At 42.3% G+C, this 144,179-nt stretch overlaps 1 protein-coding gene across 5 annotated transcripts; it reads left to right on the top strand.

The window, feature by feature from the left end:
* Nucleotides 1-39,020: 39,020 nt before the first annotated feature.
* Nucleotides 39,021-99,872, top strand: LOC124179820 (GATA-binding factor C-like). Of its 5 annotated transcripts, none has more exons than XM_046564589.1 (8): nt 39,021-40,111; nt 50,939-51,652; nt 60,109-61,137; nt 64,859-65,037; nt 88,504-88,638; nt 98,959-99,148; nt 99,249-99,454; nt 99,733-99,872. In XM_046564589.1, exons 2-8 carry the CDS (start codon nt 51,451-51,453, stop codon nt 99,757-99,759), a joined length of 1,968 nt encoding a protein of 655 aa, XP_046420545.1. In that variant the 5' UTR covers nt 39,021-40,111; nt 50,939-51,450; the 3' UTR covers nt 99,760-99,872. The 5 variants fall into 5 exon arrangements, with proteins under 5 accessions (XP_046420545.1, XP_046420547.1, XP_046420548.1 ...); XM_046564591.1 differs by having other exon boundaries at nt 64,892-65,037; XM_046564592.1 differs by having other exon boundaries at nt 60,109-60,717.
* Nucleotides 99,873-144,179: the final 44,307 nt, after the last annotated feature.

Raw genomic sequence — 144,179 nt, forward strand, 5'->3', positions numbered from 1 at the left:
TTACGAATTTCTAACTGTTCTACTTTAAACGGGTGGAAGTGAAACGATTCCGGGTTTTGTAAGACCGACTCGAAACAAGGTTCGTGAGCGTGGTGTAGTTGGCCTTGGGGTCTTGGTGAGGGAATTTGAAATTATAAAATGATAATCCGCTGATCCTAGTCTTGTATTCATGTTGACATCCTCTTATATTCGTTGAAATCGTAACAAGATTTAAATCTCTGGTGGAATCTTCGGCTACCGTATACGAGCCGCCGGGTGCAGCAGCAGGAGTTGAAGGTGCTCCTTGACGGGGTGATATTAAAAATGCAAATATTCGAAAATCCGAAATACGCGTCTCCTTCTATGCAGATAATCTCTGGGACAAGGGAGCAATCAGAGGACATCCTGTTATCCACAGGGAACACCCATGTTTAAAGTAAACCCAACCTCATCCTGACCTCGACCAAACGAAACGAGACTAAAAGAAACAAACTAAACGCAGCTGAGCTCAGCCTGACCTGACCTATCCTAACTCGCCTACCCCAATCAGATCTATCTGAACTCTCACCCTCCCTCCATTCCTCTATCTATCTCTCTAGAAAAACGCAAGGGATTTTAGTCTGGCCCATTTGGCTACTGCCGGGCACACCCTTTTCCTGTCCTTAGAAATAAACAAGCCAAACCGTAGGCCATCTACATCTTTTACAAATTTAATCAATGTCACCTTCCGACCTCAGTATACCTCTAAATGGCTTTCGATCGGACCAATAGATAAATATCTTAATTTTCCTACCCCATCGACGTTTTGCCTCGCTCTGCGCGGTCACGTTATACATATAGAAACCATACTCAAAAACGATTCTAAGAATATCAATTTGCTCGACGGTTCGAATCTCTGAAAAGAGATAATTACCGAGTTGACAGAATTTGGGAGAAGCACGTAGCCTTCGCCGTTTGCGAGACTCGTTTAATTTGACGACTCATTGCCGGACTTTCCGAGTTATCCTAAGCGCACTGTTCACCCCGTCACAGCATGCCGCTGTTTTCTGCTAACAGCAATCAATCCGAATTCCTCCACCAATGTTTCTGAATGGTTTCCGCTTTGGGCAAGAGCGCGCGGAGAGGCCTATTAAAACATTCCAGTCCCGAATTCGGGCGGGTCATTCATGCCTCGTGTAGTCAGCTACCCCGAAACTCACGTGACAAGGGTCTCTCTAATTTATCACCCGGGCAATCCAAGATCCGACTGATTTCATCCTTGGAATAGCGAACGAACCTCAATTAAAAATCGACTCCAACTTTACCCCCTCGATGTGCACTCGTACCAGCGCGAAATGGAGAACAGGACGCTTTCCGAGTAGCGATCGCGTCACATCGGCTGGATCTGGGTGGCCGATGGTGCCGGCTGAGCCATAAGTGCCCCGACACCTTGTACGGGCTCCAGAGTAGAGGGAGGATCCGCTCCGTGGTGGTGAGATTGATATTCCTGCGGCTGCAGGGCGTCCGCAGCCCCCCCAGGACGTGACAGGACCTCCTACCGTCGCTCCCGGCTACCACTGTGAGGAGGAACGCGCCCGGTTATGATAGATTCTGGAACATTCATCGAACATCCCGGACCGGCGTGAAAGTGATTGTCCCTTTTCCTCGAACAAAGAACGAGTTTAATGATTATGCTGCGGCGCAGGTGATTCCTCTTCACCGAATCCTAGCAACGTTTCGTTTGAAATATCACCCAGACTTAATCTGACGATCATGCGCACAGCACATGTTTGTCTTTTCTTCTCCGTTTATCGTCGAATAATGAGAAATATTCGTGGTTGAACGTAGCCTCTTCACTCTGATATGAGTTTCTTTCCATAGACTGCAGAGACACGCCTCATCATAATTATATCGTGACTTTACAATTTAATTTGAAGAAAATTCAATCTGGCATCAAGATTGACGAATTGTTTTTGGCGAGCTTTTCAGGTTCGTTCAAATAAAGCTCTGCATGCAGTCTCCATCGCCAGTCTGGCATCAGTTAGCGTTGGGTCACTTTGGGAAAAGCGCACTCACTCCGCGTCCTTTTGAGCGAGAACATGAAACCGTCTTCTGTAGTATCTCAATAGAGAGACTGTAACCGCGCGTATTCATCTCTTGAAAGGGGCCGTGACGATCCGAGTAACAACAACTGCAAACAAATTTACAGAATAGTAAAGTACCCCGCACGAGATTTCGATACAGGGATGAGAACAGGGAAGACGAAGAGGAATGGCTGTAGCAATAATAACAACAATGATAGACACAGAAGGGCGGGACGAAGACGACGCACGATTTCAGGGCATTGTTGCACCTTGAAAGCTGCAACAATGCTTACCAAATTACGGCCGGCTCAGTCAAAATATGTCCTAGGTGGGGGCGCAATCAGCTCTTCCCATCTATACCGGGTGACCACAAACTGTGGGGCAGCTGTATTTTCACTTATCGCCAATCGCCGATCTGCGGATTTCCACTTTTTATGGGGCCCCATGGGGCCCGCCTGCTTCCGTTGGCGCGCGTCTTTTCTCCCGGCATGCCACGCGAAACTCGGAATTAGACAATCGTCGGCGTGTATAATTCAGAGTTGCTATTTTTAGTACAATTGTACTTTTCCAGTACATTTCAACCATTTTAGGTACGCTAGTACACTTCACAATGTTTCCCGTACATTTAGAGATATTTTAGCATTTAGCGTACTACTCTGTGATCAAGAATATCTATAGTATGCAAGAGACTATATTCTTGAAACTGTATTTATCCCAAGACTACTTTCGATAAATTGGTATTCCGCGCCTCACTGACACGTGCGTAAACAACGAAAGCACCGTCTGGAAGCGAAAACATAACCTCACAATAGTTGACTTTCATTTAGTACATTCTACTACCAATCTAGTAACTTTTTTTTCCATAGAGTTGGTACGTTATCAATTACCAGAGTGGTAACCCTGGCGGATATGTTCCTCGTTACACAACGCGAGATGACGATTCGTCCCAGAGTTCATCGTCGTAACCTATAAAAAAATTTCGACGACGAAATTCGGCGGGAAATAAGGGAGCCTTAGAAATAGGTTCCTCTCGACTCTCTTCCCACCGAAATCGTCAATCGGATTTGGCGAGAGGTGAGCTCGCCGTGTCACCGGAATACAGGCGTAAGCGCAGGGCAGCTGTCGTTGATTTAAAGGCATTGTGCGGCTCGCTCGGTACGTTCAAGTGTTCGGGAACAGAAGAGAACACCGTGTATTGTCCGCGCCTACAGCAGATCTATCGCGATTGCGGGTCTGCGCGATACAATCTCATCTGCATCCCGGGCTTTGCAACGCAGCGCGTATAAGCGCGTATAGTGCGTTTAAACGCTACAGCGCACCCTGGTCCACGGTTTTTTCACCCCCCTCCCCCCTCCCCCCTCCCCCACGCCCCCTCATCGCCCTTCCGCAGCACTTTCCCGCTGTATTCTCCATCATCATCATCATTATTATTACTATTATTATTATTGTTGTATTATTATTGTTATTATTATTATTATAATTGTTGTTGTTGGTCTTGTTGTCGTTGTTGTTATTATACACCCCGCGGCTTGTGTAGAATCCTGCGGCAATGCGCAGGAGTTTCGGGGCCGGGAATTAAACTGTACCTAGAACCACGCAGCGCCACCGCGCCGAAATTCGTACGCCCGGTCAAATATCATTTACCGTTGATTTAGATCACTGGTAGATAATCTCTGTACGGTACACGCTGATTTAGTTATCTCAGATTTCGCTCGCGACAACCTCGTTCAATTCACTGTCAACTCGACCCCATTTCAGTTGAGGTACTTCAGAACAGATCCACCCCTTATCTTCTAATAAGTGGTTAACCACTCCTAAACCGTAGATTATTTCATTAAATGATCAAGTCAAGATTATATATGAAGTAGTGGGTACCGGTTCGTCATATTTTTTTAACCCTATTGCGGTGAAGTATTTGAATCGTTGGAACTGAATTATTCCAAGTTCAGAGTCGAATAAATATAGTTGAAAAGCGAAACTTAATTTTCAAACGTTATCGAAGCTTATAAAAATTATGTCGGAATAGCCCTCGGAATATTCATTGTGAACATTTGTGTATCACTGTATTAATATATCTATAGACGAGAGTTACAGGCCCAATGGCGGAGCTGTAGATTGAATAGCGTCAAAATGGATTCAATCATCTACCGAAAGCCTGAAAGCAGGGTTTGGTACTTTCATTTTCAAAGTTAGAGGTTCAATGTAGGATTTGTTCTTAAATTTTTAGGAGTTGGAGGTTCAATGTAGGATTTCTAAGTTCGGTTTCCTTCAAAGCAGTTTTATACGAACCTTGTTAGGGTGAAACGTTGGCGCTAAATTTCGACTCAGGCAAGCTTCCCTGTATCGATTTTCTCTCATCACGTTCGGAAGCATGAAGTCTGATCGAAGACCGCGAACTTCACTTGAAGTGATTCGTGTTCGAGCGCCGATTTCGTGCAGTTTTACACCGCGGTACTTACAATGCTGAAATTCTTGGAGAGGCGGGCACATTACGCGTGTCAGGAACGTGAGAGAAGGCGAAACAAAGGTGAGCAAAACGGTGCACGGAGTTCGGTCGTTGAATCGCGGGAATGTCAGATCTCGTATCTACCCTTTGAGTCTTTGGTGGTGGAAAAAAAAGTCGCCCCTATATGCCAGGCTGAGAAATTGTACGCACACGCCGCGGCCGTGATTCAGGATCACGCGGCATATGCAGATTCCCGCATCCACGACTTCGGCCCGGTGGGCCTTGCCCAGACCTTGGGACCCCTGGCACTCGGCGTTCGACAAAGCGTGCATTCACCGCTTTATTGAATCGACAAAGAATCGGCTCAATGCTATCTCCGTTATCTCAAGGGTTGGCCTTGCCCGTTGTTTGGCCTAGATGAAGATTATCTTGTGCTATCTCCGAATCGTTTGTCGCCGAAAACGAACAGCCCAAAAGGAGCTGAGATGCGGTTCCGATATACTTGTAGGCAGTCGTGTCACCTCTCAATTTAACCTGACATAAGTGTCATACCAACCGTATTCAACGGATGCTCACGTCCCCGAGGTCGTGAACAGGACCCGAAAGAGGCGCAAACCGAATCCCGAAACTCACTTTCAATATCCTGACCACAAACAGTCTGCGTTGGAAGGTTCTTGGAAAGGGCGTCGTTTATTCTCGTGGACATTAACGGGGTCGAGTAAATACTTCACATACTTTTCAAGAATGAAAGTTGCAACATTCTTAGACTTTGAACTCTTGCCTCGATTAGTTCGAAGGGAAAAACAATTACTGTTCCGAAGTAGTGCGGCAAGTCGTATCGGGATGCCGGTCGTTAGCTTGGTTAATCGTTCCTTCGACATCTCCGGAGTAGGTATACCTGTGTTATACCTGTGCTTGCAGAATTGGGCAAAAGTAGAGCGGATTTGAGATGCCGGAAGGATATTTCGGCTCGAACACTCTCACCTGCAGCAGGCATAGCCTAATTGAGCTTTGTACCTGGACTCGATAATTACGTTGGAAAATATCGAGTAATGGCTGACAGGATGAACCGAGGTTAAGGTGTCTAACAATAAGACAAACCTCTGACAGTTCGCATGATGAATTACGTCTGTTATACTTTTACGCAATTTCTGTAGGCATTACTGCAGTTTTAACGGTGGTTGCGCTTAAGCAAAGAAGAAGAATTACCCACCTTTAAGCGTTCCACAACTGGGAATTTCATAAGCTGCGTTTTGTCACGTTTAAAAATTACACCGGTCAACGCGAATTTCGAGTCTGGGTTCTAGACGTCGAATTTTTATTTCTTCTACGTAAGTAATAAATAAAAAGAATAGTTTTATTAGATAAAGTTTGTTTTTGTTGATACTACAACGATATTTCGGAATTTGAGATGTGTTATCCATGTTTCGGATGTACGACGTAGTTTGAAGTGACAGCGGTAGGATTTAACCATCATTCGCATCAAATGTCAAAAGACTGTTACCTGAATTCAACAATTCCAGAGTTATCAATCAAATCGATCACTCAAGTTTTTATACCATTTTCAATTCTGTAGGAAAACTCGCCACTTTCTTTTCGAATTGAAACTGGCTACCCTTAGGTTATTGTTATTACAGCTCGTTTGGAAAAGCCGAAAAGCCGCGCAAAGCCCGTTCGGAAAACGGACTAATGACATAATTGCTGGCGTCTTGATGTCTGATTGCGAGCTGCCCAAAGTCATTCCAGCGCCATAATCCGTTGCTTGAATACCTAGCGTCTCGTCTTGGCGTCGCCTCACCAAATTCGTCTTCGTACGTGAATGCACAAGCAGCTAGGTAGCGGTGACAATGTCAATGTATAAAAGCTGTTAAGATCAACGGTAAATCGTAGTTACCGTCATTAGCAATAACCCGTGCGGTAGAAAATTGCGAGGAATTAATGGACGGGATTCAACAGAGAATTCATCGAGTCACGACAAACCGTTAAAATTATATTCCTTCGCTTTGACTGAAATTTAACGCAATTTTCGATGCAATTTAAATTCATTTGATTACACAGGTCGATATGAATTAAAGAAAAAAAAATTGAAAGTCCTATTGAGATAAATAAATTTCGTTTCTATAAATCGAATAATAATGAAAACCTTTATTTATCACTTGTAAAGTTTGTTTTTTTCTTTTTTACGCTGATAAATAAGTCTTGAAGTTTTTGGTTGATGTAGCTGATATGGGTGCCTGTTTAGAAGAAAAAGAAAAACTTTTTCACCAAGAGGCAGTATAATGAGAGCGTGATGGGAAATTATGTATGGGGTTAGATACGAGAAATCCCGTACGAAAATAGAAGTACCAAAAATATTCATTTTTACACTTTGTTTATCAATTCTTTTTACATTTGTACAAAACCAAACAAACTTTATCTAATGAAAATATTTTTTCATTTTGTCAGTTACGTAGAAGAAGGAATTAATCGAGAGGTGAAAATTATATAAATTCGTGCATTTTCTCGATGTTTCATCGTAGACCAACCATCGTCAATGTGTCAATTATTTCGTCGTTCTTTGGTTATTCACCGGAAACAGCAAATCGGAGATTGAGAAAAACATCTCGGGCAACTTCAGAATGAGAATTCTCATCTCGAGGAACCCGTCGCTCTTCCTCTGCCCATTAGGCAGCGCCAAATGATCGAAGGAAGTTTAAAATTGGTCTTATTCTCTTCTTTTCTCGAGAAAATCTTTGAATGGATAGAATTCAATGGTAGAATTTAGTTTTAACGACTTGAAACCAATTAGCTCTTTCCTTTTCCGATTTAGAAGTTCTGTATTAACACGAAAAACGTTTGTACAACTATTCGATCAAATTTTCAAACCGTTGTTTAAAAAAGTCTGTCCAACAGATCGACCAAAGAGGAGCTCAAAGAACGTTACGATTCCGGTCGCGTGTGTTTTATCAGAGGAATCCATACCGCAGCCGGCATGCCATGCGAAACACGAATCCAGTGAATTGCTGCCGGGGCCGCGAGTATAATAATAAAAACCAGAGTAGATATTTTTAATATTTAGATAAAGCGGCGTGTGCACCGGGGCCTGGGGTGGTAGGTACTGTAAATTGGACGGTGTCCAGCGATCGGTAAAAATCGAACAAACAAACAGACAAACAATTTAAAAACCGAACAAAACGGAATACGCAGGGGTAAAAGCGGTTAAAAACACTGCCGGTGAATATTGTACGAAAAAAAAAAAACAAACAAACGAGAGGGAATAAAAACGGAAAAGAAAAAAAGACAAAAAAAAAAAAAAGGGGGGGAAATCCAGTTGCGGTGAGACCGGGGAGAGTAAAAGGGAATGAAAAAACGTCCCGCGGGGCCAACGAAACGCGCATGCGAATGAATATCTTCGGGATGAATCTGTTATACAGTTTTACGGAGCGTGGATCGTGTCTATAATTATACGTCTTGCGAACCTCGGTTATATGCGAAAGTGTGTATGTAGAACCTCGCTTTGGAGGGAAATACCTTGGATCAGGTCTCGGTGTGAGTCTGCGGTATAAAACATCGAATGTCTGTATCTTTATGGCTTATTTCAACGCTTCGGGCAACTTTGTGGATCTCGCTGCTTCGCCCATCTATACATACCATGGCGCTTCGAGCTTCTTGCTAAATAATCTATCGCCGCTTACAGCTTTGGGGTTTGATACCATCTGCTAAGGTGAAATATCCCGGTGACGTCGTGACGTGCAAGCTTTTACGAAAAACGATGTGCCTCGTACGCGAGTTTTCAGGAATATTTTCATTGCCTACGGATTTTTGACAACGGGTGTACGTTTTCTGGAAAATATGTTGTAAAATCTGAATTGGTATTCTTGGGGAATTTTCTTTTTCCATCGATGGAAAAATTTTTAGCACTTCGGGAGACTTTCTCATCCCATGGGAAGGTCGGGAATTTATTTGGAATTTTTTTATCCTCTTGTGAGGAAAAAATACGGCAAATCACAGCGAATTTTTTAATATTATCGAAACACCCGGTAATCTGAGAGGATTCTTTTTTTCTATCGAATTGAAAAACTTTCGAAAAATCTCGTCAGAGTTTTTGGGGCAATCGTGGCGAATTTTTTGGATGAGTGAACGATCTTCCTTTTTCATAGAAATCGTTGAAACAACAAGATTGAGTTTGGAAATAAAATGATTTTTTTAGGTAATTCTGTTTTCGTGTTTTTAAGCAGACACCGTATTTGGATTTCATTCGTGATTAGATCCAGAGTTGTGAAAATCGGTACTGACGGCTAATTACTGAAATAATAATCAATTAACAACTTCTTTGATACCTAATCATTGACATAGTAACCTAACAATGAGATGTGTACTAAAAAATCGTTAACCTGAAGTATAAAAATAACGAAACGTAGTTTGAATCGTTCTGGCGAATGACTTTCGACAGTAAAGTACTTGCGGTTTCAAAGTTTCGTAGTTTCTGCTGCAAAGCCTTAAATTTTCTCGATTCACCTAAAAATTCCTACGCATTTTTTCTTCGTAAAATTTCGATCAACCCGACGATCAACAAATTTTGCATTTAATTTTCTAACACATCTTCGATTATAAAATTTCCCCACCGTTTCAATTGTACCAAAAATTCGTTGAAAATTTGTTTTCACACCGCTTTCCAACGAACAAAAGTTTCGAAACGTAGAAGATCAGAGAAGAAACACTCGGGGAGAAGATGTTCCTCGAGCTTAGGACAAGTGGAGCATTTCAACCCCCCGCCCCTTCACTATAGCGAGGCGAGGAAAAGGCACCGGTGTTTACAGGGATGATCAGCGGGGGCAGGATTGTCCTCATTGTTGTCGACAATAGTTTCGCATTACTACATTCCTCGAGGCTCTTACCTCTCACGGTAATTCCGAGTGTTTCCATAATTCCGGCAGGGCGCCTCGGCACAGCGGGGTCAACTCTTCTGGTTCACAGCGCAGGATTTAAGCTCTGATCCGGGTCGGGTGCTTCAGTCTTAGTCTTCCGGGGGGCCGAAAGGGGGCTTCGAGGTTTTTAGTATTATCCCCACCCCCGTTCCCGCCCCTTATTTGCTCTTAAAAATCCACCGCTGCACCCTCAACAATGCCTGAGACAATGTTCGACAGCTCTCGGACAGCAGTTATCGGTACTCCGGATCGGAGATCACCGGTTTAAAATATTGAGAGCGGTTCAGGACGAAGGAGGCGTCTGTCTCGCGATGTCCTTACCCGATAGTTATGTGGAGCGGAACAGAAGCGCCGATCTCCGTCTGTAAGTAATTCAGGTCTCTGCAGTGCCGGTGGAACTCATCTTTCCCGCCACTTTGACTGTGAGCGTTGCTTCTTTTATTCTGATACCAGGGGTTTGGAACGGAGGAGGAAAGATTCTATAGAAATCGATTCTACCGGGCAAAATGTTCTACGGAATATGTTACGCAGACACGTTTCTACAGGAATATTTCCATGCAGAAAGGAATTCGAGATTCGCATTGGAAATAATCATGCTTGAATATTCTGAGGGAGAATTGTTCTACATCGTATTTTTCTAACAGAAAGGAATTCGAGATTCGCATCGGAAATAATCCTGCATTTAATATTCTACAGGATATTTTGCTACAAAATAGTTTTTATAGTTTCACATTATCAAACATGGACATAAATTCAAAACACAAATAATTTAAATTAAATTTGTTTAGGTCAAAATGTTCTGTTATATAACAGATGAAAAAAAGATCGATTATAAGTAGTTTCTTTCACAGGTTTACGATTCACGTTCAATAACTGAATATTATACTCGCGATGTGTTATACGTGAGGAATTCCACCAGCTATTTATAGCAATGGGTAAACGATTTCGCTACAATTGTGACATGTCATCACGTGCACTGTGTCATAAGAGTCCCCCGAGTCTTAACCCTTTCAGTCACACATTTTTCAACTCAATATTTTGGCCCGACTTTTGTTACTCGGCGGTTTTTGGAGTCCCTGATCATGAATCTGAAGTCTGAATTTGCGCGTTTCCAAATCCAAGATGGCGGACCCAATACGGCGGATGTAAGATCGAAGAAACTATAAAAATTCGACGATTGTCACCGAAACTTATTACTCGGGATTTTTTAGGGTTGTACGAAGTGACAAAGATCATTTGAAGTTGTGAACAAAGGATGATCAAGCTACGACGTGGAAATTTTTGAGGCGGAACGCTGAGCGTCCCATTTCGCCTGAAAGGATCAAATACTCCTGTAGGAAAAACAAATCGATTAATTTTTTCAACCTAACCTTTAGTTGGCAGAATTTTCCACACGCGGTTTATGCATGTAACCCGAATAAGCGGTCCTCCGGCGTGACTTTAGCATGTCAGTGACTTTGGTCAGTCCATTTCGCCTTTCTGCTTTATCTGATACACGAGAGCTAGAGAGAAAGAATGAAAAATCGTGCGTTTAATTTTGCGGTTTAATTATTTTTTAAATTAAATCGTACCTCGCAGTCCCATCGTGCTTGGAACGTATACATGTAACAAAACAAGGCAACAATAAAGGATAAAAGTTAAAAGGAATATTAAAATAACAGAGAAAAATAACAGCTTAAAAGGATACATGTGCTGTATGTAAAACAGGAAAATAGGGGGAAGGAGGAAAACGAAACAAAACCTCACGTAGGCGTACCTACGTACACCATAGAATCCCATAGAACGTAGGTATACGCGGCATACAAAGGGATGCAACGCGCCCTTTCCCTCTCCACCCTTTTCACCCTTTCCACCCTCCGAACGTGTTTTATTCCTTCCAGAGATATGCTCGCTCGCCGGGGTTCACGGGGGACTCGGAACAACCCTCCCTGCCTCATCCTTTTTCCTCTTTCCCTTTCCTCATACTCCGCCATTCTCCACGTAGCCGGGGGATGTTTTTAATGTGAAATACCACCGCGCGGAGCCATGCAGCGCTTTAAATACTAATGTGTAGACCCTCGCTGCTTTCTTTGAGCCTCGTGAAACCTCGTGCATCCTACGGTATATTGCAAAAGTAAATTTTAAAGGACGTTCGCCAAGTTCTCGGTTTTGGGGCTGTGAGCAATTTTACATATTTAGAGTGTCTACTGTAAAAGTCAGAAGCCATACGTCAAATTTCAATCTCCGTGTAAGCGTGTAAGTTACTCTAGACGCTCGCTAAGTTCTCGGTTTCGGAGCTGTGAGCGATTTAAAACCCTCATAGTGTATACTATAAAATTTATAAAACACGCGTCAAATTCTAATCTCCGTATAAGCGATGGTTACTCCATACGCTCGCCAAGTTCCCGATTTTGGGGCTCCGAGGGTTGTTCTAAAATTCTTAAAATGGATCTAAAAGTCGACATCGATCTCTACATTGGTAACAAAACTTATCAGCAACGAGGACCAAATAAGCGAATCAAAAAATTGTACGCCGTTAGATTTTCCCGACAAAAATATGGAGGCTCAATAAAACAGTTCGTTTAAAATCGCGAACGGCTGCCATTGGTTACCCTCTCCCATCGCACAGCTCACGTATTACGAACCAACGAAGGTACAATATTCGCGTCGTCGCGACGGTTTCAACGCTATACGTAGGTGTAACATTTTTCATAAAAATTACTTCTTTTTCTCGTGTAATCGCGCACGTGCACACGTGTACACATATAACACACTTGCGTGTAAGCCCAACCACACACACCTTGTTATATATCTATAAAAGTATGAGCGTTGGGGTATCTCGCTCAGATAGCACTGATATCCCTGATATATTATGGCCAACGTACCAGCACCACCACCACAACCACCAGGCCCGATGCTTGGAAGGGGTCGCAGGGAAAAGAGTGAAACGACATGTACAGATACGGTCAGTTTAGTTTGCGGGGTATGTATTAAGGCGTCTATATATTTATAAAACAACGCGGCGGCCTCGAAGTTTAATTGCCGAGAGATATAGAAAAAAAAAAGAAAAAAAAAAACAGAGACCGTGTACCTGTAATAATAAGAATTTCACCTTCACCTTGTGGAGCGTACTTAGTAAACGAACGCGAACGCGGAAAAATAAATTCGCAATTTTCCACACTGAGAGAAATTTTTAGTTCCGGTTACCGCTCAGTCTTCAACTATTTTCATTTTTTACCACGATCGAAAATTACGGTTCTAGGTAGAAAATGAAAATTAGTTTTGAAATGTTTCTCAGTGCACCGTGACACCCCTTAAAAAATTTTTGTTGAAAGTTGAAAGGAAGGTTGTGTCAAAAGATGAGCGTTCCATGTTATGTGGAAGGTCGCTCTCACTTGATTTTTCACTTTTGTACACTTTTTTTTAAAAAAATTCTTTACATCGCTCGTAATATCAATTTACGTCACGAAGAAGACCCGCGCTTGGTAATATCAAGTCACCAGTTGATGTTTGAGATATTTATCTGACGACTTTTTCATTATTAATTCAACCTCATGCAATGGTTTTAATCGAACGCGAACTTTTAATTCAGGAGAACAAGGTTCGGGATTGATACATCGTTGCGTTACGGACCGTCATCTTTGGGTCGAATACAAATGTCAGGAAAGAAACAATAATCGAAGTTCTGCGGCGCGTTTCTTCACAAATTCAAAAAAAAAGAAAAACAAAAATCTCTAGAAAAAGTGAAAAACGAAACGAGCTCGATCTTCCACACAACCTAGAACGCTCATCCTTTCACATAATCTTTCTTTCGACCCAATCAAACTTTTTAGGGTGTTCCACGGTGAAAAATCGTAAATTATGTATTTCCGAAACGCTTTAATTGTACACCTAATGCCTATACGTATATACACTCGTACCTAGTAATATATATATATATATATATATATATATATATGTATAACGAAATGTAACACCTACCACCGGGTAAAATGTTGCGTGCACTTTGCTGTCCGACGGAAGAACACGTTTTGCATGATAAATTTTCACTCCTTTTTATTACATGTGTACAACCCGTGCATACGTACATGCATACGTGTATATATGTATATATATATATATGTATATGTTACACCTATAAGTTTCTTTCAATTATTTTCTTCTCTCTACGCTTATGCAGGTATTATATGCATATGAACGTTGCTGGTCGGAGAGTTTGCACGTTTTTACGATGTTCCGAATGGATTGGTATGGGAACTGTATCTACCGGTCCGTGCAGTTTTCTTGCACCTCACGTACTCTCGCCAAGTTGTCCCCGTAAGTTATCACGGTATTAAATATCTATCCTGTAATGTAAATGGTGGGACATGAACCTTATATCGAGATGTGTGTGTATAGGTATCGTTTAATACATTTCCTCCACCGCGGTCGATTTATCATCTCTGTAGATATACTTATAGGTATTATACATGTATTGAAACACAGTCGGTTATTGTTGTAACGTGACAGTTTTGCCGGGCGAAATTGAAATCATTTTATCCGGACGTGTTGATTCAATAATCGATTATTAAGAAAGTACAGATTACGTGCCAAATCGGATATTATATATAATCTAAGTGTGGATCGTTGTTCTTCAAGCGATCTTGTATACCTCAATTTTCGAAATTTCTAATCGAAACAACCAGATTTTTCCATGAAATACACACGATACTCCGAGAGGGACTAAGAGATGGCGAAAAAAGTCATGTCAATTCGAATAAATATTATTCAAATCGACAAAAAAGTGGCCCGAACGATAATTTTTGCTGTCAAGATTTCCATCGTCAGATATGATCCATGATCGGTAAGTCCAGGAGTGGTTTTTTTTTTTTTTTTTTTTTTCTATCTTGTATACCGCATAGAGAAATTCGCACCACATCTTACGAAACTGTACTCTTTTCGAAAGTATACTCCGCTTCGTTTTTCCACATTGTATAACAATACGTATTACAAAAGATTGAAATATCGGCATTGCGCAGTGAAAGTTGTGAGTAAAAAAAAAAAAAAAAATCAAAAACTTTTCCTAACTCAGTGCCGCCATTCCTTTGCAAAATTGGTAAACCCGCAGGACAGCATACGTTACAATATGTACCTAGTATATTTTAAAAGTCAAGTTACAGGAAATATTCTCCAGCGAGTATGCGTGTCCGTATACCTACGTATACATCATATGCACGTATAACTCGTTGTTATATGGAGGGGTTATCGCGTAAAAAGCGGCGCAAAAATGTGAAAAAAAAAAGAAAAAGAAAAAGAAAAAGTAAAAAATAAAATTGGAAAAAAAAAACACACGCACAGAATCTCGATTCGCGAGGGCACTTTTACATTAGCGAGATAAGTTGGCGCGGTGTTTCGGCGTGGCAAAGGGGGGGGTGAAAAGGGGGTGGAGGGCGGCAGGTTGCCGAGTTTCGGGGGGGGTGGGGTTCGGTATTTTTTCACCCTTTCTTGCAATAAATCTGGTCGCTGGAATTAGTTCACAGATAAAGTATAATATCGGGGGCTCTGCCCGGGTGACGTCGGAGACTTCCAGTATTTATGGGCCTGATAGTGTCAGTCGTACGCGACCCTCGCCCCCGGCTCTTACGCTTCTCTCCTCCGCTGCACCCGCCGTCTCCTCGGTGGCCACGAATCGTCCCCGAAACGAAACCACCCCCGGGGTAAATTATTGGAAAATAGTCGCTTCGAGCTCTCGCCGCGGCGCGCGGATCTCCTCCGCAAAATGGTAATTCTTCTTCTGCTTTGTATTCCGTCGACCTTTTCTCTTCTACTCTCCACCCGCAAAACCCACCCCATCCCCACCCCCACCCCCCCCGCATTTTATACCGCGGTATGGCGTCTACCTCCTGATTTACCGCGAAACCGTCCTGCATGCGGAGATATAGGACGACGATTTCAACTTCAGGTCTCCCTTGGGATGAAATCCTTTCCATTTGCAAGGATATGGGTACCGATTTTTCGAATATAAGGAACTTGAGATTTTTCCTTTCTTATTTTATGTTATATCGTAAGGACTTTGTGCACGTTTCACGTGATATATTCAGGATCTTTATTTATCGCACCAAAGTTTATATCTCAAGTTGTATATCGCATTTATTATTGTATTATTGCAAAACCGGTAGAGTTTATTATATAATTCGTACGATGGATAATTTCGTCGATTGTTGGTCGATGTGACTATTTATTTCTTTGCCGTAGTTTCAACTTTTACAATGATACACAAATGATTCGGCACGGAATTCATGTGTAGTTTACGACTGGTTTAAATTTGATAATGGATGAATTTGCTTGGCGGCATTCGTGTTCTTTGTTTAATAATATATGGTAGTTAGCCATGGCGAGGTGTAAACGTTTGATACGTGGCAAAAATATGCGATCTAAAATTACTAATTATTGACTAATATTGACAAATATACACTGGAAAAATTACAGCGATAATTTCAACGTTGTGTTACGATCGGTAACTGATGAGGCTTATACAGTGAACAAAGCAGATTACCATCTTGAAAACAGAAATCTTAATTCGAGAGGCTGACGACTCATGTTAAAAATAAACAAACTGATGGACAAATGTTAAAAATTTATGAAATTAGATCACTCGTCAACTTTTATCGCATCAATTTCTTAATATTGTTTGTTTTTTAATACAAACGACAATCGATATAGGAGAGATGGGCGCAAAATGAGTCCTTCAATAGGGGTATATATATAACGTTAGAACAAAAATATATTTCAACCGTTACTGACATTTTGTCCACCTTTCTGCGAATTGTAATTCGATAGTTCCGATTGTCAGGGGTCGCTTCAGTAAAAATGATAAAAAATAATTGATCATCTTTTGACGATTAATCAAGTATAATCGATTATTTCTCAAACTCGATTAATCGACTGACCCGATTATTTTTCCTCACGATCGGTTTTTGTTTTTCACTCCCATGAACGACGCTTTGCAGATATATCAATTTATGTGATCAAAGTATCAATTATTATCATCATTGTCTTACCAAGTTATACCTATTTGATATAATAAGTGAAAGATGAACGAATATTTTCACCTAAAATTGAAAAATCTTTTCAATAAAACTGTAAATCATCGGAATACTTTTCCGCAATTAAGACTACGTACTAAAATTTACGAAATTTTGGTTTCGAATGCACCGTTTAAAAATAAAAAAAAAAAAAAATGATGGATTAATCGATTCATTTTTATCGATTCAATCGAGTCGTCTTCGATTATTTTTTTCTACTCGATTATTCGATGCATCAATTATCGGTACACTAGGCTTCGTTTCATGTGCTGCAAGCACGTTTGTGTATCCGATGATTAGCAGCGCGCAGCTCGATCATGTCATCCTTTTTTCTGCCCCCAATAACAGCCGAAATCGATCGATACAACCGACGTAATCTTTTCCTCTCGATTAGCCGCCGTCTCAATCTCAAACCGCAACTTCAATTCAGATCCTGCCAATTTGACGGATATTAAGTGGTAGGTAACCGAAGCTGTAAGAGCGGCAGATGTCGACAATTCCGGTCACCGCACCCTGGGGACTAAATAAAATAATTCCGATGTCAACACCGGGAATTGAGTCGTGGGGTTCAGGCCTCAGGATGCACGAAGCTCGATCTCCGACATATGGCTTGGATCCCGTTTATGCAACCGCACACCATCATCGTTTATACGAGCTCGTAGAGTTACAATTCGTGCATTTTCCCAACCCCTTGGTTGCTCTTTCCTCTAAATTATTTTATGGGTGCATTTGTGCTTTGTGTACTTTTGTACATGAGCGCATTTATCAGAGGTGAAATTACAGAGACTTTAGAGTTGTGAAATTTGCATTGTGGGGGGTTTGGGAAGCTCTGAAAATTTTTAATATTCCTTTTTTTTTTCGTCCATTCTGTCTTGACTTTTGTTTCTTGGATCGACTTTTTGTATTATACAAGGTGAATCGATCGCAGCTGTAATATCTTGCAAGGTATGTACATGCGGATCCTGATTATCGGTAGCAGAGTCGAAATTTAGCGCCTTCTTTAAACTCCACGTGAAAGTAACTACGTAGGGTTTAAAGATAGTGAAGTAGGTTCTATTTCGAAGCGATATCAGACCCCATTTTGACTCTAAAAACGTCCGAAATTTCTCGATTAACCAAGCTTACGCTGAAAGTAGGGTCTGTTTAGAACCTCCTTCAACCCTCTAGATGTAGGGTTGAACCTGTTTGCTCAAATCCCTCCTTTAACGCTCGAAATTCTAACCCGCCGATAAAGGTCCATCGATTCTGAGCGATTATGATTGAAATACAAAAAATACGATTAAAACGTATGAAATCCAATTAAAATCCCAACAAATAGGAATTGGCTTGCACTGTACGAGTTCAATCGTATTTCCTCTATATTCAACCACTTGAAAGGGTTTTTGTATTCGTAAGAATGTCGAATAAATACAATTGAAATGCGATACTTAATTTTCAAATGTTATCGAAACTTATTAAAATTATGTCGAAATAGCCCTCGGATTTAGCCATTGTAAACATTTGCATGTCGCTGTAATAATATATCTATAGATGAGGAGTTGAAAGTCCAATAGCGTCAAAACAGATTCAATCGTCTACCGAAAGCCTGAAAGTAGGGCTTGATATTTTAATTTTTAGGAGTTGGAGGTTGTCCTTCGAAGTAGGTTTACATGAACCTTGGCAGGGTCAAATTCAGGCGTTAACCCATTGATTTTCGTTTTTTACAACTTTCTTGAGATATACTGCATATTAAACAATTACCGAGTATAAAAAATGAAAGTATAAAAATTTATGAAAAATTGATTGTGGCTATTCATTGTCTACAATTATTCTCAGATCGCGAAGTAGTATAGCAAGGAGAGTTCTACACGCAGATTCCTGTTACCGACACTTACCGACATTCTCCCCAGACTCAAACCCTTTTCCGCGATGACGTCACAGTCTGCCGTACCGGCTTGAGGTCAAAACAATGCAACCTTACCGAAAGTTGTATCGGTCGACGTTAAAAATCGCACTGCCTTGCTGGCAATTCTTATCGGTAGAAGGGCAAAATCATGCTGTTTTACCGACAATCTTACCGACCGAAGGTCAAAGTGTGTGACGCCATCACGCAAAGGGTTTGAGTCTGGGGAGAATGTCGGTAAGTGTCGGTAACAGGAATCTGCGTGTAGAACTCTCCTTGCTATACTACTTCGCGAGCCAAACTCAATTTCTCCAACATGTCCAAAACATCTGATAATCTTGCCAAAAAGTGTTTCTTTACTCAAATAACGGCACATTGTATCAATATCTCAATTTCAAAATGAAGAGGTTAAACTTCGATTCAAGTATCTTAGAAAAGTTAAACATTTTCTTTCACTATACTATCACCTATATACATCAATGTTCCTTGTAACGATGACGTATAAACTGCATGGTTTTCGAATTGCAATGTTCACATTTGAAGACGTGTCTCTCCTGCGATATCGAATCACCCAGCGCCATTCGCATTAACGTCGACAATAATAATCAGTGACAGGTGTAGTTGCAGGAGCATTACGATTGCAGCGATGCGGCACACAGAGAGAGAGAGAGACAGAGAGAGAGAGAGAGAGAGGGAGAGAGAGAGAGAGTCCGCGGTGCGGCATGAGCGGTAGAATTAATGAAATAATTAGCATAGCGCCAATTATAAATCAAAGGGAGAATGCAAATTATTGGCGATTACGCGCGCCATTAGCCACGGGGCACAATCGTCTAATTTACGCAAATTGCAAATCGCGCTCCTCTCTCACCCTCTCTCTCTTCTTCCCTGGTCCTGGACCAGGCTCTCAGTCGCTCCCACGTCTACACGACCAGGTATGCGTACGTATGTATACATGCCGATACACACACTTGTGCTAAAGTACATTGGCCAGCAGGCTAGTCGCGCAGCAATCAGACGGCAAACTAAGATCTAATAAAGCGACAAATCAGACTAATGACGCGACACGTAACAGCCACACCGCCTACCGGTTCTCTAATAACGGCCAATCATCCAACGGCGGTATTAAGCGCTTGTACGTATCAGGTATGCCTGTTCAGAGGCTGGTTGACTGAGAATTTTTTCAAATACGAGATATCAGAGGTTAATGAATGAATTGGAGACAGGTGTTGATTAGGGCAATTATACGAGATTTACATAATTGGGTACTCTAGTTGATTGAATAAACTGTTGCGGGAAAATTGTCGACGATTGGCGTAATAATGTTGTTGGCATGTTGAGAAACGTTTGCGGTTCTAGGGTTACTGTACAATTCTTGTGGGGTTATAACCAGTCAGGAGACCGAAAACAAGCCACTTTGCAAGGATTTTTTTTTTAACAGACATTTCAATTTATTAATACCGAAATTTATATACATGTTGGGGTAACGTTGAACTTCATTGTGACGTTTTTTATGTGTAAAAATAATGATTCGGTAGCATTTCTAAAAAAAAGCGTCTTGCGGTGAGCGAGAGATCTCTGAACTGGATTGTCCGAAATGAAAAAACAAAAAAGATTTAGACAGTATTAAGTATAATCTGGTCTTTAATCGAAGGAATAAACAAAATATTAATTTTTAACAAATCGGCGGTTTCTCAAAAAGAAATTCGATTTTCTATAAAAATTTTCGCCTCAGTTTGTTCATAAAATCGAAAATATTTGTCAGCGAGTAAAAAGCCTTCGATCAAGGAGTGAAATATATATGCATAGAGCTTGGGTAATAATTTAAGACCGATTGGCTCATCTACATTAGAAGAATGGTATTAAAAGAAAAAAAAAATCGATTTTTGGAAAACTCCGTCTAGGTATAATTTCTTTACAGCTGTTGTAATTTTTTTCTTAGCGTAAATAATAAAATGTGTCAATCAAATCTAGCATCTGTTACTATTATTTTCGGATAAAGTCACTCGTACTTAACATTTACGTGATCAATGATTTCAAAAGATCTTAACTCAACATCAGCGACTGGTAGATCGAATCTCTTCCTTCGTAACTTTGACAAATATTTGGAAAACACAATGGCCATATTAATATCAGTATTTCCTGCAAACGTTTCTCGATATCCTTACATAGGTATATAAGAATAACGAAGAGAAAATCGACTATACCACAGAAGCCTGAATCTTCAACCTTGCACCTGTAATTTATTCATTACCGACAAATATTGCATACTATAACGTAAATATTCGCAGATAGTGCAATATTGTCGATGTTTTGCACACTGTCGACTGCGGTCGATGTCCGTAATTCGCGATCTGTTTAATGCACATCATGCTTAGCAGCAGCAGAAATCGTTCCGTTACAGACGGACATAATTCATTGAAACTGCGGTTTCGCGTCCTCGGTAATGGGTTCTGGCGTATAACATAGAGCCGATATCATTTCATTACTCTCCACCGATATACAAGTCGATCTGTCAAGCTCGGCTATAGGTTATTATTCCAGCGACGTTGCGCTGCACGTATGCACACCGCACTGCGATATCCTGACACATGATGTGCGCGATATATTATTCAAATGCCAAGTGAACGCCACCGCTGAACTTATATTCCACTACCGGAAAGATTTTATCACATCGTGAAGTTAAAATTTATTTCAATCGTGCTTCAAGAATTTTCAAACCGTATAACAAGTCCGTTCCGAAACGCGAGCTGCAGTTCTAAGCTTCTCTCAAATTTATTTCGAAAAACTATCCAGATTTCGTGAGCTTAGCTCTTTGATCGATTACATGAAAATTTGGTCAAATTTTACACAGGTATAGAAAATGCGATGCGGTAAAAGTTTTTCTCATACAAATAACGTAACAGAAAAGTGACTGTAGTACATTATGTCACAAGGGAATAAAGTCGAAGATTGATAGAAATGCCAAGAGGGAATAAGATGCCGCTTTTTCCCGCTTTTTCAAGTGAAAAACTTTGACATTGTAATGATTGAGTCGGGAATAAACTTGATTGACTATTTTAATTTTTCAACAAGGTTTGCCCCCACGAGTATACGAGAAAATATATCATCCAAAATTGCACATTGGGGAAATATGATTCGAAAGCAAAGGTGGTCAAGACAATATAAACTGTCATCAAAAACCATTCCGCGAGTAATATACGTACACAAAGTATGCTTTATTTTTATGAATTGACCGGCAGCTTTTATCGTGATACATTTACCATGGTGTGAAAGTGTGCGCGAGTATAATTATCCAAAATGGATGTATTAACACACGCGTGCGTGGCACATTTTGCAGGATATGGCTCGTGGATAATTGCAATGCGTGACAATGGCCGGACATAAATGGATGTACGTGGATAACAGCCTAGACAGAGGAAGAAGGGAAGACTGCGAGCAATTAAGTATGGAGGATAAGCTCGAGGCGAGAGCGAAAGCTCTGCATGTCAGATGTACGAACAGGTATAATTGAATGATATTTACGCGGCTATTATACAGACGCCGAGCACTCGGTATACGGGATAAGAATTTTCCTTGCATGGCTAATTGCCCTCCACGTATGACGTGACGTGTGACGTTGATAAGCCGCAGATAACACCTCGCAGAGTTATGCGACGGTCTATCGCACTATCCGTCACTGAATTAATTCGTCCGATGGAGGGAATGCCAGGAGGACAGATTTTGCCCGACACTGATGATGAGGAACGATCGTTGGCTTGCAGTATGGTATAAGATTATTTTGATTTCATAATTATTTTCAGAACAAATTATACGCGTATTTTAGGATTTATGACGAACATGGCAACGATTTCTTTTTATTTTGTATCAAATATATAGAACGTGAGCCGTCCTTAAGTTTAAGATTCATTCGTTAATCCGTTCCATCATTCGTTCATTCCGTAGTTAGGTTATTTAAACAGGCGTATAATGTTAAAATTGTAAATACCAATTGCCTTTTAATCGGTAAACTTGTCTCTCTTTAATTCCTATATTTTTGTTGAAGTTTTTACTTCGTCCGTTTTAAATTTTGGTTACCAGTTAGTGCGGAAGATCATCGGTAGATCTCTTCTTGCATTATCGAAGATCACTCAAACGAGTTTTATGTTTGTTTCATCTGTGAAAGACCGGTTGCAATTTGTTGGCAGAGAGAGCATGCCTCTTATAAAGTTAGACGTAACCGGTAAAGAAACGTACCACGCGTCCAAAACTCCATGAGTCAAATTCTGATCAGTCCTTGTTTCGATTATTCAGCGAGTACGTTCGAATCGTTACAGTAACGGCTGTTAAGCTCTTAGTCTGATTTCCATGCGCCGATAACGTACCTCGAAACAGCTTTATAAATCCGAAGACGTGCTGTGAAATTTTTGCTGATTTGTCGTAAGTCAAGTTGTGCAATTTTCGTGAAAGAAACAATAGTAGAAGCACACTTTCCGAGGCATGAGCCAAGCTTCGCGAGAGGTAAAGTTACAAACCTGCACACTCGAAGTGACTGTGCACGGTGTGATGACGGTGTGTGATAATACGGTAGAAGGTTATACCCAAGGCGAGATGTGGGTGGGTGAAACTGTGGTTGGATAATTATACCGTTCGGTTGAACAACTTTTCTCCCTTCTCCGTGACTTGACAAAGAGAAACGGTCGAAAGTCGTTGGAATGAAAGTAGTGGAGGAGTAGCTGTTCTCCATTTTCATCGTCGACCACTCGGCCCTTGGACGATGATACCTTCTCGGTTCTCGCTCTCTTGTCTTCGCCACGAGGACCCGATCTGCCCTATCGACATCTACGTGCAGTGGCAAGGTAACGAGCACCCGGCTCGAGAGGCTAATGCGCGTCATCCTGCAAACCTCCTCGCGCTCTCATTTACACCAAGCAGGGTGGTTCGTTTTTCAACTTTTTGTTTTTTTTTCTTCTTGTCTCAAGGTGCCATTCGAAAAGTCTGCGACAAATGCTGAAAACAAAAAAAAAAAAAAAAAAAATATTCAGAGGTCGCTACCGATTATTGTAATATTTTTTATTTATTTTTATCCCTAAACATTACGGACTTGTGTACCGGGACAATCTCTTGAAACTTGAAAATCAATCGCGCATGCGCGAGTTTTATAGCTGTCAAACTCTTTCCGCCGGCGATGCGGTTGATACGAATTTTCGAGGTTAGAATCTTAAATAATTGAGGTAACGACCTCGGAAAGGTTTGGAAAGCATTTGATATCGGGTCGGAAAGTTGATTCTCCAAAGAACGGTCGGAATTTAATGCTTACGCTCTTTGAAAATTCAAACGTAGACATTTTGCGTACGTTGGCCCGCCTGCATCGCAAGACAAAATTATCGCTGCGGGAAGATTTCACCGACCAATGAGATTTAATTATTTGGCGCATGCGCGGTTGATTTTCAAGTTTGAAGAGATTGTCCCGGTATATATATCAGTTTGTTTTTTTCGTATCGTGGTCTGATTAACCATTGTTCATAAGCATTAGTATTATATTATTAGAAGTCCTCCAGATTTAAGGACAAAAATTTTTCCATTCTTTCGAAAGGCGATCGGGCTCGTGATTCCGTACGAATCGCTCGGTACCCGGACGGATCGAGCTCCTCGCCTCGAGAACTGCGTCCGCTTTTAAGACCCAGGACTTAACGGGCCCCGCCTCCTCGTTATTGACGGCCCAAAGGGGCCTCTTCGACGATTCCGAAAACTACGGAGGATCGGCTGCAGGATGGTTTCAGTCGTGACCGAGTCGTTGCGAGACGTCTGGCATATATATATGCGTACATATACATGTGTATATGTATATATGGTATAACAAGGTTCCCTCTCATTGTACACGCGCTAATCAATTTCTCGCCTCACTTGCGTACTTATTATCCGTGAAATTCGAAGGCAGGGTAGTTCGAGATACGATTTAATGGTTCGAAATCGAAGGAAATCTTGTCGTTAGCTTCATATTTGTTCAGATCATTCAGAGAAAAATTTCATTTGTTACAGTGACTAGAAAAATTGAGTAAAACAGGTATCGTTAAAAAAACTGTTTGAATATCGTTGGAATTACGAAAAACGAGGTACGCGTAACCATTTCGCGCTGTCGTCGATCCTTTTTTGGTTATTGCAACGCAGAATCAGTTTCTGAGGTTTACTCTACTTTTTTAGTTAAACAAGGCTTTAACGTCAAATTTATCGTTGCACAAGCGTTAAATTTTCGCAACGGTTGCAAGAAAATATAGTAAGAGTGATCGTAATGAGAAAGAATAGTAACGGATACTAGACTTTCCGGTATCAGCTAGAAAACTAATTTTCATTATGTACCTAGAACTATATTCTTCGATTGTGGTAAAAAATAAAAATAGTTAAGGACTGAGCGGTAACCGGAACTAAAAATTTCTTTCAGTGTACCGTTACTTACTATCATCAGGAATATCGAGTCATTTCCTCTGCAGAAGTATCTGAAGATTTTCCACGCATCGGATATTATACACCCGACGAAAATCGGTAAATTTAGATGGTGTATTAGAGTTGTATAATTTTTATGGTTATACAGCCGTAGAGTCAAATCGTCGTCCCTACCGTCCCATAAGATTTACAGTCATTTGGTACTTACCTGTGGGCACGAGAGTTGTGGGTGAAAAAGTAGTAATTATGTCAGAAGTCAGTTTATTGGGCAAGTCAGTGGTGAAAATAAGGTACATAAAAATTTATTTTACGACAACCATACGTTGATATACTATCATTTATACCCAGTTCTCTGTTACATCATACAGCGGTATAAAACTTTTCATACCATTGTTAAGTGGCTGTTGATTAATAATGGCTATAAAAATCCCTCGCTCATTATACCGAGTAGTCGGCTACTGCGGTAGTTCTTACCGATGATGCTGTACGTTTATTATTTAATATTCTTTTTTTTTCCTTTTTCTTTTCCGTACGAAGAAGCCTGACGTAAAGAAATTTCGAGAGCTGCAATTCTCGAACGTCGGAGTCTATCTTTTTTAGGAAATAGAAGAAAATAAAAAAAAAAAAAAAAAAAATAAAAACAACCCCCCGACCTTACGTTCAGCAAATGCATAAACGTAGAAGAGGGATCAGGATCGAGGGTACCTGTATCCTCGGGAACCGTTAATTTCGTTGTATATTCCGAGGCAACGAGCGAGGGTCGCGTCAAGGGTTCCAAAACTATTTTCCAAGCCCATGGGGATTGCCTACAATGTTGTAAGCATGCGGGTATATGAAGGGTCTGGAAGACTTATGGGTTAAGAAAAAAAAAAAAAACAGAAAAAAAAGAAAAAGGACGACGATGCACCACCACGGCTATGCAAGTAGTCGACTGTTATGTGACTATATGTATAAGTAGGAAAGTCGGAAGCCAGGAGATGAGAGCATGTGCTACCGGATAATTGCGGTGCTGCGGCCAAATAGATCTCTTGATGGGTTTCGTGGTGGAATTAGGAGAGGGATGGAAAGGTCTCGGCTTGGAGAAGGAGAGGGAGATGGGAAAAAAAAAGGAAGGAGGAAAATCAGAGGAAACACGCGCCTATGTGTCTATATATATGCACGCATGCATGTGCACACGAGGTTTTTTTTTATCATTATTAGGTTGGAATTCAAGGTTCTCCGTCACGTGCCGCAGCTTATAATCACCCCGAAATTATGTACAATTAAAATCACTTACCGGGAATGAAAAATGAACGGTGATTTATTCCCAATGGAATGCGAATCGTACACGTGAAAACTGTCAAATCCAAGAGAGCAAATGTTGAGGGGCAAAAAACGGTTGATAGATTGAGACACGCGCATCGCATATGCATATATAGCGTGTGTGGATCGAGAGGAAATTAAAATTAGGCATCTGAGATTTATTATTACGGTATTAAGGGAAGTGACTTGGAAAGACGGTGAATGTAAAAGATAATATGAGAAAAAGTTGGACCGCAAAGAGTCGTAAAAAAAAAAAATAAAAAAAAAATAAACGGAGCCGATTGTTTTGCAGCTTTTTCTCGAAGATGGAGCTCTGAAAAGGAAAACGATTATGGGGAATGATTTAGGGAGGTTGTTGGGCGATGATTATGCTTCGGGAAAACACAATGATTAAGAATATATAAGAAGAATGAAAATAAACTAAACGACCGACTGTCAACTTGAAGACAATACGGGGAGACGAAAAAATAAAAAAAAAATCGTTAAAAAAGGTACGGGGGTGGGATTTTTCTTTTTCTTTTTCTTTCCTTCTTTTTTTTTCTCTCACTCACCCTCCCGGGTCGAATATCCCCGTAGATTTTCGTACTTTACGATTTTTTTTCATCCTCTTCCTCCTCCTTCCACGCCTCGCGACCTCTTCTATAAATCACAATGGCGCCCATAAAACCCACCATGCGCAAGGACGAAACCTACACCGATACAGAAGCTTGGTAGTTTTGGTGACGGCAGGGTGTCTCTTAAACAAAATCCCGTGTATATGGACAACGGTGGCGGGTCCAAACGCATTACGAAATTTTAGAGCAAAAGTACGGAATATCCTTCTACCTGACCTTCCTGGCAGGACTGCCTAGGAGATGGACCTTCAGGCATGACGCAGCCTTGGGCGAGTCTCCGTTCGGTTGGATATTCGAAAAATATGATTTTATTTTCGTATGGAGTGACTGAAATGAATTTCATTTTGAATAATAATCAAAAAGTTACATCGCTTCAGGTTTTTTCTTCAACTCGTCTTTGTAGTTTCGTTTAGAATTAAACTCACGTTTAATTCGAAATCTGGTATCCTATTCTTTATTAAAAAAATCCTGTGCGAAAGTGATTTCTCACTTCCAATTAACATGTATTAGAGCGAGACTCGAGAATAAATCCGAAACATATCACCTTTTTTTTTTTTTTTTTCATTTTTTACGAAGATATCAACTTTATTTGCAAAGTGAGACCCACGTCTATGTAAAACAATCAATTCGTTATTGTATATTGTTGTTACTATAACAACAAATTTCGTCCATTTTTCCATATTTTTTCAACTTTCCGTCTCAATTTCGTTTAATTTTTATGTTTTTCCACAAATTTTTGATTCAATCTATAGAGGAACATCCCACAAAGAGAATGGCGCTTTAAAATTGGCGAAAACTGTAACCGTTAACTCAGAATCGTTGCACCAAGGGATCAGCCGATATCTACCTCTAATATTTCCATTTTTGACAGTTCAAGAACTGAATTTAATCGCCAAAACTCGAACAAAAACATTGCGAAAAAGAAAATGTACGTACGCATTGTACGTAGAAGTTGTTTCAGTTCCTCAGAATTTCATCCCGTTTTCGGTCTAGTTTTCCTCACTTTGAAAGCGCGCGCTGGCCGATTCAGAAGATTTTGTGAAAAACGGTAAACGGAGCCACGTGGCCGTGTGTACGTGCAACGTACATTGAGACACACGCCCGTCTACGAGCAGCTAGGTTACGAGGCCTGGCGCCTTCCTCACAATAAGTCGAGACACAACCCCTCGTCGCTTATCCCCAAAAACCCGTGACGGACTCCGGGACTACTCAGGTATGCATTCGAGCCGGGGTCCAGACTCGATTTCGTCAGGGAAAAGCTCGTCAGGTGCGCGAGAAAGCAGCGTGGGTGTATAGCCGGCGAATGGGCGAGTCTCTTCTTCTTCCATCCCTCTGCTGCGAAGAACAGAACCGCGTCACACGGAATTCAACATCGCAAACTAACGGCCCTGCGACAATCTCGACGATCTTACCCCGGGATACTCGAGGCAACGTTTTCTTCCCTTGTTGCGGTTATGTGATCATCCTCGCGTCTCCGCATCAATGATCACATACCTACTCTTCCGCAGGGATGGAAGACAGCCGAGGAAAAGGAAGGTATCCCAGCTCGATGTATCCGATTTTATTTCTTTTCCAATATGTTACAGTAGACTGAAAACTAAGCGACGCGAATTTTTTATTCATTTTTTTCTTTATATCTGACATTAAACACTTTAAGGGGTTTTGAAACCAGTCTGCAAAGTAAGACGTGTGTAAGGGTGATTTGAAATTTTTTTTTTCTTCTCATAGGGAAACTTACATTTTCACCCTACGTATGCGTAAAATGGTATTTTATGCACCGTTTTACGAGTGTAAAATTCCATTTTACGCACCGGTATGTGAAAAATGAAAAAGAACATAAATTCTTTGATTCGTAATATCTGGCACTCGTAATTCAGATCAAGCTGATTCTGAAATTTTTTTAACAATAACGTATCATCGTTCTTTAATATTATTTGACAATTAAATATTATTGTTCTTTAAGGGGGAGATCTGAATTCAGCTAATTTTTTTTGTTCAGTTAAGAACCTTTCTGTGGTGAAACAACAAATTTATATTACTATTACTTCTAATGATTTTAAATATTTTTTAACAACAAATTATTATTGTTCCTTCGGAGGGGCTCCACGCTTATGTACAAGACTTTTTTTTCTCTGCCTTTTTTCCAATATTTGTACAATGTTTTTCAAGTTTGCGACTCGTAGGGCAAAAAATATTGTTCGCAGAAAGAGCCGAACACTCGGGGTGTAAAACCCTGTTTTACGCGCTAGATACGAAAAGTACTATTTTCATTTCTCGTTGTGAGAAAACGTTTCCAGTTGGATTGATTGAAATATATAACGTTCTTGTGGGTGAGACTGCCAAATGGTCGCTTAACATGCCTTATATATTTCGGAGGGTGATTTCCCCCTTCAAAATGTTTAATGGTAGATAAAAGCTTAGTTTTTAGTCTACACCAACAACATATTGCATATATTGGGATACCTTCACAGTATGACTGTGTCAACGTCATTCATGGTTTAAGTACCTACAGTTTTTTGAAAATCAAGGAAAACCAGAGGACAGTTTAGAGTGACTTTAAGACACCTCCTCAATTTTGCATATACTGCAGGAATCCAATCAACGCTGAAGATGCAAGATCAGGAAATTGGATGGAACAGCTTTCGGAGATAGCGACCACCTGCAGGTCATCCGACACGAGTATAGTGCTTTCGGTTATCGGAGTAGCTGCAGATGCGGATGCGCAACACGCGTTAGCCACACCTCTTAAAAAGATAAGCTGACCGCTCGTGAAAAGGCTTCGCATCTGCTCGCGGCAGCGTTGCGGCATGTAGATAAAGTTTGATTTCTGGAACAAATGAGGAAAAAATCATTCCGGCTATCTTCGACACGCCCCGACACCAACTCCGTGCCCCACTAGATAAGTGCTGCGGACCATTCGGATGATAGCTGATGCTCCGAGAGATAAAATCGCGGGTCGTCGGTTATCTGACGTCATCGGTTACTGACGCTCAATATTGACTGTTTACCGAAACGAGTGGCGGCTGATCAAACGATCACGCCGCTGATTCACACCTTGAGGAGTCGGTCGATCGATCGGAACGATTTATCGAGACGTCGAAATGAGCGATTCACGGGTTATGCCTAGTTGGGATTTTTACAAAATCGATTTTTTTTATTCTTTTTTCTAATTTCATTTTTGTCGGTGAGCAAGATTTCTAGGAAACGGCCGAACCGATCAGTCTCAAATTTTTACACAAGCTTTATGAATATATTTTTCAGTCCTTCATCGAAGGCTTTTTCTCGCCTATGAATATTTTCCATTTTATAAACAAACTAAGGCGAAAATCTTTGTGGAAAATCGAATTTTTTTTTTGAGAAGTCACCGTTTGTTAAAAATTAGTATTTTGCTTATTACTTCGATCAAATACCAGATTATACCTCGTATTAACTAAATATTTTTTGTTTTTTCATTTCGGATGATCCAATACAGAGATATCTTGCTCACCGCAAGACGCCTTTTTTTAGAGATATTTCCGGAAATCTGCTGTAGCAGCTTCAAAAATCATTATTCATCCAAACAAAAGATATCAGAATCAAGTTCAATGTTACCCCAATACGTGGGTACATAAATTTTGATATTAATCAATCGAAATGTCTCTTCATATGAAAAATGATCTGATCCAGCTTTTCCATGCATGCGTGTGTTTCGGGTGTTTATCATGTCTATATTCTCCGCGTCGGCTGCCGCAGCACGGTTTTGAAAACTGTAGAAAATTCTGGATTAAAGCGTAACGTTGTCCGCAGTATGCGGTCTCAGTTGCCTGGCGCTAGACGGAGGAAAACGGAGTCGATGGATATTCGTGTACCTACTCCTGGTGTAATTCTACACTCGAAACGGCGTCGCGACGCACCGTTGGACTCGACGAAGACGACCCGTCCGTCCGTCATTCTTGTCGTGACTAATTCTCGGCTGCATGTTAAACGTCACGCCTTCCCCAAGCCATAAGACGCACCATTCGACCCATTCATCGGTGTTCGTAAACACACTGATCACCGACCCAGGTAAGTCGTTTATGTTGCTGCAAATGTTGCAATCTCTACATACTCTTCAAACCTTGTCGGTTGGCAAACCGGACTATTCCGGACATGCATATATATATATATATATATATATACAAATTTACGAACCTGCACTTAGTCCTTCCACTTAGCGATGTTTACCTTCGTGACATCGATGCCTAACTGCCTCCGTTTCCGATTATACTCGAAGTACTGCGAAGAGCCTCTCACGGTGCTGCTAATGTGGAGCCCGTTAATTAGGCCCGTTCTGCGGTGAGGTCGAGTTATGCTGGCCCAGGACACGCGGTGCGAGAAGGTGAAACTGTTTTTAAAAACCGGGCCCCTTTGACCCAGGACACGAGTCCAATTCGTCCGGAACTTTGGGGCTTCCGAGAAAACGTTAATTGCTGTGTTAATTGTAGGATCAAGGCGCAAGCATCCGCCCCTCGCGTATTGTCTCTCCTGAGTTTTTAGTAATTGATTTATATCGCTCCCGGTTAAGTGTGGATTCGATTTAGATCGGCATCTTGCGCAGGTAAGACGTAGGTACTTCACCATCACCGAAATCGGGGTATTTTGTATTTATATCCGGGGCGTTAACGAGGTTAGGGTAATAAACATCACGCCTAATTTTTATGCGCTTTCCTCTTCAACACCACGTATGCCCATAGAAAATACACAGAATTTACTGGCGCTAATGTATGGTTTTCCTGAGCAAAAGGTAACTGTGCAAATCGCTACTGAGATTAGCGGGAATGACATAAGTCGAGATGAGGATCAAAACTTTGAGGGGAGAGGGGTTATTATTTCAAACGGTCGATACATCGGAATTTCGAACATGCGAACGTAAATGAAAAAAAAGTAACAAATAACCGATTAGCAATGACTATGGACATCAGTGACAGTTTCAAAAATCAAGATTTCAACTATTCATCTTCGGCGCATGTTTGAAATTTTGATAATATATCGACTATTCGAAATATGGTATTTGAACCCTTTCAAAGTTTTGACCCCAGCCGTAAATCGATTACCGAAAACTCGTAGAGACACGCAAAGGGCTGATGCTATATAGCACAGTTTCGAAACTTTCACCCTCGTCGGTAGGTATATCACGATTGTCAAGGGTACAAGAATCCTTTCTACTCTTCCTTTGCTTTCGTTCTTTGCGCAGTCCTCTTCTTGCGCACTGAAAAGAAAATGGCAAATTTCTTCTCCCGCCCAGTGTAATATACAAAGACACTTGAGAGCCTTTTTACGAAATGTATCAGCAATGGTGTGCATCGGCAACTAGGAGCCGGCATCACGTAGTCTTTGGGTCGAATCCATTGTTCGAGACATCCATCCCGTACATGCGCGTACATTTCGCATCGTGTACGTCGAATCCCGGCTCCGCATACACAGAACACGACTGGCAAAACTACCGAGTCGAGCTTATCACTATGGCATCATCGGGACCGCGCTTCAAAATTCTTTCTCACTCTTCGACCGAGGAGATGCTCGAGTGTGAGATGGAAAGACAGCGTGTGTATTTACCTATTTATGCGTGCCCAGGTCTCCGTGCGTTTTACACACTTACTCACTTTCCAGCCAGGCCAGGACCGACCCATCTCCGAATAGGTCTTGTAGTACTTAGGGTTCATCAAGATAACTTCGGACTGCTGCCTTTGTGCTCCTCAGACATTGTGCGTTTATACGACGACGCTCGTCTTTCCGTCGTCAAACGTGAAACCCGATGGAAGCCTTACGGAGTATGGTTGCAGAGACTTTGGACTCGAGACGATGGTTCGTTCTCCATAATTAGAAACGAGAGCACCGGAAGACGGTCACCGAATCACTGGAACGGACTGAAGAAGAGAAGAGAAGAGGATGTTGACGATGAGTCCGTAACGAATCGAACGGACCTCCCGACTTTGCGACATGCGATTGGTGCCTCCAGCGATACCTTCGGATGAACTCGCTTCTCGATCCGACTTCTTGGGCCTGGAACTCGGCCCGGTTTCATCTTTGCCCGTCACGGAGCAGTAGGTGATTTCTCGTTTGGTCGTCGGTGCATTAAGGTAATCACAGGGATGCGGGGAGGTCCCACCTCTTCCTTTTAGGAACGGTTCGAGAGCCAAGGTCGCGATCGACGTCTCTTTACACCGGGAGGAAGAAGATGCTGAAGCAGAAGGGGACGTAGGGCAGAACACGTTCCTGACACGCGTCTATGGGTATAATAAAACCACCTACTACTCAGCCACGGACTGCCGAAGTCTTGGCCATCCGTCTCTAAGTGGCTCTGACGTTGCAAGAATTTTATTTTTCTGCTCCCAAAACATCCTCCGCACTCCAACGCCTCACGCCTCACGAGTTACGACGGCATTGAGTTCAATGGGTCTCGGGGTGATTTTTTTACATTCTGCGATATTACTTTCGATCCTCCGGAAGGGGATTGCGTAACAAGTTTTCCTGGTACCCCATTATCCTCGCATTGAATGGCGGGCGAAGAGGGGCGCAGGTATATAAGTATTATAGGTATTACGTATAAAGGTGGAGCAATACAGATACTCGTTAAGAATTCTTCCAGGCTAGCGCTGGAGATAAGGATTTATCAGAGTCGTTGGAATTAATCCGGCATTAATTCTAATCGCTACAAACGATTTATCAAGGGGCTTTAAATCTCTGCCGTTGTCTCTTCTCACCGGCGAACTTCTCCCAAGAGGTCGTAAAGTTTTGAGAACAAACTGGAGCTATGGGCTAACGCTGAAGCATCTTTACAACGTAACGTCAAGTTCGAATTCCATTCCGAAAGAGTCGATTTATTTTATCCACTTTAACGGATACAAGCAATACCACAAAAAAAAAAAAAAATGATACCTATGGGATTGCAAACACGTTGCAACAGCATGTGGCCGAGGGTCTCAGCGTTGCAAATTACAATATCCAAGAGCCGAAGCCGCAGGCTGAAAACAGCTTCTAGCTGCTTTTGGCACCGTTTCATCCCAGAGTCAATATTTACCCAAGACCTTGTCAAGATGTTTCGGTGCTCGCCTGGTGTTTGCCTGCAGACGAGGTTGGGATGGTGGTAATCAGTAATCGGCTGGAAACTTTGGAAGAGTAGACATCCGTCGTCGTTGTCACGACGTGTGTCTATCAATTCGGTCTGAGGGGAACACCCGAGAGACTCTGCGACAATACGCCAGTGGGTCCAGCCTTGCTGCCGACGAACCTATTCCGAATCCAGGGTCTTCCACCCTCTGGGCGTGTCTCCGAATGAGCAGGAAATCCCGAAAAAAAAAAAAAAACAACCGTACAGCAGGCGGATCGCTAATTTGCCATGTTTACTCTGCCGATTGCTGTTGTACCGCTACTTGATTTTTCCCTTCTATTCTACGACTCCGGTTAACTTCCCTCGGTAATCTGTCCACAGGGAAAGAACCCCCGTCGATCCTACCGTGCTCATGGTATTTGCCGATTAGACGCTGTTTACCCACGCTCTGACAGTCCGCGTGTATTGTTGTTCCACTTTCTAATGCTTTTCCAATGTTCTTAGAGTTCATTTGCTCTGCACTGTCGGAAATTATTGTGAATTTACTTACAAATTTACTGTACAAAAGTGGTGTAAATTTACAAATTCAGTGCAGCAACGTAAATTACTATACGCGTTTGTCTGAAATATACAATGAAAATTATTTATTTTACTAAATTTTCTCATAAATTTATTGTGTTCGTAAATTGAATACACGGTAAATTTATGGTGAATTCACTGTTCCGTATCCGAATAAAACTTCTAATACAGTGTAAAAAGTTCCATACAGAAATTTTTAACAGTGCGAATGAAAATTATTACATTTGTTGACGTGATTTTTATCTCTCTCGTAAGAACGATTTGAGTATCACACAACAAAAGGATTTGTCGCCGCGATCAAATATGGCGGAGGATTCGTTTTTCTTTTTTTCGATTTAAGTAAAACATCGTTAATTTATTTCACGGAAACATGGTAAAAACACAATCGGCAATTACAGGTGCTGTCAAATGAATCGAAGAAAAAAAAAAGTATTTCATTTCTCACATTCGATAAAGTACCAACATTTTCTTTCTTCCTTTCGTCTACATCACAAGAGAAATTATAGCTATTGAATAAAATTTACTCTTTTTTTTTCTTCTCTTAATTCACGCTTTTATCACTGTTTTTTCGCCTTCTCGATGCATATATAGGTATATACACAAATATTATACTTATAACCGGTGTACATGCCTGCATGAAGGAAAGAAGTTGTCGCCGCTCGCGGGAAAACAAAATAGAAGTTATATTATCGCGGGAAATTTGAGTTTCAACGCTGAGCGGTGAATACATATGTATATTTATATATACATGTATGTAGAAGAAACAGAAGAATGTTATCAGGGGTAGTTGAGGCCGGAGGCTAAGGGGCGGGGAGGGGGGGAGGAGGGTGACCGTGTAGCTTGCATTAGAAGAAGAGAGGAGGAGCTGGGGGTGAGAATTGAGGGTGGAAGAATCCGCTCGGGGTCTCCATTTGTGCCCGACTCGCTTTTCCTTCCTCTTTCTCTACTCGCGCTTTATACTTCCTTACTTTGCCTCGACCACCTCCTCTTCTCCTCCGTTGCAGAAGTCGTTTCTTTATGTCCGCGGGACTTTCTTATCTCTTATATTCTTTCCTTCTTCTTATGGTCAAGGGGGAGGGGAAAAAGAATTCTCACGTGAATGAAGAAGAACCTCGACCAGCGTCGTTGCTGCAGTATTGTATGTATATAAATACGATCGAAACTATCTTCAATCTTAAAATGGCCGTCGGTGCGTCGGCAGAAATATGCTCAATTTCAAAAACAATGTCATCATACCTAAATATCCACCACGTATATTTTCACTTGAAACGAGATTCAGATGCGTGACATATGCAGCAATTCTCGTCGCGATATTCAATTTATACAGGCAAGACTTGAAAGTAGAAAAAAATCGTTGACGCGAACGATGCACCGCAATGATCGATACTACGCGTCATTCGTTGATCAACTTTTTCCCGCCAAATTTTCTAACCTATCGCTATTCTTTGATCGACGGTGTGTCGAAAATTCTCCACAATTGTAATAGTGGACAAGCAACGAGATTGAAACTTATCGACTTTTGCCAAATATCGTACTGTTACCAGAAACAATAGATCAAGTTAAATGGATTTAGTCAAATAAGTTTACCAGTCAACCCAACCTGACTGTAAACTATCAAAGAAAACAGGTTACCTAAGACTGGAAAATCATCTTCAAGAGCATTCGAATGAACATCGTTAACCAAACACATAATTTTTAACGTAACGTACAAGTAATTATTAAATGAGGTGCAAACGTAATTCGCTGAATAAGTCAGACTTGTAATCTCTGGTGAATTTGAGGTTATACTACAAACCATTGAAAGAAACAAAAGTCGTAGAGTTTCCGTAAATACGTCCAAGTAAAGTGCAAAACGCGGTCAACGGTGCGTCTAAAATTTGGAGTATTTAATTGTAATCGAATTAGGCTATTGAAACGAGCGTTGTTTTAATCGCGGGGTTCCGTGAAGAGCTTACACGTTTTCGAGAATAGCAGACGTAAACCGTAGGAGGTACACACAGTCACGGAGAGACAGAGAGAGAGAGAGAGAGAGAGAGAAACAAGAAGGTTAAAAATAAATCGATAGGCGGAGTTTTTCCACGACGCGCCGCAAGAGGCGCTTTTAGTGTGGCGGGGCGATGAAGGGGGGCGGGGGGAAGGGGGGTGAGGCAATAGGCGGAGTCAGGCTGATTTAGAGCCGCCATTTTGTGACAATGGACGAGAGGGGGTATTCCTATCTGATTGGCTGATCTACGGACTTCGCTCTCTCGTCCCGAACAAGCTTCTACAGATTGTTCGGTTGTACTCGTCCGCCGCTCCCCACCGTCACTGACAACTCCTCCAAAGCTCTGCAGCTTCACCCCGAAGTCGTATAAAGAAGATCCGACGGTGGTGGGGGGATTTAGCCGCCGGATCCAGAACCGCGTTATAACCTGCCGTCGAGGCGCGGCCAGCCGTGGAGCGGAGTGGCGAGGAGAGGTGAGGAGAGAGGAGAGGAGAGGAAATGGGCATGAAACCACCTTCTTGACAGACACGGGCACCAGCAACCCCTCTTCGCGAAAGGCGAAACTTCATCTTATTCCTTAATTAAAAACCGAGGACATTCGGCTACGATCATTGTTATCGTCGCTCCTCTGTCGCATATATATATATATAATATATGTGTATTACTTTGAGGTTAGCTCGTTCTGTGTTTTAGATTTCGTTTCACGCTAAATATTATACTTACCTACTCATGCGGTGTTACATTAAAGTCCAAATGTTACTATAACCTGAAACTATCTGAAATCGTTAACCGATAACTGTAATGAGAATTGATTCGACACCGGATATTTATAGGCTTACAAGTTGACCGGAATATTTTCGTCGCTGCCACGCGAAAGCTGCAGAAACGAAGTTTGGTTATTTTTCAAACCCTGTAGGATTTATAATCATAAAGCCTGATTGGTGTATATATATATATTACGACGAAAAATTTCATCCCCAACGAAATTTGATGGATTGATATTACACATCGGGGGAAGCAGGCAGCGAAACGTCAATATTATCGTACCATAACCGAGAATCGAAAAATAATTCCACGTCTATATTTCCAACTATATGCGGAGTTTTAATTTGAGTGAAATTGAACGGAGATTTGCGCAGATTATGGAACGTATCTATCCGCGAATGCATTTTCAGCATGTAATTTCCGCATGGTAGGCATACATCATACCTGATTTAGCAGAATTTAACTGCAGGCGTGAAAAAAAGCATTGATCACAGATTCTACCTTGTACAGAAATCGCTAGTTTACACGTGTCGTTGTATAATATAACCCGATGATAAAGTTCCCTTAAACTTCAGCAATGCGCGCGGTTGCGTAGTTAATTCGTTGATGATACTAGGAATATGATACGAAAAACAACCTGTTACAACTGCACTGTACATCAGCTATTACAGCGTTTAACTTCGGAACAGTGCGAGAAGCCGCGTGTTAAAATCTCGGTTTTAGATTGTTAGATGTTAGATCAGAGATTGGCGGGCCTCTATCTAAATCGGCATATCTAATCTAGATGGATACATCAAGATTAACTGACGAGTGAGCGCGCTGCTTCTATAGCTATACATACGTACCTATATCTACGGGCATAATCTTCTCGCGAGCGGCAACGCCGGCACTTGGCACGTGGCGCGTTCGTTATACACACATGAAAACACGCGCAGAGCCCGATTTACGAATGCCCGGCTTAACGCGGTGTAATAACAGACGCGTAGTTGAGGGAAGAATTTAAAGACCGTTACCCCTGGGCGAATTTTCGCGACCGGTCTCGGTCGGTAAGTGGGCCTAGGGCCCTAAAAATTTCTTTATCGGCGGGCGCCGTTTAATACGTAATCCCACAGGAGACACACCGGGAAGTAAGAGAGATGGAGACGAAACTCCGGAGTACAAAGTTGGGCCAGATTTCAGCGCTGAGTTAGTACTTATACATACCGATTTTTTTCACTCATTGCGTCTGTCTTCCTTGATCGTTCAAATATTATCATTGTTAAGTAATGACCATATTTCTTACGTATTTCGAACGACCGAAGAACAGGAACGCGGCAAATACCATGGGCCCAATTTTCGCTGGCACGCAGAATGCAGTTTCGTCTCCTTCTCTCTGATATCCCGAGACCTTTGAAACACCATTGAGATAACCGTCTTGAAAATTCTTCGATGACGCAACTTCCGCAAGATTCTTTCGGCGATTCTTCGATCCGTACAAGCTCGTGGTTCGAACCAGTTACAAATTGGTCGAGTCGCGCGTCTAGATAGACGGAAAATTCCATGCCTAAACGCTTGCATTCCAGTAAAAGTATGATCATGAGTCAATTGAGCGTATTTTCGAGCGTACAAAACTCTCTCGTTCCTCTAATCCTACTTGTCAATTTTCGTGCCGGGTATTATTTTTCTTTCGACGGTTGTACGTTATACATCTAGTATTATAATTCGTACAACACTCGGATCCAGCCCAGTTACCGGGCGAACAAAAGGAGGGGGGCTCGGTGCTTTTGTTTCGTCTCGAAGCTCACTTTTTAGCTCCGCTGCGGGACGCGCTGACAGGGGTGGTGGGGGGCATAAGTAACGCCCGCTTTGGGGGGGTGGGGCCCAGCCTCTGTAGGCGTCGCCAGAGCGGCCCGAACACGAGCGGAAACTTCCGAACGGTGGAAAGTGGGGAAGCTTACGAGCCGTGTTTTCGTTCGCCTTAGTTCCGCGCCGGATGCCACGATAGCCGCATCGACGAGTCGTGCGCGCGCGCGTTTCAAACTATATATATACGATATATCTCGATTCCGCTACGACCTGCGATATTATTCCACGTTAAAACGGCGGATTGAATCATATATATTATTTCATTCGATATCCCGCACGGGGAATACAGAGGGATTCAGTTTATAATATTAAAAATAAAAAAAAAAAAAAAAGGAAACGTCGCAACGAAATGTAAAAGGATGATCGCAAAAATTCTCATGTTACGTAAAGGTTGAGATTTAAAAATAATTGATAACAATTGAAGAAATATTTCGAAAAAAAAAAAAAAAAAACACGGACTAGTAAATAAAATTATCACAGATCGTACATGTACATCGTCGATCAATCGCAGTGCGACGTTTTGATTATTAAAATGTAACGATCATCACGTTACCCACCCACATGTACGGCGTAAAAGATCATTACAAATCGCGGCCAAAGTGGTGGAACAATTTTACTGCCACGCGGTGCAACGCGTTGGACGTATAAAACAAGTTTAGGTGTGTGAAGTAAAAAAAAAAAAGAAAAAAAAAAAAGAAAAACAAACCGTGCATAAAAAAAATCGTTTGCCGATAGATGACGCCTGCGATATAACGTACCCACGCATACGTACCATACGGGACTGTACAACAATAACAACAATAACAACAACAACAACAACAACAACAACAATAATAATAGTAACAATAATTTATCGGACCAGGTACAACAACGATAATAATACGCGAATACGTGCCCACGTCACGATAAACGTACATCATATAAAAATGTGGTCGTGCATCGTCGGCGGGGAGAAAAGTGTGTGTAATAATAATATGTTGTGCAGGTGTGAAGTGTTTTGGTGCTAACGACAGTGATAACATTTGTACAAACTTGTTATCTCCCCCCCGACCCACGCCCCTCCGCCCCCCACCCCCCCCGCCCCCCTTAGACCGCCAATCTGTCTCTACTCCCCCTCCCCCATCGGCCGCCGAACTCTCTCCTCCCCCCCTCCCCCCCTCCGCCCCCCTAGCCGCGTTATCGCTGGATTGCTTCCTTCTTATTTCGAGATAAGGTAAGGAAGGGGTCGGATCAACCACTCATCCACTGTATTGTGCATCGCTCCGTATAGCCGTTTTATCTTCTTTTATACACGCACACACGCTCGCACATATTGGTTACAATATCGTTTATTATCGGGACGTATATGCCAATTTGTTTGTATATGAATACGTACGTGTGCAGCGTTATCTTTTTATTCACCCGATCAGATATATTATACATAATATAATAATGTTATATTGTTATATGGTTATCGAGATTTACGCAGGAGGGCGGCAGCGTCGCGATTAATCGTCTGTGTAGGTTTCAATTGTTTTAAACGTTACATAACGAGACTCGTTGTTCGGGGTGTAGTTTTACAGTGTATTAACTATTTCTAGGTCTGTATGAAATTCATTCGATATTCGTTCGGTTTAATCCTCACTTCGGCGTAGATTATTTCCCTACAGTCCAAGAGGTGAAATAATTGATTGCGATTTACATTAAATCAATTATTACACGCGTTGTAGGATTATGTGTCGAAAAATTGAATAATCGATTAGCGCTTAGATCGTACGGAGTATAACAGCCGATCGGGTGATAAAAAACTATGCATACATGATAATATTGAGTTGTACCGCAGTCGGTTTGCACAGATCCGCGTGAAAGATCTTTTGGAATTATTATATCCGTTGTAAAATATTTATACATACGTATAATGCCGACATCGAGGGATGATGTAATTTCAACTTTGCAAGGGTACATTTTTAAAGCTTGTAGATTTTATAACGAACTGCGTTACAGAGAATCGAATCTTACGATTAGTCTCTTCGTATTGTATGAGAGAGAAAGAGAGAGAGAGAGGAATCGGCAGGTATATATTAAGCAACCTAGGCTTCGTAAGTTTACATGCCGACGGAACGTCGCTGCAGCGTGCAAATTGACCGGCCAAACTGGATAAGGTACCTTTTATACCCACACCCGTATACCTTGATATCGTAATTATACACCACTTATGTATACTTTGCGGAAAATCGTCTGTAAGGATATAGTTGATACTACGGGATTGTGCGATACGTTATGTATATACGTATAGAGGGAGAGAGATCGCGGTGGGTAATAATTGCAATTATTGAAAGTGCCTCCGAAGCGATTTACGAAATCAGTTTCAATTACCTGTTTCGCGATTATAATAATATATGTGTACAAACTAATTTTCCTCCAACGAGTTCCGTTACGCGCAGTGTCACGGCGCACCTGATATATCGGATGAAAAAGTATGAATTCGATCGAAGGAAGGATCTTCTTATTGCAATTTGAAATCTATCCGGCAATCGTGTCGTGTTCGGCATCGAATAGCGGAGATCGGGCGTTTGAAGATGTGGATAAAAAAACAGGAATACAGATTATTGAATACAAGGCGATTCTTATCGCCGGTCGCGAAATGGAGCAAATAGAATCTACAACGTTACACGTTATTGCAATTAACAAACTTACGTACGTGTGTATATTACAGGCATAAAATTCACCGAACGACTTAATCGTGTAGGTATGGGAATGATACAAGAATGGTAGAAAACAATACACGATACACAATACAGGTATTACGATGTAATAATTAAAGTCAGGTTCTCCCACCTCGACACGCATATTGCATTGGATTTCACGACACTGTATAACATGTATAAAGTATAAATATACATGATGGAGTAAACAGCGATTACAACAAACCTCCGTGAAACGTCTCAATCGAACAGGTGAAATAATTAGTTGCGATTTCGCGGATGCTGTAATACCTGATGTGTTACAAAATGATGAAAGAGACTGAACGCGATACGATAGATAAATAATTACCTATTCCGCATGTGCTTAAATATGTACAATATCTCATCAAACGAGCTGACGAAGTGCAGCGGTTATAAATATGCATCTGCGACACATATAATTGTAATAATCGAACGAAACTACGTTACAATCATGTAACGAGATCCATAGGTTGGATAAGGTGATTTTTTTTTTTCACACGGAATCGTCGTAGAATCTCGAGACGGAATGTTGAATCATTAACAACCGGTTTTCACGCACATAGTAAAGATTTATATAACAATATATTTCAATATCGGTATAATCTGTCTTCACACTCTTATTGTCGTTACAAATTTTTATCTATAATACAATGAAAATACATTTTGTTGAATTATTCACAGTCATTAACGTCTTATTATTAGAATCGCGGTGTTCGTGTTATTGAAAAACTTTAATTTTTTTCTTTTTTTTTTTTTGTTCACTTCTTTCTAGTTTTCTTTTTATTTTTCTTCGTTTCACGGTGTTTGTCGTTTATTATACAGTTGGAACGAGTTTATTTCATTATATACATATATATATGTATGTATATGTAATTCCAAGTACTTCTTATCCTGTTCATACACGTCGTTTATGCTACTTGTATTATTTATCATTAGCTCGTTAAACCGCGATGTGTGACTACCGGGAATTAGATATATATATAACACATATGTATATTTAAAATCCGGAATCACATATCTACAAGATTCCGCACAGCCGTAAATACGATGTGTGCATAAACTATTTTAATATCTGTATAAATTATTGTACTTGGCAATGATCAATCGATGATTTAGAGTTTTCCTGGACAGTTTTATACCTACGGGATATTACGTGCACACCGACACACACGCCTATGCATACATTTGTATAAATAGGCATTAACTAGTATAGTGCAGCTATAAATTATCAAGATCCAACATCGCTGCGTCAAGAGTTGCGTTAAATATCGCGTAGCAATGCCATCGCTCTTCGATGTTCTTGTTTTTTTTTTTTTTTTTTTTTTTTTTAAATTCTTTTTTCATTCCTCTCCTGCACATTTTATTATTCAATCTCGTTTCCCCCCCCCCCCCCCCCCTTCCCGCACCGATGTATCCCATACTACGCGTATTTACGGGGTTATTAATAGTCGAATGCGTGTGGTCGGCAACATTTCAAAATTTGTAACGTTTCACGGTGATGGCCGGTTTTTTATTTATTTTTTTTTTTTTTCAATTTTTTTCTCCTCTCTTCTTTCGTCAATTTTTTTTCTCACACATATTTTATCTATACCCAAGCTCCCGGATTCGCGATACGCGTACAGTAAGCTATTCTTTACACTCGGATTAAATTCTTTTATCAAATAACTGCAGTCTTATTGTACCAGCTGCAGATACGATAATGTAAAATATCAAATCAGCAATTTATTATGTATTTTACCGTTGAGTTAATTTTTTTTTTTTATAACGTATCGATGTACAACGATAAGCAAATGAAAAGTTTTTGTATATTTCTCATTCGTACAATTAATGATCATTAATGTTACATTTAAATCTGGTATTATGATCTTGTATCAAAATTGCGGTTCTTCTATATATATATATGTATAAATTTTCGTTACTTTCATGTATTTATTATTATTGTTATTATTGACGATTGATAAAGAATCTTACGTTGTATATCATACGTCGAATCTTAATTAATTTAATCACAATACATATAATAACTTTCAGAGATATTTGTGCATTAATTAATTTCCGGTGATCAATCCTTTTTTTCTCCGTCTACCGGCGATTTTAGGTTATTCAACTTGCGCCTACATTCCGGGCCGAGTTTACGTTATGCAAGCTTTCGTCGCATGTCTATAATAAATTACATATCAGGTTATTACGTTACATTCATTGCCGTGACGCGGAATAAAAATTGAGGAGGAGAGATTCGGTGTACATATCGGACTGTTCCAAGACGAAACAAGAAAAACTAAAAAAAAAAAAAAAAAAAAACAAACATCATTTTGTCGAATTTTCAAGCCGCTCGTCAAATACGTTATCAGAGAAGGACACGAAATAATTGCTGTTTCGTTTAAATCGGTTTATATTTTGAGATCGCTCGACTAAAAAAATGCCTATTTTTCAGAACGGTTCGCCTCGTTTTCGGACATTGAAATTCATCGCTTCGATGTATTGCTAAACGAATATATGTATATGTTTGCAAGTGCAGCAATTAAGCAATAGGCGGTAACGAGTATTCAGACTGTCGGTGTCTTTACCAATGTAATTACGGTGTACGCCTAAACTGAAATCGCCGTCGGAACGAGGCGCCAAAGTTGTCTGGCCGCTCTTTCACGTGGGTATGGGTATAATTTAACGTGCCTACAACGTTTCTTCGTCCAATGCGCGATTTCACGGTGTCGCCTGCCGGAGAGGCGCCTCACGCCTGTAGCGACAATCGTACTTGGAAGTTATAAACTCGCCCGTGTAGCAGCTCTAAAGAACAATATCGGTAATACCTATTATCCTTGCTTATTTATACCTGACCGCTTAGTTAGTTACCTTGATTCTTCGTTTCGAGCGCCGCTCGTGATAGCCTCGAGGAAATTACCGACGGCCCTTCGGGGTGTCTGACAAGTTTGGATCCTGGCGCCTAACGGCGAATTCCGGCTACGATGTGTGGATGTATGGCAATGCCGAAAAGTCGATTGATCGATAATAAGTGCGTAAAGTTTACGGAAAAAGAATTGTCGAAGACGAGGGCGATGCAACTTTTTGCCAATCCCAAGAGCTTTTGTACCACTCGACTATTTTATCAGAGACTCTGGATAGTGAAAATTGTTAACGTTGAAAACGAAACGTATTATCGTCGTTGAAGTGAAATTTTGTAAACTAATTTCGATAGGGAGTCGGATTTTTAATATACGTAATTCAGCGTTTTTTTTTTTTTGTTTTCGGGGTTGTTAGTTTGATTTAATACTAATTATTTCGATCTAATGTAAATTATTATCGTTGGAAGGAAATTGATTGAAAGAAATTGTGAAAATTGAAGATAAACGTGTTTTACATGAATTATAAATTTTTGGTGTAGCTGATTACGAACCTGATTTCGGATTTAAAAAATTCAAGATGACGGGTTCAACACGACCGAGGAAAATTTCAAATTCCATCGAATCCGGAGAAAAAACTCACTTTCAGAATCTGAAATCAGATCTTGAAAATTCGCTACCGCGAATCCAATCAGCGATACCGAAAATCTCCGCGCAGAGTTTTTTTTTTTACAGTATTCGATCAAATTTGAAATCTTTGTCCGCTATCTTTAATTTTTGAAATCTGCTTTCAGATTCGTAATCAGCTATCCCAAAAATCATAGAATACTACCTTGTTATAAAAGTTGACTCGGCACAATAATTGGTCAATGAGCTCAAGATTATAAACTGTCACTATTTGTTTTATCGCGTTGTTGTCCAGTGTTTCAAAATTATGTGTATATATATATATGTGTACACCTGTCAATTTTTGCGGTTTACCTGATACTGTTACGTTACAAAAAATGATAAAGTCTGTAATGTACGCGAGTAATTTGAAAATCGGGTCTAAATCGCAAACTGCAAAACATTCTCACTTGTAATATTACACGATAATCGTGTCCGCGATTTTCGATCGGCTACGAAATGAATCGACCGATTATAATTGAAGATAATCACGATCAGCGTGAACAAGTGCCTAAAAAAAAAAATCAAAAGTTCATCTAAATACCTGTAACGAGACCTTAGGGAAAAAATCATTGTTGCACAAATTAGGAATGTAACTTTCAACGAATTACGGTTGCAAGTTTCCCAGAATTTCAGAAAATATCTTGTTCACTGAGAGAAAATATTTAGTTCCGGTTACCGCTCACTCCTCAACTATTTTCATTTTTCTACCAGAATCGAGAAATATGGTTCAAAGTACAAAACTTCTTACACTCTTCTGCCTTTTCCCCCTTTAAATACAACACAGTATACAAAAATCAGAATACGTAATTGCGAAACGTGTTTCGAGCTGTCTATTTTCTTCCCGTAAAATAACAAGACATCCAAAGTTTCGAAGATTTAGAAAAACGAAGCGAGCGTTTCGACTTTGATGAAAAAAAAAAAATAAAAAAAAAAAATCGCAGTACATCGTACTTCATCATCGTCATTCTTCTTCTCTTCCTTCGACAACTGACGCGTATAATCGAACACCTTGGCGATGCGAAAGACGAACACGCTTGCGATGGGTAACCACACACACACGTAAATATACAGACGTATAAACGTTCCGCGGTTTGGGTAATCGATATCTTGAGATATGAGGTACTTGAAGGTAATTTTCCATCGCGATTGGGGATACGTACACGTCGACGCATTGATCATTTTTACACGGTACAATAAACGGTTTATAGACGGATTAAATTTTCCAAAACAGATCTCACGGAATTGTGTTGTAATTTTTTGGAAACGTATCAAAGTATAATATGCAAATCACGCGTACACGATTCGTCAGTTTAATCTGTACACTTATTAATAATAATTAGTATATGTAACTGGTGGGCAATGACGTATGTGATAAATCGGGCCGTATAAGTGCCCGCGCGATATATTTACTCGGTCCGGCGGAGTTAATTTTTATCGCTAGGCGTAAGAATATTTTTTTATTTTTTTTTCTTCTTATTCACCCGTGCAGCGGGAGATTATAATACCCACATCGAATCTTGTATCGATAAGATAATGATTTATAAAACGAAATACGTGATCAAATCTATATCGTGGATACATGTAATATATATATATATATATATATATATATATATATATATATATATATATATATAAAATATACACACACACACGCACATGTATATCGAAGGTTTTGATGGAGGTGGAGTCGTAGGTTCGAAACTTAGATAAGAGGGTGCGTATAACGTCGAGCAGATCGGCTTCTACGTCAGGCCATTATTGATAAGGAGAAAAAGCCAAATGCTCGTTTCAAATCACTGATTTAATTTAGTTTTAATTCTCTTCCGGTATAAACTCGTCGGGTTATATACAGTTATTATACATAATCTAACATCGCGTGCCGATTATTTCACGTGAGTATTGTATATACGACACAACGCTGTAATATATTACACATATGCGTGTACATACATACATACATATATACATACATACATATATACATACATATATGTATTTTCTCACATATGTTGTTACATACATCATCGTGTAATGTGCGTGATTTTGTACATGCACGTTCTGTCGATTCATCGATCCATCGATCCATCGATCCATCGATCATCCTCCTTCCCGTCGGAAGTTAAAAAGATTCATGAAAATCTCAAAGTCGATTATTATTCCTCTACGCGATATTTAGGTCGGCGGACATTGTGAAAATATATCATTATATTCAACTCGATGCAAATTTTTTTTTATACCACTTATACCAATTATTGATACATATATATATATATATATGTATATACGATTGTTATTCATGTGCTGTTTATATGGTAAAGTTGAAATTGCGGAAATCGCTTCGATTTTTTTGGTGACCCGATTTTTCATTTTATAAACACATACTTTCTCTTTCCGTTTGAAATTTGGATATTTTATATTCGAGTTTCTTTTCCTTTCTTTTTCTTTTTCTTTTTTTTTTGTTTCCAATACAGCCAACTTTGGAAAAGTTTTAACCGCAAGTCAGTGATAAGTGTGCGTGTGCGTGTGTGTGTGTATAAAATATGTAATAAAAGTGCAACGTGACGCAGTTACGTTGTAATAGAATTAATGTAATATTTTAAAAGCGTAAAATTCGTTCCGACAATTACCAACGTTTTTGATTTTACAATTCGTGTCATATCCGAGAGACGCATAATTTTATCCGTCAAACACGATGAGACACTAGACTTTTTCTGTGACGTTTTATGATGTACAAAAAATTGATAAGAGAATTAAAAAAAAAAAAGAAAGAAAAGTTTCGATCCTTTTTTTTTTTTTTTTTTTGTTTAATTTTTTTATTTTTGCTCCGTTCCGTTTGCATTTACACGAAACAACGTGGTGTTTACGAATATCGGCTAATTGTAATCGAAAGCAGTGCTGCGGATAGATTCGTATCTTCCATGTCGGCGTAATTAGGCAAACCTAGGCACAGGTATATTACATATCTATTTTGATCGTTAGCGGTCTAGACCTAAGATTGTCATTCTGATTTCGCTAATTAGTTTTCTACCCAGGTACAAACCTAATACACCTTTTGCGGACTCGAGCCGTCGCCTCTGGTTCGCGATAATATCGTGGAAATAATAAATTTTGTCCCGCATCTTCCTAAACTTCGATATTTCGTAATCGTTTGGAATACATCGGTTTAATATCCGCTTGAAAACGAACGGGGTTTTGCCGATTTTTTTTTTTTTTTCCAATTTTATTTGTCAATTCAAATTTACGCATTGGAGAAAGAGTTGCAAAAAAAATAAAAAAAAAGAAAATTCCGAGCAAAGACAGGGAGCGTATACGATTTGTTGGTAATTTTGCGAACAATAAAATTTGAGAGGCAAGTAAAACAAAAAAAAAAAAAAAAAGAAAAAAGAAAAAAGAAAAAAACAAAGGCAATATTTTTTGCTTATCAAATTAATTAACTGCTGCTGGTTGTGTTTCGTGTTTCATAATCTTATCGCCGCTGAGCTGGTATATACACCGTTTCGTATATCTTATCTTTTATTGTTTTCAAGTATTTTATTTGCCCTAAACCGTGGCCCCGACGAGAGAGAGAGAGAGAGAGAGAGTCAAAACGAATTTTTGCAAGTCTCGATTACTCGGTGAACAATATTTAGTTAATTCTAGGCGGAAGATTAGTCGTCGCGTTTTATAGCAGCAAAACTGTGCTCCTATTTTATTTATTTTTCTTTTAAACTACACGTCTACACGTAATACAAATTTTCAGTGTTATAATAACGTGGTGAAATTTGACATTGTTAATTTTTTTTTTTATTTTCCCTTCAAATCATCCCTTTTTTGTGTTTTTCTATTTTTCTATTCATGGTATGTATACATGTGTAAGTATATACACGTAAATATACTAAATCGAAGAAGACTTATAAGAATGAAATGAAAAGAATTAATTTCTATGTACAACTTATTTCAACGAAAGGAATAAATATCTAATATCGGATGATAGATTTAGAAAAAAAATTGTAGCTTATCGTGTATTTGACAGATATTCTATCAATTTTAGATATTATAGTTTACACGTTTTTCAAATCAAATATTCAAGCTACATGAAAATCGTTTAATTTTTATCTATCTCGTATAGGTATTATTAAATGCATATATATATATATATATATATATATATATATATATATATATATTATATCTGGGCATGCATCTACGTTCAATATCGATTTAAGATTCGAAGCTTTGTCTTACTTATACTCTTTATCATCGTTACCGCGATGACCTTGCAAGCTGTATTATATATGCGTCCAAGTACGAAATTATATCGTCGATAAAGATATAATTTCAATCAGCCTTGTTGCTCCACCCGATTTCCACTCTTTTAAAACACTCTGATTTACCGTGAAAATATTTACTCGATTACAGGTATAATCACATAAATTCCGCAATTTCAGCTTATATTTATACAGAAATAAAAAAAAACGCTCACGAGTTTTTCTCTAACATAAGGTTAGCTTTTTTGGCGACGATAATAAAAATTAGCTGGAATCAAAAATGTTTCTATAATCGCAAGGCAGATGTAACATAGTTTTATAAATTTGAGGAAAATGAGTATACACGAACAGAAAAAAGTAAGCTTAGCCGAGTGAACAGAGAGAAAAACGAAACAAAATTGAAGAACAAACAAAAAAAAAAAACTACTTTCAATAAATAAAAAAACAAGAGAAAATGTATGTATAAATCGATGTGTGTAAGGATTAGTTTTCTCATTCTAAATATCGATTATAATATGCGTGCGTGTTTTTTTTTTTCTTTTTTTTTTTTTATACCTACATTACATGTACAGTGCAGGTGATGATGATGATGATGATGATGATGATTTAGATGATTTAGATCTTGGGCGAGCAGAGTGATACGGACAATCATCGATCACTATAGAAGCTTATTTTCTCAGAGGAACCGATACTGGATCGGTAAATCTCGGTGCGGGCTAATATAGCTCTAGGTTGGCTTTGGTGCATGGCATGTGGTTTTATATCGCGTGTATACACAGGTATGCACCCTGGGTTTCTTTCTTTCTTTCGTTTTTCTTTGTTTTCTTGTTTTTTTAATTTTTTTTTATTTATTTTCATTTACTCGGTAGCTACACAATCAATTAGGCCTCCAGCTTTACCGTCGATACGATTGTGTGTTGGTTTTTACATCGTGAAACGTCGAACGGTTCTCGATAAAGAAGTCTCGCCTCCCTGTAACATTTCCGATTAATGGAACCGCATCCGTAATACGGTTATTCGATACATATATTATATACATATGTACGCATATACTTCGTTTGTAATCTAGCATTGGTAAATATTAAAAGTGGAGAGAGAAAGAGAGAGAGAGAGAGAGAGAGATAGATAGATACGTATTAATAATATCAACCCTACGTGAATTATAGTGATAATAATCGTTATTCGTATTATTATACGAAGCGATGAATTTTATCGCCCGTATTTGTTTTTTTATCTTTTTTTTGTTTTTTTACAATCGCCTTTTCCATTTCATTGTTCACTGCACAGCTTGCGGACAATTTTCGCAAAAGACGCGAGACGTCGACCCTCGATTTTATTTTATTTTATTCATTCTTTCATCTATTCTCGCTTTATTTACTCATTCACGTAGAATCAGAGCGATGCAAGATAAACAACTGATTATATTGTTGAACGAAAATTGTCATTTTTTCCTTGTTGTTGTTGTTATTATTATTATTAAATCACAGTTTATACACTATACATGTATGCATAAACTATCTATGAACAAAAAATTCATCGAAAGAAACCAAATAACACTGTACGCTCATTTTTGTTTCAGATATAAAAAAAGTAAGGAAACTCGGGAGAGAAAATACGGATCGGATTAGATTCGCGTTTGACAAATACAGTCGGGTTCTATTTTTCGTTTCCTTTGTTTTTTTCACCACACTCTGTCAGTGTGATATCCATATAATATCTTTCGTCTCGGTATACGGTAGAAAAAAAAAAAAAAAACATTCTCTTCCCCGCATCTCCGTACTCCAGCCAAAGAATACAGAAAAAAAGTAAATAAAAAATTAAAAATAAAAAAAAAGAAAAAAAACAACAACAATCTTTCTCTCATCTTCTATCACACTTCTGTATACGGACAAACACACACACATATATATATATATATATATAAATATATACATACACACGTATATCTCTCTCTAATTTCACTTCGACTCGATCGGCGCAGTCGCGATCCAATATTCGCCGAGCTACTTGGAATACCGTCGTCCTAAGCAACTCCGGTTCTCGATTCACCCCGAAAGTCGAGGGATAAAAGCTACGAAAATTCTGGACATAATGGACATGAGCAGCGAGTCGAGCTCTACCCGATGGTACGAGCCGCCCAGGGGATCCCTCGAACCTCCGACCGGTTCCGGGTCGTTGGCTGCGGGTGGGGCCGGCGTCGCGACGCCCGACTACAGGGGATACTACCCCCATGCTGCACCGACGCCTCACCACTCGGCCGCCGCGCACGCCGCCGCCGCCCACTACGCCCACAGTGAGTACCCCGAGCAGAGTTGGCCATTTTTATTTATTTTTTTCTCAAACATCATTCACTGAGAGAAATTTTTTGTTCATACTAGAACAGTTTTTTTTAACGATACCTGTTTTACGCAATTTATATACTTACTGTAACAAATTAAATTTTTCTCGGTGTATATTTATGTGTTTTTTTTTTTCTATAAATTTTAGCGTGAGCAAAAACTTTTAATTTTTTACCCTGCAACCTAATTTTGTAAATTGACAACTCTTTTGTACAACGGTAAACGTGTAGTGGATTCTTAACCGTTTTTAACAGTCTAGATCACGACGTTTCGAGGTCTAGATCGTCTTCCGACAGACTACTGTATGATCAATTTTTTGACAGGCGATATTCTTTGGAGAACGAATGAACGGATTTGGATTATTATTTTGGTCGCAATTGACGGATATTTTTTATTTTTTTTTTTTTATTCAAACTTTGTCTCCAGAGTGATCGTCGGAATGCGATGATTTTGGTCGGAATCGACGCAGCTTTTCTAAGCTTGGAAACAAATCAATTTTGGATTTTATCTGTCGAGCGGTTTTTGACTTTTATTCGAATAAGACAATAGCGAAAAATCAAGAAATTTCTGTATTTGCTCATGTTTTTTTACGAGCTAGAAACGCATCTTAGTTCTTAGGCTGAGTGTATCAAAGTCATCAAAATTGACCCACAGTTATACATATATACGAATAACAAATGTGCACGGTTAGAAAAAAAATGTCCCGGCAGGTCCACTAAAATTTTTTGTGTTGGTTTAACCATTTTTCAATGTATTACTATGTGAAAAACAAAAAACAAAACGTACACTACAAATTAGATGTTGATACGAAAATTTACATGTTAAAATGAAAAAAAATGTGTTTCATATTCACTAACAGAAATGTAATAAATAACACAAACATAAAGCGGACCTGCTGGAACACATATATATATATTAAAATTTTTCCAACTGCGTTTTTTCTAAAAAGTGTAAGCCTAACGAACATTAAGGTGTATACCAACATGACATGTATATTATATATAGAGAAAAAAAATTGTATCACGAACTATGCACGTCTTAATATCTGTAATATAACATCACGCGTAAAGAGCAAACTGTAATAAGAAGGATGTAAGAGTTGATCAAAAGATATCATAACGAGAAGAATAAGAATGTATCAAGAATCACAAGAGAAAGAAGCTACGTGGAAAGAGAGAGAGATAGCGAGAGAGAGAGAGAGAGAGAGAGAGAAGGGGGTGGGGGGGGGGGGGGGAGGGGGCGAAGGAATAAAAAAGGGCTTGAAGAGATAAAACAAGTCAACGGACGGTCAAAAAGCTGCGGTATATAAGGAGAACGAAACTTGATCCGGCCGGGCAGATCTTGGGGTCCCAGGAACGCGATATCCCTGATTCGTGCCGACGTGCGTGGATCATACTGCGGCCCTCTGTTGGCCCGAGATGCGTATTGGGGGGGGAAATAACATTCCTCTAATCGCACCACCGCATCATTTCTTCCCCTGACTTCCACTCGCGTTGGTTCGGTATAAATATTACAAACCGATACGTATATTTGGGTAAGCGTATAACTTGTAAGATAGATCCGGACGCGTGTAATCTACCGGCGAAAAAATTGTGTTACGGTTCCTCGTTCCAACAGCCGTGCGACTGCGTGACGATATTTTTAACTTGAGATTCGAAATTCATTATCGAAAACGCGGTGTGGACTTGACGAATTCATTTACAAATCTGATAATGTTTTATACATGCGAAACTGTGGAGGATAGAGAATTTCATTCATGTTGTTTCCGACCTTCCTTCCTTCGGTTGGATCAGAAACAGTGTGGCAGTGATTCTAGAATCTTTAATGTTATACAGACTTTTCTCACTTGCATGAGTTTTATAACGAGGAGGATGTTCGGAGCTTTGGTGTAATACTTACAGATTCTATGGGAATATATGTATATGGACGTAGCTTTTTATACCCACTGTAGTCGCTTAGAGGTCGTTAATTCTTGAGGAACGTGTGACGCAGGATGGATTCTACAAGTTGTGGACCTGTCTGGATAACTTTTATCATAATGACCCTGTCGATACGTACTCAATATGCGGTTCATGACCGGCAACATTATATGCACGTAAAATATACACGCATTTAGGTATGAGGTATATTTGTAACTACTTATGTACTTGACCACATGATCGGTGACTTTCGACAAATACCGTAATAACCGTCTGTGGATCGATGATTAGAAATCTCTGTTAGACTCTCCGTCGTCCCGAGCGTTATCGATATAGATTACTCTATGATAAAGACAACCTATTATACCTTTACCGATAGTTAGAAACTTGACGTGTGTATACTTACAAGGTACGAGCATACACACAGCGATAGAACTAAAAGTTAGAACTGAAAGTTAAACTCTAATGAATTTTCTTACTCGAGATATTGTTACCGTCGTCATGTTTTTGGAATTTTAAATTCTCCACCCTCGAATCAAACTCACTGATGATAATCTATCCCGCTGTTTCTAACGTAATATTATACCACTTTTATCAAACTAACTTTATCTGGTTTCGTAGTAGACACGTAATATAACGTAACATACAAAGTGTTTCTACAGCAACTCATTTTCGGAACTAACCAACCCAAGTGTCTACCAATGCGCGTGGATCCATTAATCCAACGAAACATCCATTCCAAGGATCACGACACAGACCCCCGATAACAATGCCGCTTGCAGAAAAGCTTTGGGCTCTCCGTTGGTCTTCGATCGTGCCATGAGTTTGGCTTTCGCCTCGACCGAGGTGTCCGAAGAAGAAGCTGGTAGCTCTTTCAACGACCGGAACCCGGTTAGATCGGTTCTAGTCAAGCCAATGCCTATGGGTGGCATCCACGAGCCGATGGCAACACCTACCGAGATCCACCAGCTTGGGATACGTAGGCATCACGAGGAGGTTAGGTAGGAGCGAAGCGAACTGTATTACGTACCTTCCAGCCTACCTACCTACCTACCTACCTGGCTGCCGCGTGTCGCGTCTCTCGTCTCTCGGATCTCTCACGCACACAGGTATCAAACACCCGGAGGGATCCAGAAGAGACGCCATCTTGCGCGGAAACGCGGGCCAACGGAAGGCGGAGCCAAGTAAATGTTGCGACTGCTGCCGTCCCGGCATGCCTCGCTCTGCTGAACCCGTCCTGAGGCTCTACCTATCTGTCGCACGTCTTCTATGCCTCGGATCCGCGCTTCGCCTCGAACGATTTTCGTATCACGGGTTTCCAGGGATTGTCCGAGGTTCCTAACCGAGGCAACTTTTACAACTTCTTTCTCTGACTCTTATCCCTGGAATAGAAAAATGACCAGATTTTTAGGCCGCGATTGCGATGTTCGATGAAAATGTTCGGAGAAAATTCGTGGAAACGCTCTAAAAGAGTAGGAAAATAAAGATTCCCCTGGGCTTGAAGGTGAAATCGTGATTCTACATTTTATAACGTGCTGTCGAAGTTTGTTGGTCGGGATTTGTCCGGGCTTCCACAACAAGGTTTCCTCCCCACCGGTTCCTGACTAGGGCCTGATCGGGTGTTGGTCGGATTTCCCCAAACACTCGTTACAAGACCATTGAAGCGTTCGGAATGCAGGGTTTCCTAATACAACTATTACGGTATTTCAAGAAGGTGGGGAAATTGTCAGCTCTCGTTGCACGCTAATTCGTTTTTTTTTCTTTTCTTTTTCCATCGTGCCAGAAGTTGCCGCGTATACCAGACACGGGTTCAAGGCAGTTCACTCGGTCGAGACGAAGTGTATATAAAGTAAATGTAAACGTTGTCTATATAGGGCTATCTGAACACCTCGAACTGGTCGACGGACAGGCGCCAAACTGGGTAAATCATCGCGGAAGGAAAGGAGAGAAAAAGAAGGAAAAGAAACGAAAGCTGCAACTCGTAAATTGCCTTTTTTATTGTCGTCATAAATTACAGGTTAGACATTGTAATTCAACAGGATTCTTTATCGGGTGTCGTACGATAGTTGATTCCAATCTATTCATTCCTCTTCGCTGTATACTTTGAATTACACTTTGATTCTCTTCGCGGAAAAACGACGCTTACACACTCTTACTTATTTATTTATTCATTTACTCTTCTCTCTGCGTGAAGTTGATGCGTGCGTCGGGCATCACGCATAGATTCTCCATTCGGTTTAATTCAATTCAGACAACGTCAAAATTCGATATTAAAATCGATTTCACACAGCTATTGTCGCGTTGCGTATATATCGCCACAAAAATCTCTCGCACGTGCTGCAATGATTGATGCAACGGATAAGAGACACAGGTATTAGTTGGAAGCGAATTTCTACACGAGAGAACTATTTTATATATACCTACACGCGTATCGTCTATTATTCAGGATGAAACGAGCCACACAGTCTATTCAGTACGAGGTGCGAGAGCAATTATTTAAAGTAGCTCCTGGTCCTTTGATCTCTGCACTCCTGGTCAATACGCTTTCCGTGCGATCGCAAAGTGCGAGTAACCGATTATCGAAGACCCGTTGCAACGTTGATGCAGCAACAGTAACCGAAACACGGTCGAACGCGTATTTCTATTCACACAAACCGTGCAAAACCATCTGCTATAGAAGGAAGGGGGGGGGGGGGGGGGAGGATTGCCGGTACCTCTAGAAATCGCCATGTTATAGCTTTATTATACGATCTCGTTAAACTGAAAGGAAAAATCCCATGCATTCCCGGTGATCAGTAGCACCGCGATACAATTTGTAAATTCGATTTGTAAGATTTGTCAAAATAGTTGCGAAATTGATGGTAATCTCGTAAAGAAGCCTCAACGCCGCCATTTTGCCGCGTGATTTTCATGCGTTTCCAGGTACGATCCGTCGGTAAAGATAAGCCACGTGGCAAAAATATAGTACAGATAACGATAGCCGGGAGTTGGCCTATACATATGTATGTAACAACATATGTCTGCAAACAAAAACGTTGGGAATAATTTACTTATACATATATACTGTGTATACATGCTAGAAAAGAGGTGAAAAAGTAAAACATCAGTTTGTGCAAGTCGTTGGAATCAAATATAAGTAATTTCGAATACCGTTCGTTGAAAGATGTATAAAAAAGTATAACGATTATCAGACATTTTTCTGCGAAACGCGTACGGTGTATATTGTAACTTGATGTACAATGTAACCCATAGATTAACTTTGTTTACCATTTGAGCGAGACAAAACGACGAAAAAGTTTTGAAAATAATGGTCTGAAATGGCGGGTGAGGGGGGAACAACCGCTGCAGAGGCGTGTAAAACTGGACTGGTTTTCAAAAGAAATATTATTCACATTAAACGGTGCGGTGACCGGAGATAACGGATATGATGAATCGGGGTTGGTGCCTTATTTAGCAAATCCATGCGAAATTTCATGGTGGAATACGGCGCGAATGCGCATAATATGCGTATAACGCCCAAACTGTCCTCTCCGTAGGACACGTGTGTGTATTATAGAAGGGTGCGGTTTGAGCCTAAATTAATGTCCGTAATTCAGCGCCGTTGGTAAAACAGTCTTGTTATCAGCGTATGTCCTGAAGGTGGCCGCGTGCTGTACCAACACAGACTGCTGTCGAGGAAGGAGGCAAGAAACGCAGTCGATATATCGATACGATGCTCAGCCAACTTCACCGCGTCCCAGCTAATACGAGCCGTGTGGATAACCTAATAATAATATGTTGCATTAACTACACGCTAACGATTATTATATTCCATAGGTTGGGTTAATCCGACACAGCGATCTGCGCAGCGTCTGAAACTCGCTTGTATGCAGAGTGTCCGAAGATATATTTTAGCCGAGCTTGGTGCGAATCTGCAGGGTCAATATTTGTCTCGGCATGAAAGTTAAGAGCTTTTGGAAACTCCGCGGGGTGTTCCATGTACGCGGGGAGCACTGAAATTAAATCGCCAACGTTCGCATTGAAATTTAATGCGATTTTAACGACGCCATTGAAGGTGATCCTCTACTCCGCATCGAGTTCGCAATCAAACTAAGATTAACGGAAAAACTGTTCCACCCTTCCAAACGATCCCGGTTTCTGGTTCACTTCTTTCTCCTTCTTTCTCTTTAGCAACGTTCTTCTCGTTCGAACCCAGTTTTCACCTACCGCTATTTAAAACTATTGCACCAGTTGTTTTGAGCTGACGAAATGATTTTGTCTCTTTGAAACCTTTGGTGTCTGTACGGTGTTTTCTTTTTTTTTTTTTTTTTGCAGAGATTGGAACGAAGATTAGAAATGACGATTTTCTCATCACATCGTTAAAATCCTGCAGGATGTTAGTGTGGGATCCCAATACGCCAGCATTGAATTGAAACGTAATAAGCCTCTGTGCAATTACTCTGTGTAGTTTACATATTTTTACGATTATCGGTACAACACATGCAGATCCGAGTCGAAATTTAACGCCTTCGTTAAGCTCTACGTAGGGTTTAAAGATGGTAAAGTAGGTTCTGTTTCAATGCAATATCAAACCCTACTTTGACGCTAAAAATGTCCGAAATTTTCCGATTAACCAAGCTTAGGCTGAAAGTAGGGTCTGTTTAGAACCTCCGTTAAACCTTGAGAGGTAAGGTTAAACCTACTTGCCCGAAACCCTCCTTTAACGCTCGAAATACTAACCCGATGATAAAGGTCCATGGATTCTGAGTGATTACCATTGAAATACAAAAAATACGATTAAAACGTACGAAATCAAATTAGAATCCCAACAAATAGGAATTGCCTTACACTGTATGAGTTCAATCGTATTTCTTCTATATTCAACCACTTGAAAGGGTTTTCGTATTCGTAATAACGTCGAATAAATACAGTTGAAATGCGATACTTCATTTTCGGATGATATTGAAAAATAGGGTCTGGTATTGTAATTTTTAGGAGTTGAAGGTTCAACTTAGAATTTCTAGGGTCAGTTTCCTTCAAAGTAGGCTTATATAAACCTTGGTGGGGTAAAATGTAGGCGCTAATTTTCGACTCGGTTAGTCAAAGACGTCGAGACACGGTTTCCGTTGCGTCGCAGCTACGTGAAACTTTGACGAGGCATATATTCCACGATGATAATAATACGGAAAAAGTAAGGAATGACGAGGGGAAAAATAGACGATACCGTTATTAGTTCACCGTATACCTGCAGCAATACGTATACGCCGATAATAATCAGCTGCAGGTTATATTATCGTCGTCACTACACGGTGTTGTAGCTAACTTTTCGGAGAGCCTTGGGCCCGGCTCTTGACTCGCGGTAGTTACGGTAACAGACCATTAGAGCTGGACGTAGGTACCAGCGTACATATTATTACATATTCCACGGGATGTGGGGACAGTTATGGCGTAGGTTATACAGTACGATGATTTGTGGCAGTGTATTATAGTTGTGATGGTACGCGACTGGCGACGTATTTGATTCTCGAAGAAGAAGAAGAAGAGGAAGAGACGGAAGACCAAAGTCTGCAGGAAGTCACTTCGAATTCTTCTCACGTACTTTTTAACTGCCTATAAGTACGCTGTTATCGATGAAATTCTCGGCAGAAAACTCGTAATCTGAATCTCGACTCGCCGAGCATCGTTGCACGATTAAATGACAACTTAAATAAAGATCGCTATCCATCGTATTCCCGTCGGTTTATTGCGGAAGATGTACTCGGATGTACACTCGATGAGTTATACACTCCAACTTCCAACTCTGATGTAGGTACCGACGTCCGGCACGCTTTCTCATGGGTACCTGCTCACGTGCTCTTTGAACCTGAAAAAGATCCCCCCGAAATTTCCCGTCATGGGGTTCTGAAATGTCCAGGATTTGGTAGGGAATTGGAGTGGCGTCCTATGTCAACGCGTCCCTATTAATTCCCGATCGGGGCGAAGACGGGTATTAAACGGACTTCCGCAAAAATAGATTTAGAATATCGTCGGTGAGATTTTCAGACTTGGGTGAACTAAAGCGATAAAAGCAACGGTCGTTCGGCGCACAAGTGAGACCAAAGTCTGTCATTAGGTGCGTGAAATAGCTCGTGCGTGCCGAGTTCAACTAACCGAATGTAGCGTACGATGTATATCACACTGTGGCGTTAAGAAGGTGGAAAATTGTTGTAAAGTTTCAATCCGTAACAAAAATATGGACTCGGAAAAAATGTAAATTGATGTCCTAATTCTTGAAACGTATTTTCGTATCTGAAAAGACCGAAAATCGAATTGAGGTTAGATGGAAGCATCGGTGGATAAACGTAATACATGAATGTTGTTCCACATTACAGTGTTTGACGTTTCGTCAAAGTTTGAGTTCCTTCCTTAAAATTTCGGAATTATAATTCCACCCCATCGAATCCATGTCCACACGGTGACATCCTCGCTGATGATCGTGTATTCCAGGTATAATAGATTTTGTTTGATTGCAGGCAGAATGTCAAGCGGCGGAGTGACGAACGGAGGTGGTAGCCAAGTGTGCAGACCACACTTCCACAGTTCGGTACTTCACCCTTGGTTGTCGGGTTCGAGTGCGGACAGTAAACCATGGGGTTTTCCATCTACGACGGCGTCGACCGGAGCGACGTCGGGTTCGGGCGAAGACAAGCCCCAGAGTCCGTTGGGCTCGTCGCTACCGCCGACGTCGAGCAGCCTGACGAGTCACGGCGGAGCGGCTTCCGGTCACCACCTCTTCTCGTTCCCGCCAACGCCACCGAAGGACGCGACGCCGGACAGCATAACGACGAGTACGACCTCGAGCTCCAACAACAACAACAACAACAACACCAGCAACAACAACAACAACAACAACTCGAGCTCCCTCGGACTCGGGGGCGGAAGCAGCGAGTACCAGGCGGCTGTTGCCCACGCCGCCGTTATGGGGGCGTTCATACACCATCAGGACGCCCTCGGCTCGACTTCCGGAAGTTCCTGCGACGTGAAGCCATCGGTGATGCTGGGTCACCACCACGGCGCCTCCTCGCCACCCCATCAGCACAACGGATCGGGGAACTCCGGGCAGGTCCAGAAGCAGCGGGAAGGTAATAACCAATCTGCATCCGGGTCTGTCAATCAGGCTAACCAGCAGCAGACTGGTGCGGCCGGTGGTGTCAACCACCAGCAGCAGCAGCAACAGCAGCAGCAGCAACAGGATTACCAAAACCAGGGCGCTACCTCACCCCGGGACTCCTATTCCACATCCCATCATCCATCCGCACCGTCCCAGTACGATCCATCCGCTGCTTACAACATGTATCAACACCTTCAGTACTCCGGTCATCACTCCCACAATCCCCACAACGGGCCGACTATATTCTCGGGGAGTCATCATCCCACTACCGGCGTACCCGGAATTAGTCCCGATGCTAAACTTCTCGGTTCGCACGGGAACACGCCTAATTCACCCGGGTCGCAACAGCAACAGCAGCAAAAGCCAAGGAACAAATCCAGAACGTCCGCCGGTAAGCGGGACTCTATCAGAGATTTTTTATTTTTTACTTCTTCGTTGTTTATTATTATTTTTATTATTATTGATATTATTACCATCATCATGGGCTTTCATTCTTTTCTTCTTTCTTTCGTTAATTCCTTTTCATTTTCTATACGTAATACTCGTTTCTTCTTCCTTTTCGGGATTTACTTATACTGCCATATTGGTTTTTCTCTAATTCGTTTCTGGATATAATCGTGTTTGTCAGTTTTTGGTTTTATTTCTCTCTTCCTACCACTGTAGGACAAACATTTTTCACCTTCTCATAATAGTTTTGGGTATCGGTTTTATTATTTTCCTGTGTTGTATCGATTCTTTTTACTTCACTTTCATTGTTTTCCATTTTCATAAGCTTTCGGTGGCGGTCGATTTTTAACGCTTGCTGTCAATGATTTTTTTTTCTTTTTTTTTTATCACAATTTATTCCGTATATTCTGAATTTTGAGTCCCATTACGATGTATTACATACATTTTGAAAAATAGTCAGAAAAACGATATTTTTTAGCTCACCCACAAGCGTACCGTCAATTTTATTATTATACTGTTATCATTACGATTATATTGTTGTTATTATTTATTTATTTATTTCAAGAGAAACATTATTTCTTTCTCCGTTTATTCTCTTACGTTATATTTCTTATTATCTTTGTTATTACATACATATTAATATATATATATATACATATATATATATATTTATATGGAGGGCACACGACTTTGTATTTTGGCTCACTGGTTTTTTGAGTGGCACCCACGAACGCGCACGACACGATGAAGCACTTTTTTTGATGTGGTGTTGCTACAGTTTTTTCACAACGCAAATTTCAAACCGTATATTTATATACGTATTTGTATGTGTTATTGTTTCACTTTTTTCGTTCTTCTAGTGGAAACGCAAAATTTTCTTCATCGTTAGAAATCGAATTTTTTCCGCGGCCGCGTTTATACACGAATAATACAGAATTTTACGCGACATAATAATTATAAAATTTTCTTACGAAGAATCTGCGAACCGTTAATTATAATCAAAAAATGAGATTTGAGGTATACAATTAGTAGAATCTTGATTTTTCTTCGTTTCGTATTAACTTTCTTTGAGTTACTCGGATTTCCGGAAGTATTAAGAGAGGGAAAAAAACAAAAAAAAAAAAAAAAATTGTAATTGAAAAAAATGTGAAACGCGCGTGTATTGTGCGGTGTAGTAAAATGAGATAATAAAAAAGAGAAGAATAATAAGAAGATTACAAGACGCAGAAAAAATAACGCGTTAAAAATGCCGGATACCGCACAATTGCGGTAATTGTTCTATAGGTATATGTATACCTACACGTATACATCTCGTACATATATATAAAATATATATAATATATATTGTAACTAGGCTGGCATTATACCTGACGCGGTAAAAATCGTATAATTCTAGGAACAATGGGATTGACTTCACGCCATGTAGAAGACCGCTAATTAAGTGACTTACAACACAAGTATATTGTAACTGCTTGAAGACCGCGTCACGTATCTAAGAAAGATCGAGGTAGTGCTGAAAAAGAAGAAAAACGAGAGATTAAAAAAAAGGTCAAAAAATGGGAACATAAAAAAAAAAAAAAAAAATAAATAAATAAAATGAGAAAGAAATTTAACAATGCCGACGATTGTCACGCTTCGAATATATATATATATATACCTACCGTTTGAAAATCTACTTCTCAGAGGAAAGGATGTAAAATTGAAGATTTAGATTTCTAGCAAGATCGATTTCGAGGTATTCAGCGTTTGGCGATACATCGTAGGGGGTTAAAAATTGAATTTATAAATGAAAACGCGTAATCTCGGTATTAATTGTTTCTAATCGAGTATCGATTGTATAAAGGACAGGATGTGCACATAATCCAGACACTGAGAGGCGTATAGTGGAAAATTGATATTAATTTTAAGGGGTTTACAGCATTCGGTGTTCCTCGTGTGTGAAGAATTCATGCAAAGATCGGGAAGTTACGCCAATTTCGGTTCACTCGTCGGTCGTCAGTGCGGGGAAAAAACGGCGTGGCAAATATTTTGCAATTTTATTATACTCATCTCGAGGAGAGAATTATTACATACATATTACGGCGAGGAACCCGTGCAGAAGTGTGTAAATTACACACGGCAGGAGCGGCGAGCAGCTCAGGGCGTTTTGAGAATTCCATAACGTCGTTCACGCGTACCTGTTACTTCTTCCTCTTCTTCTTCTTCTTCTTCTTCCTCTTATTATTCATATTTTTTTTCTCTTCCTCTGTGGGAATTATTTTGACGCATTCGAGTTGTTAATGACTGGTAGGATAACTGTTATTTTTCACGCGTTACTATTTTAACGCCCTGCAGCTAGGTTGTACGATATATCAATGCGGCTCTTGTAGGGGTTCCTCCAACTGTCCGCCCATCTCATAAACGAAGAAGGTATACTCAATTATTCGAATCAACGATCGATAGTATGCTTTATACCCCTCCGTTGTACAACAGCCTCGCCTCCGTAATACCTCGCTCCGAAATACATAACTCGGTCAAAATTATAAGAACGATATTACGGCGCGGGTTAAAAACAATTAAAAAAAAAAATAACCGTATAATATATGTAGGTATATACCTACAACGCGGAGTATAATATTAATCAAGATATCGATAGGAGGAGCTTTCAGACCCATTTTTCTTGCGCGTATATTCGGTCGATATATTTCAAGCTACACTCGAAAATAGCTAGAATCGAATTGTTTGGCAGATAAATTTGATTGGATAGGGAATTGAGCCAAACTTGTGAAAAAAACGAAACGTGTTTATTTTTTATTTTTTCAATACACATGGATAGATTCGTGAAAAGATGATAATCTTGTCATCTTTAAAAAACCTTCCCGAGTTCCTTTCCGTTCCAGACCTTGACAATTTTTATACATATACACACACACACACACACACACACACACACACACTTTACCTCATGTATAGTTTGAACGAGTCCGTTGATTCGCCCACAGGGTCATGACGGTATTTTGTCACGTAACCTTGCGACTACTAGCGCCTGTATAAATAAACATCACACCCATGTACTCCGAAATTTGAATCGCGGTGTTTGAGTACCTGCGCTAATCGTCAAATGATCCACCTACGCACCTCACCTGTCCCGCCATTTGTCTACGCCTAAGATGCCGCTTTGCTCTGGTGATCGCTTTTGGTATGTCTGTCTGCATGCTACTGGGACTGCTTTTTAACAATATTATAAAACAAGTAAGCTAGAGTGAAGAAAAAAATAAAATAAAACAAGGGAGGTAGTCGGAGAGAGAGGGGAGAAAAACACAGAATAACATTAAAATAACTGAGGCTTATACTGTAGAACACTTTGTCGTTTTATCGCAAATATTATAATATACGTATGTATAACAATTATACACCGATAAGTCAGAACACCGCTCTTGTACAAAACAGTGAAGTTTGTTGGAAAATGTGCAAAAAAAAAAAAAAAAAAGAATTCTGTTTTGTACAAAGCAGTTATATTCACTGCTCTCAGCACTTTCGTATAATCATCGTTGAGGACACTTGATTGGGCCTCTCTTGAAAGTTTGCGGGCAGCGAATGCTGGCGGGTGATATAAAAAAAAAAAAGAAAAAACAAACTTAATAAATAAATAAAACTAAAGAAAGACCCCCATGACGATTAACCAGATCTTTTCTTTTCTCCGGCGTCGTTTCGACCAGAGGGTCGCGAGTGCGTCAACTGCGGGGCGACCTCAACTCCTCTTTGGCGACGGGACGGGACGGGACACTACCTGTGCAATGCCTGCGGTCTCTACTACAAGATGAACGGACAAAACCGGCCACTCATCAAGCCGAAACGCCGCCTGGTAAGTACCTAAGCCTAGATCCTTAGTCGGTAAGACTTTTTTGTCGGAAATTTGAGGGAAAAGTTAGCAAAAGGTTCGGTAAAAGCTTCAAGGATCGATAGTCACGCGCCAAGATCAGAGCTTTGGGAAACTTGGGTAAATTGAAACACTGGCTTTCGGTTGTACGAGAACTTTCCGAACCGCAGATATTATTAAGCCGTGCAGGATAACGTTCGGCACGTATACTTACTTGCGGGGATTCGAATGGAATTCGCTAACTGTGCACAAGGAACCCGATTCGCTCGATAGGTGCTGCGCCAAAGCGGTTAGAATTGCACCACGCGATGTTCGACCCTCCTTCTTATCCTCTCCCACTTCCTTCCTTTAAAACACAATCGGGAAAGTCGATATCACAGTTTTGGTAGCTGTTGAATGGTGGTTACCAGAATTCAACTGGTACCGCAAACGCGCCTGACTTTACGTTTGCATTGACGGTGTGATCCACGAACTGTATCCCCTTCTGTGAACTGAGTTCCTTCTTCGTTGTAATTTCACCGACTACTTCTACTGTACTGGTAAAGTCTGAAAAGCGATTAATAAACGCGACCGAAGAAGAGACGAATGGGACATGACATGCATTTCGTGTAACAGGGGTAAAGAACCGATTCGCGACCGGTTTATGCAACCATCAGTCAAGCTTGTATATCGGCAATGTGTACCTTGTTGGTTTTTTTTTTATTCTTCTTCCATCAATTCTCGCTCGTACATCTGTAAACTTGAATTTAAAGTTATTCAGAATCACTCGGGTCACGAGTGTCTCATAAGAAAACATTGGCAATTCATCACTGTGCAAAAATTCCTTGGTACATGTACTCGTGATAGTGGCGTAAAGCGAGTTCGTTGCACCTTCGAGTGTCTGAATGGATAAGAGATGCTTTGACCGATCTTCAACGACATTATCAGGTCTTCGCAAGAACGGTTCTTTTTTTTTTTTTTGATTCCACGAAGCTATGTAAGCTGGGAATGGAAACTCGCTCAATCGATTACCTCGATGGGAATATCAATCTATCGAGTCGTCGGTTTTCAAGGGCTGAAACTCACACTTTGCCAGCTGACTGGAGAACGGGGAACGAATATGTAGCACAAATATTTCGACGTGGTGGTGACGAACTGACCCGCCCACCCGTCACTCATCCGCTCACACGCGGTTCGACTAATACGCGAAGATTGACCATCGGCCCATCCATTTTAGACGAGCACTGCGGAGGATCGATGAAATATGTATATCGATTTAAAATAGCGGGTGCTGCAACTTCCGTCAACGCAGCCTATAATTTCGACCACCCTCATTTCGGGGATGCCATTGTCCGAGTTAATTTTCTCTTTTCCGGTCTTTTTCTCTCTCTCTCTCCCGCAACATCGGTTCGCGTGTATAATATCTTCTTCTCTTCCTTCTCGATGCCAGGCTGGATTGGTTTATCAAAAATTTACCACCTCGAGCAGTGATTTTCACCCCCTTTCAAAGCCTTCGTACAAACATTCCAAATCTCGTCATAACTGTAATCCATGCACGCGTCACTGCAACAGCAATGATTGATGCGCATCCTCGTTCAAATGCTCTTCCGTGTAATCGTGACGCGAAAATCGATCTAGACCCACGGTATGTAATCAGGGGAAAAGTCTAGCTTACTAGATTGGCTTTCGTACTCGTATGTAGGCACGCTGTTTATCCATTTGGAAAGCGTTCCATGCGCTGGATGAAATGGATATTCTCTCTGTCTCCGAAAGAACACTGAACAGAAGATGAGGAATCTTTGGCAGTTCGTGATTTGTAACACAGTTGTTTGATCATTTTCAATCCATGCTCTGATGTCGCTGACACCCTGCACGTAATGACGGATCCGATAATATTCCGCAGACCCGGAAATTCTCTATGATGTGAAACCCTCGAGGAAGCAATTTAAGCACAAGCCACGAGCTGCATCGAGGAATCGTGCACGCGCCGAGTGGTCGGTGAACTGTAGTAGGAGAAAGGGTCTCGGTATAAATCGATAGTGAAATGAGCTTAAAATCGTTGTATGTACCAGTGTTTGAATGGCCCTTGAAACGAGACGTTGCGTGTATGAGTTTAAGCAAGCTACGTAGGTAGATGTACGTAGACGCGATGTCCGGATGCATGTGCAGTCCGAAAGCTGCACCGCACGAGTTCCTGCAGCGGTGCCTCTGTCGATGTAATAATACCGCGACTGGCAACAGAGATGACAAACAATAGCTGCACACAACGTGGAAAAGGAGAGTTATGGAGAAACGGCGACATGAGAAATAGGGAGGGACCGACGTCCGTGTGCCTTTCGCACAATATGTATCATTTTTATACCAACCATGGGAGCCGGGACGGCGGGTCACAGATGTGTCGCCCCGAAAAATAGAGCCTGATAGCGATCTGGAAAACAAAGCGGACACCAGGTATACATACCCTCCAATACGTGCCTTGAAGCTCCCCAACCATACCCTCCACCTTCGCATGTAGGTACCTACCTATCCTCGATTCGTATGCCCGTGTGCAGTGTGATGATGGGGTAGATAGCAAGGGTTGAAACCCCGCGCCGTACCCGGCCATTGCCGCCATTTTTGATGCCGGTCAAGATACCGAATGAACAGCTGGGAAATTTTCACTTTTTTTACACCCGTTTGCACTGAGCTCCCGCCGGTTCCTCTTACACGCACGAATATTCTTTTCTCTCCTTTATTCCATCCCGCATTAATACTGCAGTACTATACGTCGATGCAGAGAGTTTTTGAGAACTATGATCAACTCTCATCACCTTCAACCAGCTTCTCAAAATGGCGCCCACTCTTTCTTCTCCAGCACTCAGCACTCACCACTTTTACCTACCGTGTGTTACCGAACTTGCTCTTGTTGTAAAAAGATTGATGTGTACTAATTTGTAAATTAATTCAATTTCTATTCCGTTATCTGTTTTCTAACGTCGAAAAATGAACCTGACGTGTACTTTGATCGATTTCAAACGTTTATGTGGCTCCTTGAGATTTGCGGAAAATTGAAATCACCTTGAATTAACGAGCTTCATTTGCCAAGGAATCACAGGTGCAAACGCGAGTGCATGCGATCGCGGGTGTTGCATATGAAACGGGTAAAACACACCCAGGCATACCTCCCTGTATAAGTGAAAATGTTTTGAGGTGAGAAGAGAGGGCATAAATAGTGGTTTTAACATTTGTAACACGGATCGACAGAGCGTGCTTGAAATATTTAAATCCGAAAGCACGTACGTTCGACTGGGTGCATGGAGAGAGAGAGAGACAGAGAGAGAGAGACGCGTATCGAGCATGTAAAGAACCACCGAGATGTCAGGTAGGCGCAGAGAAGAGAAAGAGAGAGGGCATGGAGTGAAGAAGATGATAAAGAAAAGGAGGAGGAGGAGAGAGTCAAAGATCGGCTCGGAGACCGCGCCCCAGAGATGACACGGCGTCTTGTCATTTTTAAACGGCAGATGCTGGACGGCGCGAGTATATTTCGCGACAACTCCTAAGATGTTTATCTTGGCTCAGGTAGCCGGGAGGGTTCTCAAGGTTATCTACCTTGCATCTCGGTATATATACGGAAAATTGATAGTTACTGCCTGGTTCAGGCTGCATTGTTTGCGACGCGACGGGACCGACGCGCCTTCCTTCCACTTCCACTTCCACTTCAGAGGTGTTAAAGGCTCTGTGGAATAAGATGACGGCCGCTCCCGATCCGGAATAAATCTCGTCTCTCGCCCCCGGCCTAAGCCGGTCAGGGTGTTCGGTACTGTTCCACCTCCTCGAGGTATAACTCTTCCGAATACACGGGCATCGACGACGAAGCTGCCACGCGGAATCTAATCGAACCTGTTCGTTCCGAGGCTCGATGTCACGAGTCAAGGCCGTGTGCGTGATCGTCGATGATCGTCGCGGATCAAGTTGAACCGAGAGAACGAGTGTCTTGGTCGACTTCCAGTACGACTCCACTGCACAGCGTCCTCGAGGCTGATAGTTAATTACGAACACCGATTGAAGTTTGATCGAAGTAAAAGGGGCTCATTGTCTGGTTCTTCTTACACGATGCTGCGCAGACGTGGTTTGATAACATACCTGATACAACGATCCTTCGGCAACTTTGGCGACTGATATAATAACGCCACGAGCTTGGACGACCACGTAATGTGTGTAATGTACTAGTCAGCTCAAACTCAACCAACTGCTCGTGCTTGCGAAGGAGTAAATAACGCCGCCTGAATAATGTACCAGATGCAAATACAGATCGTATAATCATTCACGGTCGTCTCTCTCCGTCTTTTCGATTTCTTCAAAATTCAACTCACGAGCACCGGATTTACATCCTTTGACACTTATATGCGGATCACCGTACATAACAGATCGACCTATCTTTATACTATCTTATAATCCTTGTACCGTGGGTACTCGGACTTGGACGATAACTCCTTGGTAGGTAAATTTATGCGCGTTAGAAATTTATTCGCCCACCTTTCAGCTTACATCACGCGAAGAGCTGGTGTGGATATCACGCGTTTTGACGAATACCGGCCATTCAGTCGTTCCGAAGTTGACACATCCTCCAGTTTGGATATCGCCAAGTACTCTGCACTGAAATCTGCTGCTTCAGCTTTGTTTTTCGTCAGTCGATAATCACGGCCGTTTGAAAAGAACACAGTGTTCCACAGGTTGGACTCGAGTCGCAGATGGTGCAGGTTGCTGGATGCGTGCATCGGAGCCGAGAATTCCGGAGCCCTCGAAGATACGCAGCCCCAGCGTACTGCATAGAATGTTTAATGATACAAAGTGATTAGCTTGTCAGCTACCAGAATCCTTACCTGGGGGCGAATTATTTCTCATATTTATGCGTTCCATTCGAGTTCGCTGGTGCAGTTGAAAAGCAATTTACAAGTTAATAGCTCGCGTGGTTCGGTTCCACCTCGGAACCTGCCGCTCGCCTCCTGTGTCGAGGCTTTCTTCACAGACGGACCAACTAGCTTCGGTGCTTCTCGCCTGCGCTTTCATCGTGGACGTGAGCGTAACTACTACACGTGTGGCTGATGCTGCAACCATCTCACTCAACCTTCGGGGCGCATATATCTCGTCTACCTACCCAGATTGCTGCCCATCCAATTGTCTCTCGCTATATTTCTTATTTCCGTTAATTCTGGGGGAAAACAACTCGGCCGCTATGGCCAGCCGTTTCATTTCCAACCGATGGGATCTTCACCTTTCCTTCTTTTACAGTAGCTTCGCACCGAAGGTGTGAAAAATGTCTGAATCATCTGAAGTCGAATGGGTGCAATGGACTTGGGACCATGAAGTGAAACAATGCCGAGAGAAGGAAGTCACGAGTCTTAAGTTTCGTTTCCAACTGGTGACTTGCCGTGTAAATCATGGAAGTTGAATTCGAAAAAATGAAAGGCTTCCCCCCCCATGCAATTGTTTTTCAAACCGATTACGCGAACAACTTGGAAAAGTGGCGGTGAACCTATGTACAGACCCTTGGATTGATTCTGAGACATTCAAGGCCCATCACAGCGATAGCCAGTCTCGCCATTGGACAACTGGTATTCGGGCTTAATTACCGTTCAGTTTCGTTTCGTTTCTGTTATTGTAATTGCGACACGAGTCCCCCGCGTTGGAATAATACATTGATACCTCTGACCGGCGGTGCTGTTGGTACACAGTGTGGCTATTTGCGTGGCGGCATTAAAAATTTCGGAAAATCGCCCGGAGGGCCGAATGCATGGCGGCGACGCGGCGGTAATCTGGTGAAATAATAACCGGCGAGAATTCCAGCCGCCCCCTTTCCTTCTCCGGTTGTAATCGTTTTCCCAGGGCTGCGAGAGGGGGAAAACCCCTTCCGAAATCTCCTATCGTCGGCCGAAGGCTTTTTCGAGGCTTTTAGGGGTGCAGTTTTGGGACCGGATCCCAGCTTCTCCCAGCTGCGTTCTATCATTGGTCGCGATCTGGCTTGGCAACCCTCCCGTCTCCGGGTAGCAACCCCTGGCAATCAAGGACCAATCCCATCTCCCTCGAAACTGCGAGGGGAGAGACTGCCGGGTTGGGATCGGATAGGAAGACGGGCACACCTCCCTCCCTGCCTCCCTGCCTACCCCGTCTGGTTCAGTCTCGTTTAACACCAGACCAGCCTCGCCGAGAAATTAAATTACTGCCGTCGTCGCAGTGCCGCGGATTACCGTGCTGCTTATTGTCCGCACCGTCGCCCCGAGCTGGGCCGCAAACTCGTCGTTGACCGACACAACCCGTTACCCCCAACGGGATAATCATGCATTCGATAATTACTCTGATCATGAGATTAGTCACCAGTCCACGGATTAGCCGTCAATGATTCAATCCTATCAATTTCAAAAATCGTTCACATGTAGGTGATACCTACGAATCATCTGATTTCACGTTGACGCGTAGGTACCTACCTACCCACTCGTTTCATTGCGGTTTCAAATGATTATTACCGAACGACGACTTGGCCTGTTTTTGTTCTCGTTTTTCCACATCGCACATGTCCTTGTAACCAAAGTCTTGGTTTTGTTGGAGAGTTGATTAAACGTTTCTAGTGTCGATTGTCTATCTTGTCTGGATATGAGTATCGGTACATAATAGGTTGTACGGTTTAACGATGACGGTTGAGAGCTGATATACCTCGAGTGTATTATAGTGAGCTCGTTACAAATGGTGGAAGGTCAGGGTCGAGTGAGCGCGTGTTCGAAACTGGTTTTCAAATTACTGTGTCAATACACCCGAGTTTGCGCTAAAATTACATCGAACACCGATAGTCGGTTGCATGGTGTATCGGGGTTTTATAACGGTTTCTCTCGCCGTGGCATCGCAGTCTAGCTATGCACATGCGGTTTCTTGGGAACTGCAGCGCAGTAGGTACCCATGCGTTTATCTTGCATTCGGAGATATTTACATGAACGGTAGTGGATAGCGTTAGAATGACTCAGTGTGAGTAGTTGTATCCAGCAAGACCAAGATCCAAGAGTCAAAAAAACCATACCAGACCGGAGCTGTATATAACAAGAATTGTAAGAATTGATCGAATATAGGACCAGAGTTTGCGCAGTGATTCAGAGTGGCTCTGAGACAGTGAAAAAGAAAGAGGTTATAAGAAGTAAAAAGAAGACGAAGAAGGAGAAGAGGGAAAAAAAGCGAGAAAGTCGATGAGAAAAAGAAACGGGAATGGTGAGCGACGCTGCCGTGGAGAAATAAATCAGTTCGCTACTGGCGTGAAAATCAATTGCGAGACACCCTCTGCAGGGGTTCGAGGGTTGCGGGACTTCCACCACTCCATTTTTCCTCCCATCCCACCACCGTTGGACGATTCCGCGTAGTCTGTTCCGTTATACCTACATCCTCGTATAATATGAGGTTTTTCCTTATGCCTGAGCGTGTCGCCGTCGCATTTTCGCTTGTAGGTACAAGGGCTCGGTGCACACATCCACGTAACGCCGATTTTCATGGGATCAAAACTGCCCCCGGTGCTGAGCGCTACCATCGCACAAAGTCAATACCCACCTTCAACCAGAGCGCAAACTCCCAGACCCGGCCAATCTCCGGCTTCCTACCTTCGCGCATGACCACGGCCACACCGTACCGACTCTGATGTCCCTTGCATAAGGGCGCAACTCTTTCCGTCCTTCCTTCGACCGTAATTGTACTCCAACATGTACTCCAAGTCTGCTGGGACGATGTGCGCAGCGTAACGAACAGCACTTCTTAACAGGCCTTCAAAGCACAAGACTCAAATACTGAAGACGAAAAAAGTCATGGATCTGTTCAAAGGTTCAGTGAACGGTACGAACACTTTTGGATTCGGTTATCCAATTCGGCATACATGATGAACCAAAATTGTTGATCACCACAAGGTTGGGTTTGGTAGACCTGTACATACAATTGGTCATTTTCGATTACTCCAGCTGATTTATACATCGCGATTTGATTCCAAATCGAGTTGCAATCCTGGTACTGGTTCAGGTGGACGTTTTCGCGCCGTTCTGATTCCGAGGGCGCGGTTCTGGGTGTAGTATAGCTTATATCTCAGGGCCGTGGAGGGTGAGTGACAAGTAATGGCTGCCGTGGATTTATTTATCGCCACGGATCCCCGTCCGCGGGAATATCGCTTTGTTGAGGAAATAGTGCAACACGCATATAGTCTTACGGTGGTCGTGGTTTCGCCTATTCACGCTTCTGCCGCTGTAGCCAGAGCCCGATTACCAGTAAAACGGAATTGCACCGTTAAATCAAATTGAACAAATATCTTCGCCGCACGCCTTGCTGCAATGCTCGCACAAGAAACGATTTATTGTTCACCCACACACGTGTACACAGACCGTAGGTGTTCGGATGGGTATGTAAATCGCAGGACGCGCAAGATTGATGGCGGTGCGCCGGAATGACGGGCCGTTGTACGATTTAACCATATCGCAAATTCGTTCGATTCATTCTCACAGCCGAGACTTTACCGACAAGTGTAACATTAATTACACTTAAAAGGAAAAGTGTGCATAAGCTGCACAAAAGATTGCACGTGACTTACTGTACGTACATAAATTGGCGAACGAGATGGAAAACCGTGACTGCAGAAATGACGGGATACGAACAACTGATTGAAAGTTGAAGCCAGTTACATTATTATCCTGTGGTTTGCAGAGTTGGTCTAGAAAATCTACAACAATAGAGACAACATAATGACCCTATAAATAATTGATAATATGCCGTATCGTGTGGTCTGTTGCCCGTAACGGATACCCGATCAGCGCATGTCTTGCGTTCCAACTTGAAGCCTGTACGTACGTTCATTTATTTATATCTGGGTATGCAGGTGATATCTGCATCAAATGATGCAATAATACGCCCGTCTGGTTCCCTGATTTATACTTGCTCGGGCAATTCGACCGATCATTGATGTATACACAATTTGTTAAACGAATTGAGGAAAGATTGGGTTGGATTGGGTTTTGAAGATCAATTGGCTTCAATCGAGAGGTTTAAGAAGAAGTTGTTCAGAAACAACAGAAAGCGACAGAGAAACAAGCTTCTCCATCGCACTGTTGTTTTCACAAAATTATTATTCATACACACGACGAGAATCAGAGAAGGGGAAATTACTTTGATATAAAGAAAGTGCGGGGTTATTATACGGATACGAGGATAAATTTCGCAAGCGTCAGTATATTTGATCGGTATAACTGTTTCAATCACATATAATTGGAGAGAAAAAGAGAGAGAAAGATAGAAAAGGAAATAAATTAAAAAAATCGACAACATGAAAACAAGATAAAAATTCCCGACAACTTTCGCGAATGATTCAGAATTTCGAAACTGGTTCCGTTTGCTGGCGATTCAAAAGAATACCGACTAGACTCGGATATAAAACTAGTATATCGATACAGATAAAGACAGTTATTGTGCTCAATATTATACATTTTGTCGCGTCCTAGATTTCGCGTAGGTTGGGCAAAATTCTTCGCGCGTTATAACCGATTCGAAAACTTGTTTTTAAATCTCGATAGCAGAGGTGCAAGAGTAATTGACCAGAATAGTAGCGATTAGTCGGAGGAGAATCACAATTCGGGTGACTAATAACGGGTATCAGATACGGCGTGTGTATTGTACATTATCTCGAACCAGATCAGCTGTGCACAAGAATCGTACGGTGCCTGTTCTGGCCAGGCGATTGAAAATCTTGGCCAAAACATAAGTATGATCGCAACAATAGCGCCGGCTGGGACAATGAGAACGATAACAAGAATAATAACAGCGACGGTAACCATAATCATCCAAGTACGAACCAACGTTGCTGCAGGTAGGTATCATTGATACCGCTCGGCAGCATCAAAGTGGCAAGGCTGGCCACCTTGCCCTAATAAGCCGAACAGGATATCCATCGATAGGTATCCCCGCGTACCGGTATTGTCTCGGTCTCTTGTGCCTGCGATCGTGAAACACACACACACACACACACACACTTACAGGCGTCGAAAGACACGCGGACGTGTAGCGTTGCAGCGTGTGAATGCACCTCCACACTTGCAAGTCCAATGGATAGATAGAAAAGTTGCACAAGACTCCCACGTATCCTACACCGGCCTGAAGGATACGTTGGACACCGTAGCACGGTGCAGTGTATACACCGTAAAATTATTCAGGTGCTCGCTCAGCGTTCGTGTTGCGGTCGCATATTCGCATCAGCTGGTTACGGGTTATCGGCTGGTTGGAAAATAAATGCGCCATTCCGAGTGTTGGTTATGCCTGCGCGTGCATGCTGCAGACTTATGACTTGATACACGGTTTTGTTGCTCCGTATAGCCTTGTAGACACTTTTGAACGAGAGTGTCTCAATTAATGTAAAGGCAACCAATTGTAAGCAGAGTTATCTCGTTTCTAAGTTCACGCCTGTACTCGTTTTCGAAAATTTTGCGATGCTTTGGATGGAACTTTTTCAGCCAATTAGTGGCTGGACAGTGAATTTGGGACGACCGGCTGTGGTCATTGAATGGTTAATCGACTCGAGGATGGAATTGCATGTAACTGGTCATTTCGTAGAAAGGACGCTGTCCCACTACTCCAATTGACCGAGCAAATTTCAACGAAATGAGAATAGAAATTTTTACCGTATATCGATTCATGGTCAGTTTGGTTTCGAAACGGTACGGTTTACAACGACGGCGAGAATTTGTTTAACTTAATAACGTGTATGTCGTATCGTATCCGAGTGTCCGACTGTCCGAGTAGTAGCTGTATAATGAAATGTCGAAACACACGGTAGCCCTGAGATACCAGGTTTGGAATGCGGTTCGTGGATTCATTTGAATGATTGGAAACCGATTTGTCACGCTACATTCGTACGAACGATCTGTATTTTACCGAAATAACGTTAATGATAGAAGTAGCCAGTGTAGCAGGAAAAATGAATAAAAAACTGTGTTGATTTACCGTGGTAACAAATCTAGAGCGTTGCGTACATTATAATTAAAACGCGATTGGGATCAGGAACTTGTGAACTCCCTATACGTATTGCCGTAGATTGTGAGGCTGTGTGTAAACTGCCTTGTTGACCACTAAACGGTCAACTTACCTATAATCAATAGTCTCATGAGTAACGAGTTCCGATTAAACCATGCCTCCAAGATCTCCAAGACTCCATGATGCAGAATGTCGTTTCAAAATGATTCGGAAGTACCGGCACAGTTTGATATAATAATCACCTCGAATCACTAGATCATACACAACGCTTCTGAACACAGCAATTAATTGTGCTGTACCATTGTGAGTAAAATAGACAATCGACTTACTACTGGCGATTGGTACTTTGGAACTCTAAGCTTTTTGCAATTGGTGCAAGAAGATTACATAGTGATGCAACCATTCGTCACCGTCACGTCAGTTTTTCCTTGGAAGGATTCTTCGAGGTTGTCCCGGCGGCCGCGGGGTGAAGTTGGCCTCGTTCGGTGAAGTGCGTTATCAGTGTCATTGGCGAGCCGAAACCGAAATGGAGCGTAATATGTTCGGAACACCCGTTGCGTGGATAGTGGAATATCAGCCTTCCTTTCTTTCTCTTTTTATCCCCCCTTCTAACTCTCTCTCTCTGCCGGGTGTGGGTGCGTGCGAGTGGTCCAGCCTCGCGGACGGAGGCTGGGTGTGGCCGTGACGAAAAGTTCACTGGAGCAAACAGACGGAGCAGGCTCCGGTCGCGTCCCTGGTTGCTGGAGTGAGCTAGTCGTGCCTTGCCGGCGTTCCTACACAGGTATTACAGGCGCCCGATAGCGAGACACGAAGGTATTCGTTGTTTAGGTTCAGGTTCCTATCGGCGAGATGATAGCTAGGCGAAAGAGAGAAAGAGAGTAGAGAGAAGAGAGAGAGACGAGTGGTTGTTCAGGCGTACACAAACACAGGGACGTAGGAGAGCTCGCTCACGTGTGATACGATTTAGTTGTGCGACGGGCGTGCAGAAACGAGCCGGCAGGAGAGAATTGAAAAGTAAAACTTGGTCGACTTAAATAGGCCTGGCCAAGGTGAAAGTAGCTGTGTGTGTTTTTTCAGTGTAAGTATATATCATGGGCTGCGTGTTCACCGTACACCGCAAGGTGAATACCGACAACGAAACGGGACGCGATTACGTTTCGTTAATTTTCGTCATCCAGCCCACGCGCCAAACTGATACCAGACGTTGGATCTGATCTTTGATTTGTAGCGATGTAGGAACTGATGCGGGAAATGCTACTGGGTCCCTTTGGTTGAGGTTTCTTCCGGTTATCAAAGCGATGATCAGAACCTATCGCTTCACCGAGTCTGATCCTTTCAATCTTTCGTGTCATCTAAATTTCTTAGAAGTCATGGTACGGTTAATTGCGGAATCCTGAATATCGTAATTAGCGGTTGTCCAACACTTGAAAGATCATTCTGTCGAATCGTTGGTATTTCTGCAAATGATAATGTAAGAGCTGGTTATTATGTCGTTACACAGGTTTAGGGTTGTCGATTTGCATGCCTATGCGGCAATGCGCGTTGATTTAACTGTGATGACGCTGCCGTGCTCGCGGCTATACGCGTACAGGGAAAATCATCAGTGAGGTAACTATATGGTAATGAGAACGTGTATGCAGTGTTCGAATGACAGTCGGCTTATTACACCCAGAGTCCAGGCACACCGTCGCAACTGGTATAACGGTGGCCATTATCTAATCCGCACGGTGATTGCGGTCTTTGTAGAATAATGGGTACACATTGCAATTATATGCCCATGATGGAGAGCCAACGCATCGCGGGGCTTGTTGTTTAACGCTTTTCAATAATCCAGCGATTTTATATACGATCATTACCATCTTTATTACTGCTCAATGTTCACTAAATCACTCCTCGACGGTTATCGCTCTCTTTTTCTCTCTCGCTCTCGTGGTTGCAGCCGCGTTTATTGCCGGCCACGTAACGTCTTGGTATCAACAACTCATTTGTTAGGAATAAACTGTATACCATGTCGAAGTGCCAGACTGCCTTGAGTTACTGGCTGCTAGCCGCTGGTGCGAGAAAATCCATATCCTTTTGCATTCCATGTCGCGTTCTGCCGTCAATTTCTGAAAACTGAAACTGAAACTGAACATCATGGCAGCAGGCCGCTTCCACTTCTGGAAAGTGTTTTCTCTTTCCAGAACTTATCTTTCCGTAGCTCCACGTGGAGTACGGTTTTGAGTGTTAAATTAATCTGCTTGTCCCCGAAACGTTGATGGGTATAAGGCGTATAGGTAGACGCGCGATCCGATACATCCATCGACTCTGGGAAATCGAACGGTAGCCTCTCCTCTCCTCTCCTCTCCTTTGCTCTCCTCTCGAGGACAGTGATCCATGGTCATTTCACTTTATAATCGCTCCACACGCGGCGCGACGCGGACCGTTGCCAGAGAGTGGAAGGCCTAATCTCAATATTCTAATCTCATTCCGTACGAAAACGGCTTTTATTCAAATACGATACCTCCGAGAGTTGACTCAGAAAGCTGCCTCCTCCGCACCCGCAAGCAACTTACCGTGGGCCTCGAAGACCCCGCTATGCCAATTCGCATGGCTGTGTTGGCTCGCTCAGCGCAATGTGCAGCATCGGGATTATCGCAACGCTGTGCCGGCGCTCTTTCTTGCCTTGGATATAGGAAGGCCCCCCTACGCTCTGCCTCGCTACCCGGCTATTGAAAGATCTCACCAATAGATTTATATGCACGCGTTGGCTAGGCGATACGAGATCCTAGTCCCTGTGTACCCAACCAAGTGAATTATAGATACATACTCACCGGTGCATATCCAACCGCACGTCGTATTGTGGAAAATCAGCTCTTCTCGGTCGTTGCGTTATACCTCGTGCAGTATTTGCGAAAATAGTAAATCTTAAACCACTGTCACGATATGAGTTATTGTACTTCGTATCGTGGCTTCTACCTCCGCCCACCCTCGATGTCTCAAATTTGGCCTACAGTCACGGATTGCTAATCTTCAATTCCGAAGTTTATATCTTCAACCGAGGTCAAGGGACTTGAAGTGACAAGCGAAAATGGAAACAATTCTCGATGCTAGTAAGTGCCACTTGTTCTTATTACACCAATTTTCAGGGTTCCTCACCAGATGCGTGGGTTAATTCTTGACGTTGGGTAGTCAGATAACAGTCGGCTGATCAAAAGGCCCTACCGAAGATGATATTTAAAATACTATATGTGTACATGTACCAGCTACGGTATCGGGACTGTGTTGAGCACACAGTGGCCCCCGTAGATACACCCAAGTTAGCCAAAGTCATAAATATAGCTTCGGAACACGTCCGAAACTTTTACACACGCGTGTGGAACTCACACAAAGATCGACATGGAGAGGTGGATGTGTACGGGCGGTCGATCGGTTGGTCGATTCTCCACCATGCAGAGCTCTTCATGGCCCCCGCTCGCTACCTGACCATCTGAATTATACAAGCCCTGCATCGCCTCGGGGGTTACGATCTATATTTACGTAATCGTATAATGTATATCTAATGTAATCTCGACGGTGAACCTTGCCTCTCGGGCGCTTAGTCTATCACCGGCACACCTCGTGTCATATCTTTTATCGTACGGGATTCACTGTTCGGGATCAAGCTTAACCGTTTAACGACAAGTAAATCAACCATTCCTCTATTTCGCGAAACATCTATGAAAAATCTATTTTACTGAATTTAGCGACACTAAGAATGATTTCCAAAGTCAATAAAGAGAAGAAGAAAACGATGATGAAGATGAACAACCGGATTCCGGACGGTGACGACTCGGTGCTTGATACAGCTTGATAACTCGATGGGAATTTCAACGGTACATCGAACGTTTAACACCGGCAAGTAGAAGATCCTTTACGATGGCGGCGCGGATTACACGTCAAGTTTGCTGACTTGTTTAAGCAATATGAGCCCGATGTATACCTATGTATATTTCTTCGCGAACGGCATCGGCAGAACCATTGCGTTCCGCTTTTGCAAAGCCACGATTCGACGTCATAATGACCGTCGTCATCCGCGAATGCACCGATGTAGATATTTGCCCGGTGATATGTATGTAATGGTATTCCACCCAGTTCCACGGTTGTGTACCTTATACACCTAGATCAGAGTATATAACCACCTCCTCGACCGTATATCTATCCGAACGAAATCGTTTCATGGACCATAAAATCGAACGGTTCCCCAACTCGAGGGACAGCAGCAACGGCGCTACTTCCTTGTTCAAACGCGATGGACGAGTTTGATCTGCAGAATTTAATGCCGGGAGTTCTTGTTGTGTAATATCTGGGCGGATAGACGTTAAATTACACGTCTGCAGGCCTTTTATTCGCCTAGCGGTGTGTAATGTGTGCTTATTTACTTTGGGATAAACAGGTATCCCTTCTCCATCAAGAACGGAATCATGATCCTTTAAACCCAGGCGTACCGAAAGAGCGTGAAAAAAGGAAATATGAATAGAGAAGGAAAATTTATAAATTCGCTTGGCGGTGTTAAACCGAGCGTAGTTTTAACAATAATACGTATCGTGTGATGGTACAGTAACTACAAGTTACTCGTGTTCTACGCAAACCTTGCGACATGCGTGCGTGTTGAATCTGTATTACGCGTAAACGCCCTGTGATGGCGATGCTGCGCGCGCTGCGTATTTCCAACCAGAAGAAGAAGAAGAAGAAGAGGCCAACGTATTTACGACATGATGTGCATAGTGGGACGGGTTGCATTGCACCGCCATTGCTGTGTAATGTACAGTGTGAAGCATGATGAATGTATAAACTGTTTTGCTACTTTTCACAGCTCGTTAGCAGGGGAGCAGGTGTGAAATGGGAAGTAAAAAAGATAAAAATGAAAATAATTGAGACGAGGAAAGCGAAAGATTGCGAGTGAAATGACCGAAGAAAGTTATTTTAATAGAGCTGACGCGCGTATCAAGAGAAATAGAGAATGAATTCGTGTACTTATACGTAGGCATGATGTTATTTTTTGCACGCTAGTGAAATTATATGCACTCATTATGTTTAATTAATTTAATTCACTTATTCGCACAGAGTACTCTTATAATCATCACATTAATTAAGCCGAGGATACATTATTTCCATGCGTCGACGATCATCAGGGATTACAGTAAATGCATGATACGAGGATAGAAATTCAGAAATATATATATATATATATATATATATATATATATATATATATATATATATATATATATATATATATATATTGAATGCAGTTCGGTACGATAATGAATTAATTACCAGTGTTGCTAGATGTCTGTAATACTCTTCTTCGTCTTCCTTCTTCTCCATTTTTTTGCCCACCGTTTTGGTGGCAAGTTCGAGTTCTCTTCGTGGTAGAAGAGAGATGAAATAGAGGCGTTATTCGAAAAAGAAAAAAGAGACACTGCAGCGGTGCAGCGTTGGATAAAAAGAAAGAAGGAAAGAAAAGAATAGAAACAAAAAAAAAAAAAAAAATGAGGCGAAGATGAAAAAAACCTGGCTTATGTAAGAAGAAGAAGAATAATAAGAGTGAAAGAAAAAAAAGGATTAAAATGAAATACCTGGTCCAGCGAACACCGATCTTCTCCTGCGAAGGCCTCCAACTCCACCACGGGAGTTGGTGGACCTCAAGTCCCACGCGACGCGGACCAAGTGGTCCAACAGGGAATAAGAAGAAGAAGAAGAAGAAGAAAGGATGAAGAAGAGGGAGGAGGGAGCGCAAAGGATGAAAGTTTACCGAGGTCCTGCTATATATATAATATATATATATATCGCGTAAACTGTGCCAGCGTATCTCTCTCTCTCTTTCTCTGTATATATCCTTCTCTTTCCTCAGTTGTGCGATTTTTCGTACGGCAAAGAAGCTGCTGAACACGAGGGAACATTGCTCGCAATTTAAATAAATTCACGAAAGGGAAAAAATAAAAAAAATAAAATAAAAATAATACGAGCGTCAGGGAAAGAAGAGTGAATCGAGAATGGGAGGGGGGGGGGGGGGGGTGGGCAAAAGAGAGACAACGATGCGGCTTTCGATATGTATGCACTGGCGGGCAGGCAGGCGAGAGAAACAAGAAGAAACTTCCGTCCTCCTTTACCGCGCAACCTGTACACCAGGCGCGTGCGTAAGTGTGTGTGTATGTGAATCTGTAACACACAGAAACACACCATGTGGTGCAACCACCATGCATGAATATATATGGATATCGAGCGTACAACTCGAGTCCTACGGAGTTTTGCTACGGGTGTCCCTGCTGCATCGCCGGTTTATCGAAATCAAGATCCAAGGCACGATTTCGAGCTAATAAAACTAAACGTATTGTGTCGCCGGAGATCCTAAATTGGTTTCTCTTTACAGAATTTCAATTCCCTCGATTCTCCGTATACATATATACATACGCGTATGCGTTCTGTGTATAGAACCACATACGTATATCTGTGAATTGAATCCGAGTTTCGTTTTTACATATACGTATACGCATCCCAATGATCAAAATTTACCTTACCATTTGTACAGCGAGTCTCGCGTGCCGATGTCACGCTAACAACGATCACCGATCGGATGAGACGGAACAAACGAGGTGTCGGATTTGTAGGCAATTATCATCGAATCACCTCTTGATAACAAAAAAAAAAAAAAAATGAAGTCATCTTTTCGTGTTCTTGTAACGTTCGTCGTCACAATTTTCGTCGAATTCTTTTATTCTTGACGTTTTTCGAAGATGGGTAGGGCTATACGGGTATCACGTGACGCGGTCTGGCTGACGCTCGTTTCGGCCAAGCTGAGCTTAGCCGAGTCCATGTGAATCAAACCGGCCTGACCTAACTCAATCTAGCCAACTTAGTAAACGCGTACCTACACCATGTATAGCATATATTATACAGCAGTTGGTCTATAGATAACTAGACTGTTTATCATATAGATTGGCTGCTGGATCACTCTGCTCTCCTAGCGTGGTAATGGCCACTACAACCTCTTGCTCTACAGTATCTCGCCTTTATTGTATTCCTCCCTGCCAAACGACAGTCACCTTCTACAAATGATGTACGTTAAATCTTTACCTCAATTACCACACTTTCGGACCGTGAGCTGTATAAAAGTCTCCCTGATGATGTTATTGACGCTATCGAATCTTACTCGTATGGGTGCAATATCAACTCCATCAACAAGTCAGGAAAAAGAGACTACGACTTCGAACGGTCTAGGACAAAGTACCGTCGAACACTTTGATGACTTGGCCAAACCCCATGGACGCCGAGGTATTGCGCAAACTTATTCTAGGTGCAGGATATTCGCCCTGACTCGACTTCTGGGGTCCGGATGGACTCGGCGGGACTCCAAGCAAACACACTGGCACTGTACAAAGCGAACAACGACAGGCGCACCGAGCGGCGAAGTCGAGCGTTAGTGTTAGGAATGTGGTACCACGACTTGTCACAGTTGCACACCACGCCGTTCGGAGCCTGGAAGCAGTAGGTACCAGAACCACGATGATGGCGTTGGTTGGTTCTAGTCTCGGCCAAGTGTTCCGCACGATTCGACCATCCGCGTGTCCTGAGGGAATAAACGAAATTCATGAGACGGTGTACATGTCGTTAGCGTTCGTTCATCCAGCTCCAGCAACGGCGTCGGCTTATCGGCACGTCGGTGTGTACAACAGGAGCGTTTAGTCGCCGGTTCGCTTTCAAATTATACCCAACAATCGACTCTCTTTCTCTCTCTCTCTTTCTTTATCTTCCGCATCCCTCTTCACTCTCCGTTGCACCGGTATACCTTATACTCCTCCTGATGCCGCGATCTCCTTCGACCAATTTGTATCTCGATTCACGAACAATGTACTCCCGACTCTACGGTGAATTTAATCCACCTCCTCAGCGTCACCGTGAGGAGTTTCCAAGAGGTTGGGTTAGGTGTGCATTGTGTTTGCGCTCTTTCTCTCGTGTGTTCATGGCGAACAATTATTGCAGGTGATCCGGTACCCTTTCCGAAATCGCCAAGTTTCGAAGACTGGGAGAAATACTCGATTGACTAATTTTTTACTCGTTCGGGAATAACTGTTACTACAGATTAATTATTGCCAAGGTTTGAAAATACCCGGTGCACCTTTCGAACGGTACGAGAAACCGGTGCTGGGCGTATGTAAGCGTTAGATCCTATTTGTACGATAAGATACGGACCCTCTGATACACAAAGTGCGATTTAACGATCTGTATCCGCAAGTTATCGCGGGTACCAATAATACAACCACCTGTACACCGTCACGTACCTTATACCTGTATATGCATGCTCAGAATAACGTGCGGCTCCGCGTATTGTACACCACATATCTTCGTATCTACGAATATGCCGTACACACACAGGCAGAGTAATGTTATACACGTACTTACGTGCCACCAATCTTTATTTTAGTTGCCTCATTGGTTACCGGCAAGTTGCACAATCGGATCGATTTAATTCCCTTTGTCCATAGTCATTGCTGGTAATTAACAATCGTCATCATCAGCCGCATAACTTCGAATCAGCCTCGTTCGCCGATTGTTCAGCGTTAAAAAGAAGCACACGAGTAAACAAAAACAAAAAGCAGCATCGAAACAAACTGATAATAGTAGTCAAACAAATAGAAATAAAAAAACAAACGATAAAATTTATCTACCGGTATTTGGTGTCGCTTGGTCCAACGGCTCTCATCTGGCGCAACGAAAATGGGAATAAATTCGACAGAGAAATTCGAGAGAGAATTACAACCCCAAAAATCGATAAAGCAGTTAAATTCCCGATGGTGTAGATACTTGGATAGATAATATACAGCTGAGGCGTGGGATGCTGTTGTGAGAAAATTTCAAACATGTGGGAAGATCGCGGCGAATGAATCTGACCAGGATGAAATCGAAGTTGGATAAAAACTATAAAAACTAGTTCCAATCAGCAGGTACTGTGTTTATTTATATAAGTACATGGGTACGCGACAGTGATTATTACATACCAACACATTGTGAGCTTCATAGTTCATTGATAATTTTTCACCGTTAATTAAACCTAATTAATGACTTACCAATGCCGAGTCGAGAAGAGCGAACGCTGGAGCTGAAGCATCTCTCGGTATCTATTATTTTGTAGTATCAAAGATACATGTATGTGTACGTATATATACACTTGGAGCAGGGTACATAGACATGGTTCTAGTTACTATCGTCAGGATGTATTTTATTTTGTTTCAGACTCTCCTTTATCATTTTTTTATTTCGTAGTGTTGATTATTTACCGTTTTTTTCTTCATTTTTTCTTACCTTCCACTCCGTATTTCGCTTTGCTACAGTTCGGTAGCGAAAGCCATGTAGGTGGTCACTAACACGAAGTCGGAAAACTCGCACGTACATGCCGGAACTTTGGCTATTAATCACCACATCGGACTAATTAATAATGGTTAATAGTCCAGCCTCGACGCACGTCCGCATACCTACCGATATACCCAAGGTATTGGTTATACGTACCTTGTACAACACACGTGGGGTACAGGATACCTCGATATCCATCGGTAGCTCTCGATGCTCTCCTTATCTTACCCTTTTCCTCTCTCTCCCCTCCCACGTGACCAGATGAAGATCGTAAGAAAAATCGGTACAATAGTGATAAATAAGTTAGGTTTACTTTCAGTGTTGATGTGTAATTGTTGTTGGAGTAGCGCAACGACCATGATTAAACGAACACCATAGCAAGAAGAAAGAGTTTGGTAAAAAAGGAATAGAGAAGAGAAAGAAAAGGAGCAAGAGTATATGAGGAATTAAAAAGGTGATGGCGGTTGCGGTGGCGGCATCGGCGTTCTTCTTCTTTTTCGTCTTGTACTACTTCTTCTTCTTCTTCTTTGCTCGTCGGCATCGCGCCAAGGGTCAGGCGTGGCAGGAACGCACTCGGTATACGAATATACACTGACTTTTGAGGTATGTCATATCCGTCAGTGTCCGGAGTTGGAGGTATAAGGTGGGTTTCTACCGTGCGTGGTAGGCATGGTGGCAGTGGTCAAGTCAACCGGTTCGGAAACTTTCTGTCGGAAAACAATTGACCGTTATGGTTGTAATTAAAACGGCCTTTGATCGCTCTCTATCCGTCAATAAATGGGACGAAGGTTTGCGTCTTAAACGGTAGCCGGTTCTTCGTCTTCTGGAACTTTGAACCACCGCGAATCAGCCAAGCGCCAATTACATGTCACAGGTCGTTCATCCTCTCTTCGGATCCTATCGCCGGACAGAAATTTCTTCGCCTACCAATTTGTGTCGGAGATGAAGAGGGAAAGAGAGAGAGAAAGAGAGAGAGAGAGAGAGAGAGACAGGCTTTAATCGCCCAGCTATGCGTACACAATGCCCTCGTTGGTCACTCGCTTGCGTAGAAAAATTTCTGACGGGTAACATATTGTTGGCGAGTTGGTTTTCTCCTCCTTCCCTTTTTCTCCGTCCTGCCTCGTGCTCGATTTCTTCATTTACTATTATCATTATCCAAGACTTTTTTTATTCTACAAATCTTCAACATCCAGCTCTCTCTCTCTCTGTCTCTCGCGCCTTGTTGATCCCTTCAGGCTCGTCTCATGAACCGTTACTCTAAAACGCTTGTAGTTACATTGCACTGGTCTGTTATAATTATTAGTACAAGATCCCACCGCGCTGTCACCAATCATCGCAGTCCTAGATGTCCGGCAAATCAAGATCATTGAGACATAGTCGTTTTGCAAATAACTTCAAGCGTCTGCCGGCAACAGGAACGGTAGAACATAAAAAAACATGAAGATGGCGATTATAACGACGACGATGATGATGATGATGATGATGAGACGACGGCAGAGGGGAGGGTAACGTACATATATGTATACCTTCCTACCTACCTTCGGGGCATCAGAGATCTAGAGCAGATAGGCTCTCCTCCCCTTTTTTCCCATCCATTCCCCCCCGCGTGGTATATTGATGAGGTGGCTGGCTACTGTATTGATTCGCGGTATGTTTAGGGGTTGGTCCGTTGTTCGTTGGTGCCTAAGTCCCAGAGCCTCCGGGGTGCCGCGTTCACCCTTCGAGAGTTCTGTACAGTGTCTGAATACACGAGAAGCACGGATACACTAATACAGTGGACGGTGAACGCCGAGGAACGATAAGATCCTCGTGATAAGACATGATTACACACCGACGTTCGAAACGGCGCAGTGTGGCGCCGACAACGCCACCCTTCGACACGGGCCAACTTTCACACAATCACTCGCCTAATGACACCCTTCGTCTTCTCCGTTCTATCGAAGGATAGTACCAGGTTTAAATCCGAGGTAACGAACGCGTAGGATTTTTCATAAAAGCGTGAAAATTTTTGCAGAGAGGAAAAAATCCCGCGGATTGTAAAAGGAATATCCGCGCCGACTGCAGAGTTTGTTGGGAACGAATGTACGCTGGTTGAACAAAGAGATTAATTTCGTCGCGTAGAAAAGCATCGAAACGTGGCGTTCTCCTGACAAAAGAAAATTTCAATAACTTTACCATTATAGTTATACTATGTATACATGTATATTCCATGGTCGGTGTTACAACTGGCTACAAAGCGTCTCTACAATGGCCTCACTCGTATGCGGGGCCGCCGTTCGACAATAGCGGGCAAAGTTTTGTGTTGCCGAGCTGTTTCAGGGCACGGCGAATAAATACCGTGTCATCTTAGGGGTTAAGTGGCCCATAAGGAGCGGGTAAAGCGAACGACGGCACACGCACACTCTCCTCAAACTCCTCGTTCAACGTTCATCCACACAGATCCGACTCGCTATAGTTGCCCCTGAGGGATAATAGACCTTTTTAGTTAAGTGTTTGGCACTTCGTGACGAAGGCACAGGTGCGAGGACCATTCCCGGTCCCGGAGGAGGACTCGGGGCTGCGATCGGCCCCGCAGGACCCCGGACCGAAGGATTAAATGGGCCCGGAGCCAGGCGCTTTACTCTTCGAGTGAAACTGTCAGCTTGGCTTTTTGATCCTTGAAGCTTTTGACGGATTTTTATATAACATTCGCCCCGTTCTTCGCCCTCGAAATGCGTTTCTTGAACCACAGTGAATCGCATCTTTCTTGCCCCTCCCGATACCTTCTCCGTTTCTCTCGTACATATTCGTCGGCTTCCTTTTATACCTTTCTTTAAACTTATTTTGGTTGGTGCGCCCTTTTTCTCTCAAGTTCTTCTAGTCTTTGAGTTTTTTCGTTTTTTTTTGAGAGAGAATCCTCTAATTTAACTCATGTCGGAGAATAACATTTTCTTTCTATGAGGGATCACATGGTAGCATAACTTAGGTAGCATAACTCGACTTACAATTAGTTTATCACCGCTTTGTGTCTTTACGTGTAATGTACATTAAGCGACCGTTTTACGTATACAGGTGTGATATCTTTTTCTTTCTTTTCCAAAACTGTCCCTGCAGAGTGCTGCACGTAGGGCGGGCACGAGTTGCGCCAACTGTAAAACGGCCACGACGACATTATGGCGGAGGAACCAGGCTGGTGAGCCAGTTTGCAACGCGTGCGGACTGTACTACAAACTTCACAACGTGAGTAAAACATGACTTTTAACAATATTAAACCCATGAATTATCAAAACTTATCTCATCGATAAACCGAGTCGAAAGCGAAGCTCCAATTTTCCAAACGAGTCTATCGGTTTTCCGTAATGCCAGCAAGACGGAACAGCACAGAATTAGCTATCGTTGTTTAAACAGCCAAGGTTATTCGTAAATCGTTGCTTCGATGATCTCACGGTGAAGCACAAGCGACAAGTATTCCTTTATCAGAATCACAGCGGGGGGGTGAAAGCCTTGCGAAAATAATTGACTGTCCCTCCGCGGCGACAATGGATCAGGATCTATACAAGGAGAGAGACACACTCGAGGTGCTGTTGTGTCAACAATGATGGGGCGTAGAGTTCCTCGAGGATGGAGCCGTGCTCAACGGCGTGTGACACAGGAAGCGTCGCCACTAGCGGCATCGGTGGTACTCTAGAACCAAGGATGGTGCAACGCTGCAGGCGGCGTCATTTTAGCCACTCGAGGCGTCCCTGCACCTCCGTGCCGCAGTTCAGGATCCGGTAAACGATGAAGCTTTCAGTTTTTGCCGACGATCGGCAAACAAGGGAGGCTATTTCACGATCGTTTGTTCGACTTGCGAACGGAAAACGGAAGTATTTTACGACGAGCTATTGACTGCATTCTGTCTGTTGCAACGCCGCCGCTCCCCTGGTTGATCGCTTCTCTTGGAACAGTTTTTTTCCCCCCTCTCTTCTTTTTTTTCCTTCTTTCTTGTGCTTCTGTCCTACAGCTCGTCGAGGAGACTGCAGTTGCAGCGACAATTTAGGCTAGGACAATTCGAATTTCGGACGGAAAGACCCACCCGGGGTAAAAGGTTGCTTACAATAACGATTCTCCGCGGCATTATAATGGTAACGCGATACTTTCTAAACGATCCTTAAACGATCCCCCATGCCGCCTTTCATAAACGTCGCAGTTCGCTTTTCCGTAATGACACACCGGCTTCTGCGACAACCTTTTAAAATCAAACGACGCTACGATGTACGGGGGTATATCGCTTACGCAGGGCGGGTGCAAAACTAACAATGCGGGAAGAAAAATGTAACCGTTTGACCGAATGTTCCGAGTGGTAGCCGAAGAAGCAAAAAAAAAAAAAGAAATAAAAAGAAAAGAAGAAAAATGAAACAACGACGAACTATTCCAAGTTCATTTTTTCTTTCATCGTTTCGGAGTTCATTTTCAACGATCTCAGCTAAAAGATTATAACATTATTAATATACAAAGATGACAAATAACTGTTTTTATAACGAGAATATCGCCGAGTGATTTCATCTGTGACGGTATAAAGGAAGAGAGAAAAAAATCATCAACAAAAATGGAACAGATGAAGAAAAAAACTTGGTGGACAAAGAAGAGAAAGAAAAGGAAAAAAAGAAAGAAAAACAAAACAACCAATTGAAAGAACAGATTACAGCGTATAGATAGTTGCGGTCGTTTGGTGGAGGTAGAGCCGAACGGACATGAGGTAGAGGGTTAATTTCTCGATGACGCTAATTGGGCTGCGCGTTTCCTCTCCGGTAGCAAGACATCCGTCACGCATTTAGACGTTGTCAGTGAGCGTTTGTCTCCCGATGCAGCATCGAGAACAACGAACGGGTCTGTTTACCGGGGAAAGATTTCGAGTGCGGAGAGACGAGGTTTAGGTTTAGGTACACATTTAAGCGGGCCGCAGCCTCCCGTCGTTTACCCGCGTATTTAATCGTCCGTCAAAAATTTACGTCGGCTTTTTCCTGCAGCGCGTACATACGTCATATTGTATATATTCGTGTGTATATATGTATGTATATATTCGTGCATACCTATATCAAGCCACGATCTTATCCATCGGGGAAGATCGAATCTCATTCCAACCGCAACCGTTTTCACTTTATTATTAACCTATTTTTTCCCTTCCATCTTCGCCCTTCAACCCAACTTTTAATACGGTTGCCTTTTTTGTTCAATTCTATAAACAGTCGCTCATTTCCTCTTCTTTATTCTCTTCGGGATTAATTATCGCAGGTGGATGGGTTAACGAAAATGGATAGAATTGCGGGTACGCGGCATAATTATCTTAATCAACATTCTCGGTGTCTTTATCTGATATGTGCAATACATCGGTTTCTCTACAAACGACGAGATTCTTCGATCTCGACGATTCGTAGGTCAAAGTTTCGATTGTCTGATTAATTCTAAATCGGATGAACAATGTTTTTTCAAGTCACATGAAAGTATAAATATCACACGAGTACCTGATAGACTTTTTTTTACTTAGAGTCCTCGATAGTCACGTACATGCGAATTTCATCACGTGGTATCAAGAAACAAAAACCAAAAAAGGGTTCGAAACGGCGCGTGCGAACCAGAACCTTTGGAGAGGGTTTAAGGACGAGTAAGGACGAAGGATAGGAATAAGGGGTGAGGATCGTCCGAGTATCGCCATCGCGTCGGTGGTTGGTTAGCGACGGCGAATAAAGCCCTGTGCAGGCCAGACACATTTCCTGGTAATCATTAATTAAGCAGAAGGCCTGCTCGGCCCTTCGCTGTACGGCTAAATGCTGATCCCCGCGCTTTCGCGCCGCGGAGTTTCTGCACACGGAGGCACGACGCACGGAAGAATGATAAATCACCCCTTTGGGATCTTCACCCTTTACCGTTTCGCCATTAGAATCTGGCCGATGATCCGAATAATTTTCAACCAACAGTCCGGGCATTCCACGGTGCCGTGAGAATATACGATAAAAAATTCACGCCGATCGGAGACAAGGTCTTCGGACTAGGAGATGATGTGGTAGTAGCTGGAATTGTGAACGTAGCAGCTGACATATTTTATCTCTGCTCTGTGAAGCGTTGGATCTAGGTATATCAACGTGTACGCTTACCTATGGAGGTGGTGGTAATGCCTGTCCGTAAGGAGATACAATATAATATAATATAATATAATATAATATAATATAATATAAGTACACTTATAATGCGGGTATATACCAAATACGAAAGTCAAGCGCGACTCTATGAATCGTGAACAGGCTGGTCGCCGTTGACATTAAGCCGACATATTACAGTCTTGGGCTCAAAGCCTATCTATCTCCGAGAGTAGCAGGATATACGGACACGCACACAGTCCACCGTATATACTACCTGAGATCTTGTCCCGCAGGTAGATGTACGCGTTTCCTTCACGCTCTTTTACGTCAACGTTTCTACGCATATACATATATATACACAGCTCAGTATCCGCGTAGGTACGTCTAGCGTCTCGTCGACTAGCCTCCAGGGCCCGCAATGCTGGCACCACCAGTCTCTGGGCTCTTTGAAATACCCCGCGATTGATTGTGACCCTGCACTTCGAAGGCTGCTGCTGGTACGTTCGGTTCCCACCGCTGGTCTCGGGATGGACATGGGATTGCGGAGGAAAGAAATCTCCTCGCAGCCTTCCAGCTGGACCATTTTTTTTTCACTCCTAGATCCACCGCACGTGCCACTCTTCGTATCCAAAGTGAGCGCGAGCTTGCGGATGAAATTCCATAACTCAGGCCTCGACGATCTCGAAAAGGTCTTCAGTCCAAAGAGGACGACGAGGTTCGTGCACGGAACGCAACAGCTTCGTCGAATTTCTCGACACGAGAGGAATAATTGTGCGAGTTGCGAAGATTGGTAGCTATACACACATAGCGGTTACACTCGAGGATGGAGAAGAATGAGAAGACGGAACTGAGAAGTCGAGGGACCGGAGAGCAGCTCGACAGATCTGGCGTCGTTAAGATAGAACCTCCGATAACATCCATTCCTATGCTCGTGCAAGTCGCGCCGAAATACAACAGACGCGCGCGATGCTAACGGGTGTCGAAAACGCAGTACAGAGACACTTGGACTCGCGGCTAAAGCTCCTCCTCGAATCGAGACCTTCATCTTCGACGTCGATTCAACATCCACGAAGTCCAATTCCGTCCTTCGGTTGATGCACTCCTGCAAGCACCTAAACTTGACTCGAGATACCTTCTCAAGAACTGATTGAGAGTAGGAAAAATCGTACACCGTATTTTCTGACCACCTTCTCGATGTTCACCTCATCAATCAGGCAATTCGTGACTAAAGTCCGACATTGAGAATATTGGGAAAGAAGTTCCCAGTGCTCGGTGCACTTTCCAGTTGTTATTGAAAATCAGTGTTCAGGTAAATCAGAGGACCTTATAGCCGTACCATCAGTAGCCATAGCCTCGGATTCTACGCAACGAATATGGCCGCCAGTGGTACGTTTATCCTACGCGATGAAAGGCAGGATCGATTAAGGCCATTTGGATCGAAGATGGTGAGCCGGAGTGCGTTTGGCGAGAACCGGACGATCGAAAGACCGACAATTCGGTTCGAACTTCGTTTTTGTCCGACTCCTACGCAGGGGATTATCCTGTTGCAGGCGGAACGAGGCGACAAGTTGCGCAGCGAAGCATGTCGGATGTGGAGAAACGGTGACTGGACCGCTATGAAGAAGACGCGACCCGGTACACGAGGAGAGGCATGCACGCCAAGGAAACGGCCGAGCAGTATAATCCTAACGATCTTGCGATCCTTACCGCTGATTAGAGCGGCCGGCGACAGAAGCGTTTATATTTTTAGCGCAGTATATTTCGAGACTTGTGTTATACATATGTACGACTATATGTTATACGCACGGTCCGGCTGTTGTGACAGTTTTGACGGGTTCATTTTAAATTCCCCGCTCTCTCGATTATCTTCACAGCTATATACCCCTTTATACATTCACGCTTATTATGCCACCCCGACATATCCGTGCTACCTAACTAATTTGCAAACTTTTTATACAACCGTTCGGACACTCCCGGAGATTTGGAGATGGTGAATGTTTTCTCGTGTGAATAGCCGATCAGTTTCGCTTCGCAGATAGAACTCCGTTGGTGTTACGATTTTCCGAGTGAAATTGGAATCATTTCACGTTGTCTTCGAGACTAGCATAGTCGCATTTGTCCTTAATTGCAGTTTATATGCCTAGACACTGAATTGTCTTCGTTCTACGAGCGTTTTGGTTGATGTGAAAATTCGACTCAAGTATATCGTCGTTGTTGAGACCAGTTTCTAGAACAAGGTTACACTGTAATTATGGAAAAATTGATCAACGCGTCGGCTCAACATTCCGAAAGTCTCCTAAAACGTTGGTACATAATTACTGAACTCCGTGACGAATCTACGCAATAAAACCCGATGAAAGGTGATTAAAAAATTTTAAACTATTGTACAGTGTCCTAACAACTTTCTTCAATTATTGAAATTGGTTAGTTTTTTTTTTAAAGGATTGGACTCGAACAAAGTTGGAAATAATTATTTTCATTGATCAAACCTTCAATGTCCGTCTGAACGAGCGTTTCGTAATTCCAATGATCAAACTCAAAGATTCGAGATCAATTAGGCTGATCTAACCTCGAAAAGGTTTTTGTGTAGAGCGGATAAGCATAAATGAAAATTTCTCGTTTTTATTACGTTTGATTGCTTTCATAGAATTGTCTGTAGTGACGGAATTTAATAATGGTTTTGAAAAACTGTTAATACACACGAGACGAAAGTTTGGATACTTCTACGATATTGATTCCCAGTTTTCAGGGCCACTCTAATTAACGTTTGGAAAATTTAGAGGTGCCTCTTTTACCGCAGGTCTCTCTCTCTTTCTCTTTCTCTTTCTCTCTCTCTCTCTCTCTCTCTCTCTCTCTCTCTCTCTCTCTCTCTCTCTCTATATATATATATATATATACATGTACAACATCACTTTTGTAAATATAATATGCGAGGAATGCAGACTAATTAATTGCCGTCGTCTGTGACGTGCCGCATATTAGCTATGTACATAATTAGTGATCATATTTTTCAAAGCGATGGAAATTTTCCCGAAACTTTCTTTCCCTCGTCTTCATTCGCTGCAACATCCTCCTGCAGGGTTCAATTTCCCGAAATTAATAATTTCCCATAACGCCGCTCCGTTCGGAGATTGCTACTAGCGATAATAATTTACCGCGAGTTTCTGACGGAAGACGTCATCGCGGTTAAAAGATCCGGTGTTTCCCATGGTAAATCTCGTCTTGTCTAAAGTCCTCCTGTCCTCGGTCTCTTGCCGATATGATCTGAATTCGTCGCTCTAATGCTCGTTCCTCGATAAATATAGAAATACCAGAGGCGTGTTGGTCGCCATGCATCATGCGATGCTTCCATGAACGTACCTGCCATACGCGTCCAGAGCCATCGTTCGTTCGTTTTCGATCGGGACGAGATAAGCGCATGTAATTTTAGGACTTTCCTCACCCGCTGTTGCACACAACGAATACTTGGGTGCCTATCGCTACTGCTTGACTGACTCGTCGAAGCTTTTATCAACGCCCGAATCGCGGCTCGTGCCAAAACGTCTGCCGACTTCCTCGGGACGCAACCGGATGCGAAACGACCTCTTAAATCGTAATTTACTGATCCGAGATGGCACGTCGCGTGACTTCCGGTATTGAGACGGAATTTCTGCGCTCGGCTAATCGGCTCCGGTGTTACGGCTCACAAATATCCTCGACTATGCAGGGCTAAACGTCCCGGTGATGCGGAGGCCAATTCACGATCGGACGGATGCGCGAGGGCCGCCAAGGCGGCTTAATCGCTTCGTCGGCTTCTCTCTAAAGTGCTAATTTCTCTTATCTACTCAGTTTTATAATCGCTCGTTGTCTCGTTGTGTACGTATAGCTATAAGTTTTCTTACGTTTTACACTTCACCATTCGCCGTGGCTTAGAGCTGGCACTTTTCTCGATACGATACCATTTAATCATTCAAGATGACGAGCCGACGCTTCCGGTACCTGAATCAAAATTCACAACGGCACCATGACGCGCAATTATATTACCGCCAACTACACATACCAGCTATGCATACTCGTTCAACCGCTGATGTGTGCGCTTTGTCTGTGCACCAACTCTGATTGCTTCTAATTCATACTCCGACTCCTTATTGATGAAATCGTTTGTCGAATGAAGAGATCAGAGAAGATGTATCGAACCATGTTATATCAAATTATCAAAAGATAATCATGATTTTCTGTGTGAGAAAGAGAGAGAGAGAGAGAGAGAGAGAGAGAGAGCTGTTGGTAATCCGAGGGGGATGAGCTACACCCCATTAGCATGATCGGAATATGATTTAATCGCGTCTATGGAGGAAGTTGTAAAATGTTTTACGAAGAAACAGCGTAAAATTTGTGCCCCCAAGATCGTCGTCGTCTTGCAGGACAGTAATTGATATTCGTTTCACAGAGTATTATATAGGCATATACACATTCATCGATGTCTCTGCTCATTCAACTGCGGATGGACAAGCCGCCTCACCCGTGACGTAGACAACAAATACATTAAAGCGGCGTCAATGATCGACAGAAGGATCCACGGATCCCGACATACGCACGAGTGATGAATTCATCGAGGAATCGACTATAAGTCAAATTACGGGTTCGAAAAAACGTTGACCGTTGCAACTGATCGATTCCATTCATCTTCTTTGGTCTGATATGAATCGAGTTTTCGCGAAATGAAAAAACGTCCGGTAAATCGCATCGGGAAACTTTCGGTTTCAATTTTGTTGCACACTTTTTCCTTTGCCAATAAAAAACGAAAATACCGAGCCTTGTAATCCTGCATGCAGAGAACGTTGATCTCCAGGTTCTTGCGTCGTGTGTGACCACATCCATCTGCTGGTCGTCAACCGACGGCATTGGCAGGTCCTTTTGTTTACCAAGCCTTCTGCCTTGCATTTATCTTCTCTGTTTTTTCAACGCACATCGCACTTTCGGACTCACGTACACTCGAGATCGATCCATTCCCTATTAACGATATAACCCATCTTATTGTATTCAAATTTCGCCTCGCCATCCCGCGTGTTCTGCAAAACGTTATCGAAACCTTTGAGCTTGGGTATACATGCTGAAGGGTTCTGTCTTACGTCTCTCGAATTTGCGGCCGGACATCGATATTTTCATTTTGATCGACGTTAAGAAGTTCAACTGTATAAGTGCTGGTCAAGATTGCTGATTTGAGTAATCTCAATAATTCCTGTTACGTAGTGAACTGTCAGGATATGATTTACTCATCGACTCGATGGAGTTTTGATCATAATTTTCAATAGCGGTGACTCATGACGAAACAACGTGGAAATTGAACACTTCGTCGGTCGCCGAAGCTGCGTGTAAGAAGGATGGTCTCCGACGTTAAGCGAGATGTGCAGTCAGCGGTGGAGCTGAAGTTTAATTCGTGAAATTTGGTCAATTGCATAATTCCGAAAAGTGTCATTGACCGTCTGGCACTCGGGTGGTTCAGGGTTGGGTGAAACGGAGTTGGAAAAAAACCGAAAAAACGATGAGAGGAGTGGGAAAGGGAGGAGAGAAGAGGAGGAAGAGAACGGAACCCGATGTTCAGTACCAGGAACCTCTTTTCCTACGTTGTCAGTTGCCTCACGTCTCGCCTCGCCGACTACAAAGCAGAAAGCCCGCCCGCAACGCGTTTACCCTCAACGACACACGCGTGTCCCTCTCTCTCTCTCTCCATCTCTCTCCCGATTCTCCCCCACTGTCGCGTCGTATGTAGGTACATACCTTCTTATTTCGCGGTTGAAATATCATCATCGTTGAGCATGTGCGTACATCGCCACACCGCACGAACACATCCGTCGTATAAATTGCTCGAAATCTTCCTACGGTCGCTTCGACGATGACGTTTAATGTAACCCACTCTCGGCGTTTTACCGCCGCTGCGAAGCGGGGAATTCGCCTCGTGCATGTCGATTTGCTAATTGTAACCGACTATGATACCAGGAATCTGAGAGATTTCTTAATTGCGTCGGACGTCGTTGTCTGCAGTCTCCGTGTCAACTGGCTACAGTTCATTCTGTCAGTTGTACCGGGTCTTCTTCGTTCCCTTGCTATCATCGACCGCGTTTTCTTGAATTTACACTCTGACGTAAGGACAAATTCACAAATTAGGTAATTTAAACTGTTTGCAAATCATTGGATTTGAAAGTTCACTGCTTTGTTTCGTTAGCATCGGACTCCAAACCTCAGCACCTCTTAGTACCAATAGAAAAATTGTCGAAACACGGCAATTCTGCGGAAAAAATATCGCGGTTAAGCCATAGGACGTACAATAACCGTGATTGATGTATAAAATGAATCCATTCGTCGCCGCGTCTGCAGACGTTGTAATAACGAGAAACGAAAGGCGGAGTAGATCGTTGTTGCAGGTAGGTAAGCATATCGACCTATTAAGTATCGGATATTCCTCGTCGCGTTGTAGGTACCCAAGATTATTCTCTATGAGGTACATTGAAACGGCGTGGTGTGTTGGGTATAAAGTCGAAGCGTGACTAGAGAACCTCTCTCGAGATGCAGGCGCATTGCGTCAGCGTCTCATTGTTTCAGCACTGTCTGTAATATATCCTTGGGTAATATCTCTCACCCCGGCTTAGCTCACTCATGGATCGTATACACCTAATGCCCGACACAAATATACCCACAGTGACACGTCAATCCCGTTTCTTCTACTCCGACGTCCTCGAACATGACGCAGAAGATTCACTCCGGGACTTCCCAAGGCGAGATGAGAAGATTTTCGAACTTCAAGGCCAATCCCAAGCCGAGGCTTTGCAGGAACCTTGCCAACTGCGCCAGTCCATGACAAAATTACTTTCGTGTTTTCTCGAATCCAATAGCCGTGCGAATACTTTATCCAATTGGCGGTGTTGGGCTTCATAAATATCCACCGATCCTAGTCGAGCGGAATTTGGAAAATGTACGGGGTTGAAAGGTCGTTCACCTCGGGGTGCAGGCCAGATTGTCGGATAATTTTTTCCGCGTCTGCAGCGTTTTCTTTCTCGTTAGGTAGTCTTGGAGCGTATTTTCCACACGTCAAGACGGGGTGCTGCGGGGGTGTTTTTTCCTCGGCTGGTTAGTTCGGGTGCGTTTCGCTGTCTTCTATTTTTCCAGGTTTTTGCCCTTGGGAGACCTACGTTTTTGCGCCACCGTCACCGGCGTCAGTAGACACGCGTTTTCTCTGTCTAGCCTCGATAGTCCCCGTCCCCGTCTGGAGCTCGTCTAGCCTTTGGAACACCCTGCATCTTCAGACTTTACTCTTCGACTAGCGGCCGGTCTATTTTTACCCAAGTGACACTTCGTGTAGAGAGCTGGTGGATTCGACTCGCAGAATTCTGATGGATACCCGCGGAAAGCCCTGCTTAGGTATAGTCAAACCAACCTCAAAGAGTATTTTCCTTTATTATTTCAGGTGAACCGACCACTGACGATGAAGAAAGAGGGAATACAGACGCGGAATCGAAAGCTGTCGTCGAAGAGTAAAAAGAAGAAGGCTGGCGGGTGTCTCGGCCTCGGTGGCGTCATGGGAGACATGATCAAGGCCGGGGGCCACCTCGACCTCGACAACAAGCCGTTCCACTCCGGGTTCGGATCGCCGATGGGTGAGTATCACCGCTCCAGAGTTTTCAAATTCCTTCTTGTCTCCTAGGTACACTTCGCACGCCGAGTTTGACCGTCCTTTCGAACGCTCTATATTTGCAGGCACGTCACAGCATCATCACTCGATGCATCCCGCGATGCAGCACTACATGTATCACACGGGGGTTGGAGTCACGGGGGGACTTCACCAGGGCTTTGCTCCACCTCCGGCACCACCGCCGATTCATCCTCATTCCCATTCGCATTCCCACTCACACCACATGGCCAGTCTTCAGGGTCTCCAGTTGGCCGCTACTACGAATGCCATGGTGAGTCGATTTCAGGGTTCTTCTTTGTCCTTCGAATCATCCGGGCCTTTATTCTTTACGAACGGAGTTTACTGTCACGCGGCGAAGTCATTCGTGTGGATAGAATCAAAAACTTACATCCGCACAATAGATCGATCCGTCGTTTTGAATGTCGACGTATTTGGTTCAGAGACCAATTTCACAAAAATCTGGACAACAGTCTTCAAAGTCGGAGAGTTCATTCCTCGCCGAGTCAAATGGAGGCAGTCGACATTTTATTTTCCTATTCTCTATTTCAGACCGGGTGGAGAACAGAGTACACATGAATCGCGAATGGCGATTGATGCAGGACGCAGCCCACCACTCTGACACAAGCTTTCTAAAACTACGTATGACGATTGAAAGATAATGTTGTTTTTCGTTTGTTTCTTTTTTCATCGTAAAAAAAAAAATCTTTTTCACAATCCCAGCAGAAGGAATATTATTTACGTAAACTATAGCCAAACAGTGGATAAAGTAAATGAATGAATAAGTAATTTTATCGAGTTAAAAAAAAAAGAAATTGTGACACGCAGGTGTGGAAACTGCGGAATTATTTTGTACATATGTATAGTATAAATATAGGGCCTAGCGCCCCGGCCCCAAGTACAAACGAAGTCAGCTATTGTATCGAGTCTTATATTTGTAAATAGTGAGATATAAAGTTAATATGGTATAAAGTATATGATAAGTATGAATATTCGCATCGTTGAAAGCTTCGTCGAGTGTCGAGGTGAGTATGTACAGTACGTGCAGATCCTGTACTGAACACCGTCGCCTCGAAAGGCGCGCACCTTATCGCGACTTTGAGGGCATGAAGCCCGAAGGTTGTGCGTAATTACAGGAATTTCACGATGCGACGTTGCACTTTAGAAGTGAACTATTTGTATGAACTAGTTTATAAATTTTAAGTATCGTGCAATTTTAAGTTATAATGCAATTGTTACGTACGGTCGGCCGTTCGTCGAACTAAAGTCAACGGCCATCTTGGCTCCGCGTTATCGACTGGATTCGGCAAAATTTGCCTCGTAACGAGAGACGAAAATTCCTGACTCCGTCGTGAAATATCCCAGGTGGATATTCAGGGTGTTGAAAACAGAACACCGACACAGATTTTGCTCTGCAAGCAGCATATGGCGATTGGTTTCAGTTCCAGGAGAATCCCTCCGCACCCACAGCGGTCGTACGTATTCGTGTGTTGTACCGTCTAGTGATAAAAATGCTCTTGGCGGTTACGATTAATTGCAACAAATCGCGAAGGCTGATGATGTATGACTCAAGGTACATAATTATCATGCGTATATAATATAATGAAATGAATAGTTACCGCCAAGTAGCGTATACATATATATGTATATATACATATACATACATATACATATATACACACACATATATATACATATATATATATATATATATATATATATGTATGTATATAGTTTATAGTCAACGGAGAATTGTAAATTTTGTATCTTCAAGATTCTGTATCGTTATACATACATACATATATTATATATGTATATGTATATATACACAATATTTACAAAAAGTAAATAATCATAATATTGGTAACAATAAAATCCGTAGCAGTAACAAGAACATCAACAAGAACAACAATAACAGTAACAACCATAATGTTAATATATTGATTAAATTATCGTGCGATAATTATTATTATTATACATGCGTATAGATATAACTTTAATACATATACACATATATGTGTGAATGAAGGGAAGTAATTGTGCATAAATAGAATTTAATTGAAATAATAACTAGGTAGTCAGAGTATTAAATATATTATTATAATATGATATAACTCTCTTTTGAGTTGAGACCACATTGTGATTTTCGATTTTAGAGTTTACTTACTCTATTATAGTGTAATTAAATTACTGATTGAAATTCTATGTCAATAAAAAAAAAAAAAAAAAAAAAAATGAAGGGAAATATATACATACATATATATACATATATATACATGTGTATATAAATATATATATGATTGTGTCGTTGTTGAAGGAAAATTATGACGAACTCACTGGGTGAAAATTGAAAAGTAAAACAAAATATCCACGAACGATTCTGTAACGTATAGACAATTGAAGCCGTTGCGATTTTCCAAAGGACTGAAGTGTTGTAGAATTTTTGAAAATCGTAACACCGGAATTTGATACGAATCTATACACATGCGCATACATATGCATACACGTGTGTGTGTGCGTGTATATATATATATATATATATATATATATATATCTGTTGAGGGAAAAAAATATAGTGAAATGGAAACAGATTGAAAAAGAGGGAAAAAAAAGAAACCAACAATATGCATACATATATATAAATATATATATGTGTGGGTCTGTGTGTGTATGTATGTGTGTGCGTGTCTGTGGTGTGTGTGTGTCTACATAGTATTACTAGAAATTAGACTGTAGACTGTATAAAAATACGATTTTTAAATGAAAATAAAAGATTCACCGTATATACCATACATATATATTAAATATATATACATATATTACATATATATATACATATACATATATATATGTATACATCGAGAAAGAAAAAAAGAAGAAATTGAATAAGAAATTAAATCAAATTTTAAAAAACTCGAGATTGCGAGTGTGTGACGAAAGGCGACACGGTGTAAATGTATGTAAAATATTATTGTAAAAAAGTTTTAACTTAAAATAAATTAAATGATAAATCATACCACTTCAATTAAAAATTTTTTACATTACTATGACAACGATAATCTTCTCTTTTTCAACTCAATATCAATTCCGCAGAACGCTGAATCGGCTAATCCGCGCTCGCTGGCCATGATTTAACAGATCCTGTATACGTTATTCACTCATCCAGAACAAGCCATGTAAAGTTAAACGATTAATTGACCGCATGCTGTGCAGTTCGTTCGTACCCGACTTTCCTTGCCATTCGCTGAATGGATGGTTTGTAAAAAAGGATGACTGACAGCTGGAACAGCGCGTGTAAGTTTATAAAGAATGTATTAATGCACCGCAACCGATCGTGTGACGGCAAATAACGAATAGAATTTATGCAACGTTAATTATTCGCCTGTATTGTTTGCGAGGTATTTTTTTTTATTTTCTTTCTTTTTTTTTTGTCCATCTCGTAACATCTACGAATAATCTCATCCTGCGTGTGAAAAATAAACGTCATACATCATCATAAGTATAATAACTTTTCAGTGGTATTACTACAAGTCTTTTTTCACATGTGTATAAATATATATATATGTATATATATACATATTTTTTTTTTTCATTTTGTTTTAGAGTCATCGAGTGAAGATCGATCATTTATTACATTATTATATCCTTGATCGAATAACTAAACATATTCAATTTTGCTAGCTGTCAGTCTCGAATTACCTAATCTTCCGCCCAAGGTACGGGATTTGGTTTTTTCGAATCTACAAATAGAGCTGCGAAATCAGGAAGAAGACAAAAAATAATTATACGCTACGGTGTATTGATTTTTACCTTTTCATCTACGAGTAAAGCGTGACTGAATAGTGTGAGACCGGAAGGGACCAATATTCAAAGTAAAATCGGATTGATTTTAGCGTTACGTAAAGACGTTTGTCTTGTCTTTTTTTTCATCTTCTCTCTCCGCAACCACATCGACGCAACAGGATGTAGCTATCCAAGCCATCCGCTGTTACACTGACATTTAATACGCGACCGATCACGCGAGAGTCTGCATCGTTACTTTCGAATATTTCGTTAACTATTTCTAATTACTTCTGCGCAGTCGAGGTAGCCAGATATCAATTTATCTAGATCAGCATCGATCTCTCATCGAATTAAAATATACCGCAGAGCGTGGAAGCTGATCTCTTCGTACCGAAAACATATGCTTCAGGGTGATAATAAATGGGCTTTATGGTTCTCGTTAAATTTATATGCAATTTGCGTTCAGACACGGTTGAAATTGCGTGAAGAATGGCGCGAAATGTTGTCAAATCAAGTTCGATTCTTACTGCTAGGTAACCCGGAGTATTTATCCAATTTACCGTGACCAGTGGATGTATACACAAATAAAAAAAAACACCTGCGGTTGGATACGTAAAAGTTTATTGTATTTTGAACTGCAGAACTGGAGGTATGATGACCGTTGGAATTTGGTTGCATATTCCGGTTGATCGTAGAAGCAGATAGTCGGTTCAACTGGGCCACAACATCCAGCCGTATCCAGAGTAACGATTGCAGAGTGTATTACATACACAAGTATTACAGACTCGCGGTTAGTATTTACACATACGCTGGGTATTCACGTGATGTTTATTTACTCCGTATGGATGGGATATTGACGAGGGTAGATCACGATAAAACACGAAGCTCGTCCTCTCTCCGCGTGTTCGTGACGCGGTCGCTGCTGAAGTGAAATAAAAAAAAATCTATCGCGAAGCAGAAAAGTTAATCCGAATCCTAAGGGGTCTCCTGCAGTTAGGGATCGTCGAATACTGCGTTCGCCACCGAGTTGTTCCTCTCATTTCACGGTGAATTTAATTTCGAGGCAAACCTAAGTCCGGACAGCTGTCGGTCAGAGGGCGACCCGCGAACTCGGGAGAAAGAAAACCGAAATCCAAATGGTGACCGGGATTTGTCTAATCCCGCTGGGATCGGTCACCAAGGACCTCGACTTTCCGACTAACGCAACGGAAGAAACGGAGAAGATCTCGTCTCTGCATCATCTGAGTAGCACACGGCGAACCTGCAGAAGGCAATGTTTCGATTGCTTGGATCTATCTAAGAATAAGCTCGACGAGCGCAATATGGATCACTCGACTTCGGAGAATTGCCGACTTTTTAAAGGTCCTCCTTTTTTTTTTATCGCACAACGAAGACAGTGCGGGAGGCACTCAGAGTTGACGGTAAGCTGGGCGTCAAGCCGTCGAATGAGAGTCCGGTGATAAATACGACGACTCCAGGGGGTGGAGGTTCACCGAGTGGAAGACCTGCCGGATGGCACTCGATCACTGCCTAGAAGCAAGTCACTTCTACCGGACAAATCCCTCACGTATCGGGCAGGGGTCAAGGATGGGGTCAGCGTCACGTGGAGTGTGAAACTGGGGATTAAGGTGCCCGCGCCTTGTAGCGGGGCCAATAAATGTGTATGCCTGTACATGCGTCGAATCAATCGCGGGGCTCAGAGACCGATAGAAATGCTCGGCTCCTTTTCATCCCCCGGTGTATGAGGCGGGAAGAAAGCGAGCGAACAGAAGAAAACAACAGACCGAGAATCGTTCTGGTTCAAAGCAGCTGACGACTTTGGTTTCTACGTACATAGATATAACCTTTCATTGGCGACGCGACTCGGCTGGACGCAACAGCATCCTTACAATCGAGATCCAGCCGAGGCCTGAAGTCGATTCTCGGTTTCTGGTGCCTGGGATGACGGATACGGGAATCTAGGCGAGGTCGTTATTGAGTCAAGTGCCTGTCGCGTGATACTGTCAATTTTAAATCACGAATCACGTCCCGGCGTTAGACGTGCCAAACGAAAGTGCCGTAACGAGATATGCGTGATTCGATGTTTTCTGCTTCCTTATCTCTCGTCAGGTCTGAATCATTGCAGTAGTTTACGACCTCATCATCTGCAGTGATGTTCTTGCAGCAACGCAGCCGTCACTTACGATTAGTTTTCTTAGTTCTTTGAACCGACCACCTCCTGCAAATACTAGCGAATAAGAAATCCAGTAAGTGAAAACGATTTGCTGAATCCTCAAGAAAGTAACTGATCGTCAAGTTTATTTTCACCTCGTTTCAGGGACTAGAGCAATGAAAACGTCTCTCTTCTTTTCACGACTGACAAACATTCTCACGGGTTTTCTCCGCGTTAGAAGTGACGGCGTCGTCCGCGGATTGTGTTCTGAATTCGATCGATATATCAGAGAAACTATTTCCACCGCATCCTAATACACCGTAGAGAATCGGTGTTAGGTACCTAACCCGTGTTTTCTCATTGGCAAAGCCACTCGTGTCACAGAATTTGAATTCCGTACCATTCGCGTCCGAGTACGCGATGTGACCAAAGCCCATCGCCGATTGTGTCGGAACATTTACCGACCCACACAACGGCTGAACGTTAGTTCTCGATACCGTGCTGTGATCCAGATTTCTAATAACCAGATTGGATCTGACGCGATGTTAATGCGCTGACATATGCGCCGGGAGCTTTTTTCACGCGAAGGAAAACTCCCCGAGGTTCGAATCGGCTGTAGTAAGTGATCAGGAGTCGTCGTGACGTCGAATCAACGTCGTCGATATTCCGTGTGGTTCACCATACTTGTAGAACTCGCCATTAGTGAGTCTCATGCGGAATGGGCTTCGTGGGCGTTGGAAACGAGCCACCTGCTGACGCCGCGCTTCGCTGGATTTGAATTCACATAACGTAAGCCTTATAAGTTCGAAGCGTGTCCCACGGACATCAGAAGAGCCGCGCTTCTTCGAAACGCAAACCTAGCCACTCGCCGCAAGGCTGCTTGGTCGTCAGGCTTGCCATTAGCAGTACAAGCCACCATTAATTCGCCCATCGATTTGACGAAAGCATCACGCGTCGCTCGATTCAGTTCCTCTACTACCAGATGACTGAAGACTTTCATGCCAAGACCAAACTTTCCCAACGCGTGCTATGCGCGTCCTCCGAGCTGATCAAGCCCATCGATGATCAAGGTGAAACAGCACTTGCCATGGCCGATGCTCGCATACCGATGGAATCGATCAGGCCCCGATCAGACCTCCTAGATCCAATCCTAGCGCCGGTGCCATCGGCCGTTACTGGGCCCAAGGACTTGGCCGAGCTGACCAGGCGCTAGAGGTGCTCGGCAGGGGGTGGCCTCAAGTGTTAAAATTTTAATACGTGGACACGAGACTCGCGAGTCAGCCACGTCCGGAGTGGGAGGAGGTCGAGGATTGAGGGTTAGGTGTTACGGCGGACTCATCGACGTGAGAACCAACCTGTCACCCACCCAATCGACGCGACCAAGAGAACAGTGGTCTTCAATCGGTCCCACCGCCACTTCATTGGCCGGAATAAGTACTGAGCGAGGAGGAATCGGCCAGAAATCAGCAAAGATGCTGTACCGATTATTCGAGAAATGAGGAGCAAGCACGAGCAAGTCGAAGACTAGCTCCAAGGTGTTCGAAGTCGATCAGGAAACTACAAGAACGTTTTGTACCAGTCCAAAGTTGCGTCCAAAGCAATTTGGAGACCAGCTCCAAGGTGTTCGATGAATTTGAGTGGTGGTTCTGGATGGGGTACCTGGCGGTAGTGTTTGGGGATCACTGGTTCGGGTTGGAGGAGCTTATTTCGCTGGTTAATCACCGCGAGGTTCGGCGCGAAGAAGGGAGGCCTGGACCGGTGAAGTGCAGCGCTGTGAAGAGAGGTGAAACCAATCCTGACCGTGGTCCGGCTAGTCATACGGGTCCGGCTGTTGGCTTGGCGCTTGGGCAAACGCATATCCAGGACGTGGTGTTGTGTCAAGTCATTGTTGCCTCATAACGTTCGGACGCCCCACTCAAGGAGAACCCATCTCTCAGCTCGAAACACCCCCATCTCGCCCCCCAGAGATACGATAGACCTAATCATTCGACAATTATAATTTGTTTCCTCAATGGCCATTGTCCGGCCTTTTGATGCTCCTCTTTCGCGTCGTTTTTTTTCCAACGTTTTCGTTTCTGATTTCTTTTTGCCTCTCTTGACGCCGTGCGGCACAGGCGGACACTCTCTCCGGGGAACCTCTTCTGTGGTCGCCTTCGCCCAAAAACAGGTATGTGGAAACGGTGATCATGGTGGTTGGAGTCAATTGAATGGTAGAAATAAACACACTCGCGATATTTTCTATCGGTAGTTACTAAAACTATCTCTCTAGCCTGTCAAACATTCGATTCAACGTCGATACAGTGAGGGTTACGAAAGTAGCGCGTCCTCAGCAGTTACGATTTTTCGTCGCAGCCTGCCAAGGCAGAGGGTTTTGAGGTATAGTAGCGAAGAATTAACCTGGGGTGAAAATGCTTCCCCTCCTATAACTCCCGGGCTGGTTGACAAAGGGAAGATTACTGGCCAAGATGAAACCACTTGAATCGGCATTGGCCTATTCACGTAACAGGATCAAATTGGAGTGCAGGTTTGTCGGAGGTAAAAGAAAAAATAAAATAGCTGCGAAATTATAGGTGGTGGAAATCTGAAGAGCAAACAGGAAGAGGAGGTAGGGATGGGGATCAATTCAGACGCAGGAAATCGCTTTAGAACCATTTTCAAATCGGTTTTTCCGTACACGTTTTTGTCCCGGTCGGTTATACGAGCGGTCCATGCGGCTGAAGTGGTACGATCCATTCATGCGGTATTACGAACTTGTGTGCATAGGATTACCGGTTTCATTCGCAACAGTTAATCCTGGAGAATGCCACGGAGGAGGATGAGGAGGAGAGAGTCGCTGCTTCGTCTGCAGGGCTACAGTTGTGTTTGCAAATAAGATTTTGCGGTTGGTCAAATTCGTCGCAAAGTTACACAATACACACTCTCCGGTGATCTCAGATTACCTGCAGCAGATCATGCGCTCGCTGTCGTATGGATTTCTCAAACTTCTTACGTGGTACAAAACTCCAAATGATACACTTCTCGACCTGAGTTGTAATCAATGAGGATTTGCAAACAGCTGAGGACGAAGCGAGCCGAATGACCCTGAGTTCCGAGCGTTGTAAAAAACGGTGGTCCCGAAATTGTCTGGTGTGGACATTTTCGTAATTCAACATAACAGATGGTGTCAGATAGTAGTAGTTTCGCTGCTGAGTAAAATTCCATTTAAAATGTAAAATGGAAAATAGGTATTTAAAATGGTTTATAAAATGCAAAATTGTTTACATAATGAAATCATTTTTATATCTCATGTGTAATTTTTGTTACTCATTTTTATTTCACTCAATGTATGCAGTATTCGCTTTCAGGGGCAACTGCTTCTCGAACGTGTCATGCTTCTCATTCCGGGTCGCATGATCATAGAACCATAGGAAAACAATCGTGCCACCGTTTGAGATGACGGCAAAGGCGTATTCTTCTTGACACTGCTGGGTGAAATGCTTCAACGGATCTATTTAAAGCGGAAAATGGTTACTTTGAGAAAATTTAAAATGTTCACTGCAAAATGCGATTTACATTTCAAATGAAACCGTTTCGAATATTTCCCAGCAGTGGTTAGTTTGACACGAGATTGCAAGGTACAGAAGTCCACGCGGCATCCGTCTTACACCAAGGTTGAAAATCTTGGTCCGTTTTCAGGTCCGAGGTCGTTGAATTCGGTGCATCTCGAGATGAAGTTCGCGCCTATAAAGACATCGCGGGATGTTCAAGTCCCGCGTAGGCGTTCGAGGTGGCTGACTGGGTAAGAGTCGAGGCAGAAATGAACCGGCAAGAAGTGATCCTGCAGCAGGACAACCCGCTAGTTAGGATCTCGTAAAGTCGCGACGTAAATTACCCGTAGCCGTTCGAAACGGGGAGTGTTTGCGATGACCCTCCTCCCGTCGACGCCCTCGCGTTCATCTCCCCCTTTTTCATCCTCAGCAGCTTGCGCCGAGAGGCTCACCTCGCAGCAACTCCTGCAAGTTGAGAAAGAAACCGCTAAACGAACCGCTTAACCTTCTGCCTGCGCGACTGGAACCTGCTGCAGCCGAAAAGGGGGAACTTCGGGATGTGCTTACCTGTGTACCTCGGTAAATATTGTTTATTGAGACGCTAGGGGAAAAGGCATTAATGTCCGATTTGAGCGGTGTGGGTACACGCCCTCTGCTCGAAACGCGCCTGCTTCAGCGTTGCGAAATTCGCTCCACAGTTTCGAGCTACGGCGAAAATTTTCTGACAAGAAAGGATAGGTGAAGATTCTTGCCAGAACTGTTAGTCACGATTCCCTCAAAAAAGATTTCCCAAGTCGGGAATGTTCCGAGCAAATCTAAACCAAATTGACCACCTTCACCTGGTATCAGGACCAAATAACTGATACAAAAATAAATTGTAAAAGATAATTCAGACGAGATTAACTCATGACAAAAACAACCTAATCGAATAATATGAAGACAAAAAATAATACAAATAACTAATTATATATACCAATCATTGCTTTTATTAACTATAGTATTTTGATCATTAAATGTAATATCCGAATTATGCACTGTTTATTTTTGTGACAGGTTATTTTTAAATGAGTTATCTTTTACATGTTATTGTTGCGTGAGTTATTAAGGTCGGACCCCGTCCCCTGCTTTTTTCCAAACTTTTTTCCTTGACAAATCTTGAGGACTTGGTAACGATTGAATAATAACCCGAGAGTTACATAATCATAATATAGGAAATGAAATGGGCATATAAAATAATTTATTACACCAGCCTCTTTGGTGTATTTTTTTGCTCCTATTGGCCGATGTTTTTACCTTTTCTAGCACTTTGTTATTATCATAATAATAATCCTAATTTTGGTCTTTTATTCTTGACGTTGTCCCCCTCCCCCATTTTATTTTTTTTCTTTACTTTTCATTCTGCTGTTTTGCTCGGGTTTTTTTTCGCCCATCATGGAATAATCGAATAAGATTGATGAGGACGAGATGACTGGCGATCCTTGACCGACTATACACCACGATTCCTTCCTCTTTTGTACGTTAAAGACGGCACGGGTACAGTCACGATGGACTTTAGCATCGGAACGTCGATGCGCCCGGTCATCCGCAGGTACGCACCGATTCCTCCTGCGGTATAGAGACCGTCATGTCTCACATGACGCGCGGAACATCGCCATTTTACGCTTTGTTATTCCTTACCCCTAAATCTAAATCTCCGCTATTTTCTCGCCCAAGACTAGAGAGGATGCGGTAGGCAGAATAGTTTGAGGAAACTCGCAAGAACAGATAGAATAATCCGCAGGAATGGAGTAAAATTTTGATTTTCACGAAGATAACTCGCTGGTTATAAAAAATCGTGAATCCTTGTATAAGTATTTACTTGGTCGGAAGGGTGGGAGAAATTTATCGACGTTCGCGTTTATAACCTCGGTTAATGTTCTTTCGAGGAGTAGCTACATACCAACCTGGTTAAGCTTAGCTGAGATGGATCCGTCAGAGTAAAGGGGCCCCGAATTTAATGTGTGCTCTGTTGTTTTAACTACCGGTACCGGCGGAGATAACCTGAACGACATTTTGAGCGGCCGGGGCTCCGATCAGTTCACACGAGGCGAGTCGAGATGAAAAGGGGCCCGGGGCCCGGATTGAAGAAGCTACGAGCAGAACCCCTAGCGGGCAACAACAAGCAGCCAGAAAAATGGATGGGCTGCTAACCGTGCCACCCATGGAGCCACCCATGGAGATGCCAGTCCCGGCGTCATTTCATCTTTTATTTATCAAACCGGAGCCCAGCTCGAGAATCCCCGGCCGCGCCGTCAATGTTTTTAATCACCCACTCTTAACTAGGTGTTAAATTCTATTACACTACTTATTATACGAGTTTCGGGTCTAAAAACTTGCGGGCTTGGATAACTCGCTGCGAAATAGCTACGAAATGTGGGAATAATTCCATTTTTCCAAATATTTCGAGACTTCGACCAGTTAAGGCGAGGCTCCAGTCAGTTTTTACCGACTGAGTAGAATGTTACCTATTTTCATTATTATATCGAAGCCCATGCGGTACTTGTGCAAAAATACCGCAGTCAACGCTATTTTACACACAACGCTGATCGAAACGAGCCAAATACTTTTTGGCTTCAAATTAATTCCATGAAATGTGTTACTGCAATAAGCGGATTATAATACGAATACGTTTCTTTGCATTATTTTTGAGTGAAAGAAAATATTTTTTTGTGGACAATTGTATTCGTCATTGCATGTAGAATTACGCGAACTGCGGTATTTTGACATCAGTGACGCGTAAGGTTTGATGACGGTAAAAATAAGTTACATTTAACTCTGTCGGTAAAGATACTGACCTTAGTATCCTCTTACTTAAAATTATCCAAACAATTCAAGTCTTCGATTCATTCGAATTATTCAAAAATTGGAACTGCTCGGTTAAATTCGATTCGACGCTATTCGCGCACCCCTATTTTTATCCCTTCTCGTCCCGTCAGCGTAATGCGATTATTAAATAGATTATAGATTCAAAATCAATATGGGCAGATAAGCGATCCCATTACACGCATCGCCGCCTTTCAGCCCCGGATTGGCTGCGGAGGATTCTCGCGCAATTTTCCACCGACTGACCACAGCCTCCCCCCCTCTCTTAACCGGGTGGGATCACTGGATCATCGCGCTGATCTTCACCGAAATCTATCTCGCGGGGTCAAGCGCTCGCTAAGAAGTGCCGGTGCCGTGGCTTCGCCGTCGAACGAACCCCCATAAAGCTCTACGGGATTTTCTCGTGAACGTGTAAGTGGTACAGATATATATACGTGTAACCGGCGGTCAGTGAAAGCTCCCCCCTGCTCTTTGGCTACCACTATTCCAAAGAACGACTTACTTTTCTCGAAGTCTTCTCTTTTTCACATTCGTTTTTCACCCAACAACTTCCTAGCCGTCGCCCCATGCTGCGGCAGTTAAAGTCGATCCAACAATTACACGATTCCCGATAAAGGTGTTAAACTCGTTGAATTTCCTGGGGGACATTGATAAATTGAAAAATATTTTACACTTTGTTACTCGGAAGGTTCCGTAAAAAATTTCGACCCTCACTGTACGACACATCATTAACTGTAAATTTTGAAGTTTTCGTAGCATCGAGAGTACCTAAAAACGGACCAAAGGAACAAAATCCAAAAGCACGCGTCCGGTGTTTTTTATCGCGAAAACACAAGAGGCGAACATTAACGAGCGTCAATTCCGCAGGGAGGCTATGCAGGGTGCAGCATGGCAATTTCAGCTCCGCTACGGGGTAATTCGTTTGATCGGGGGACGCGGATTTACTAGCAAATAAAATCGTCGGATAGGGCGTCGTCGTTCTGACCGGTTGCCGTAAATCCCGGCGGCCGGTTCACTTCGTCAGACTTTGAGCGTATACCGGAGAAGCTGGCGCGGGTCAACGAGGGGCGACGTGTCGTGGCGGACAAATGTCCGGATACCGGGACTGGAAGCAATGCGTCTTCCGGGGACGAACGGCGAGCACCTCGAGCTGCAGGACGCGTGCAGCCGTGCCTTCCTCGAGGCCTTCACACCCCGGCGATGTCCGAGGGCGCAAAAACTGCCCGCGGAAGAGAAGAGGATAAAAGTGCCGAGGAGAGGAGAGGAGAGGAGGGAAAAAATTAACTACGGAAACCGGGGTTCGTTCGATTACGCGCCGAGATTTGAACCTACGTGAGAGAAATTTCGAGCAGCGCTTACGAGGCGGTCGTCTTGACTATTTTCGTTTTTTACCACATCCGAAATATGTGCTTCTAGGTACTAAATGGAAATTGGTTCTGTGTAGAATGTAATTAAAAGGTCTGGGATATGTCGGTGTTTGATTTTCACGAAGCTTGGAAGGACGGGACTCTGCATGGAGGGAAAAAAAGGAGCGGACTTTATTGAAATTTGCAGAAAAAGAGAGACACGTCATAGTTTTTGACAAAAAATACCAATGTTAACTATATTTTTTACTAGAAATGTAGCAGACTTTATTCATACAGTGGTTTTTTCACTGACTTTAAAGTAAATTCTGCATATTATGAAATATATTTTACCAAAAAAATGTGATGTTTACCTTTTTTCCTGCAGTTTTCAGTAAAATCTGCTCTTTTATTTCTTCCGCGTATGCTTCGAACCGAATGTAATCGAAATATTTTTAGACTGACGCGAGTCGGAGAAAAAATGTCTATATATACGTAACTAATAAGTAAGAAAATTATGTATAATTCGTAAGAGTGAACAGCCTAAACACGCTTTTTGATTTCGGAATCGTTCGTCTTTCCTAGCTTCTTGATTTTTCGAATTTGTTCTTTTGCTTGTTCTTGAATTGTATGACTACCTCTTGGAATGAAATTATAAAATGGCTCGAGCAAGGACAAATGTGTAAGTTTCGTTAGGTTTTCCGACATATCGATTCTGATCACTTTGGTAATGTTGCACTAACCATGAAATACAATATCGACAGCAATAATCCCACTGAATGATAACTTGTACGTCAAATTTTCAACTAGCGTAAACAATATTTGCAACGATTATATAATACATCCATTTAACTAGGATTTTCTAATAACAGTTACAACAACGAATGAAATTTTCCTCGATGCGGTAGCGCTTTGGTGGTTAAAACTCGGGCGGAGCAGCTAAGAGCAATAAACTTCGGTGGTTCTAGTCCTATTCGTAACCCGCTGGCAGTCGGCCACCCCTTTATATGGGGGTTTGTAAAACAATGGCCGGTTTATGGCGTCCAGAGTCCGGCAGAATGAGAAAGAGAGACAGTATCGAGCTGAGGGAAAAGAAATCGTCGGGGCTGACACACAGGTGGACTCGACGCCGTCGCGGCCAGGCGACTGTGAATATTTACTACCCAATAATCGTTAAAGGCGAGGCACGAACTCGACCGAACTCTCAACCGCAAATGTCGGACTCAAGTGAATCTTATATCGCTCTCTGGGACACTCCGTTTTCTCCGACAAATGCAGCTTCCATTCGGGAACCAGTTATTTAAAAGCCGCTATGCATTGCAGGTCGAGACCGTCGCCTCGCCTCAATGCAGTTCCAATCCTTTGTCGAGTGAATTCGATCTTCGAATTGAATTTCGGCGAGCTCTACCTCGCGGATCAAAGTATATTTTCTACAACTCGGATGGTACAAGTTCCGTAATTTAGAACTGAGAAGTCAAGCTTCGAAAATTCACTTATTTTAATATTCCAAGAGGAGTACCGATGTTGCAATTCCAGAAATGCACCAAGGAACATGGCAGTTGTTGTATTATAGTTGCTTAAAAATATTAGTAACATTGGTATCGTTAGTGGATTAGGGTTAAATATGATTTGAATTGCATCAAAATATAATTACTATACTTTACACGGTTGTGGTGGAAAATGAAAATAGTTCAGGACTGTGTAGTAACCACAAATTATGAAATCTCATGATTGCGAGCACATTGGTACAGGTAAAAACTGAAGCATGGCTGGGTTTTACTCATAATTCCATTCTTTCACGTTTCATTGGAGGTTTTTATCATGTATCATCCCTCGGATGTCGGGAATTCTTGACGAGGCAAAAGGAGTCGGGTTTCGTGATTTGAGGTGAGCTCGCAAAGTCGAGTCGAACTTGAGAATTCTTTAATTATTAGTATTAGCCGGTCACGTGACTGGCGGTGCTTAAGCTCAAGTTAAGCTGGGACATTATTTCACCAAGTTCCGGCGTTAGAGACACGCGTTGCGTCGCCCAGTGGCCGAGGGTCAGCGAGTTCATTGCGGCGGAATAAATCCCCCGGAAATAATAAAAGGAGGAAGAAGAAAGAGCCGGAGAAATAAATTTTTGACGCTGCTTTCTTACGGCTCGAGGTACTAAAATTTACCTCGAAGACTGCGGAGGTTCGATCCCTCTTTTGCAGAGCCTGCAGCTAGCCGTTGGTCAGCCGTTGTTGGTTGTCTGACCAATGTGTTAATCAAGAGGAACAGCACTCGGATATGAATTCAATCTACATTTTACACAGCCGGAATAAGAACCAGGTGAGTTTTGAGGCATTGGCGTTAGGAGGATCGCTGGTATACCAACCGCAGAGGACACCTTTCACTCGTAATTGGACTGCCCAGGCATCCGAACGTTTAGATATTTAGATAGCGGTAGGTTTATAGCTTCATTGGTCGGTGTAAAAAACCGCGCGGGAGCATCTCGGCCTGCAGCACCTGTCCGAAAAAACCGCCGGCTATGAGATTACACGGGAATTAAGCGATCGCTTCAAATACCGATCACGCAATGTCAACCATTCGACGAACCTGCGACCAATCGTCTTCACTATGGAGGGTAGAGGTACGGAAGTATCCGCAGAATAGAGGAAACATAAGACAGCGCTACTGCAGCAAAAGTTTCACAAAGCACTAACCAAATTGTGACCTTTATCGCTTATAAGCGCCATTATGTTGACTTATTGAACCAGTATTCGCTACTTTCTGGCTAACACTTTTTCGGTTGAAACCCATATGAGATACTTCTCCTTACCTTCACCTTTCATAGTATTTACTCATTCTAGACAAACCCTGAATTTGCACGCTACGCCGAAGGGAGCTACCGAGGTTGGTAGGTCAGGAATCAAGGTTTTTTAGCAATTTTATAACTAGATCTCGTGATAAAAGTAGGTACCAAAAGGTATCGCCTTTCGACTCATTCAACCTCCTCAAACGTTCCTCGACCCCTTGAATTCACCCCCAAGAAAAGGGTTGAGAGGTCAACAGAGTGGCTGAAAAATTGTCGAGGAGCTGCTTGTTTCTCAAGGACAAGACGCGATCGCCGGTCGGTAATTAGCTCTGCACAATCAGCTGCGGCATGGCGAAGCCCATAGAGGCAATAAGAGAGGACGCGTGCCGGGAGCAAATGCACCTGTCCATCGGCTCGTACTGGTGTTGGTGAGTTGTAAATACATTTGTAAGCGTTCCCGGCAACACAAGAGTGCGGTTGTGAGTGACAGAGTGATAAAAAGGTGGTATTACATCGAACGAGGCCCGGTGCAAGCCGCTCTCAACCCAGCTCGAGTCCATGCAGCCATGGAGAGTAGGTACGAGTAGGTATTAAGTATACGATATTCGCCGTTCTTGGTATGATGTAAACGGTCGCTATTTCAGGCTCCGCTGTCTTTACAATTTTACACCATTCAATTTTTACAGCTTCTACTCCTTCACACTTCAATCGCGCTGTTCCGATGTACGATATTCAGTGTATGGTCAGTATGGAGTAAACCATACCTACTTGATGTGTGCTGAGTATGGAGTTTCCATGCCCAAGAAAAGTAGCGAGATACGTCTAGAGATTGGACATTATTGGTAGGCCAAGACTTGAACGGAATGAAATTAAAAACTTTCGAAGATTATTATTGAGGCAGTAGGTTCATTGACTCGAACCTTCTGCGTATCTATGTCTATAAAATACTTTACCCATTTGCAGTGCTTCCAAAATAAATTTCTTTTTTTTTTAAGATTTACTCTATTCAGTCCGACGTCGTCTTGGACTGCGGTATGGACATTTTTTCATTTTACACAAGTCGAAAACTCGTCTTAGAGCAATAGTGGTATCCAGATTGATTCACACAGCGATCCCTTACATTTGGGCACAAATGGTATCACAATCAATCGAGTCTTTGTCATCAATAAGTGAAACGTTGAACTTCAAGCTACTTTTGGTTTCACTGGAAAATTATGCATAAATGAGGTTAGTATGTCCCAAAAGTGCATAGACATTACTTCATCGAAATGCCATGTAACTGCGATGTTCCCTCCATTCTCTCTTTTATAATGAACTCCATACCTGAAAAAATTACAAGTCGCTGGGCTCGAATCTGGATCTCATAACTGCTCGTTTATGCTTCCAACTTGAGGGCTATTATCTGTCCATATCACCTGAATTACAGCCCACGCTCTTGGTCAACAAGGAAGCGGAGTTTCTACACTTTATGACCACTGCTCAATATCCAGCTGTGAGGTGAGGGGACCGATTCACTTCGAAAGCTTCGATTTTGCTTATCGATGCTGCGTCCAGTCATGGATGTGAATTTATAGACGGTGTTAGGTGGTCCAGTTTCTTTTAACAATTTAAATTCAGGCGCGGACTCTGTCATTGCAAGTTGACCAGACACTGCGGTCATCCGAGGCTTCGGCAGTCGTCCAATTAATAACAGTTGCAATTCGCGTTCAATCAACGGACGTATATATATAGGTACAATTTATAAGTATGATCGGGAAATTTTTCACGTAATTATATACTCTACAGGAGTGGAAGGAACAGACATTTATTCGCACTTGGTTAACAGAGAATATTCTGGTATACATGAATTGCAATTTCAAGGGGCGTTTAATTGCCTGTTGATCAAAATTTATTATCGTCAATTAAGCGGATCGCGGCGTGCAGATTGTATAATAAGGAGTGAGTGAGAGAGAGAGAGAGAGAGAGAAAAAGGAAGAGAGAAAGATAGACGATTGGGTCGCGTTAAAAGTGATATCGAGGAGAGTCCAGCTGCTCAGTAATAATCCGAGACATTGTGTAACAAGAATCGAGGAAATTCTTCATTAACGTCAAGAGCGTTTGGATGCTCTTTGGAATTTAGTGTCACCCGAGTTGAATTTATCTCCTAATCTTCCCTGCGACCAGTCCACCATTATTAACACGTCAACCGGGGAACGACGCGCAGCCCAGAAACCCCCGAGTCTTCGAACCTTTGACCATAACCGGGGAAGCCGAGTTATCAATGACTATTAAAGACGTGAGTCACCTGCTCCCAGCCGTTTCTTCTCCCTGGATCAACCTCGCATTTACTTCCTAATCAGTCTCGAGTTCTCGACCCGTGCTCGACTGGCACCTGCGCACCAAACACCATCGCCGACGGGGACGACTATCGCCGTCTATCAGCGGGGCCAGCGTTCCTTCCAACGGACAATTTTCACCCCCGTTCGCGTCCTCTTCGGAGAACGAAACTTCCGGAATCGCTCGCTTGAGAAGTGATACGTCCTAATCCATTTCAGGAACAGAGATTCAATTCCAATCTGTGAACCAATCGCGGTGTTGAGCCTCACCAAGATTGGTCCGTTTGGTCTACTTAAACAAATTATCAATCCTCATGGTGGTCAACTAGGTAATTAAACATCTGTAGATAGTCTTGGACTGACATCAAATTATTGTATATTATACGTAGAACTCCAATAAAAAGCTTAACGATGTTTTTCGACACCGATTGGTCAACAGGATTTAAGCGACGTCAGGTGTCCGTTGACCACCATGTGACATTTCAATTCTCGCCTAGGGGAGATTTTGTATTCTAAGTCTCTGATCAGGACGTGACCGGTTTGATAGGGTATGAAATTGCAATGTAGCGGGTTTCTTTATGCCCTAATAATACTCGATTCTAACCGAAACCTCGGGGACTCCGTTGCACCTGTCCTGGAACCAACGCATTATGCCTAGCATTGGGTGGCCTCGCCTCTAAAGCTGATGATCGCGGTGCAGTCGGAACGAAAAGATCCGATGTGAACGTTGTCAATCACTCTCGCTCGATACTACAAAGCTAGAGATAACTTTTTATTCAGAAATCGATTTCGGAGTGAACACAAAGTAGGTTTATGCGGATGGAAAGAAATCGTTCAAACTTCCTCGACTTTTTTCTCCTACCTTGCGGTTCCTACAGGCGATCGGTGAATGTTGGACTAGTCTTAAGGTGTCATACCTGGTCAAGAGGCCGAAAAAAAGCGATTTTTCATAAGGAGCCACTTCAATTTATTAATATAAAACTTTACATACCTATTAGGGTAACATTGAACTTCATTCTGACATTTTTTATTTATAAAAAAACCCTGAATAAATACAATCCCTTAATGGTACGCGGCGAATGAGGATGCATATTTTTTGTTCGATTTGCATAGCTTGCAATTAAATTAGATCAATCTAAATCCAGCAGCCATTGGAGCCGTTGTAACGCGCAGAAGGCTGGTGGGTACCTTGTACCTGCACAACCGCACCTCGTAGGTATAATCGAATGTGCATGCGGCTTGTGCACCACGTACTGCAGCGTTACAAAAGTGCAAGAGTGCCTGTGCAAGGCGTAAGTCGGAGAAGCCGTTGTGACAGCTTCCTGTACGGTATAGCCAAGAAGAAGGATCGTCCCGCGTCATGCCACGCGTTGCGTTTTATTATGAATCACGTCGCCTCTGACTTTACGTACATCTATGATGCAGGTTGAATTTTTCCCTCGGTGAAACAGAGACCGTGGATCTCCGGCCGATTGTTTCCCGTCTTATTATAATATCTTTATTCATCAGTTTTTATGCCCGCGGTTAATTACCACCCTGTGACTCGCTGCTGATCGCGATTCACGCGGCGGCCAGAGTCCATTGCCGAGTTTCAACAATTGCTCGTTAGCCAATAATCCCGTAGCAAGGCCGCTCCTTCTCGTTTTTCGCAAATATTATTCCTTCGCAGGTGATTATTGTTAGAACACGTGACTTGTTTTCAGGAATTTTACCAGAATGTTAAACGATTTCACCGAGTGACCGGCACGTCTTACACTCTTGACACAATTAATGACTCGCTTCGGTCATATCTTGTTCTCTGCGAGTGTAATTACACCGTTCGTTTCAAACGAGCTGCAGATCGGTCTACGAATTAAACGTTAGACAAACCGTATTATAAGCTCGAGACCAGATCGTTACCTCGAACTGTATAACGCTTTAACACACCGGCGAATATTTTCACCAAACCTTGACAAGATGAGGGTACCTCGACCAGGACCTCGGTCAAGATAGTATAACGGAACGTGAACATGTAACACTTAATTGCTTTACGTATGTTGTTACATCTGCGTTATTAACTTGCGCTCTCGTTATGCTGTAGAACAACAGCAACGCAATTCTAATACTTGTTGTGAAATAAGGTTGAACATTTCTTTTCCCGCCTTGCTTTTTCTTATTTGTCCATAAATTTAGATTGCCTACGAGCATGACATTGGATACGGTTTGTTAATATTTAATTGTCGGACAAACAAGGCTGAATAAAACTCTTTGATTCATGTAAGAAAAAATGAATACATAAAAACAAAAAAATTGATATCGTTACCGACGATATCTCGTCGAAAAACGAAAACACTGCCTGTCCCATTACCAGCAACTTTGCAAGTCTTGTCAATTTTTTTTTACACGTTATACAACTTTACTACGTTTTTTGCAAACATTTTTTCCCTCTTACCGGTCTGCAGATCTTCCATCTTCGAATGATTGCCTCGATTTAATCTGCGACACGTAATCACGCAAGTATAAATGCCCGTTTGACGTACGAATAATTACCGACAAATCAGTTAGCGAGAGAAAAACACAGGGGATAAGCAACAAGTTTCGATACAGTTTTAAAATCAGAAACGAATCGGCTTTATTTACACACGGTGCAGGAAACGGAATATAATAAAATGAGGACGATCGTTACAGGTGCAGCTGAAATATCTGTACTGTGAACATAAAAATATCGCGAGAAAACTTTCTCGAGTGCGCGTGTAGGTAATAAGTCAGAGTACGAAATTAAGCAGTGCATTAAATGCGACCGTACCGCAACCATCGAGCGTAATGAAAACCTTTCCATCACTGGCCAAGTATATATATATTACACACGCACGTACAATATACGTGTTATATCTGGTCTGCATAAGCATGGCAGCTGCAGAACCGAATGCAGAGGAATTTCTGTCGCAAGTATCTCAGACATTCGTGAGAATCTGTGTGAAAAATTCCACCCATATAATAGTTTGAAGTCCGGAAGTATATGAATTGGATATTGGAAAACTTAACAAACAATCCACAGAAATGCAAATGTTTCGATACGGAAATGTAACGGAGCTTGCAATCTTTGTTGTTATGGTGTTTAGTGGTGTTCTGGAAGTAGTTGAGGTCCTGAAAATGTCGTTGAATTTTACTTGTCCTTCAAAAGTCCTGGAAACATTGTATTTCTAATATCCTTGACTGACCTGAACATGTCGTGGAAATGACCTTGAATTTGTTGCGGGTTTTTTACTGGACTCCGTGGTTATTGTAGCAGCGATTTGCGATCGGGTCAAATAGCCAGCCTCGATATTGCGCTGGTCATGATCGTCCGCTCACCGTACGGCAGTAAGATGTATCCACCGCTAACGCGTCCGTTATTATAAAGATCCACAACACCGAGTGGATATATAATATCGATGGTTATACGAGGCTGCATTGCGATCGTGCCATCTAATGGGACGCGAGGCGGGGCGGCTGGCTGATCTGTAATTATGAAGATTGGTCCAGCGCGCCAAACTAAGTGGAATACAGCCGTGTACTAACCAGGATGAAGATACTTGCGGATTTTTGACGATCACGTGTTTTCACTAATTTACATCGATTTGGTTCAAAGTCGAAAAGAGGTTTTGATAAGGACGGTATTTATGGTTATTGGCACCGGCTTCGGGTTCGTCTAACAGGTTTGATGTTGAATTTAGGTGTAGAATGCGGAAATGCTTTAGTGCGTCTTTGACAAGTAATCGGCTTCTGATTGGAGTACAAATCATTGAAAGTCGTCAGTAGTTGATGTGAGGATTGTTACTCATCCAAGACACTCGATTCATTCAATGTGACTCAAAGCTAAGCGGAAGTTTCAGACCATGAAACGAATACGCGAATTAGTTGAAATGTGGAAGAGTGAAGGCCGAATAGTTGAAGAAGCAAACTGGAAACATTCGGTTATAATTATTACTATTACCATGATTGAATGGTATGTTAGAATTAGTTTTCCATCAAGTCCGTGATATTCGAATCGAATCGGACGCCAGCAAATACCAATTTCTACCGTCTGACTTGAGGTTTTCAACTGGATGAGATATTTGTTTTGAGGCTAATTTCACAAAATACAATACACATGATTACTTTCCAGTAGGTATATTTAACACCGTAGTTCTGCGCTTTCTCAACCGGAATTCCGGGTCGGTAATCATTCGATCTTCGAAGTCATTGATATCATTAATAGCTCAATTTGTAACGAATCTTGATGAAATCCAGTGGCTACTGTAATCAATGCAGAGATTCACGACGAATTGGGTACTCGGACAAGCGTCTGCAGAAGTTTGAGGCCGGTTTGGATGAGAATCGAAATTGAAATTTTCGAACCACTCGAGACAATCGTCGTAAAAAAGCTCGGCATCCCGTTTTGTCCGAGAAGCACGTTTCGGTTCCAAGCTGTATCGGGCACCGCTCATTATTCAGTCCGGTGCCCGGAGCTCAATCACCGGTAATTTCATCGCAGTTCATATCACCTGCCGAATGGCACACGCCGGCTAGTACGAGCTAAGTGTTCGTCGGTAGGTAGGTGCGCGATTCGTGAAGCAAACCGAACGCGAGGGTTTCCGAGGAAGATATCAAGCGAAAGGCTGCAGCACCGGCGAAGACACTTTTCCTTCTGCATCGTACGGTGAGACGGTGTCCTCCTTAGCCGCGGCGAGTGTGAGTGCGAACCTACGGATCACCTGAGCCAAAGATTCACCTGCCGTCAAGAGTGCAGCTGCGCAGGTGTAATTCACCCGGGGTTTTGTAGAGCTGCACGCGCGCGCACCACCTTCCACCTTATTCGTCTCTCCTTCTCACTTCGACGAGCTTCCTCTGATCGTCGTCCGTGAGACAGTTATACATACACGTCCCCGAAAACATTATCCCTGAATCACGAACACCATGGAATAATAGTTACAGGTGGGCGCCTGTGGACGAATCAGCGAACTGCCGGACGCTATCCTCTGTGTCTGTGGCTGTGTTAACTCTAAACTGTCTGCGGTGAAGGTAGGATACGGATTCAGGCACCCTCGACTTAAATCTAACGGAAATCTCGAATCACCATCGGCTAGTGCAACTCAATTCACTTCACTGGCTTTATCGAACATCCCCTTGTCTCTTCGTCAACTGCTAGGGACACAGTTCGTCTAGGTTCATCCAGTTTAGACCCATTTTACTGGTATCAGTTCTTTCCTTAGGTGTCTGGATCAGTAGTCTTTGAATACGTTAATCAGTCAATTCCTTTCAATTGTTTTCAATGGTCGATTCTCTAGTCTGCAATTGTTACAAGAGTTTTCCAGTCCAGTTTTTGCTCAAGTTGTTCCTGAGACTCTTTACAGTCCAGAACCATCGAAAGAAAGTTTTAAGCGCGGGGGTTTTCCTGATGACGCATATGTCACAGTTCATGTTGTTTTTTCGAATCTCGTCGAAGCATCACCAGTATCAATACTCTTCTTCTATGTCTGAATCACTGATTTCAATGATCAACTGTCACGATCCAAATCTTTCAATTCAGTTATTGCTCAAGTTCCTGGGACACTTGATGATTTAGAACCAGCGAAAGGGAACTCGAAGCTCGCAGTAACGGAATCAGGGTTTTCCGGTTCGGTTATGACTGCGTGGCAGGAGTCGAGCTGGTTGGATTCGCACGCAGTGAGAGTGACTACGACCAGGCCGAAAAGTGTCACAGAGCAAGAGAGTGCGGGTTGCGTAACCGGATCGAAATCCTTGCTGGTTGCCGGGGTCAATGTCGGTCCCGGATAATGTCAGGTCGAGGCGAACGCGTAGGCCTAGAAATAAAAGAGGAGAACCCGACAGCCTTCGGCGTCTTACAGGGTATACTGTATGCCTACGGCGCAAGAATCGAATGTCCGCGAGTCCCGACGCCGACGGCATTCGAAGCCGCTGCGGCGAGGCAGCTGGATCCATATCCACGGGAGACAACGGCACCTGAGCTTTTTGACACGCTGGAAAGGAAGTGCCTGATGGATGGCCAGGGGCCGTTCTTTCACTCGACCCAAGGGTCTTTTAATGAGGATCTAATTTATCAGAAGCCACTGTGGAAGGAAAAGGAAAACAACCGTCAAGGAGAACATGAATATAAGAAACCCTCGGACTATGTCAGTCGAGGTTTTCCTGCTATACATGTTCATCTGGATTTATGCACAGTGACGGTATCACGAAACTGAACACCCAGATCCGCATGCGCCAAATCGTCTCACTCCATTGGTACGATACAAACGATTGGCGCTGAGGTTTTCGTCTGCTTGTAAGGCTGACAACAACTCAGTTGGAGCCAGATGCTAATAACCATTAAAATTCGCTAACGTCTGGAGGTTATATCGGGTTGAGAATATAACGTAGCAAAAATGTGACCGCACTGCATTCAATTCATTGAATATACCCCCGAAAAGTTCGCGTGTATTAATAATTTGTATCGAGCAAAAACCAGGCAGAGTTGGCTAACCTGCCTAAACGGACGAAAAACTTGGCGCATGCGCGGTTGAGTATTCAGTTTGCTAATACCGTCGCGGTATGAACAACAACATATTTTGCTCCTCTGCATATGACGAATTAATCTTTGTAACCTTCCGTGCAGTGGGAAAAGTAGCCGGCGTTGACTCTATTACTGAATAAATAGTTGCACTTTTTTAACTGGTAATAACTGTAATCTTGATGCGACAACAGGATGAAATTACATGTCATAAAGGAAGTCAGCTAGATTGGTTTAAGGAAAGAAAACGCTGGGGTCCTCAGTGCACTAAAATGCGGCATTGAGAGCATTTCACGGCCTTTTGTGCAACCGCAACAAAAACGTAGTATAACGAATCGTACTTGAAAAATGGTAACAATTTCCTCGATGCAATTGGTGCGAAGGGGCGCGTGGACAAAACCCTCGTACAGTGGAGCCACTCGAGTTCTGTTCGCGTGTTTAAGAGTGCGGAGCAACGGGTTGGTAACTCCGTCCCTTCGTCGGCGATTCGATTTGTGTGCGCCTTTTTGTTTCTAGTTCTCTTTTGTTTTATCGAGATCGTTTTGTTTCGGGGAACCTCGCAGCATTTGTTAGTCGCCAGTTTAACAAGCTGCTCTCCGACACTCGCCTCGATCCTCGATCCTCGATCCTCGATCCTCGGTCACTGGCCTTAACGCTGTCGCCCCGTGGTTCCGTCGATTCATTAAGACGATTCTAATAGGCAAGAGATCGCTCGAAACGATAATATGCCATTGGTTTGGTTGGCCAGAAGCCAGAACTCCGTTCATATAAGTAGATTTATTGCAATATGCACAACGCGACGCTTTGACCACCTTAACTTTGGCATAATTGAATACCAAACACGGAAACGGTTGGACTGAGTTTTATTCGTACGTACCACCGGGACTTTACAATTTGTAAACTGATCGTGTGTGCCGAATTGTGGGAAGTTAGAATGGGAGTCTTTTTCATATACCTTTGTTCTTTGTTCACGTTCGAATCGATTAATCGACCACCGTATATCCCTATCTCTAGTTTAACCATATTGAAAACCGGTGTGACTTGTATACTCTTCTCGCGAAGCGTTCCTTTCTCAACCTGCGACCAAAGATAACTGACAAATGAGTAAGTAGCAAGTGATTAGAGAATAGAAGACCGCTTGAACAACTTTCACTTAGCGTTCGGTAGGCAAAACGTGTTGTATAATGGACGTACGGACGTATGCATGATACGACACGTATACCGTGTATAAGTTCACTTGCGCAAGTAGCACATTAACGCTCTTGTGATGTTCAAACTATGATCAAAGACCACTGAATGTCATCGGCACTTTTATCCCCGAACTACAATTAGCCAATAAGTATTCCAACTTCACCGTACAAACAATTCCAGGGAAAGAGCCGCGCTACGGAAGAAAGAAAATATGTGTACAACGGAATATAAAGGGAAACTTGAAGCTCGAGATAAGAGGATAAGAATAAGAAAGAAGTAAGAAAAAAACGATCATGCATGGACGCCGCAGTTGAGGGTAAAGGAATAAAACGGTGAAGAGGGGCGAGGGTGGAGGTATAAAGGAAGACAAAAGGAAGAGGTGAAAGATAGAAATAAGGCAAGGGGGCCGTAAAAATGTTTCCTCGAAAGTGGGACCGGTGTGAAACACTCGTTTCCACCCACGTGGAATTTCACCAAAGAGGTACCCGCCGCGCGACATCTCAATAAATAAGGTGTTAATTAAATGAGCATTTTTCTTTTTTATCCTCTTTCTTTCTGTCCTTCCTTCTTTCTGGAGTTATAATACCAGCGCGCGAAGAAGAGGTAGAAGATCGAGGGGAAGGGGGAGGAGGACAAGGAGGAGGAGGTGGGGGAGGGAGGGAGGGTCGCGTGGGTCTCTGCCCTTGGTTAAAACAGGGAGAATATTTATAGCTTGGTCAATCGCAGTCTCCGCGTTATACATACCTCTATATAGCATATATAATATACATATGTACATAATATGTACATGTACACTTGGGGACAATGAATCTGAGACGGCTAATTTTTTTATACTAGACAGTTACGTTGGCAGCACAGAGAGACCTACAGCGCCACAGTCGGCCGCGCGTGAAACAAACTCAAATTCAACAAGCGTAACGTAACCCGTGACAGTCGAATCCGACCTTAGAATTCCGCCGGGATAATGACTTGTTAGATCGACACGTATTTTAAGGTTAGTTTCGACGGTCATAGGTTGCGTTACGTTTATTGAGATTGAGTTAATTTCGCGCTCGGCCGACTGTGGCGCTGTAGGTTTCTCTGTGTTGCCAACGTAACTGTCTAGTGTAAAAAATTAGCCGTCTCAGATTCATTGTACCCAAGTGTACGTACATGTAATATACATAGCGATTTTATACCCCATCTTGTACACCGCGGACATCTCGGCACAACACTTATATGTATGTATATACATAGGTATTATTTTGTGATTGTTTTTTAATTTTATTTCATACACCGTATAATAGATGTGTGCAGCTTCGAGTTTAGCGACGTCCGTGCAGTGGTGCTGCTGCATGGTTGCTGATGCCACGGTCGGGCGACGCGACGGGTCGCTTTAGGGTCGCTGAGTTGCTCGGTTCCCGGACGGCTGCGATGCCGCCGCCGCTGCTGTTGCTGCTGCTGCTGCACCGTAACTTTCGGTTACTATAAATCCATGAAGAGTTATGCCGGCACCGGCTTTTGTCCTAATGGTCACCCGTGTAAATCCTCCGTGTCGAGAGCCGAAACGGGCAAAGTACACTGTCGGAATACCGAACACGTACCTACCACCGAAGGACGTCAGAACGACTCCGTGAACGACACTCAAGTATCCGAAATTCAACACCATCGGACAATCCCAAAGTGTCGTGCTCTGATTTTTCAAATAAACCGAGACTGCTGTTTTACGGCGAAAATTTGCGTCGTATCATCGAACAGGTCAAAATATGTTCGGAGCATGGTTGAAATTAAACATTTCACTTCGACGACTTCGATGCTTGTATACGTATAATTTTGAGTGTTCGATAGAGTAGCGGTTGTGGCCAAGGGCGAGGAAATTACTGAAAACATGACGAGAATTTAATGTTCTTTTTTATAATATGCAAAGTTCATTTTTGAGTCAATTTTTCAAAGTAACTTTTGAACATAGGTGAACAGTTTGAGTTTTATTTCGATATCTTCAATCGAATCGTGACAAGCAAAAACATGCCCAGAATATGTCCCAAATTTTATATCGTTCAAGAATCGTCAAACACTGTTGATTCTGCTCTCTTTACAGTAGTTTTCCTCCACGTGGTACGTATCGGTTGTTTGACAATTTAGATCATGAAAAACTGCATCGGGGAAGTGAAATTAAAGTCGTATTTTTGCGCAAAAACGTGTTTCATCGAATGTTTTTTATCACCAATAAATCTAGATTCGAATTTACATGAAAAATTATGCGGCAAATGCTCCTTAAAATTATTCACATTGGAAGCCGAGCGATTTTGGCCATGTTTCCTATGAGAATGAACAACTTGTTGTATTCTGCCGTAATTATCTTAACCTTTTTTCACAGGGCACCTGCGAATCACCTCTTTCCGAAAGAAAAAAACAACTTTCCTACCCATCGTTGACGTGCATCTCATTGTCGCAGCACGGGTGGGCAATCGGAGGTGAGAATCAGTGCGAGGGTTGGAAGTTCACGCTTACCTAACCAGGTTGTGAGTGCAGTGCAGTCGGGGTAGGAACGAACGCAGCGTGCCTTTCGCATTCCGTGGGTCCGAGGAGGGGTCCGGATAACATAAGGAACGAACACCAACTTGTAGATGAACGAGGCGGCGCCGAAAGGTATATATAAAAGCGGCGAAAGCGGTATGCGAGAAATAAATTCATGCTGATTAATGTCCGATAGAGGCTCAGCCCCCGTTGAAGGAAAAATTCGATCCATTCGTTGTTCCTTTTTTTCTTACTTAAACATCTGATTCTGATTTTTCCTCGTTTTAACGAAATCGCTACTTTTTCATTGTTTTTTTAAAACCCATTCGTTACAAGGTCACTCACGCCACGGCGGCTATATATCGAGAGTGTTGAGGACTTGCATGCAATTTAATTAATATCCGTGAATGTGGCGTGGAGTTGGAAAATTTTCTCTCTTTGTGCTTTCGATTATTTTTTTTTTTTTCCACCTCTTCAGTTATACTTCTCTTTTCATCAGGTGCCAATAAGCTTGCGTTACGCTTCCATGGCCATCGCCTCGTAGAGTTTATAGAGGCTCGTTAAAAAGTCCTTTAGATCAATTTGTTATCGGAGATTATCTGCTCGCGAGCCGGTGAACGAGGGCACGAGGCTTGTTGGTTGTAACCTAGTTACTTTTTTCCTTATTACCTAATTTCACATTTCGTTGAATATCTCGCGTTTGGAACTAGATTATTACGTGATATGTGTATATATATATATATATACACACAGGCACGTAATCGAAATACTTGAGCGAAAAATTTTGAACCGTAGTTCATGTCGCTTATCGTAACATTTAGTTGACTTTACAACTTCCTTCATGCCCATTCTCAAGGAACAAAAACAAACGCCCTGAATTTCATCGCGTTAACCACACCGGCTTTCAGCGTATTCCCGTATCTCGTGCCTTATAGGTCACCGATTAAAACCCTTTCCTTTTTTTTTTTTTTCTTTTTTCTTCTCCTTTGTTATGCTTTTGTACAAAGCATAAAATATAGCTAGGTAAGTTTTGCGGTGATTTAATCAGAAAATATTGCGTTTCCTGCCCAATTAATTCGCCGTTGCATTGTATTTAATTGTAAGACATGGAGATACTTGTTAAAAGTGCAGAAAAATAAGCCGATTTGAAGAAGCGGGAGATAAAGAACGAAATGCGATTCGTGCAGCCTGTATAATTTCTCATTATCGCGTTATTACTCTTAATTTGAGTGACGGAACTGCGTCGAGACGGGGAGGTTGAAATCTTGTTAAAGGAGGCGGAATCCATCGACGATTCCTCTCTTGAGGCGGAGGTTCCAGCCCGGCAAAATGCAGCCGACCTTTCGATCGAGCATCAATCTTGCAGAAAAATTAATCTCATGGCTTGGTTACTTGGTTTTTATATTTGGCAATAATTACATACTATCCGCTGATCCATCCAACGAGAGAGAGAAAGAGAGAAAGAGATTGAGAGAGAGGTGGAAAGGGGCCTTATATCCTTCCTCCTTTGGCTCGGCATCCTTTCGCCCGACTCGCCGAGCTTTTTAATACACTTTCGCACGAATCTAATATTTCCCAATATATAAATTACCGGCAATTAAAAGAGCAAAAACTGAATCGCCTATATACCTACCAAGATCAAAGATTACGAAAAAGAAAGGCATGAGAAGAGTCGAGTAAGGGAGGATTTAAAAAATAACCGATTTCCGAGATCTAATAATCCGAGATGTGAGGTAAAAAAATCGTATATAACCTCTGCTCGCCAATTTAACGGTAATTATAAGCATTTCCTGAATACGCTTTATAGAAAACTGCAGCATCTATTAACAACAATGTTGCCTGAAGTACGGAATCGTCAATGATTCTTCCACTGACAATGAGAAAAACTTGTAATTGTAATTACAATAAGCAGACCTTAACTATATTTCCTTTTTCAATCTAACCGAAAATATAGCTCTAGGAAAAAAGTGAAAATTAGTTTTGTATCTGTGAGAAGAAAATACGGCATACGTTATTATTCTTTCCCATCATGGTAATTTGTTCTATATTTTCTAATTAATATCGCGATATTGCAGAACAATGAATTACTGTTTGTGTCTTATGTGAGCTGAAAAAATGCAGCGATCAAATAGAATTAACGTTGTAATAGACAGAAAAAGTATTATTGATAAATACAATCACGATAAATAATTACTTGTGCCACACTTTGTATCTTGTTATTTCAACAATATCAAGACCACTATAACTATAGCGAATCAAACTTTGTATTTCGTTTTAAAAGGAAAGCCGATTTCCGTAAAATAAGATTCCAAAAATCAGACAGTCCACATCAATCGAATCCGTGATGCAAAATCTTGGCTAGATTGGAAAGTCAGGCAGCTGACGAAACGTTTTTTGGTTTTCCGTTGCTCCCGAAGGAAAGTCCGCGCGGTTCACCCTGAGTGAGTATAAAGATTTCGAGCGTAGCGTAATACATATTGGCGTCTGGTTGGAACAATATCTCAGTGGTGCAGACATAAATCTTGGCACCACGCACTCACTTGCCCGCCCACGCAACACGCCCCCCCATTAACTTTTTAATCTCTCCCGAGTCCCCGGGTCCTCCGGAGTGTTCCGAATCACGGTTATACCGCTTCTTCCCAGGGGGAAGGAAGGAAGGCCGGGATGCTGGAGGAGAGAAAGACGGTGCGGCGCAGGTTTCGCCCGCGAAATCCCCGAGCCTAGTTAGCGCATTGCCCAACCAGACACGCTGTCTGCGTGCGCATCTTGGGACCCCAATTTTCGATTCCCAGGAACCTGGGGGGAGATTTCATCAACCGCATGGCTTTCCGGTGATTTTTATTCTTCGCCCCTCGAAAGAATAAACGGTACGAATAATAGGATTCAAAAGCTTAACTGAAGCCAGAAAAGAAAAGTTTGTCTTACAGGACACTAAGTACTGTTTATTGGGTGGTGTGAAGGTTCTTTAAAATAAAACAAGGGAACCTTATATATATGTGTGTACATGTGAAGAAAATAGTCAAAACCTTATTCAAGATAGTGCAGACTGCGAGAAAAATTTCTAGTTGCGGGTACTGTGTACAGTGATAAATTATTTCTATTCTTAGTTACAATTGAGAAATATCATGGCTCTGGGTACGAAGTAGAAAATTGCATTTTGAAGACTGAGAAAAATTTAATGTGTCCTCAGTTGTTAGAAAATTGTAGTTAAATGATTCAAGCTCTTTCACGAATACATTTTTTTTTAGATGCGATTCACTTGAAATTTTGTGCGTGCGGGCTTTTGGGATCGTGGATTGCGAGTCTGAACGCAAAATTCAGAAAATTCAAAATGGCGGATCCAACATGGCGGACGTAAATCCGTCAAGTCGTTTGATTTTGATAAAACTTCATATTGCATGGTTTTTGGGGTCACTGATTACGAATCTGTACTCGAAACTCGAAAATTGAAATTGGTTGATCCAATATGGCGGACAGACAAAAACAACAGGAAGAAGAATTGAGAAAAAATTCTGTAAAATATTTTGGTGTGTATTGAGTTTGTGTGAAAATTGTTATTCGGATTTTCGTGGTAGATTAGCAGATAATGCTTTTTTTGCGTCGAAAAGTACGAATTTTGAATTGAAGGGTTAATTTACCCGATTCGTTGTTGTGCCAACATCAAATTGTTGCAATACTAACAAAAAATATAGTAAGATTGACCGTAAATAAATGAAATAGTATAATATCCTCGATTTCCTGGTTCCAGCTGTAAATCAATTCCCATTTTCTACCCAGAACTCTGTTTCCTTGGCTAGGGTCAAGAATTAAAACTTTGTCAAGTACTTTGCACCGTAATCATGTACCCAACTAGATATTTTTCTCCGCGTGCTCACAGAGAATTGGCGCCATAATGGTCATCAGAGGCACGATTACCCGGCTAATGAAATTCGCAATTTTATTAAAATATTGACAAATGAAGATTCATCGGTCCTTCGGAGGTAAGGATCCCCGGGGGCAGTGCTGGTCCTTCGTCACGGCAAAGTGGGCATCGAGGCGAGGCGAGGCGGGATATAAAACGCTGGTTTTAACCCCGACGCAACGCAAGCTGAGGTTTCGTGTATTAGCATAAGTGTGCCCGGGCCCAGTCGACCGGAGTGAAGTATGGCCGAGGAGGAGAGGGAGGAGGATGAGGAGGGACGGGCCCGACTTCCCTCGAATTAGAGAAAATTATTGAACACCTCGTAAATAGCTCGACGTCACTCGTCGTTCATCGTTATGCGGCTAAGTGGTTGATTGGAGATCGAGTCGCTCAAGTCGTGAACTCGAGATCAGGACGACCCGCTAAACCTGCCTCATTACACCTGCGCATCCTCGAATCAAACCAGTGCTATTATGGCCGTGTCCCAATCTGAGCTGTGTTGTTTCACAGTCAGGGAAAGCTGCAGGTGAAACAGGAATCCAAGAGCATATTTTTCCGTTTTGGAAACGAGGAGAAACTTGGCCCAAGAAAACGAGACGAGCCTAATGGTGTTCAATTTACCATAAGCAAGCGTGTTTCTCAACGTTGGAAAGTGGTATTCAAGGCAAAGCAAGGATAACGGAAATAAAAATCCAAGTGCGTAATAATTTCGCAATATTGTTGCGTTGTTTGGTATTATCTTTGTTTTTTAATTTTTGGTTTTTTCATTCTCGATATTTCAGAATTTTACACATCGTGAACTGTGTGTTTGTTTTATCGTAGGTACCTAGTTTTAATTTAAGAGCTCGGTAGCGCAGGTATACATGTAAAAACCGACACTCGTCATCGTTCATAAATTATTTCGACAACAGACCTACTTGCTTGTGTATAATAATGCAGAATGCCTCCGCGTGTTCTGATTCGCTGTGCCGCAGAATCGTCCACCGGAAGTGTACGTCGCTAACCCGCGTTTCCGCTTCTCAATTCAACGCTCAACCGACACGGACTGATGCAGCGACGTCGAAACGATGCAGCCTGCAACTTGTGTGTGTCTGTGTGTGTGGAATACGTACCTCGGATATGTGGAGGTACTCGTTCAAGAACAAAGAACAAAATCAACGGGTGAGTAGCTCGACTATTATCATCATTTTTCCATTTCTCTTACTGCGAGAAACTAGTTGATGAAGTGATGTTGACTATGAGAAGTCAGAAAATGTTGGACAATGGATATACACTATCACTTTATTGAAGCCATGACTTTTTCTCGAAATGAACAACGAAAAGAAATGGATTCATACGTTTCTGATGAACTGCTGCCAACTTTCGACGAATCCATGATGGTGACAGTGTACAGTTGTTAACGATTCTCATGTAATGGTGTAATAGTGTGATGACAAAAAACAGATCTGATGTTACACTCGGCAGAAAACGTAGTGTCGACATCTGCAATGACATCGAATAGTCGTTTCCCGTGACTACTGAAAGTTACCACAACCGTACTCGTTTCGCCATAACTTCGTAGCCACTTCTAACGAATCGATATTTTTCTCCGTGAAGGCGGATGATCAGGTACTCGAGATAGAATTGGTTTTATCTTCGAGCACCTAGCCATCCCAAGAGCGGATAGTATATAAGATTTTAACGAGAATCTGGTATACGGCAAGCGGGTGAGGAGCTGTTGGCGAGGCGAGAAGGAGGCTCTTTGGTTCTTGAGCTGGGGGCCCCTGGCGGGTTAAGGTCCCTAAGTTCTGGATCTTCCGCCCTCCTCCCACTCGGGGCAAACCCCATCATTATCGACAATTTATCAATAGCCAATAATATTATATTAAAAGAGTTGGGCTCGGTTCGTGGGTCTGGCTGCACTGCAGGCCTCACTCCTCGGCGTGGAAGATCCCCTTTTCGGGTAGCCGAACTCGGCCGTGCTCCGCATCTCATGATTGAACGTAGGTGTGCAACGCATGCATGGATCGCCATTACACCAATACCATGCTTGGCTTCAAGTTCCTCCAGCGGAGTGAGAAACCCTTTCTTTCTCTCCCTCTCTCTCTCTCTCGGTAGGAACGAACGGCACCTCGTATAAACACTCCAGTGCTATATTTATGTCGTCGTGATCATAATGTTTATGCTCAACTGAGATTCTTCTAATACGATTAAAAGTGGGAGGACGGCGAGAGAACTTGGACGTATTGGTCGTTGTTGTTATGCGGTGCTGCGCTGTTGGATGCGAAGAAGTTTATCACGGCTCCCAACCAAAGGCCAACGGGGTTACGTATCCCACTTTTATCCACTGCACGCGCTCATCCTTATCCCAACACTACGCTTTCTCACCTCTCACATGCGTGCCGGCTGCAGTCCAATCAGCTCTCTTCAGAGGTCACGGTCCATCGTCGCCTCCGGATTTCCGGATCCTCTCTCAAGACCGACTATTTCTCGTCTTGATCCAGCCCAGACTCGAGGGATCCGTCATCCTGTAATTCGGTGCTCCGAGACTTCCAAGGATTTAAAGTACTCCAATCAGTGACTTCTGGTCTCAACAGCCGTCGAGGTTTGTTACAATTTTCTTTTTTCCACGAGAGCAAGAGCTGGTCATTTGAAAAGACGTCCAAATCCCTGAAACGAATGCTGTCTCAACAAACCGCTGGATAAGGTTCATGAGCATTGAGCATATTCCCCGACAATTCGAGTTTCGACCGTTCCTCCATTTCAGCGGTATAATTTATGGGTTCATCAGCAGCGGCGAATGAGCGGGTATTACAGCATTAGCGTGATTCCGCGCGTTTATTACGCTGCAGGAGGAATAATACATCAAGCCTACTTACCACAGGCAGTCGTTTGGTGTTAGTGTGGCTGGGTGGGTGGGTGCAGGCTACCGTAGACCCAATGCGAAGAGCAGAGAGTGGATGCGGTCACGGCGATGTGGCCACAGTTTGCACCGCTGCAGGAGGTCATCGGCAACATGGCGTCGGATAATAGACGGAAGCTTCTTTCGCCGCGGCGACGACCGGACGTGAAGAACGGGGGAGAGAAAATGGGCGGGAAGCTTTTCCGTTTTCACATCAACTGTTGATCGTCAATCGCGTTACGGATTCCGAACCGATCGTTGATCGTGAATTCCTGATTCCTGAACGCGGTGTGCACGGCGAGAATTGACTTCCAACAAATTCCGCTCTGCTCTCGAGCACCGCTTAGCACAATGCTACTTCGCGTTGTACAAAACTCCTATGCTAATCACCGACACGGCGTCTGGTCCCGCGATTTACCGACTTTCACAAACCTCTTCTGCATACACGCGGGTACAGGTAGATCCGAAACAATAATTTATTATTGAATGAACGACGACGTGCAGGAGAAACTTCGAGTACTGTCGGCATTCGACACGCCGGGATAACGTGCCGTTTTATCCCGATTGCAGAAATGCTCCATCCAAGCATGTCATCTTTAATCTAGGTCGTTGGTCCTCGTGTATATCAGACAACTCTACCGCATTTCGAGGATTCTGTCTGTAGCAGCCCGTGTATTTTTCATCAACGGTATCAGCACTGGCTTCTGGTAAAAAATATGGTTGACATTGTCGTCAACCTTCTGCGTGTAAGGTCTTGATAAACCATCAAAGATGTCATCGAGTCCATGAGATAGGTGAACAGTACCATGCTTTGGGTAAGTCGAACTACTAGTGAGGGTTTTTCAAACATCGATTTTTTTTTCATTCTCGTTGTTTACATAGATTCAAGTATATACACAGAAAATTTCATGTCGATCCGACAAATATTTTCATTGCAAAGACGCGTCGTAGCGTTTCGAAGTGCTTATGAAACCTTGAAAACATTTTTCTCAAAATAATGTTTTTGAAGTCGGTGAGTAAGATTGTTCGGAAACGGCTAAACCGATCAGTCTCAAATTTTTACACAAGCTTTATGAATGTATTTTTTAGTCCTTGATCGAAGGGCTTTTCTCACCGATAAATATTTTTCATTTTATAAATAAATTGAGATGAAAATTTGTCTGGAAAATTGATTTTTTTTTAGCAGCCAGCGTTGTGTTAACAATTAACATTTTGCTTATTCCTTCGATTAATGACCAAATAATACCACATATTAACTAAATCTTTTTTGTTTTTTCATTTTGGATGATCCAATTCAGTGATATCTTGTTCGCCACAAGACGCATTTTTTTAGAGATGCTCATCATTATTTTTACAAATAAAGAATATCAGAACGAAGTTCAATGTTACCGCAACATGTATATAAATTTTAATATTAATAAATTGAAATGTCTCTTCGTGAGAAATCCATGAAAAATTGCTGTTTTCGGCCTCCAGTCTGGTTATAACCCCTCAAACAATCGCGCAGACACCAAACCTGGTATTCTTCCGCCAATAGATCTGCGGTAAAGATTTGAAGCATTGAGAGAATTGTTCGTTATTTCTCGTCCATTTGCGACGTTCCTCGAAAATCTGAGAGGCGATTTTCAAGCTTACAATCACATCTGCGAAGGAATGACACGTACTCTGTAAGTGTACAACACGGGTTAAATCGAAAGAAAGAGGTGAAGAGCTGATTACGAGGTAGGCAAGGTGGTGATCGGTAGGTTACACCGTTTGCCGGTTGAAGAGGAGCCAGCTCGATATAAAAATGAGTCAGTTAACTCTCAGCGGCACGCCTCGACAGTATTCGAGTCATTACTACGATATTTACCGATGCCTTAAACCGTTCCTGAACTCCCTCTAAGCGAGCCAGTTTATGCAAAGATGGCTTCTCGCGGCTTTTAATCTCGGGGATAAAGTGTTTGCTCAACCGAAGATTTTCATACGCTCCTCGCGACGTGCAATTCTCATCCTCGCTTCGCGTTCACCTTTTACGATCCAAACCCCATCGCGGGGTTGACTGTCGATTTGCGTTACACCGTCGACTGCCTTCGTTTTCCATAACTCGATGGGGGTATAAGAAGATGGCGTTGACTTTTACGCAGGAAAAAATTACGAGGCTCTTTTAGCGTTCCTTCTTCTTTCGTGTACGGTTTTTTGCGTTCGCTTTGCGTTCGTCCTTCTCCTCGCTCCTGCATGCAGATCTTCTTCGGAGAATGTGAGGAAATAATTTTTATCACCTCTTTGCGAAACCTTCCGGAGCGTGGATGTTTCAATTCAACGATTGCTTTGCGCACCCCGGCTGGAATGAAGCGTTTAAGAAAATTACTGTAATTGGTCGGGTAGTCCATACCTATACCGACGGTGAATTTATTACCCCATGAAGAATCTCTAGTATGAGCTTGGTTAAGTTATCCTATGGACAGATTTTAGCGCCGCCGCCGTCGTTACTAGCAACGCGTGAAGGAAGATGTAAATAACGATTATTAACCACTAGCTGAAAGACTTGCGTAAGAATATAATGAAAGCTGAACAATGCGTCGGCAATTACCTTCTACCAGCGAATACACACCTACCTATCCGCAATATAAATAAATCATTATGCACCAGTAGTTAAATTCCAGGAATACATAATGATGCACTTGAAGAAGCCGACGCGTTGCGTGCGTAACGTAGGATGCAATATCACGCTGTTGGTGGAAATAAAAATTTAAGAATACGAATTTTTTAACACCACAAACGTTTGTTTTAAAGTCAACAGTCGATGTCACGCTTCTTACTCATGTCGCAAATTCACCGAAATTTTATGAAAAGCGAATTAAATTGTAGAGATTCTTGAATTTGAGATCCTCACTCCCAGAGAAGTGAGTTTATTTATTGTTAAAAAACCTACATTTGGATATGGCAAAGTAAATCTTAGTTGAGCCAAATAATGATCGATATAGAAATATGATAATAGTCAACAAATCATATTTACTCCAAGTAAAATTTGATAATAATAACGAAAAATTTATTCTACCATATTCGAATGAAATGAAAAATAAATAATGTCATTGAGAAAAATTTCATTTGTTACAGTGACTAGAAAAATTGAGTAAAACAAGTATCGTTGAAAAAACTGTTTGAATATTGTTGGAATTACGAAAAACGAGGTACGCCTAACCATTTTGCGCTATCGTCGATCCTTTTTTGGTTATTGCAACGCAAAATCAGTTTGTTCGGTTTAATCTACTTTTTTAGTTGAACGTCAGTTTATCGTTGCACAAGCATTAAATTTTCGCAACAGTTACAAGAAAATACAGCAACAGTGATCGTAATGAGAAAGAATAGTAACGGATACCAGACTTTCCGGTAACAGCTATAAAACTAATTTTCATATTGTACCTAGAACCGTATTTTTCGATCGTGGTAAAAAATGAAAATAGTTGAAGACCGAGCGGTAACCGGAACTAAAAATTTCTCTCAGTGAACATCGGAGCGGCTTACAACTTGCGAAATAAATTTGACACAAACTTAGTCGAAGACGAGGAAGTTTTTGCGACCGTTTTCCCGATTCTCGTCACACCGCAGACCCCGATTATTTTTCGTTTTGCAAGATGTGAAGCATGAAAAATAAAAAATGAAATAAAAAAAAATGAATAAAATAAAGCGTTTAATTAACTCGAGCAGCTAAGTAGCAGGTTATAAATAAGGCGGATAGGAAAATCCGGGGGCCGTAATCCCGGGCAGAAACGTGAGCCTGCGTTGCATTGGGGTGAGGAAAGAGTAGCGAACGGGGTGAATTACGGCTTAACGAGAAGTTTGCGTGAGCCGGAGGAATCGCCCTGGCAATGCTGTGCTCCGGTGGAACTTGCCAAGTCGAGGGATGATGCTCACTGGGTCGGTCAGCTCGTGCGTGTTACCAACACGTTGCAGTAAAGTGGGACGTTTTGATTGGTAAGTTGTCATTTTATCCCGGATGGATCCATCATTCATCGTCGCTCGTCGCGACGAATTCGTTCGGCAATTATGTTACTAGATGCATAAATTCGGGGCGAATTAAATCGCACTTATATACAATATATATGTGCAATGTAAAAAGAAATTCGCTAAGGCTGATTGCCTGAAAGGGAGAATCAATCCTAAGGGTGAACGATGGTGAACGCGAACAAAGCGACACCTTTTATTTGTTCATGCGATCTCTGGAAAGGATTGTTCGGAAGAAAATAAACTGGAAATCATTGTGCCCGGATAAATGTTGTTACAAAGGGTGAAATCAGCCGTCTTACCCCCTTTTTAAAGATCCCGTAGTCAACATAGAAGAAAGAAGTTTATGTACGTCTTATGTCTTAAAACGAATAAGTTTGCTGCGTCAACCAGCATTATTGTAAAAACAGTCCTGTTTCAGACTTTAAACCGAAAACACGTACTCTGCTATTAAAGCTTTTCCTCAACATTTTATTTTCGCCTTTAATTGATTCTCTGAATAAGCTTGCGAACCCATTAATTTGTTCTCAACTCGAAACGTTACAATATATTGCAGAATTCAATAACGTCGAAGGTTCGAATTACAAAATCTCTTCTAAAATCTACATCATTGTACAAAGAGGCGAGTAAGGTTGTCGGAAATTTTCCAGTTTTCTGGAACAGTGTTCGTCTAACTTATGAGTTAGACGCTCCGACCGATGCGTCCTTTAACCCGGTTTCGAGGCGCCGCGTCGGTTATTCGGAAAAGAATAAAATTTCTTTCCGCATGAAGCAAATAATACCTGCGGAGTCGTAAAGCGTCTCGGTATTGGAAGGGGCGGTTTTTACGGTCGAAGAATGGTCGCGGGAGCGTGAAAATGTTAGGGGGTGTGGGACGGGTGAAAAGCGGAACGAGGTGACATAAAAAGCGCTGAGCGCAAGCCAACGCGCCTTGCAGCCTTTTAAACGCGGTGCAGCATTGTTTTTCGGTGTTTCCACTGATAGAAAAAGGTGTCTCATGGTTTCTCTACGGGTTATAAAACGGCGGGGAACTCCGAGAAGGCAAAGTGTAACTTGGCGCTCGCGGTTATTCGGACAACGATGCCGCACCCCTTAAATCACCCTTACCTGGTTCAGCCCTTTGTCGTCTACTACGGGACGAGGGAAAAAATGTCGCAAGAAGAGAAGAAAAAAAAAAAAAAAGAAGGAGAATAATAGCGGGGGAAAATGGAAAAGGCGAGTTTTTACGAGCCTGGGAGGTTCTTCAAAGAGGAAGAGGGAAGTGTTACCGACAGAGACAATGCGGGTCTAATTGAAAAGGATGCTACACGTGCATCAAGTCGAGTGCAATTTTTCTTTCGACTCGTATTTTTCTTCACCGTTACTCGCGCTGCTTTACGCTATTTTCATTTTTAATCCCGTTTATACGCCACTTTCTGCGAAATTTTTTTTTTGCAGTACCTCGAAATCTGCGGTGAATTCCGCAAGTCAACCGTTTCGAAAACCCGCCGCCGTGGATTCGCACGGTTTTTTACCCTCCTTGATCCTTTTGTCTTGAACCGAAAGAAAAATATATCGTTCTACGGAAAATCCCTTATCTCTTCGAGTCATCGCGGTGAATTGCAGAGGAGCGAGAAGAAAAGTATTTGCAACGCTTTGTGCAATTCTTAACGACAGTATAATCAGCTGCTAGAATCTTTTTCTAGTTTTTTCTTCTTCTTTTTTTCTTTCTAATGTATTCTGTGTAATTTTTGCTATCCTTTTGGAAGTAGATTCATTAATGATTTCTACGTTTTTTATTCCGAATAAGACGAACTATCGTTTATCCAAAATTATACGTTTAAAAAATTTTGAAACGATTTTAAACGCAGCTTTTGTTTTCAATTCCAGTTTATCCAAATTTTGTGTTCTCAAACAGATCTTCACTGATTGTGAGAGAAATTTTTAGTTCCGGTTACCGCTCGGTCCTTGACTATTTTCATTTTTTACCACAATCGAAAAATATAGTTCTAGATAGAAAAATGAAAATTAGTTGTCTGGCTGTTACCGGAAAGTCCGGTGTCCGTTACTATTCCTTCTCATTACGATCACTGTTGCTATACCTTCTTGCAACTGTTGCAAAAATTTAATGCTTGTGCAACGATAAACTGACGCTTAACTAAAAAAGTAGAGTAAACCTCACAAACTGATTTTGCGTTGCAATTAACAAAAAAGGATCGACGATAGCGCAAAATCGTTAGGCGTACCTCGTTTTTCGTAATTCAAACAATATTCAAACAGTTTTCTCAACGATACCTGTTTTACTCAATTTTCTAGTTACTTTATTTTAATTTTTCTCAGTGTCGGTAACTTACGATTATTATGGCTAGATAAATTCGACCCAATGCGCGATTTTTGTTGAATTGAAAAATAGCCAAGGTAAGATGTACGGAATATTTTCTCGGCTGTGCGACCGGTTTATTTTATCGTCTATAGAAGGCTTTGACAACGCGGCTCGTGGCGCATGTCGTAGGTAGGTGTAGCCCATTGGCGGTAACACCGCGTCTTCATGGAAACACCGAATGTTTCATATATAATGAATAATTTAGGAACGCGAAGGTTGTCGGAGCCGCAGGCCGGGGCTGCACGCCATCGCGTCGAGCAAAAACTAATGCTTGCCCAGATAAATTACCGATAAACCACCGAGATAATCATCTAGATAACTAGCCACGCCGCTCACGGATATCACGCGATCCGAACCAGCAGCGGCATAAACCGCGATAGATATACCGAATGCATACGACTCGGCGTGTCTCAACATTTTCTCGAACAACCGATGATACGCGACGCGCATTGCATTTCATCCTCATGATCGTAGTCAATTTTGGCAAACGATTGAACCGTCGCCTTTGGTCCAAACCGTTCGAATGAATTATTTGGACGTTTTTTGCAAGCCGGGGTAGGGTTGAAATTCTAAATTTGAAAAGTTACGAATTTTTTACTGGCGAAACTTAAAATAGAGAAATCAAACTTTGACCAAATTTCAAAGCTTCGAATGGTTCGAAACCTGAACCGAAAGGACAAAATTACGTGATTCCGACAAAGCAAAGTTCCGAAATTACGAAGATGAGAAAATTTTCGAATCCGAAACACGGAAATTCCGAATGATCGAGGATTTTCAGTTCTGTGAATTTCTGGCTTGGTGAAATTTCACCACTTTCTTCTTTCTTTGTTTCGGATGTTTGATGTAATTACCTTCGGAAACTGGTCATTCATATTTTCGGAATTTTATTCCACAGAAACTTGAAATTTTCGGAATCTTGGAATTTTTGCCGTCGGGTTTTCGACCATTCGAAACTTTGTTACGTCTTCAAAGTTTGATTTCTTTATTTCAAGTTCCGCCAGTAAATAATTCGGAATTAGGCGCGTTCGAAACTTTTCAAATTCGCAACTTCAACCCCACCTCTGCAAGACATCGAAAATACGAGTTATTTCAGCTCAAAATCTTCAGTATTTCTCAAAAATCTACCATCACTTCTGACACTTCTGTGCGAAAATTTTCGTGTCATTCCGATAATGTTTCAGCTTTATTGAGCGAAAAAAATCGTATCGATTTTTTTGGGGTGAAGAATTCGTATCCTTTACTCGATTGCTTGTTTTCAATTTTCTACACTTCGACCATCGCTGCATTTTGAGATGCTTTCTGATCTTTCCTGATCCCGTTATATTTTTACCCCGATTCAATATTTTTGCGAGATAGTTCTAAAAATAATTCCTTTTGCCAGGGTAGGTGAAGGGATCAAGTCGAAGTGGAAAAAAAATTACGAGACTGAGATTTTATCGATGATAAAGCGGGCGCGTTTTTTGGCGCGAAGCCGGCCGTCGGCCATCCTTTACGCTTTTCCCGGGCATTCGGCTTTGCTTTCGACTGATCTGGCTTTTCTAGCAGTTCCTTTGAGCCTCGAAGGATCGTGCGACCCGAAAGCAAACTCTGACAGTCGCACGAAACTCTCGCAAAGCTCGCTGAAGCGGAAATATGAAAATTGATTAAGCAGGTACCTTCAAACTTAGGCCGACACTCGAACCCGCGTACCGATAACGTCAAACACAGCCTGCCAAGCTCGACTTTGCGAGCTTCGACACAAGCTCCACGCGAGCCTTTCTCCTTCGCCATTTTTAGAATTTTATAAAAAAATTCACACCGAGAAAGAATTTCATTTAACTCGCATGATGCAACTAAACGACCAAATTCCATAACTACATTTTGTTCCGACGGAAGAAAAGTTTGTTCGGCTGATTGTGAAATGATTTTACTGCTGGTTGCGAATTAAGTATTATTAGTTGGTTTTTTCCCGTTCCACGATCAATTGTTTTTCTTCTTTTTCATGAAATATTTCCTCGGCAGCGGACAGTGACAAAGACATTTTTTTCACTAAACCGTCATTCAATTCGTGCAGGATATAAAAAAAAAAAAAAATGTTTCACGAGATCAAATTCAGGGTTTAAGGTTGAAATTGTTAAACCTTAGTTAACGGAGAATAAATAAATTTTTTCCGAAGTTAATCGAAAACGATTTGAATTCGTAATATTTCTAAGAAAAATTGCAGTTGTAGGTATGTTAAATTCCATCAAGAGACTCGAATTTTAACGCATCCTAACATTCATCGTTAATTCAATGTCTTGGATCGTTGTACATTTTCCGCTTAGAGTAAAATTATAGAATACTCAATAAATCAAAGGGCCAAAATATCGAATTTTTAAAGAAGCAAAAAGTCAATTTATAGAATTTAAAAATATTGAAAGTCGAAGTACGAAGAGGTAAAAGATTAGAAGGGTCAGAACATAGAATGCTGAACTGTAGAATCGTCAGAATTTCCCTCGATAATATAGAATCAATCGTATAATAATTCTCGATTTTGCTATCGATCCATGTTTTGATCTTTCTATATTCTCTCATTCTGTACTTCGACTTTCTAAATTTTCAATTTTCTGCGCTCGAATTTCCCAAATTTTCAAATTCTACGAACAAGATTCTGGCGTCTATGAATATTCGGTATTCCGGTCTTTTTATCGATCGTCGATTCCAGTTTTTTACCCCTACCCTATATTTTCCGGAGAGACTAATAACGCAATCAACAAATTCGACAAGAATTCTAAAACTGGATAAATAATCCGCAGTGAATACTCGAAGCACGTCAGAGGATATCGGTAAGGAACACAAAGGAGCGTAGCGAGATGGAATAAAGTTGGAGAGATAAATAGCCGGAGAATCGTTCCGCCCGGTTTCATCCGCTTTTCGCTTATTGTTATAGT

This window comes from Neodiprion fabricii, chromosome 4 (assembly GCF_021155785.1).
Source record: "Neodiprion fabricii isolate iyNeoFabr1 chromosome 4, iyNeoFabr1.1, whole genome shotgun sequence".
NCBI classification, from domain to species: Eukaryota; Metazoa; Arthropoda; class Insecta; order Hymenoptera; family Diprionidae; genus Neodiprion; species Neodiprion fabricii.

Coding starts and splice junctions, on each gene's coding strand:
- LOC124179820 (XM_046564589.1), top strand. CDS start 51,451: ATGGACATGAGCAGCGAGTCGAGCTCTACCCGATGGTACGAGCCGCCC. Junction 61,138..64,858: donor CAAATCCAGAACGTCCGCCG/GTAAGCGGGACT, acceptor ACGATTAACCAG/ATCTTTTCTTTTCTCCGGCG. Junction 99,149..99,248: donor CGGGTTCGGATCGCCGATGG/GTGAGTATCACC, acceptor CTATATTTGCAG/GCACGTCACAGCATCATCAC.